At 51.7% G+C, this 144,179-nt stretch overlaps 3 protein-coding genes across 4 annotated transcripts in view; 2 read left to right on the forward strand and 1 right to left on the reverse strand.

Moving 5' to 3' along the window:
• The first annotated feature begins 13,687 nt into the window (after window positions 1-13,687).
• Window positions 13,688-70,752, forward strand: LOC142259357 (gap junction gamma-1 protein-like). 2 transcript variants are annotated; one of them, XM_075331817.1, is made up of 2 exons: window positions 13,688-13,792; window positions 69,184-70,752. In XM_075331817.1, exon 2 carries the CDS (start codon window positions 69,204-69,206, stop codon window positions 70,437-70,439), a length of 1,236 nt encoding a protein of 411 aa, XP_075187932.1. In that variant the 5' UTR covers window positions 13,688-13,792; window positions 69,184-69,203; the 3' UTR covers window positions 70,440-70,752. The 2 variants fall into 2 exon arrangements, with proteins under 2 accessions (XP_075187932.1, XP_075187933.1); XM_075331818.1 differs by lacking the exon at window positions 13,688-13,792 and adding an exon at window positions 57,661-58,323.
• Window positions 70,753-98,475: 27,723 nt separating this feature from the next.
• On the reverse strand, window positions 98,476-103,871 carry LOC142259356 (uncharacterized). Its single transcript, XM_075331816.1, has 5 exons — window positions 102,785-103,871; window positions 100,329-100,400; window positions 99,147-99,602; window positions 98,966-99,045; window positions 98,476-98,754 (listed from the first exon to the last, which is right to left on the reverse strand). Exons 1-2 carry the CDS (start codon window positions 103,505-103,507, stop codon window positions 100,383-100,385), a joined length of 741 nt encoding a protein of 246 aa, XP_075187931.1. The 5' UTR covers window positions 103,508-103,871; the 3' UTR covers window positions 98,476-98,754; window positions 98,966-99,045; window positions 99,147-99,602; window positions 100,329-100,382.
• A 34,619-nt stretch (window positions 103,872-138,490) lies between these two features.
• Window positions 138,491-144,179, forward strand: part of IBA57 (iron-sulfur cluster assembly factor IBA57) — an 8,358-nt gene continuing 2,669 nt past the window's right edge. Inside the window, exon 1 of the mRNA XM_075331814.1 lies at window positions 138,491-138,760. Coding sequence (XP_075187929.1) covers window positions 138,534-138,760 — 227 coding nt within the window. The 5' untranslated portion in view covers window positions 138,491-138,533. The remainder of the gene's footprint in view (window positions 138,761-144,179) is intronic.

The following is a 144,179-nucleotide window of genomic DNA, read 5'->3' on the forward strand; positions in this document are numbered from 1 at the left end:
GATCCCAAGACCTGCAGAGGATTCATAAACCAATGCTCCCTCCATTTCACGCAGCTGCCGCATTTGTTTGCCTCCGACCAAGCCAAGGTCGCGTTCATCATGTCCCATCTAGAGGGTGAGGCACTGGCGTGGATGAACCCCTTGTGGGAAAAGGAGGATCCTGTGACCACGAACATCCAGGAGTTCCTGCAGGCATTTCGTGGCACCTTTGACGAGCCCGGACGCGCCTCCGCGTCTGCCTCATCTCTTCTCCGGTTACGTCAGGGGACTCTGACGGTGGGTCAATACGCCATACGTTTTCGCACCTTGGCTTCGGAACTCGGGTGGAACAACGAGGCTCTAACCGCCGCCTTCTGGGAAGGACTCTCGGGTCGAATTAAAGATGAGCTGGCTGGTCGTGACGTGCCGTCCACCCTGGATGCCCTGATTACCCTAGCGACTCGAGTGGACATTCGCTTTCAGGAGCGATCCAAAGAGGTGTCCCGTGAGAGACGTCCGGTACGGCATTCCTCTCCTCCGCAGAAGCCCGCCGTACTTCAGTCAACGGCATCTGGTGTCTCCGTCCACGAGCCCATGCAGATCGACCGTGTGCGGCAGTCTGAACAACGCCGAGCAGAGCGGCTCGCCAAGGGCCTCTGCTTCTACTGCGGAGAGGGCACACACCTGCTACGCTCCTGTCCAGAAAGGCCGGGAAACTCCAAAGCCTAGGGTTGGTAGGAGAGGCCACCCTAGGTGCTGGGACTCTCTCAGACCCGGTTACCTGGACTGTGCAAGTGACAACGGGAGAGACGCGGTTCACGGCTGAGGCGTACCTCGATTCTGCGGCAGCAGGCAATTTCATCCAGCAGGCCACGGTGGACAAGTACCAGGTGCCTGTTACTCCACTCAACAAACCCCTCGTGATTGCCTCTGTGGATGGGAGACCCCTCTCTGACACCATCTCGTGGATCACCAGGCCGGTCGAACTGCGTATCGGTGCCCTGCACACCGAGAACATCGCTCTCTACGTCCTTCCACACATGTCCCATCAAATCCTGCTGGGACTTCCCTGGTTACGGACACACGAACCATCAGTCAGCTGGGGTACTGGTGAAATCACCCGATGGGGCTCCTCTTGCCACGAGAAGTGTCTGAAGACCATACAACCCATCCGACGACCTCCGGTTCCAGAGTCCCTACCGGGACTGCCCTCGGCCTATTGGTCCTTCGCGGATGTCTTCGACAAAAAGGAATCAGAGGTACTTCCGCCACATCGTCCTTACGATTGTGCCATCGACCTGCTCCCGGGAACTACACCACCTCGAGGACGGATATATCCGCTGTCTCCAGCCGAAACAAGGGCCATGTCTACTTACATCATAGAGAGCCTGGCAAGGGGATTCATTCGGAGATCCTCCTCTCCTGCTGGAGCAGGCTTCTTCTTCGTTAAGAAGAAAGAAGGTGATCTACGTCCATGCATAGACTACCGGGGATTAAACCAAATCACCGTGAAAAACAAGTACCCTCTGCCGCTCATCCCCGAATTGTTTGATCGGCTTAGAGGAGCTCGTGTGTTCACCAAGTTGGATCTTCGGGGTGCCTACAACCTGGTCCGCATCCGCTCGGGGGACGAATGGAAGACCGCGTTCAATACTCGCGATGGGCACTATGAATACTGTGTGATGCCCTTCGGCCTGTGTAACGCACCAGCAGTCTTTCAGGAATTGGTGAACGACGTGTTCCGGGACCTTCTTTACATCTGTGTGGTGGTGTATCTCGATGACATCCTGGTCTTTTCTCCGGACCTCCAGACCCCCAGAGAGAACGTGCAGCTGGTACTACGACGACTGAGGGAGAATCGTCTGTACGCCAAGTACGAGAAGTGTGTCTTCGAGCAGTCTTCTCTTCCCTTCCTGGGTTACGTCATCTCCGATACCGGACTGCAGATGGATCCGAAGAAGGTCTCTTCCATTCTCAACTGGCCCCCTCCTTCTGGACTGAAGGCAATCCAACGCTTTCTGGGATTCGCCAACTATTACCGCCAGTTCATCCCTCACTTCTCTGCTCTGACTGCTCCTCTCTCCGCCTTGACCAAGAAGGGGGCTAATCCAAAGGACTGGTCACCTGCGGCCGACGCCGCGTTTGGCTCTCTGAAGCGGGCATTTGCCTCCTCTCCTGTGCTCCACCGTCCGGAGTTAAACCGACAGTTCACCTTGGAGGTGGATGCCTCCTCCTCGGGAGCTGGAGCAGTGCTCATGCAAAAGTCCTCCTCCGGGAAAATGGTGACTTGCGGTTTATTCTCCAAGAGCTTCTCAGCGCCTGAACGCAACTACACCATCGGTGACCGAGAACTATTGGCAGTCAAACTGGCTCTGGAGGAATGGCGCTACCTTCTGGAAGGAGCAGTGTACCCCGTTACTATTTACACGGACCACAAGAACCTGGAATACCTGCGGTCTGCTCAGCGACTGAACCCACGGCAAGCCAGGTGGTCCTTGTTCTTTGCCAGATTTGATTTCCAGCTCCATTTCCGACCCGCGGACAAGAATGTACGCGCAGATGCCTTGTCCAGGTCTTTCATGCCCATGGAGCAGGAGGAGGAGACATCCCAGCCCATCATTTGCCCTAGTAAGATCATTCCGGTGACTCCTGTCACTCTGGCCCAAATACCGCCCGGGAAGACCTATGTCTCTGAGACTGACAGGCAAAAAGTGCTACACTGGGGTCATGCCTCGAAAATAGCTGGTCATGCTGGTCAGAAGAGAACATGGAGTACGATTGTACGTCATTACTGGTGGCCATCCCTTCGCACGGACGTCGCTTCTTTTGTCTCAGCCTGCTCCTCTTGTGCCAGGAATAAGACGCCCAAACATCTGCCATATGGCCGTCTTCTGCCTCTGCCTATACCCTCAGTACCGTGGCAACACATTGCGATGGACTTTATTACGGACTTGCCATTGTCCTCCGGACACACAGTCATATGGGTCGTGGTGGATCGGTTCTCTAAAATGGCTCATTTCGTCCCTATGGCTGGACTGCCCTCTGCCCAGGAACTCGCTGACGCCTACGTACAACACATCTTCCGCTTGCATGGCTTTCCATCACACATTGTGTCCGACAGAGGAACTCAGTTCACCTCCCGCTTCTGGAGGGCTCTCTGCAAACATATGGGAGTGACTCTGGACTTTTCTTCAGCCTACCATCCTCAGTCGAACGGCCAAGTGGAACGGGCCAATCAGATCTTGACCTCCTTCTTACGTCACTACGTCAACGCCCATCATGACGACTGGTCCACGCTTCTTCCTTGGGCTGAATTCTCCCATAACCACCACGTCAGTGAGTCCTCCTCCAGCTCTCCCTTCCATGTCGTTTACGGACTTCAGCCTTCCGTCCCATTACCTGTATCCTCTTCCTCGGATGTCCCTGCTGCTGATGCTGTAGCCCGTGACTTTGCAACCATTTGGGACTCTGTTAAGGCGTCCCTTGGACGTGCTTCCCTGCGGATGAAAAGACACGCAGACAAGAGGCGTCTGGACCCTCCGTGTTTCTCTCCAGGAGATCTCGTCTGGCTTGCTTCCAAGTACGTCCGATTGAAGCTACCATCCTACAAGCTGGGACCTCGCTACATCGGGCCGTTTAAAGTCCTCGGCAAGATCAATGAGGTCTCCTACAAGCTGCAGCTCCCGGCCACGATGAAGATACCCAACTCCTTCCACGTCTCCCTGCTCAAGCCGGTTGTCCTTGGTCCCTTCTCCGCTGCTGCCAGTTCGGCTCCTCCTCCTATTGCCGATGACGACATCTATGCGGTAAGGGATATCGTGGCCATGAAAACTGTACGGGGCCGTCAGTTCTTCCTGGTGGACTGGGCAGGCTATGGTCCTGAGGATAGGTCCTGGGAACCCCGGGAGAATGTGGGTACTCCTTTGATCCGTGCCTTCCTGTCCCGGTTGCGGGGAGAGGGGCGTGGGGGGGGGTAATGTCACGCTCCCCGGGTCCCCTGCTCTGTTCCCCGGCTCACCTGCCACGCTCCCCGGCTTCCCTGCGTTGCTCCCCGGTTCTTCTGTCCGGTCTCCGCCGCTTCCCGGTCTCCAGCCTCCATTGCTGGCGGTTCCCAGGCGTCCTGGTCCCCGCTCCCGGCGCCCGTCGGCTTCTCAGCCCCAGCCCGGCTCTGCTGCGTCCTCCTCACCACTCCCTGCCCTAGCTTCTGGCACCCGGGCCTCGCGCATGCGCATTAGGGCGCGCGCCGCGGTCACTGACCCTTTCTTAAAGGGCCAGCGTCCACTAACAGGAAATTGGGCACACAGGCACAGGGTATAAAGGGGTTAAGTGTCCAAGTGGGCGGGGCCTGTTCTTCGTATTTCCCAAGCTAGGAGTCAGGTCTCCTTGTGTTCCTGTGAGATACTCACCTCTCTCTCTTCTAGAGCTGATCCTGCTTCGCCATCCGGTCCTGCCGAATCCCGAACCCCGAACGCTGCCTATCTGCCATCCTGACAGTCCGTTCCCTCTCTGATCCCTGCGGTGACCCGTCTGCTCGCTCCATCGGTTCCGGACTCCGCCTGACAACATCTTGGCCTCCGAACCTGAGCTCCGTCACCCGGACTACCATCAGTGACTCCGTGGTCCCAGGGACTTCTGCATTCTCCTCTTGTACACGGACTGTCCTGCTACCTGTGGTGCTCCAGCTACCGGACCCCTTACCATCATCAAGGAGTTCGGCCCAGTGGATCCACCTCCTGGGTCTGCCCGTCCACCTGGCCCTAACAGTTTTCCTTCATACATTCCGCTGTGCACACATTAATCCCTATCTCCTTCCATCAGTCCCTATCTCCATTTCTCCCTGATTTTCTCTCACTCTTCTCATTTTTCCGGGTTGGTGCCTCCATCATTACTGGGTCCCAGTGTCCCGGACAGTTTCCCATGGAGTCTTTCCATTAGTCAGTGGGGCCACGCTCATTAACCCTGATCACTGGGGATTTCAGTCATCTGGATGTGACGACAAAAATGTTCTCAAGATCCAGAAGATTTCTTCTGAGTGATTGTTAAAATGACAAATGTTGAAACCAACAGATTAGAGAGAAGAGAAATCCCCCCCCCCCCGGCCCTTATAAATAGCGACTTCCTGACCCCAGATCCTAAATATGGCGCATGTGCGACCCCCGAGCCACCGAGAACATGGAGAAGTGCAATCTGATAGAACGTGGACTCATGGATACAGGCTCCAAGACAGCAAAGCAATTACCGTATTTCTCCGAAAAAAAGACAGGGTCTTACATTATGTTTTGCTCCGAAAGATGCGCAAATAGGATTTATCTCTAGGGGACGGGGGTTTCTCCATGAACAACAATCCGCATTTGTTGTTGAACAAAAAAAAATCAACGTTTATTCAAATATAATCAGAACATATTCTGCAACATCAACATCTCTCCAAACCCCAAGTGTAACATCTGTCTGGCTATCCATCTATCTATAGTGGGATTTTGGCCCACTCCTCCATGCAGATTTTCTCCAGATCTTTCAGGTCACCCCTCCATACAGATCTTCTCCAGATCTTTCAGGTCATTCCTCCAGATCTTTCAGGTCACTCCTCCATCAGATCTTCTCCAGATCTTTCAGGTTACTCCTCCAGATCTTTCAGGTCACTCCTCCATCAGATCTTCTCCAGATCTTTCAGGTCACTCCTCCAGATCTTTCAGGTCACTCCTCCACATAGATCTTCTCCAGATCTTTCAGGTCACTCCTCCATACAGATCTTCTCCAGATCTTTCCGGTCACTCCTCCATACAGATCTTTTTCAGATCTTTCAGGTCACTCCTCCATACAGATCTGCTCCAGATCTTTCAGGTCCCTCCTCCACACAGATCTTCTCCAGATCTTTCAGGTCACTCCTCCATAGAGATCTTCTCCAGATTTTTCAAGTCACTCCTCCAAACAGATCTTCTCCACACTTTTAAGGTCACTTCTCCAAACAGGTCTTCTCCAGATCTTTCAGTTCACTCCTCCATACAGATCTTCTCCAGATCTTTCAGGTCTCTCTGCCATACAGATCTTCTCCAGATCTTTCAGGTCACTCCTCCATACAGATCTTCTCCAGAGCTTTCAGGTTTCAGGGCTGTCGCTAGGCAATATTGAGTTTTAGCTCCTCCATAGATTTTCTCTTGGGTTCCGGTCTAGAGACTGGAAGCCACTCCAGAACCTTGAAATGCTTCTTACGGAGCTGCTTCTTAGTTGTCCTGCCTGTGTGTTTCGGGTCATTGTCATGCTGGAAGATCCAGCCATGACCCATCTTCAATGCTCTTACTGAGTGATGGAGGTTGTTGGCCAAAGTCTTGCGATACATGACCCAATCCATCTTCCCTTCAATACGGTACAGTCATCCTGTCCCATTTGTAGAAAAACAGATGATGTTATGCTATTTCCACCCCATGCTTCATGGTTGGGATGGTGTTCTTTGGGTTGTACTCATCCTTCTTCTTCCTCCAAAGACATTGAGTGGAGTTAATACCACAAAGATCTATTTTGGTTTCCTCTGATCACATGATCTTCTCCCATGCCTCCTCTAGATCCTCCAGATGGTCATTGGTGAACTTCAAACAGGTCTGGACATGTGCTGGTGAGAGCAGGGGAATCTTGTGTGACCTGCAGGATTGTAATCCATGACAGCTTAGTGTGTTACTAACTGTAATCTTAGACTGTGGTCCCAGCTCTCTTCAGGTCATTGACCAGGTTGTCCTGTGTAGTTCTGGGCTGATTCCGGAGCCTTCTCAGAATTACCTGTAGCCCACGAGGTGAGATATTGCATGGAGCCCCAGACCGTGTAACATTTAGAGACCTCTTGTGTTTCTTCCATTATCTAATAATTGTGACATCAGTTGTCTTCTTCTCACCAAGCTGCTTGCCTATTGTCTTGAAGTCCATCCTAGCCTTGTGCAGGTCTACAATTCCATGGAGTCCTTTGGCAGCTCTTTGGTCTTGGCCATGGTGGAGACTGGAGAGTTTGGAGCGTGATTCAGTGTGTGGACAGGGGTCTATTATACAGGTAACGAGGTCAGAGAGGTGCAATTAATCCAGGCAATGAGTGCAGAATAGGACAAAAAATAACAGGTCTGTGAAAGCAAAATTCCTGCTGGTCGGCCGGTGATAAAATACTTATTTCATGCAATAAAATGCAAATTAATGATTTATAAATCAGACAATGGGATTTTATGGATTTTTTTTTAATTCCGTCTGTCACAGCTGAAATTAGCCACGATAAAAAATTCAGACTATCTATTATCTATCCACATACACACCAGCTTGTGTCCTCCTCAGCTGGTATAACCCGGGCATCTCCTGTATATAATTATATATGTACAGACGGTATAACCCGGGCATCTCCTGTATATAATTATATATGTACAGCCGATATAACCTGGACATCTCCTGTATATAATTATATATGTACAGCCGGTATAACCTGGGCATCTCCTGTATATAATTATATATGTACAGCCGGTATAACCCGGGCATCTCCTGTATATAATTATATATGTACAGCCGGTATAACCCGGGCATCTCCTGTATATAATTATATATGTACAGCCAGTATAACCTGGACATCTCCTGTATATAATTATATATGTACAGCCGGTATAACCTGGGCATCTCCTGTATATAATTATATATGTACAGCCGGTATAACCTGGGCATCTCCTGTATATAATTATATATGTACAGCTGGTATAACCTGGGCATCTCCTGTATATAATTATATATGTACAGCCGGTATAACCTGGGCATCTCCTGTATATAATTATATATGTACAGCCGGCATAACCTGGACATCTCCTGTATATAATTATATATGTACAGCTGGTATAACCTGGGCATCTCCTGTATATAATTATATATGTACAGCTGGTATAACCTGGACATCTCCTGTATATAATTATATATGTACAGCTGGTATAACCTGGACATCTCCTGTATATAATTATATATGTACAGCCGGTATAACCTGGGCATCTCCTGTATATAATTATATATGTACAGCTGGTATAACCTGGACATCTCCTGTATATAATTATATATGTACAGCCGGTATAACCCGGGCATCTCCTGTATATAATTATATATGTACAGCCGGTATAACCTGGGCATCTCCTGTATATAATTATATATGTACAGCTGGTATAACCTGGGCATCTCCTGTATATAATTATATATGTACAGCCGGTATAACCTGGGCATCTCCTGTATATAATTATATATGTACAGCCGGTATAACCTGGGCATCTCCTGTATATAATTATATATGTACAGCCGGTATAACCTGGGCATCTCCTGTATATAATTATATATGTACAGCTGGTATAACCTGGGCATCTCCTGTATATAATTATATATGTACAGCCGGTATAACCTGGGCATCTCCTGTATATAATTATATATGTACAGCCGGTATAACCTGGGCATCTCCTGTATATAATTATATATGTACAGCCGGTATAACCTGGGTATCTCCTGTATATAATTATATATGTACAGCCGGTATAACCTGGGCATCTCCTGTATATAATTATATATGTACAGCCGGTATAACCTGGGAATCTCCTGTATATAATTATATATGTACAGCCGGTATAACCTGTATATAATTATATATGTACAGCTGGTATAACCTGGGCATCTCCTGTATATAATTATATATGTACAGCCGGTATAACCTGGGCATCTCCTGTATATAATTATATATGTACAGCTGGTATAACCTGGGCATCTCCTGTATATAATTATATATGTACAGCCGGTATAACCTGGGCATCTCCTGTATATAATTATATATGTACAGCCGATATAACCCGGGCATCTCCTGTATATAATTATATATGTACAGCCGGTATAACCCGGGCATCTCCTGTATATAATTATATATGTACAGCCGGTATAACCTGGGCATCTCCTGTATATAATTATATATGTACAGCCGGTATAACCTGGGCATCTCCTGTATATAATTATATATGTACAGCTGGTATAACCTGGGCATCTCCTGTATATAATTATATATGTACAGCTGGTATAACCTGGGCATCTCCTGTATATAATTATATATGTACAGCCGGTATAACCTGGGCATCTCCTGTATATAATTATATATGTACAGCCGGTATAACCTGGGCATCTCCTGTATATAATTATATATGTACAGCCGGTATAACCTGGGTATCTCCTGTATATAATTATATATGTACAGCCGGTATAACCTGGGCATCTCCTGTATATAATTATATATGTACAGCCGGTATAACCTGGGTATCTCCTGTATATAATTATATATGTACAGCCGGTATAACCTGGACATCTCCTGTATATAATTATATATGTACAGCCGGTATAACCTGGGCATCTCCTGTATATAATTATATATGTACAGCCGGTATAACCTGGGCATCTCCTGTATATAATTATATATGTACAGCCGGTATAACCTGGGCATCTCCTGTATATAATTATATATGTACAGCCGGTATAACCTGGGCATCTCCTGTATATAATTATATATGTACAGCCGGTATAACCTGGGCATCTCCTGTATATAATTATATATGTACAGCCGGTATAACCTGGGCATCTCCTGTATATAATTATATATGTACAGCCGGTATAACCTGGACATCTCCTGTATATAATTATATGTGTACAGCCGGTATAACCTGGGCATCCCCTGTATATAATTATATATGTACAGCTGGTATAACCTGGGCATCTCTTGTATATAATTATATATGTACAGCCGGTATAACCTGGACATCTCCTGTATATAATTATATATGTACAGCCGGTATAACCTGGGCATCTCCTGTATATAATTATATATGTACAGCCGGTATAACCTGGGCATCTCCTGTATATAATTATATATGTACAGCCGGTATAACCTGGGCATCTCCTGTATATAATTATATATGTACAGCCGGTATAACCTGGGCATCTCCTGTATATAATTATATATGTACAGCCGGTATAACCTGGGCATCTCCTGTATATAATTATATATGTACAGCCGGTATAACCTGGGCATCTCCTGTATATAATTATATATGTACAGCCGGTATAACCTGGACATCTCCTGTATATAATTATATGTGTACAGCCGGTATAACCTGGGCATCCCCTGTATATAATTATATATGTACAGCTGGTATAACCTGGGCATCTCTTGTATATAATTATATATGTACAGCCGGTATAACCTGGGTATCTCCTGTATATAATTATATATGTACAGCCGATATAACCTGGGCATCTCCTGTATATAATTATATATGTACAGCCGGTATAACCTGGGCATCTCCTGTATATAATTATATATGTACAGCCGATATAACCTGGGCATCTCCTGTATATAATTATATATGTACAGCCGGTATAACCTGGACATCTCCTGTATATAATTATGTGTACAGCTGGTATAACCTGGGCATCTCCTGTATATAATTATATATGTACAGCCGGTATAACCTGGGCATCTCCTGTATATAATTATATATGTACAGCCGGTATAACCTGGGCATCTCCTGTATATAATTATATATGTACAGATGGTATAACCTAAACATCTCCTGTATATAATTATATATGTACAGCTGGTATAACCTGGGCATCTCCTGTATATAATTATATATGTACAGCCGGTATAACCTGGGCATCTCCTGTATATAATTATATATGTACAGCTGGTATAACCTGGACATCTCCTGTATATAATTATATATGTACAGCTGGTATAACCTGGACATCTCCTGTATATAATTATATATGTACAGCCGGTATAACCTGGGCATCTCCTGTATATAATTATATATGTACAGATGGTATAACCTAAACATCTCCTGTATATAATTATATATGTACAGCTGGTATAATCTGGGTATCTCCTGTATATAATTATATATGTACAGCTGGTATAACCTGGGCATCTTCTGTATATAATTATATATATATGTACAGGCGGTATAACCTGGGCATCTCCTGTATATAATTATATATGTACAGCTGGTATAACCTGGACATCTCCTGTATATAATTATATATGTACAGCTGGTATAACCTGGGCATCTCCTGTATATAATTATATATGTACAGCCGGTATAACCTGGACATCTCCTGTATATAATTATATGTGTACAGCCGGTATAACCTGGGCATCCCCTGTATATAATTATATATGTACAGCTGGTATAACCTGGGCATCTCTTGTATATAATTATATATGTACAGCCGATATAACCTGGGCATCTCCTGTATATAATTATATATGTACAGCCGGTATAACCTGGACATCTCCTGTATATAATTATATATGTACAGCCGATATAACCTGGGCATCTCCTGTATATAATTATATATGTACAGCCGGTATAACCTGGGCATCTCCTGTATATAATTATATATGTACAGCCGGTATAACCTGGGCATCTCATGTATATAATTATATATGTACAGCCGGTATAACCTGGGCTTCTGATGTATATAATTATATATGTACAGCTGGTATAACCTGGGCATCTCCTGTATATAATTATATATGTACAGCCGGTATAACCTGGGCATCTCCGGTATATAATTATATATGTACAGCCAGTATAACCTGGGCTTCTGATGTATATAATTATACATGTACAGCCGGTATAACCTGGGTATCTCCTGTATATAATTATATATGTACAGCCGGTATAACCTGGGCATCTCCTGTATATAATTATATATGTAGAGCCGGTATAACCTGGGCATCTCCTGTATATAATTATATATGTACAGCCGGTATAACCTGGGCTTCTGATGTATATAATTATATATGTACAGCCGGTATAACCTTGGTTTCTGATGTATATAATTATATATGTACAGCTGGTATAACCTGGGCATCTCCTGTATATAATTATATATGTACAGCCGGTATAACCTGGGCATCTCCGGTATATAATTATATATGTACAGCCGCTATAACCTGGGTATCTCCTCTATATAATTATATATGTAGAGCCGGTATAACCTGGGCTTCTGATGTATATAATTATATATGTACAGCTGGTATAACCTGGGCATCTCCTGTATATAATTATATATGTACAGCCGGTATAACCTGGGCATCTCCTGTATATAATTATATATGTACAGCCGCTATAACCTGGGCATCTCCTGTATATAATTATATATGTACAGCTGGTATAACCTGGACATCTCCTGTATATAATTATATATGTACAGCTGGTATAACCTAAACATCTCCTGTATATAATTATATATGTACAGCCGGTATAACCTGGACATCTCCTGTATATAATTATATATGTACAGCCGGTATAACCTGGACATCTCCTGTATATAATTACATATGTACAGCCGGTATAACCTGGGCATCTCCTGTATATAATTATATATGTACAGCCGGTATAACCCGGGCATCTCCTGTATATAATTATATATGTACAGCTGGTATAACCTGGGCATCTCCTGTATATAATTATATATGTACAGCCGGTATAACCCGGGCATCTTCTGTATATAATTATATATGTACAGCCGGTATAACCCGGGCATCTTCTGTATATAATTATATATGTACAGCTGCTATAACCTGGGCATCTCCTGTATATAATTATATATGTACAGCCGGTATAACCCGGTCGTCTCCTGTATATAATTATATATGTGCAGCTGGTATAACCCGGGCATCTTCTGTATATAATTATGTATGTACAGCCGGTATAACCTGGGCATATTCCGTATATAATTATATATGTACAGCCGGTATAACCCGGGCATCTTCTGTATATAATTATGTATGTACAGCCGGTATAACCTGGGCATATTCCGTATATAATTATATATGTACAGCCGGTATAACCTGGGCATATTCTGTATATAATTATATATGTACAGCCGTTATAACCTGGGCATATTCTGTATATAATTATATATGTACAGCTGCTATAACCTGGGCATCTCCTGTATATAATTATATATGTACAGCCGGTATAACCTGGACATCTCCTGTATATAATTATATATGTACAGCCGGTATAACCTGGGCATCTCCTGTATATAATTATATATGTACAGCTGCTATAACCTGGGCATCTCCTGTATATAATTATATATGTACAGCCGGTATAACCTGGGCATCTCCTGTATATAATTATATATGTACAGCCGGTATAACCTGGGCATCTCCTGTATATAATTATATATGTACAGCCGGTATAACCTGGGCATCTCCTGTATATAATTATATATGTACAGCCGGTATAACCTGGGCATCTCCTGTATATAATTATATATGTACAGCTGGTATAACCTGGGCATCTCCTGTATATAATTATATATGTACAGCCGGTATAACCTGGGCATCTCCTGTATATAATTATATATGTACAGCTGGTATAACCTGGGCATCTCCTGTATATAATTATATATGTACAGCCGGTATAACCTGGGCATCTCCAGTATATAATTATATATGTACAGCTGGTATAACCTGGGCGTCTCCTGTATATAATTATATATATACAGCCGGTATAACCTGGGCCGGGCCCTCGGCTGTGTATCTGCCCCTGTGTGACAGCGCGGTGTCAGGTACGGGCTTCGCTCCTCTGTTCTCTCCTCCGCTGACACAATGCGCCGGCCCCGCTACAATGCGGCCATTGATGAGCTGCCGCTGAATGATACATTGTCTTCTCCCCGCAGCACCAGTCTCTTCAGGAGAAGCTGCAGCCTCCCTGGAAGCTGTGAGGGTCCGAGGGTCCGAAGACACTTTCTACATAGAGAGCAGGTAGGTGATGTATCCTCTGTGTATCTGTGTATCCGAGCTGTGGCTGAGATACTTCTAGTCATCCGTGTTCTCCTCCCTGCAGTACAGAGTTGTGTGGACACTCCGCCGTAGCCCTGGACTCCAAAGAGGGGCTATAAGACAGAGGGCCCTTTAAGAGCCCCCATTTATTGTGCTGGGGGGGTCTCTCTGCACAGGTTGTTAATGTGGATGAGAGCTGCAGGAATTGTTACAATGTGTCAGTGCAGATTACGCAGGTCTCTGTGCTGAACTCCACACTGACACAGTGAAGCAAACCCTCAGCTGTAGGAGGAGAAACATAAAGCTTCATGGAGGAAGCTGGAGACGTGTGTTACTGGTGGGATCAATCAGGTGGGGAGATGAGTCAAAGCCATGGTGTCCACTACCCCTGGCCCGTAAGCGCCGGCCAGGACAGAGAACGCAGCCGCCTCCGCCGCTTCTCCATCTGCCACACACAAGCCGACCAGAAGCATCACATAGCCGTATAACAGCCGGCCAGGACAGAGAACGCAGCCGCCTCCGCCGCTTCTCCATCTGCCACACACAGGCCGACCAGAAGCATCACCGAGCCCTATAACCGCCGGCCAGGACAGAGAACGCAGCCGCCTCCGCCGCTTCTCCATCTGCCACACACAGGCCGACCAGAAGCATCACCGAGCCCTATAACCGCCGGCCAGGACAGAGTACGCAGCCGCCTCAGCCGCTCTTCCATCCATCACACACAAGCCGAACGGAGGCATCATCTCGCGCTGCAACCACCGGCCAGGACAAAGAACGCAGCCACCACCGCCGCTGCTCCGCCATCCGTCACACACAGGCCGACGGGAGGCATCACAGCGCCCAGTAACCGCCGGCCAGGACAGAGAACGCAGCCGCCTCAGCCGCTTTTCCATCCGTCACACACAGGCCGACCAGAAGCATCACAGAGCCCTATAATTGCCGGCCAGGACAGAGAACGCAACCGCCACTGCTGCTCCTCCATCTGTCACACACAGGCCGACCGGAGGCATCACAGCACCCTGTAACCGCCGGCCAGAACGCAGCCGCCGCTCCTCCATCCATTACACACAGGCAGACCGGAGGCATTGCAGCGCCCTGTAACCACCGGCCAGGACAGAGAACGCAGCCACCACCGCTCCTTCATCCATCACATATAGGCCGACCGGAGGCATCACAGCACCCTGCAGCCATGGCCAGGACAGAGAACGCAGCCACCACCGCCGCTGCTCCGCCATCCGTCACACACAGGCCGAGCGGAGGCATCACAGCGCCCTGTAACCGCCGGCCAGGACAGAGAACGCAGTCGCCACTGCTCCTCCATCCATCACACACAGACTGACTGGAGGCATCACAGCGCCCTGTAACCCCGGGCTAGGACAGAGAACGCAGCCGCCGCTCCTCTATCTGTCACACACAGGCCGACCAGAAGCATCACATCGTCCTCTGTTCTGTTATTCCCCCTGTTCTCTTCTCTGCCTGTCCCCCTGTCCTTATCTATCCCTGTGACGCGTACTCTGCACTGCTTGTCCCTCTGTGCTCTTGTCTGCCTGTCCTCCCATCCTCTGCTCTCTCTTCTCTGCCTATCCCCCCATTCTCTGTTCTTCCTGTTCTCTTTCTGCCCCCCCCGTCCTCTGCTCTTCCTGTGGCCCGTACACTGCTCTGCCTCTTTTGTGCCTGCTCCCTCGTCCTCTGCTCTCCTTGTGACCCGTCCTCTGCTCTGCCTCTTCTCTGCCCATTCCCACCCATCCTCTGCTCTCCCTGCGCTCCTTGTACTCTTTCCTGCCTGCCCCATCCTTTGCTCTTCCTGTGACCCATACTCTGCCCTACCTCTTCTCTGCCTGTCCTCTTGTCCTCTGCTCTGCCTCTTCTCTGCCTGTCCCCTCCTCCATGCTCTGCTGTCTCTGTGCTCATTCTCTGCTCTGTTTCTTCTCAGCCTATCCCCCCAGTTCATCTTCTGGGCCTGTCCCCTGTCCTCGGTTCTTCTTGCAATCCCTGTCCTCTTCTCTGCTTGTTCCCCCATCCTCTTCTCTCTCTTCTCTGCCTGTCCCCCCGTCCTCTGCTCTCCTTGTAATCCTCGTCCTCTTCTCTGTCTGGTTCCCCGTCCTGTGCTTTCCCCCTTCTTCTGCCTCTTCTCTGCCAGTCCCCTCCCCTGTCCTCTGCTCTTTCTCTTTCCCCTTCCTCTGTTCTGCTTCTTCTGTCAGTTCCACTGTCCTCTTCTCTGCTTGTCCCCCACATCCTCTTCTCTGCCTGTCCCTCTCGTTCTTTGCTTTCCCTTTGGCCTGTCCTCTGCTCTGTCTCTTCTCTGTTCCCCTGTCCGCTGCTCTCTATCCCCCTGTCCTCTGCCACGTCTCTTCCTGTCGCCTCGATGCTCTTCTCTGCCTGTCTCCCGTCCTCTGCCTCTTTTGTCTGTTCCTCCGTCCTTTGCTCTGTCTCTCTCTGCATGTGCCACCCCCGTCCTCTTCTCTGACTGCCCCCCATCCTCTATTCTGCCTCTTCTCTGCCTGTGCCCCCCTCTGTCCTCTTCTCTGCCTGTCCACCCATTCGGTCCTCTTCTCTGCCGTCCTCTCGCCAGCTTCCGGCCGTGGACCCGGTGTGTGTGTGGACAGGACACTGCAGCTTCCTATTGCGCTATATTTAGTAACACGATCTATATTTAGCTGGTAGTGATGTGCAGAGGAGGAGGGGGACGTTGTGCGGAGAGAACAGACCCCCCGAAGCCAAGGACAGCACGTCTTCCTGTCTATAGCCGCGCGGTACGGGGGTCTAGGGTGCCTTGTGTGGTGACCGAGCGCGGGCCGCACTCTACTAAACTGACGAGCTCCAGAGGCTGAGAAAAGTGGTGAAGGGGTGAATCTGTGAGCGACTGCGACTCCGACTGTGAGAGGTGGACAATGGTGGTCGCCTTCCTGCCCCGAAGACACCAATCGTGGCAATGTTGTGTATTGTGAACAGTGTCCTGCATCTTGTGAATGATGTAATATAATGTGTAGTGTGAATTGTATTGCATTGTGATTTTCCTGAGTAACATAAGGTATAATAAGGTATAGCATACAATGTAAAGTGGCATGCAAAAGTTTGTGCACACTTGAAGATTTGTGTGCTCAGATAACTTTGACCAAGGTCTCAGACCTTGATTAGCCTGATAGGGTTATGGCTTCTTCTCTATCATCAGAGTGATGCAAATATCACAGCCTCCTCTAACATAGTGTCAAAATGCAGCCATGGTTTTTCTAAGCAGCTGCCTAGCACTCTGAAAATGGTGGAGGCCCACCAAACCGGAGAAGGCTATAAGAAGATAGCAAAGTGTTTTCAAGTTGCCCTTTCCTCAGTTTGAAATGTAATTAAGAAATGGCACTTACAGAAACAGTGGAGGTGAAGATAAGGTCTGAAGACCAAGCAACATTTGCTAGAGAGGCAAATCAGAAGCCCTGCATGACAGCAAAAGACCTTCAGGAAGATTTAGCAGACTCTGGAGTTGTGGTAAATTGTTCTACTCTCCAGAGACACCTGCACAAATATGGATATCATGGCAGAATCATCAGAAGAAAACCTCACCTGCGTCCTCACCATAAATTCAGCATCAGAAGTCTACAAAAAAAATCTAAACAAGCCTGATGCATTCTGGAAGCAAGTCCTGTGGACTAATTAGGTTAAAATAGAACTGTGCCCACAATGATCAAAAGTATGTGTGGAGAAAAAGGGCTCAAAATTTCAGAAAAATATCTCGCCAACCATTAAGCATGGGGGTGGATCATGCTTTGGGATTGTGATGCAGCCAATGGCACAGAGAACATTTCACATAACACCATCTGTAAAACAGCTGAAGTTGAAAAGAGAGGAGAAAAGAGGATGGCTTCTACAAATGGATAATGATCCTAAACACACGTCAAAATCCACAATAGACGACCTCAAAAGGTGCAAGCTGAAGGTTCTACAGTGGCATCACAGTCCTCTAATCGGAACATCATTGACAACCTATGGCGCGGTCTCAAAAGAGCAGAGCATGCCAGACAAGCCAGGAATCTCACAGAACTGGAAGACAAACCAGGAATCTCACAGAACTGGAAGTAGAAGCCAGGAATATTAAAGAACTGGAAAATGTCTCCAAGGAAGAACAGTGCATGTAAGACGAGCCAGGAATCTCACGGAACTGGAAGACAAGCCAGGAATATTACTGAACTGGAAAATGTCTCCAAGGAAGAACAGTGCATGTAAGACGAGCCAGGAATCTCACGGAACTGGAAGACGAGCCAGGAATCTCACGGAACTGGAAGTAGAAGCCAGGAATATTAAAGAACTGGAAAATGTCTCCAAGGAAGAACAGTGCATGTAAGACGAGCCAGGAATCTCACGGAACTGGAAGACGAGCCAGGAATCTCACGGAACTGGAAGACATCACTAAGGAAGAATGGATGATAATTACTCAAACAAGAATTGAAAGAGCTCTTGGCAGCTACAAAAACATTTACAAGCTGCCAAGAGGAGGTTCTAGTAGGTACTAACCATGCTGGGTGCCCAAACTTTTGCATCGGCCCAATTTACTTTTTTGTTCCTTTTAAAATGTAAAAGATGAAAATATATACAGTATATATAGATACTGTATGTATATATATATATATATTTTTTTAATTATTTTATTTTTTGCCTAAAATACAGAGGAAATGTGTCATCTGTAACTTTCTGCCTTTTAGAGATAATTTCATCTTCAACTTACTTAACTGTTCACAATACAAGTCATTTTGACCAGGGGTGCCCGAACTTTTGCATGCCACTGTACAATGCGGAATGTGACGGTGTGAGGTATAATATGGTATAATTTACAGTGTATAGGGATGAATGTTAGTAATGTAAGGTGAAATGTGTGTAGCAGTGTCTGTATTATAATGTCTGCATAGACCTAGGTGAGAGTTTAAGTCTGCCCAGCAACAGACTGCAGGGAGAGAAATGGTTAAGTGTTGGGACTAGCCCACCCTGGGCGGGGTCATTCTATAAGAAGTCAGTGAAGGCCTGGTGAGCAAATAAGCCAGACATGTAGTTGGTCAGTGGTGAAGGTCACATACAGTGGGTGGTTTGTGGCAACAGAGCAAAGGAGACAGAAGGCAAGATAGCGTGAATCTCGAGAGTGGTGAGAGGTACAAAGCGTAAACAGCATTGTAACTAGAGACCGATCCTCAGACAGAATGGCCCCAGACGATAGGAGCCAGAGGACGGAACCCTAACATCAAGACCCCTAACCTCTACTGGCGTGTGACATTGTCGACCCCCTGAGTGGTGTCCCAATAGACATCCAGGTGTGCAAAGCTTTACTCACTATGGGACCCCTGAGGAGACAAGATGTGGGACTGCAGGAAGGGAAGGTGACTGTCACGGTGTGTGCTTGTTATGGTCATGTAGCAACTCACAAGGGATATAGGTAACACACTAAACACTGCAACTGACCCTGCCAGTTCCTGTACAGACTAGAGATACCGACCTCGCAGTTCCTACTGGTTCCTGCGAAGGTTGGAATAGCCCTGACCACAGACTATATGATGGCATCTCGGGCCTATGCTACCTGATAGGCCATCGAGCACTTCATGTTCCTCTTAGGGAACCGGGAGGAGCAGAGTGCAGTTACCTGCAGAATGGAAGGTGTGCCGAAGAAGAAAGGGATCCCAGAGGGAGTAAGACAAACCTCACAATACCAGAGAGGGTGAACATTGCTAAACAATATGCCGCGACTACAAACAGGTGCAGCGTGGAGACCATAAGCAGCAGAGATAGCTAGCCTAGCTGGTCTGCCACTGACTGGAAGAAACTAGCAGTATGGCTGGACTTCAAAATAAGAAGATCACCGGCAGGAGGAACATATTTAATGTCCCACCAAAAAGGTGATTGGGTAGGCAAACGAGAAAATGAATACACCTGTTACCCTGATAGAACCAAAGCACGGATAACAGAAACTAAACACCGAAAGAAAAGACGAATAAGGTGAATGCACTGTAGTTTGGTGGACAGAGAAGCCGACCACAGAGCCCAGACGCAAATCCAAATACATGTGTCATGGGTCACAGACAGTCCTGTGGTGTTCGGCTACAGAAGGTCACAGCATATGGCTGGGCAAACTGCTCCCAGAACTTTTATTAGTTCTGCTTGGTTTTCACCCCTTTCCCTTTAGGACCCTGCAGATTTCTCAGCCTGTCAGCTGGTGTTGCTATTCAGCAGTTCTTCCCTTGTCTTTACATACCTTCACGTCCTATTACTTGGTGTTGGTGATATTTCACATATCTTTATCAAGTCTTCAGTGCTGGCAGACAGCTTGCATACATCTGGAGAATCATGGTGGTTGTTGCAGCTTCTTTCCCTGAGTCATCTGGAGATAAGTGGTTTGTGATTTTCCCTTGTTTGTTATCACTGTGTGTCCTTTAGCACCTAGTGGAGTTGACAAAAAGCTCATCCCATCCACTCCCTAAGCAGGGCCCAGATCAGGGTCAGCCATGGTCAGGTATCCGGCCCGGCACATAGGTGCGGAACCTATCTAGGCAGGTGGGGAAATCCAGGGCCCAGTGGTAGGCTTAGTCAGGGGTCAGCATCTCCCCCTTCCCTAGACACAGGGCTTCCCTTTATTTTCGCCATTCGCTTGGTACTTCCCCGTACCTAGCAGGAGAGCGACAGAACTGTAATGCTGGATTGGGTTGCACTGGGACTCACCTGCCCCGTTAGATCGAATGCAACCCTGAGGAAAGTGGAACTGTGTCTGCTAATGCTGAGTAACCCTGTAACGTGCTGGAAGCCACGTGCCCGCTATCTGGAGTGTGAAGTCGTGAACGAGCATGAACCGTGCACACATTCACAAAGTGAACAGTTGGTCTCCTTGTGCTTGTGGCTCGTCATCAGGTCCTGGCCAGCCGGCACCAGTGGCAGTATGCGGCCCTAGAGCTTCCCGGCCCACACGGCCGAAGTCCACACAGCCAGGACCCGGCATTTCATGTAGTGTGCCTGGGCACTACATGGAGATAGCTCCTAGCCCACAACGATCACCCCGCGCCACTCTACACAACCGTCCGCTGTGTCCACATATGAGCCGTATGCCACGGTACACCACAGAGTACAGTGCGCAGCTCCAAAGGGCCCCTTATGTGACATAAGAAAAACTCCATTAGCGCTGGGGCTAAAATCTTGAAAGCTGCAGCTGTTTGATGATCCGGTCCGATTCTCAGTCCATCCCTGTGGTGCTCAAGCCTCAGTCCGTCCCTGCAGTGCTCGGTCCCTCCCTGCGGTGCTCGGTTCTTGGTCCATCCCTGTGGTGCTCTGTTCACGGTCCGTCCCTGTTGTGCTCGGTTCTCAGTACATTCCTGCTGTGCTTAGTTCTCTGTCTATCCCTGCAGTGCTCTGTTCTCAGGCTGTCCCTGCTGTGCTCTGTTCTCACGCTGTCCCTGCAGTGCTCTGTTCTCAGGCTGTCCCTGCAGTGCTCTGTTCTCAGGCTGTCCCTGCAGTGCTCTGTTCTCGGTCTGTCCCTGCAGTGCTAGTTCTTTGAACGTCCCTGTGGTGCTCTGTTCTTAGTCCGTTCCTGTGGTGCTTTGTTCTCGGTTCGTCCCTGCGGTGCTCGGTTCTCCGTCCGTCCCTGTGGTGCTCGGTTCTCCGTCCGTCCCTGCGGTGCGCGGTTCTCCGTCCGTCCCTGCGGTGTTCAGTTCTCCGTCCGTCCGTGCGGTGCTCGGTTCTCCGTCCGTCCCTGCGGTGCTCAGTTCTCCGTCCGTCCCTGCGGTGCCGGATCTCGGTCTGTCCCTGCGTTGCTTAGTTCTCCGTCCGTCCCTGTGGTGCTGAGTTCTCCGTCCGTCCCTGCGGTGCTCGGCTCTCCATCTGTCCCTGCGGTGCTCGGCTCTCCATCTGTCCCTGCGGTGCTCGGTTCTCCGTCCATCCCTGCGGTGCCGGATCTCAGTCTATCCCTGCGGTGCTCGGTTCTCCATCCATCCCTGCGGTGCCAATTCTCGGTCTGTCTCTGCGGTGCTCGGTTCTTTGTCCATCCCTGCAGTGCCGGTTCTCGGTCTGTCCCTGCGGTGCTTAGTTCTCCGTCCGTCCCTGCGGTGCTCGGTTCTGTGTCCATCCCTGCGGTGCTCGGCTCTCCGTCCGTCCCTGCGGTGCTGATTCTCGGTCTGTCCCTGTGGTGCCCGGTTCTCCGTCTGTCCCTGCGGTGCTCGGTTCTCCGTTCGTCCCTGCGGTACCAGTTCTCGGTCTGTCCCTGCGGTGCCGTTTCTCTGTGTGTCCCTGCGGTGCTCGGTTCTGTGTCCGTCCCTGTGGTGCTCGGTTCTCCGTCCGTCCCTGTGGTGCCGGTTCTCGGTCTGTCCCTGTGGTGCTCGGTTCTCCGTCCATCCCTGCGGTGCTCGGTTCTCCGTCCGTCCCTGCGGTGCCAGTTCTCGGTCTGTCCCTGCGGTGCCGGTTCTGTGTCCGTCCCTGCGGTGCTCGGCTCTCCGTCCGTCCCTGCGGTGCTGATTCTCGGTCTGTCCCTGTGGTGCCCGGTTCTCCGTCTGTCCCTGCGGTGCTCGGTTCTCCGTTCGTCCCTGCGGTACCAGTTCTCGGTCTGTCCCTGCGGTGCCGTTTCTCGGTGTGTCCCTGCGGTGCTCGGTTCTGTGTCCGTCCCTGTGGTGCTCGGTTCTCCGTCCGTCCCTGTGGTGCCGGTTCTCGGTCTGTCCCTGTGGTGTTCGGTTCTCCGTCCGTCCCTGCGGTGCTCGGTTCTCCGTCCGTCCCTGCGGTGCCAGTTCTCAGTCTGTCCCTGCGGTGCCGGTTCTCGGTCTGTCTCTGTGGTGCTTAGTTCTCCGTCCGTCCCTGTGGTGCTTAGTTCTCCGTCCGTCCCTGCGGTGCTTAGTTCTCCGTCCGTCCCTGCGGTGCTCGGTTCTCTGTCCGTCCCTACGGTGCCAGTTCTCGGTCTGTCCCTGCAGTGCCGTTTCTCGGTCTGTCCCTGCGGTGCTCGGTTCTCCGTCCGTCCCTGCAGTGCTCGGCTCTCCGTCCGTCCCTACGGTGCCAGTTCTCGGTCTGTCCCTGCGGTGCCGTTTCTCGGTCTGTCCCTGCGGTGCTCGGTTCTCCGTCCGTCCCTGCGGTGCCAGTTCTCGGTCCATCCCTGCGGTGCTCGGTTCTCGGTCTGTCCCTGCGGTGCTCGGTTCTCCGTCCGTCCCTGCGGTGCCGGTTCTCGGTCTGTCCCTGTGGTGCTTAGTTCTCCGTCCGTCCCTGCGGTGCTCGGTTCTCCGTCTGTCCCTGCGGTGCCGTTTCTCGGTCTGTCCCTGCGGTGCTCGGTTCTCCGTCCGTCCCTGCGGTGCTCGGTTCTCCGTCCGTCCCTGCGGTGCCAGTTCTCGGTCCGTCCCTGCGGTGCTTAGTTCTCCGTCCGTCCCTGCGGTGCTCGGTTCTCCGTCCGTCCCTGCGGTGCTCGGCTCTCCGTCCGTCCCTGCGGTGCCAGTTCTCGGTCTGTCCCTGCGGTGCTTAGTTCTCCGTCCGTCCCTGTGGTGCCGGTTTTGGGGAGTCTGCTCTGGAGTCTCCTTTCTGGTGGTTTTGCTCCCCCTCCGGAGTAATAATACCTCTGGTTACTTATTGCTGTGGTTTCCTGGAGACGATAATGAGACGTCTCCTCCAGATTCTTTGAAGAGGACGATTTTGGTATAAAGATGTGATTCAGCAGCGGGGAGGGACGCAGTCATGACTCAGATTTCCCGCTCCCTCAGCCTGCGAGGGGCGTCCTGAGGAAACCCACAGATCAGAGGAAACTCCTGGCGACTTTGCTTGTCAGACTCTGGACCTTGTGAGGAGCTGCAGAGTCCGGAGCCATGGAGGACGACTTCTGAGTACGTATAACGACTCTGCTCTGTAATAACAGCGTCTTGTAAGGGGTCCCTAAGTAATGTGTCCGGGGAAAGTCGCCGGGTGGGCTTTGCTGATACTAATTGCTTAGTGTGTGGAGGAATTGTCATTATCATTTATAGATTGTAGTGAGTAGTGTTTACAATCAGATTGATGCAATGTCTGTGCAATCTGCATCTATACAATAAACTAACGAACAATCTACATCTGTGCAATTTGTTCTGCCCAATCTAAATTTTTCTTATCAGCCCAGATAGTACCGAGTTTCTCCAATTTGGCTGTGCTGGAGGGGCTGGCCGTGGTTGTAATGGAGGGGCTGGCCGTGGTTGTGATGGAGGGGCTGGCCATGGTTGTGATGGAGGGGCTGGCCGTGACTGTGCTGGAGGGGCTGGCCATGGCTGTGCTGGAGGGGCTGGCCGTGGCTGTGCTGGAGGGGCTGGCCATGGCTGTGCTGGAGGGGCTGGCCGTGGCTGTGCTGTAGGGTTGGCCGTGGCTGTGATGGAGGGGCTGGCCGTGGCTGTGATGGAGGAGCTGGCCGTGGCTGTGATGGAGGAGCTGGCCATGGTTGTACTGGAGGAGCTGGCCGTGGCTGTGCTGAATGGGTTGGCCATGAATGTGATGGAGGGACTGGCCGTAGCTGTGCTGGAGGAGCTGGCCGTGGCTGTGCTGAATCTGTTGGCCATGGATGTGCTGGAGGGACTGACTGTGGCTAAGCATGAGGGGCTGGCCGTGGCTGTGATGGAGGGGCTGGCCGTGACTGTGCTGGAGGAGCTAGCCGTGGCTGTACTGAAGGCGTTGGACATGGATGTCCTGGAGGGACTGGCCGTGGCTAAGCTGGAGGGGCTAGCCATGGCTGTGATGGAGGGGCTGGCCGTGGCTGTACTGGAGTGGTTGGCTGTGCTGGAGGGGCTGGCTGTGGTTGTAATGGAGGGGCTGGCCATGGTTGTAATGGAGGGGCTGGCCGTGGTTGTGATGGAGGGGCTGGCCATGGTTGTGATGGAGGGGCTGGCTGTGACTGTGCTGGAGGGGCTGGTCGTGGCTGTGATGGAGGGCTGGCAGTGGCTGTGATGGAGGGCTGGTCGTGGCTGTGCTGGAGGGGTTGACCATGGCTGTGATGGAGGGGCTGGCCGTGGCTGTGCTGGAGGGGCTGGCCATGGTTGTGATGGAGGGGCTGGCCGTGGCTGTGCTGAAGGGGTTGACTGTGGCTGTGATGGAGGGGATGGCCGTGGCTGTGCTGGAGGGGCTGGCTGTGGCTGTGATGGAGAGGCTGGTCGTGGCTGTGCTGGAGGTGTTGGCCGTGGCTATGCTAGAGGAGTTGGCTGTGGCTGTGCTGGAGGGGCTGGCTGTGGCTGTGCTGGAGAGGCTGGACATGGCTGTGATGGAGGGGATGGACGTGGCTGTGATGGAGGGGATGGACGTGGCTGTGATGGAGGGGATGGACGTGGCTATGCTGGAGGGGCTGGCCGTGGCTGTGATGGAGGGGCTGGCTGTGGCTGTGCTGGAGGGGCTGGCCGTGGCTGTGCTGGAGGGGCTAGCCGTGGCTGTGATGGAAGGGTTGGCCATGGCTGTGCTGGAGGGGCTGGCCGTGGCTGTGCTGGAGGGGCTGGCCGTGGCTGTGCTGGAGGGGCTGGCCGTGGCTGTGCTGGAGGGGCTGGCTGTGGCTGTGATGGAGGGGCTGGCTGTGGCTGTGATGGAGGGGCTGGCCGTGGCTGTGATGGAGGGGCTGGCCGTGGCTGTGATGGAGGGGCTGGCCGTGGCAGTGATGGAGGGGCTGGCCGTGGCTGTGATGGAGGGGCTGGCCGTGGCTTTCATGGTCTTGGTCTCAGGCTGTGGTGGCATGGAATGGACACAGAGAATTTGTAGCCCAGGATCCAGTAGCTGGGGTACATGAGCGATTTTCCCCACAGACCTCAGGTGAAAGATGCGACGTACTGCAGACCAGTGCAGGGGATAGCGGGCAGCTCTGGCTGCGATGCTGACGCCATACGGAGCCGATGTCCTCCACAGTGTACCGTGAACACAAAGCATTGGAACAAACCCTGAGCTGAGAAAAGTCTTGTCAGAAGTATAGACAAGATGGTGTTCACAGAAGGACAGAGAGGACAGAGGGGCAGCGGATGTGGAGGGTGATGCCTGTGGTGGGCCGGCGACTTGGTGCACTGTAACGCTGCACGTGTGAGGACGGGGAGGACACGAGCGGCTCGAGGACAGAACTTTCTGCATTTTTTGGAATTTTCACATTTAAGGATAAATAGAATTATGCAATGAACCGAGATTTCAGATGATGCGGAGCCTCGACTCCGCCCACGAGGAGCTTTATGGACGTGAGCCGCTGAATGTATGGGAGGAGCTTATTGAGTGGGTGTTGCCTAATTGTCAATCTCTGTGATGGATCCAACTGCACTGAGGCTCTAGGACTGGTCACTAATATAATCTGGTGGACATGGGGAGTTACTGGCACTCAGTCCTAAAAATTAGATATATGGGGGGGCTGTGCTCCTGTGTCCCAGCTACCCCTGGCTGACCCCCATCATGGTATCTTCTAGGCCCCCACTATTATCTGAGGGGCTGCACTCCAGTGTCTCAGCTACCCCCAACTGCCCCCTATCATGGTATCTGCTCAGTCCCCACTATTAAGTATCTGGGGGGCTGCCCTCCAGTGTCCCACTACCTTCAACTGCCCCATCATGGTATTCACTGGTCCCCCACTAGTGAGATTCTGGGGGGCTGCACTCCAGTGTCCCACTACCTTCAACTGCCCCATCATGGTATTCAATGGTCCCCCACTAGTGAGATTCTGAGGGGCTGCACTCCAGTGTCCCACTACCTTCAACTGCCCCATCATGGTATTCAATGGTCCCCCACTAGTGAGATTCTGAGGGGCTGCACTCCAGTGTCCCACTACCTTCAACTGCCCCATCATGGTATTCAATGGTCCCCCACTAGTGAGATTCTGGGGGGCTGCACTCCAGTGTCACACTACCTTCAACTGCCCCATCATGGTATTTACTGGTCCCCCACTAGTGAGATTCTGGGGGGGCTGCACTCCAGTGTCCCACTACCTTCAACTGCCCCATCATGGTATTCAATGGTCCCCCACTAGTGAGATTCTGGGGGGCTGCACTCCAGTGTCCCACTACCTTCAACTGCCCCATCACGGTATTTACTGGTCCCCCACTAGTGAGATTCTGGGGGGGCTGCACTCCAGTGTCCCACTACCTTCAACTGCCCCATCATGGTATTTACTGGTCCCCCACTAGTGAGATTCTGGGGGGCTGTGCTCCTGTGTCCCAGCTGCACCTCACTGCCCCATCATCGTATTCACTGGTCCCCCACTAGTGAGATTCTGGGGGCTGCACTCCTGTGTCCCACTACCTTCAACTGCCCCATCATGGTATTCACTGGTCCCCCACTAGTGAGATTCTGGGGGGCTGCACTCCAGTGTCCCACTACCTTCAACTGCCCCATCATGGTATTTACTGGTCCCCCACTAGTGAGATTCTGGGGGGCTGTGCTCCTGTGTCCCAGCTGCACCTCACTGCCCCATCATCGTATTCACTGGTCCCCCACTAGTGAGATTCTGGGGGCTGCACTCCTGTGTTCCACTACCTTCAACTGCCCCATCATGGTATTTACTGGTCCCCCACTAGTGAGATTCTGGGGGCCTGTGCTCCTGTGTCCCACTACCTTCAACTGCCCCATCATGGTATTTACTGGTCCCCCACTAGTGAGATTCTGGGGGGCTGTGCTCCTGTGTCCCACTACCTTCAACTGCCCCATCATGGTATTCACTGGTCCCCCACTGGTGAGATTCTGGGGGGCTGCACTCCAGTGTCCCAGCTGCACCTCACTGCCCCATCATGGTATTCACTGGTCCCCCACTAGTGAGATTCTGGGGGGCTGCACTCCAGTGTCCCAGCTGCACCTCACTGCCCCATCATGGTATTCACTGGTCCCCCACTGGTGAGATTCTGGGGGGCTGTGCTCCTGTGTCCCAGCTGCACCTCACTGCCCCATCATGGTATTCACTGGTCCCCCACTAGTGAGATTCTGGGGGGCTGTGCTCCTGTGTCCCAGCTGCACCTCACTGCCCCATCATGGTATCCACTCATTACCTCTCTATTTGGTACCCCGGGTCAGTCCTCGTCTGTGGTTTGGATTTAGATGGCTGGTCACACACCAGTGCTCCCAGTATCATCTCTCCCTGATAACTCGGACCGTGTCCACGTCCTGTATAGACGACTTTTTAATCAATGGCCATTTCTACAAATGTATGATGACCCCAATGATCATTCCATTGTACCAGGTCACCACTCCCTGCCAACCCCCATGAACAGCAACTGTACGAGTCTTTAACAACACCCCCTCCATGGGCATTAACTGGATGAGGTCACATCCCCCTCCCAATTCACTATTTGGGGTCTAACTCCTAATGGCCATTCTAATATATTGGGTTTTATTTACTGCCATAGCCAGTGCATTATATGGAGTCTTTTTTACCCCCATAGCCAGACTATTTTGTTGGGTCTCATTTACCCCCATGGCCAGTCTATTATGTGGGATCTCATTTACCCCCATGGCCAGTCTATTATGTGGGATCTCATTTACCCCCATGGCCAGTCTATAATATGGGGTCTCATTTACCCCCATGGCCAGTCTATATTATGGGGTCTCATTTACCCCCATGGCCAGTCTATAATATGGGGTCTCATTTACCCCCATGGCCAGTCTATAATATGGGATCTCATTTACCCCCATGGCCAGTCTATAATATGGGGTCTCATTTACCCCCATGGCCAGTCTATTACATGGGATCTCATTTACCCCCATGGCCAGTCTATTACATGGGATCTCATTTACCCCCATGGCCAGTCTCTGCTATGGGGTCTCATTTACCCCCATGGCCAGTCTATTATATGGTGTCTCATTTACCCCCATGGCCAGTCTCTACTATGGGGTCTCATTTGCCCCTATCTCCAGTCTATACTATGGGGTCTCATTTACCCTTATGGCCAGTCTATACTATGGCGTCTCATTTACCCCCATGGCCAGTCTATTATATGAGGTCTCATTTACCCTTATGGTCAGTCTATACTATGGGGTCTCATTTACCCCCATGGCCAGTCTATAATATGGGGTCTCATTTAGCCTTATGGCCAGTCTCTACTATGGGGTCTCATTTACCCCCATGGCCAGTCTATAATATGGGATCTCATTTACCTCCATGGCCAGTCTATACTATGGGGTCTCATTTACCCCCATGGCCAGTCTCTACTATGGGGTCTCATTTAGCCTTATGGCCAGTCTCTACTATGGGGTCTCATTTAGCCTTATGGCCAGTCTCTACTATGGGGTCTCATTTACCCCCATGGCCAGTCTATAATATCGGATCTCATTTACCTCCATGGCCAGTCTATACTATGGGGTCTCATTTACCCCCATGGCCAGTCTATAATATGGGGTCTCATTTAGCCTTATGGCCAGTCTCTACTATGGGGTCTCATTTACCCCATGGCCAGTCTATTATATGGGGTCTCATTTTCCCTTATGGCCAGTCTCTACTATGGGGTCTCATTTGCCCCCATGGCCAGTCTCTACTATGGGGTCTCATTTGCCCCTATCTCCAGTCTATTATAGGGGTTTTATGTACTCTTGATTCATCTAGTATATGGTCCCATCTTCCCTCTGGGATCTATTCCCCACCCAGGGGATGAGCAGCAGTTGGTGCTAGTTTATATCTGTCTCATGTTGCATATGTCACAGTGGGGAGACCCCTCTGGCCCACTCTATGACATGTGTTGGGCTGAAAAAGGACCGGCAGCTACATATAGACAGGTCCATCCCATTGTCAGGGGGAACAATAGTGACCGTGCTCCGGGCACCACCGCACTCGGGAGGGGTCTTCCTGTCAGCCGCTGCCAGGTGGAGAAACCAGAAAAACATTTCACCTAACAACCAGCGAGCACAATAGACAGAGACCTGGGATGTGCGGGGTCTGTGGACACTACGGGTTCATCCATGACTAATGTGACCAAAGATACTCCACTGATACTCCAGTCACATATAAAGCTGCACCTCCAACAATGCACCACAGCCGAGCATGCTCTGTATAGTCACTGATGCAACAGCAATGTGACCTCCTACAGTGCAGCAAATCAGTGACCGCAGCTCTGGAGGTGACTGGAGGATAAGACACAATGTCACAGCAGAATAGTGAATGCAGCTCTGGAGGTGACTGGAGGATAAGACACAATGTCACAGCAGAATGGTGACTGCAGCTCTAGAGATGACTGGACATGATGTAACAGCAGAATAGTGAGTGCAGCTCTGGAGGTGACAGGAGGATAAGACATGATATATCAGCAGAATAATGACTGCAGCTCTAGAGGATAAGACACGATGTAACAGCAGAATAGTGACTGCAGCTCTGGAGGTGACTGGAGGATAAAACACGATGTAACAGCATAATAGTGACTGCAGCTCTGGAGGTGACAGGAAGATAACACAAGATAAAACAGCAGAATAGTGACTGCAGCTCTGGAGGTGACAGGAAGATAACACAAGATAAAACAGCAGAATAGTGACTGCAGCTCTGGTGGTGACTGGAGGATAAGACACGATGTAACAGCAGAATAGTGACTGCAGCTATATACTGGCAGTGTCTGTATTATTCTGTATATATACACTGCACAGTGCCACTTCTCCTGTCCTGTATACTGGGTGTAATCCTCAGTATCTGTATTATTCTGTATATATATATATATATATACACTGCACAGTACCACTTCTCCTGTCCTGTATACTGGGTGTAATCCTCAGTATCTGTATTATTCTGTATATATACACTGCACAGTACCACTTCTCCTGTCCTGTATACTGGGTGTAATCCTCAGTATCTGTATTATTCTGTATATATACACTGCACAGTACCACTTCTCCTGTCCTGTATACTGGGTGTAATCCTCAGTATCTGTATTATTCTGTATATATACACTGCACAGTACCACTTCTCCTGTCCTGTATACTGGGTGTAATCCTCAGTATCCGTATTATTCTGTATATATACACTGCACAGTACCACTTCTCCTGTCCTGTATACTGGGTGTAATCCTCAGTATCTGTATTATTCTGTATATATACACTGCACAGTACCACTTCTCCTGTCCTGTATACTGGGTGTAATCCTCAGTATCTGTATTATTCTGTATATACACTGCACAGTACCACTTCTCCTGTCCTGTATACTGGGTGTAATCCACAGTATCTGGATTATTCTGTATATATACACTGCACAGTACCACTTCTCCTGTCCTGTATACTGGGTGTAATCCTCAGTATCTGTATTATTCTGTATATATACACTGCACAGTACCACTTCTCCTGTCCTGTATACTGGGTGTAATCCTCAGTATCTGTATTATTCTGTATATATACACTGCACAGTACATCTTCTCCTGTCCTGTATACTGGGTGTACTGCTCAGTATCTGTATTATTCTGTATATATACACTGCACAGTGCCACTCCTCCTGTCCTGTATACTGGGTGCAATCCTCAGTATCTGTATTATTCTGTATATATACACTGCACAGTACCACTTCTCCTGTCCTGTATACTGGGTGTAATCCTCAGTATCTGTATTAGTCTGTATATATACACTGCACAGTACCACTTCTCCTGTCCTGTATACTGGGTGTAATTCTCAGTTTCTGTATTATTCTGTATATATACTCTGAACAGTACCACCTTTCCTGTATATATACACTGCACAGTACCACTTCTCCTGTCCTGTATACTGGGTGTAATCCTTAGTATCTGTATTATTCTGTATATATACTCTGCACAGTACCACTTCTCCTGTCCTGTATACTGGGTGTAATCCTCAGTATCTGTATTAGTCTGTATATATACACTGCACAGTACCACTTCTCCTGTCCTGTATACTGGGTGTAATTCTCAGTTTCTGTATTATTCTGTATATATACTCTGCACAGTACCACCTTTCCTGTATATATACACTGCACAGTACCACTTCTCCTGTCCTGTATACTGGGTGTAATCCTTAGTATCTGTATTATTCTGTATATATACTCTGCACAGTACCACTTCTCCTGTCCTGTATACTGGGTGTAATCCTCAGTACCTGTATAATTCTGTATATACACACTGCACAGTGCCACTTCTCCTGTCCTGTATACTGGGTGTAATCCTCAGTATCTGTATTATTCTGTATATATATACACTGCACAGTACCACTTCTCCTGTCCTGTATACCGGGTGTAATCCTCAGTACCTGTATTATTCTGTATATATACACTGCACAGTACCACTTCTCCTGTCCTGTATACTGGGTGTAATCCTCAGTACCTGTATTATTCTGTATATATACACTGCACAGTACCACTTCTCCTGTCCTGTATACTGGGTGTAATCCTCAGTATCTGTATTATTCTGTATATATACACTGCACAGTACCACTTCTCCTGTCCTGTATACTGGGTGTAATCCTCAGTATCTGTATTATTCTGTATATATACACTGCACAGTACCACTTCTCCTGTCCTGTATACTGGGTGTAATCCTCAGTATCTGTATTATTCTGTATATATACACTGCACAGTGCCACTTCTCCTGTCCTGTATACTGGGTGTAATCCTAAGTATCTGTATTATTCTGTATATATACACTGCACAGTACCACTTCTCCTGTATACTGGGTGTAATTCTCAGTTTCTGTATTATTCTGTATATATACTCTGCACAGTACCACCTCTCCTGTATATATACACTGCACAGTACCACTTCTCCTATCCTGTATACTGGGTGTAATCCTCAGTATCTGTATTATTCTGTATATATACTCTGCACAGTACCACTTCTCCTGTCCTGTATACTGGGTGTAATCCTCAGTATCTGTATTATTCTGTGTATATATACACTGCACAGTACCACTTCTCCTGTCCTGTATACTGGGTGTAATCCTCAGTACCTGTATTATTCTGTATATACACACTGCACAGTGCCACTTCTCCTGTCCTGTATACTGGGTGTAATCCTCAGTGTCTGTATTATTCTGTATATATACACTGCACAGTACCACTTCTCCTGTCCTGTATACTGGGTGTAATCCTCAGTATCTGTATTATTCTGTATATACACACTGCACAGTACCACTTCTCCTGTCCTGTATACTGGGTGTAATCCTCAGTATCTGTAGTATTCTGTATATATATACACTGCACAGTACCACTTCTCCTGTCCTGTATACTGGGTGTAATTCTCAGTTTCTGTATTATTCTGTATATATACACTGCACAGTACCACTTCTCCTGTCCTGTATACTGGGTGTAATCCTCAGTATATGTATTATTCTGTATATATACACTGCACAGTACCACTTCTCCTGTCCTGTATACTGGGTGTGATCCTCAGTATCTGTATTATTCTGTATATATATACTCTGCACAGTACCACTTCTCCTGTCCTGTATACTGGGTGTAATCCTCAGTATCTGTATTATTCTGTATATATACACTGCACAGTACCACTTCTCCTGTCCTGTATACTGGGTGTAATCCTCAGTACCTGTATTATTCTGTATATATATAATGCACAGTACCACTTCTCCTGTCCTGTATACTGGGTGTAATCCTCAGTACCTGTATTATTCTGTGTATATACACACTGCACAGTACCACTTCTCCTGTCCTGTATACTGGGTGTAATCCTCAGTATCTGTATTATTCTGTATATATACGCTGCACAGTACCACTTCTCCTGTCCTGTATACTGGGTGTAATCCTCAGTACCTGTATTATTCTGTATATATACTCTGCACAGTGCCACTTCTCCTGTCCTGTATACTGGGTGTAATCCTCAGTATCTGTATTATTCTGTATATATATATATACACTGCACAGTACCACTTCTACTGTCCTGTATACTGGGTGTATTCCTCAGTATCTGTATTATTCTGTATATATATATACACTGCACAGTACCACTTCTCCTGTCCTGTATACTGTGTGTAATTCTCAGTTTCTGTATTATTCTGTATATATACTCTGCACAGTACCACCTCTCCTGTATATATACACTGCACAGTACCACTTCTCCTGTCCTGTATACTGGGTGTAATCCTCAGTATCTGTATTATTCTGTATATATATACACTGCACAGTACCACTTCTCCTGTCCTGTATACTGGGTGTAATTCTCAGTTTCTGTATTATTCTGTATATATACTCTGCACAGTACCACTTCTCCTGTCCTGTATACTGGGTGTAATCCTCAGTATCTGTATTATTCTGTATATATACGCTGCACAGTACCACTTCTCCTGTCCTGTATACTGGGTGTAATCCTCAGTACCTGTATTATTCTGTATATATACACTGCACAGTACCACTTCTCCTGTCCTGTATACTGGGTGTAATCCTCAGTATCTGTATTATTCTGTATATATACACTGCACAGTACCACTTCTCCTGTCCTGTATACTGGGTGTAATCCTCAGTATCTGTATTATTCTGTATATATACACTGCACAGTACCACTTCTCCTGTCCTGTATACTGGGTGTAATCCTCAGTATCTGTATTATTCTGTATATATACACTGCACAGTGCCACTTCTCCTGTCCTGTATACTGGGTGTAATCCTAAGTATCTGTATTATTCTGTATATATACACTGCACAGTACCACTTCTCCTGTATACTGGGTGTAATTCTCAGTTTCTGTATTATTCTGTATATATACTCTGCACAGTACCACCTCTCCTGTATATATACACTGCACAGTACCACTTCTCCTATCCTGTATACTGGGTGTAATCCTCAGTATCTGTATTATTCTGTATATATACTCTGCACAGTACCACTTCTCCTGTCCTGTATACTGGGTGTAATCCTCAGTATCTGTATTATTCTGTGTATATATACACTGCACAGTACCACTTCTCCTGTCCTGTATACTGGGTGTAATCCTCAGTACCTGTATTATTCTGTATATACACACTGCACAGTGCCACTTCTCCTGTCCTGTATACTGGGTGTAATCCTCAGTGTCTGTATTATTCTGTATATATACACTGCACAGTACCACTTCTCCTGTCCTGTATACTGGGTGTAATCCTCAGTATCTGTATTATTCTGTATATACACACTGCACAGTACCACTTCTCCTGTCCTGTATACTGGGTGTAATCCTCAGTATCTGTAGTATTCTGTATATATATACACTGCACAGTACCACTTCTCCTGTCCTGTATACTGGGTGTAATTCTCAGTTTCTGTATTATTCTGTATATATACACTGCACAGTACCACTTCTCCTGTCCTGTATACTGGGTGTAATCCTCAGTATATGTATTATTCTGTATATATACACTGCACAGTACCACTTCTCCTGTCCTGTATACTGGGTGTGATCCTCAGTATCTGTATTATTCTGTATATATATACTCTGCACAGTACCACTTCTCCTGTCCTGTATACTGGGTGTAATCCTCAGTATCTGTATTATTCTGTATATATACACTGCACAGTACCACTTCTCCTGTCCTGTATACTGGGTGTAATCCTCAGTACCTGTATTATTCTGTATATATATAATGCACAGTACCACTTCTCCTGTCCTGTATACTGGGTGTAATCCTCAGTACCTGTATTATTCTGTGTATATACACACTGCACAGTACCACTTCTCCTGTCCTGTATACTGGGTGTAATCCTCAGTATCTGTATTATTCTGTATATATACGCTGCACAGTACCACTTCTCCTGTCCTGTATACTGGGTGTAATCCTCAGTACCTGTATTATTCTGTATATATACTCTGCACAGTGCCACTTCTCCTGTCCTGTATACTGGGTGTAATCCTCAGTATCTGTATTATTCTGTATATATATATATACACTGCACAGTACCACTTCTCCTGTCCTGTATACTGGGTGTATTCCTCAGTATCTGTATTATTCTGTATATATATATACACTGCACAGTACCACTTCTCCTGTCCTGTATACTGTGTGTAATTCTCAGTTTCTGTATTATTCTGTATATATACTCTGCACAGTACCACCTCTCCTGTATATATACACTGCACAGTACCACTTCTCCTGTCCTGTATACTGGGTGTAATCCTCAGTATCTGTATTATTCTGTATATATATACACTGCACAGTACCACTTCTCCTGTCCTGTATACTGGGTGTAATTCTCAGTTTCTGTATTATTCTGTATATATACTCTGCACAGTACCACTTCTCCTGTCCTGTATACTGGGTGTAATCCTCAGTATCTGTATTATTCTGTATATATACGCTGCACAGTACCACTTCTCCTGTCCTGTATACTGGGTGTAATCCTCAGTACCTGTATTATTCTGTATATATACTCTGCACAGTGCCACTTCTCCTGTCCTGTATACTGGGTGTAATCCTCAGTATCTGTATTATTCTGTATATATATATATACACTGCACAGTACCACTTCTCCTGTCCTGTATACTGGGTGTATTCCTCAGTATCTGTATTATTCTGTATATATATATACACTGCACAGTACCACTTCTCCTGTCCTGTATACTGTGTGTAATTCTCAGTTTCTGTATTATTCTGTATATATACTCTGCACAGTACCACCTCTCCTGTATATATACACTGCACAGTACCACTTCTCCTGTCCTGTATACTGGGTGTAATCCTCAGTATCTGTATTATTCTGTATATATATACACTGCACAGTACCACTTCTCCTGTCCTGTATACTGTGTGTAATTCTCAGTTTCTGTATTATTCTGTATATATACTCTGCACAGTACCACCTCTCCTGTATATATACACTGCACAGTACCACTTCTCCTGTCCTGTATACTGGGTGTAATCCTCAGTATCTGTATTATTCTGTATATATATACACTGCACAGTACCACTTCTCCTGTCCTGTATACTGGGTGTAATTCTCAGTTTCTGTATTATTCTGTATATATACTCTGCACAGTACCACTTCTCCTGTCCTGTATACTGGGTGTATTCCTCAGTATCTGTATTATTCTGTATATATATATACACTGCACAGTACCACTTCTCCTGTCCTGTATACTGTGTGTAATTCTCAGTTTCTGTATTATTCTGTATATATACTCTGCACAGTACCACCTCTCCTGTATATATACACTGCACAGTACCACTTCTCCTGTCCTGTATACTGGGTGTAATCCTCAGTATCTGTATTATTCTGTATATATATACACTGCACAGTACCACTTCTCCTGTCCTGTATACTGGGTGTAATTCTCAGTTTCTGTATTATTCTGTATATATACTCTGCACAGTACCACTTCTCCTGTCCTGTATTCTGGGTGTAATCCTCAGTATGTGTATTATTCTGTATATATACACTGCACAGTGCCACTTCTCCTGTCCTGTATACTGGGTGTAATCCTCAGTATCTGTATTATTCTGTGTATACACTGCACAGTACCACTTTTCCTGTCCTGTATACTGGGTGTAATTCTCAGTACCTGTATTATTCTGTATATATACACTGCACAGTACCACTTCTCCTGTCCTGTATACTGGGTGTAATCCTCAGTATCTGTATTATTCTGTATATATACTCTGCACAGTACCACTTCTCCTGTCCTGTATACTGGGTGTAATCCTCAGTACCTGTATTATTCTGTATATACATACTGCACAGTGCCACTTCTCCTGTCCTGTATACTGGGTGTAATCCTCAGTATCTGTATTATTCTGTATATATATATACACTGCACAGTACCACTTCTCCTGTCCTGTATACTGGGTGTATTCCTCAGTATCTGTACTATTCTGTATATATATACACTGCACAGTACCACTTCTCCTGTCCTGTATACTGGGTGTAATTCTCAGTTTCTGTATTATTCTGTATATATACACTGCACAGTACCACTCCTCCTGTCCTGTATACTGGGTGTAATCCTCAGTATCTGTATTATTCTGTATATATACACTGCACAGTACCACTTCTCCTGTCCTGTATACTGGGTGTAATCCTCAGTATCTGTATTATTCTGTATATATACTCTGCACAGTACCACTCTTCCTTTCCTGTATACTGGGTGTGATCCTCAGTATCTGTATTATTCTGTATATATACACTGCACAGTACCACTCCTCCTGTCCTGTATACTGGGTGTAATCCTCAGTACCTGTATTATTCTGTATATATACACTGCACAGTACCACTTCTCCTGTCCTGTATACTGGGTGTAATCATCAGTACCTGTATTATTCTGTTTATATACACTGCACAGTACCACTTCTCCTGTCCTGTATACTGGGTGTAATCCTCAGTATCTGTATTATTCTGTATATATACTCTGCACAGTACCACTCCTCCTGTCCTGTATACTGGGTGTAATCCTCAGTATCTGTATTATTCTGTATATATACACTGCACAGTACCACTTCTCCTGTCCTGTATACTGGGTGTAATCCTCAGTATCTGTATTATTCTGTATATATACTCTGCACAGTACCACTCTTCCTTTCCTGTATACTGGGTGTGATCCTCAGTATCTGTATTATTCTGTATATATACACTGCACAGTACCACTCCTCCTGTCCTGTATACTGGGTGTAATCCTCAGTACCTGTATTATTCTGTATATATACACTGCACAGTACCACTTCTCCTGTCCTGTATACTGGGTGTAATCATCAGTACCTGTATTATTCTGTTTATATACACTGCACAGTACCACTTCTCCTATCCTGTATACAGGGTGTAATCCTCAGTATCTGTATTATTCTGTATATATACACTGCACAGTACCACTTCTCCTGTCCTGTATACAGGGTGTAATCCACAGTATCTGTATTATTCTGTATATATACACTGCACAGTACCACTTCTCCTGTGCTGTATACTGGGTGTAATCCTCAGTATCTGTATTATTCTGTATATATACACTGCACAGTACCACTCCTCCTGTCCTTTATACTGGGTGTAATCCTCAGTATCTGTATTATTCTGTATATATACACTGCACAGTACCACTTCTCCTGTCCTGTATACTGGGTGTAATCCTCAGTATCTGTATTATTCTGTATATATACACTGCACAGTGCCACTTCTCCTGTCCTGTATACTGGGTGTAATCCTCAGTATCTGTATTATTCTGTATATATACACTGCACAGTACCACTTCTCCTGTGCTGTATACTGGGTGTAATCCTCAGTATCTGTATTATTCTGTATATATACACTGCACAGTACCACTCCTCCTGTCCTGTATACTGGGTGTAATCCTCAGTATCTGTATTATTCTGTATATATATATATACACTGCACAGTACCACTTCTCCTGTCCTGTATACTGGGTGTAATCCTCAGTATCTGTAGTATTCTGTATATATACACAGCACAGTACCACTCCTCCTGTCCTGTATACTGGGTGTAATCCTCAGTACCTGTATTATTCTGTATATATACAATGCACAGTACCACTTTTCCTGTCCTGTATACTGGGTGTAATCCTCAGTACCTGTATTATTCTGTATATATACACTGCACAGTACCACTCCTCCTGTCCTGTATACTGGGTGTAATCCTCAGTACCTGTATTATTCTGTATATACACTGCACAGTACCACTTCTCCTGTCCTGTATACCGGGTGTAATCCTCAGTATCTGTATTATTCTGTATATATACACTGCACAGTGCCACTTCTCCTGTCCTGTATACTGGGTGTAATCCTCAGTATCTGTATTATTCTGTGTATATATACACTGCACAGTACCACTTCTCCTGTCCTGTATACTGGGTGTAATCCTCAGTACCTGTATTATTCTGTATATATACACTGCACAGTGCCACTTCTCCTGTCCTGTATACTGGGTGTAATCCTCAGTGTCTGTATATTCTGTATATATACACTGCACAGTACCACTTCTCCTGTCCAGCAGAGTGAAGGCAGATAGCCGTAACGTACATGACTGAGGCAGTGATAGATCCAGGAAAGGGTTAAGGAGTAAGGGATGGGGGTTTTTACCTAAGGAATGTGGTGGTGGGGGTGAGCGAGCAGGAGGAGAGATGGGGGCAGGGGCCATATAAGAAATAGGTCCCATGTTAAGGTGTCATTCCTTTGTCCTGGACTTAAAGACTGAACAAGCAGTTGTGAATGCCTTGCTGAAGAGCGTTCAGGCCGCGGCTTTGACATGTAGGCCCGAATGGATTCAGGCCCAGCTAGACGAATTGCTGAAGAATGCCCGGGATACAGCATCTGTCCCTTCTGAACTTTCTGAACATCAAACTCTAAGAAGATCAAGACCTCCTGAGAGACTAACTTCTGAAATGGCCAATAGGACTCACAATAGGATCATAAGTCCTTCCGTTACTTCTAGGAAAAGAGCAAAGCGCAGCACGGCCTCTGATCCATCTTACAAACCAGGAAGGAAACTACAGTACAAGAATAACAAGGGACAGAGAAAAGAGCCCGACCACCTAACCAGAGAGACACCAAGAAGTGCAAGGAGAAAGTCCAGCTCTACTGAGGTGCCAGCCAGAGAAGCAGCCACACAAGCTACAACTGACGTGACCACAGCCCACCATGAATCCATAGAACTTCCTCAACAAACTTTGCATCATTCTAGAGGACATCATACGGCCTCACCCCAGGAAATAAACCAACACGGGGGGATTGGCTTAGGACACACAACATTTCCGGTTCCGGGTTCTCATTACACGAGGAGTGGTAGGAATCCAAAAGACAACTGCGCAAAAGTACTTTAACCAGACAAAGACTTCTTCGGCCGGCTCAGGATTGGAGTCAAGCAATAAATCTACAGCTACAAGACTCAGCAGAGATTCCAGACAATGACTATGACACAGATAACGACTCCCCACTAGAGGGCAGCAGCACGCAGCACTTCAATAATGGAGGGGCTGTAGAGACTATAACTAATACGTCACGAACGGCTGGTCAACCTAGGACGCAGCCAGGTATTGGTGAGAACACTTTTTCTTGTCCTATATCTAGTGTAACAACACCTGTAATGAGTCCAGTGGGCGCAGTTGGGGGTACAGTTCCCGGCAATGTAGGATGGGATCTTAATTCAGTAGTACAGCAATTAGTGTCTGGGGTTAAGGAGGCTTTGAGTCAGTCTAGCTTACCCATAACTTCTTCTCCTATTGCTGCATGGTGCGGGAATGGTCCCCGGACACCGGAGGTGGTAAGTCAGTCGTGTGCTGATCCAGACACACAGGAGGACGCAATAATTTCACAAGGGGTTCCATTATCTGATGCAGCAAAAGGAGAATTATATGTATGTTTTGAGGGTCCTCTAGGAATTCATTTGAAACAGGAGGTTAGGGAGAAGGCCGACGAATATGTGGAAATATTTTCATTATTGCCCCTTAGGGCTATGTCGGCAGATCATCAGCAAGCGGATTGTCGGCAGCAAACAGAAAAGGTTGCTGCTGGCAGTTCAATGATAGCCAGTGCAGATTCGGAAACACATGCAGGTACAGACATGAATGCAGCTTCTGTAGTGGAAACCATAGCCTATCAAAATGCTTTAAACGAAATAAAACCCCAACAGCAGAGATTAACCAAAAAAGGGGAAACCCCAATTAGACTCGGGGAGATGGCGGGCTATCTAAGCAGGTACCCAGATAGAAAAGCAGCACAATTGCTGGGGGAGGGTTTCTCAGAAGGTTTTAAGATCCCATCTACTTCAGGCCCATTAACCTGTTCTCGTAACCTTGCTTCAGCTTATACATATTCTCACATTGTCTCCACAAAACTAAACAAAGAAATTGACCTGGGCCGCATGGCAGGCCCATTCCCCAAAATGCCAATAGAAAACTTAAGGGTCTCTCCATTGGGGGTGGTCCCAAAGAAGGAACCCAATAAGTTTAGGCTGACCCATCATCTGTCCTTCCCTCATGGAAGCTCAGTTAATGATGGAATCGATCAGGAACTTTGCACAGTCTCGTATACTTCATTTGATACAGCGATGGCATGGGTTCAGAAGTACGGCAGAGGAGCTTTAATGGCAAAAACAGACATTGAAGCTGCCTTTAGACTCTACCAGTCCATCCAGAAAGCTTCCATCTCTGGGGTTGTCAGTGGCAGGTTTTATGTAGACTTGTGTTTACCGATGGGCTGCTCCATCTCATGCTCCTTGTTTGAATCATTTAGCACATTTTTGCAGTGGGTAGTAAAGAAGGAAGCCGGCGTGCGTTCTGTCCTGCATTATCTAGATGATTTCCTATGTATAGGTCCACCAAAGTCATTTGTTTGTGCTTCATTATTGGCAGCGATTCAGTCGGTTTTTAAGTGTTTCGGAGTACCGTTAGCATCAGATAAAACAGAAGGCCCGTCTACACTTATCAAGTTTTTAGGAATTTTGATTGACAGTGAAGCAATGGAGTGCAGATTACCGGATGACAAGGTCAGTGATCTGCTGGAGGCAGTCAGAGAAGCTAGATCCCACCGTAAGATCAGATTAAAGGATCTACAATCGCTGTTAGAAAAAATGAACTTTGCGTGTCGCATTATTCCAATGGGTAGAGTTTTTTGTAGGCGCCTAGCTGCAGCTACCTCAGGCATAACCTTTCCACATCACTTTGTGCGGCTGGCTAGAACATTAAAGGACGATCTGGCGGTATGGGAACAGTTCTTAATGGAGTTTAATGGGAGGTCATTGTGGATCAGACCACCGGTTTCAAATTTTGATCTAGACATCCACACTGATGCAGCGGGGTCAACTGGTTTTGGTGCATATTGTTCTGGACAGTGGTGTGCAGATAGGTGGCCAGAGAGTTGGAGAAACAATGGGTTAACACGAAACTTAGTACTCCTTGAATTGTTCCCCATAGTGGTTGCTTGTGAAATTTGGTGCAATATTTTCCAAAACCGAAAAGTGAGATTTCATTGTGATAACTTGGGAGTTGTAGAAGTCATCAACAAACAATCAGCGTCTTCCCTGCCTGTTGTTACGTTGCTGCGTCATCTAGTGCTGCGCTGTTTAAAGTCACATTGTCAGATTACAGCTGTGCATGTCCCCGGTGTTTGCAATTCTGTGGCTGATGCTCTGTCTCGTTTTCAGTGGGACAGATTCCGTTCGTTAGCCCCGATGGCAGAGGTACAAGGCAAGAAGTGTCCGGATTTTCTGTGGTCACTGCCAGTGACACCGCATACGCTCTGATAGAACGGTCTGTGGGTGTAAGCACATGGCAGAGGTACCAGTCAGCATGGAGGGAATGGGAAGACTTGTGTGCTCTAGTGGCACATGATGCCAGTGTACATGACAATGTTTCCTTGTTGTTATTTTACATTAGCAGGGCCTTTGTGGATGGTACTTCATTGTCCACTATTGATAGTAAAATGTCTGGATTAGCTTTTTGGTTTAAGTTGCTCGACTTCACTGATTACACAAAGCAATTTTTAGTTAAGCAAGCTCTAAAGGGTTACAGGAAAAGTTGTAAGAAGACCAGAGATAAACGGCGTCCGATTTCTTTCCAGTTATTGCAGCAGATACTGAGTGTACTAGGCTGAGTCTGGAGCAGTCCGTTTGAAGTGTTTCTCTTTAGTTGTGCATTCACACTGGCCTTTTTTTTGGCGCTTTTGAGAATCAGCGAGTTGGTGGCGAGTAGCTCCACCAGAAGTGGGGGTCTACAAGACGAGGACGTGCATCAGTACACAGACAGATTAGAATGTTTTCTGGCAAAGTCAAAAACTGATCAACAGGGTAGAGGAAAATGGATCACATTGTTTCCTTTAAGCAATTCATGAGGATTGTAAGTCATTGTCACAATTTCAATTCACAGCAGTTCTTAAAAAATGCCTGACAATATTGGGAGAGTCTCCAAATGCATTCACTTCACACTCATTTAGGAGAGGAGCAGCCACAGAAGCTGTAGATGGGGCTTAGAGCCTGACATAGTTAAAAAAATCAGGAGATGGGAATCGAGCAGATTTAAGAGTTACATTCGATTACATTTATTATAAATGGCGTACATGTATATATATGTGTACATTGTGGTAATCTTATAGTAGTTGTGTCTTCATTTAGACAATTGTGTGATAATTGTGTTTTTGTCTTTTGTTTTAGCTGAACAGCAATGCCTGGTTTGGATCATGGGACATTCATTTGTTTTTTGGGGGGCCTTACGTGCAGCAGTCAGGCCTAATGGCAAACAGTTGGGGTTGCCCAGTTCCTTGGCACGGGTGACATGGATAGGAAAGAGGGGAATGCAGTGGCATCAGCTGTTGAGAGAAATCCAGTATCATGTGGAGTTCTACCGCCCCCCGGACGTCTTACTTATCCATTTAGGTGGTAATGATTTAGCAATAAGAACATCAAGACATTTAGTTAGGAACATAAAGCTTGATATGTTGAATTTATGGAGGTCTTACCCAGAAACAGTGGTGGTCTGGTCGGATATAGTAGCTAGACAAATGTGGAGAACAGCGCGATCAGTGGCTCGCATCAATAATACAAGGATAAAAGTTAATAAAAAAAAAAAAAAAAAAAAAAAATAAAATTTGTGTTGGAAAACGGAGGGGTGGCCATACGTCACCAGATGCTGGAAAATACAAAGGAACATTTTTGGAGAGATGATAAGGTACATCTTAATGACATTGGCATTGATATATGGATGTTGGGAATACAAGAAGGAGTAGAACGAGCCATTAAGTTGTGGAGGAACTCACTCTTGTAAGGTGTCACAAGAGCGAGTCTTGGCGGGATGTGGTTGTTTAAACCCCCTCTTTGTTGGTTGGAGAATTATGTTTTTAATGGGGTCCCTGGGCCAGAGCTCAGCGGACAGTGGAATATGGGTCCCTGGGGAGGAGCTCAGTGGACAGTGGAATAGATGGGTCCCTGGGGAGGAGCTCAGCGGACACAAGGAAAATGATCAAGGGGTATACCCAGATTCCCCCTTGAGCTAGGTGTACACGGCGGAGGGGGATATGGGGCTGGGATTTATAACAACCACATCTCTGGGCCGATAATCTTGTTTTTTCTTGTTGATGTTTTTTCTTATTAAAAATAAAGGGCTGCTGTGGCCAAAATTTTAATCCATGTCACGCAGTGTGTGGTGTCTTATTTATTAGGTTTCCAGGAGCGCAATTCACTAGTCCATCAGTCAAGCAGAGTGAAGGCAGATAGCCGTAACGTACATGACTGAGGCAGTGATAGATCCAGGAAAGGGTTAAGGAGTAAGGGATGGGGGTTTTTACCTAAGGAATGTGGTGGTGGGCGAGCGAGCAGGAGGAGAGATGGGGGCAGGGGCCATATAAGAAATAGGTCCCATGTTAAGGTGTCATTCCTTTGTCCTGGACTCAAAGACTGAACCAGCAGTTGTCCCACCCACCCTCCCTATAATGAAGGGAAATGTATCAATATCAGGACTTTGCAACACTGTCAATATTCTAACAATGTTATTGGTATTCAACATCATCGGTATTTTATCAACATTATTAGTATTGTATCGTATTGTATCAATTGTTATCAGTAATGTATCCAAATTGACAATGTCATATCAACATATTAATATTGTATGTTACAGCAGCATTTGGCGGCGGGATGTGGTTGTTTAAACCCCCTCTTTGTTGGTTGGAGAATTATGTTTTTAATGGGGTCCCTGGGCCAGAGCTCAGCGGACAGTGGAATATGGGTCCCTGGGGAGGAGCTCAGCGGACAGTGGAATAGATGGGTCCCTGGGGAGGAGCTCAGCGGACACAAGGAAAATGATCAAGGGGTATACCCAGATTCCCCCTTGAGCTAGGTGTACACGGCGGAGGGGGATATGGGGCTGGGATTTATAACAACCACATCTCTGGGCCGATAATCTTGTTTTTTCTTGTTGATGTTTTTTCTTATTAAAAATAAAGGGCTGCTGTGGCCAAAATTTTAATCCATGTCACGCAGTGTGTGGTGTCTTATTTATTAGGTTTCCAGGAGCGCAATTCACTAGTCCATCAGTCATGTATACTGGGTGTAATCCTCAGTATCTGTAGTATTCTGTATATATACACTGCACAGTACCACTTCTCCTGTCCTGTATACTGGGTGTAATCCTCAGTATCTGTATTATTCTGTATATATACACTGCACAGTACCACTTCTCCTGTCCTGTATACTGGGTGTAATCCTCAGTACCTGTATTATTCTGTATATATACACTGCACAGTACCACTTCTCCTGTATACTGGGTGTAATCCTCAGTATCTGTATTATTCTGTATATATACACTGCAAAGTACCACTTCTCCTGTCCTGTATACTGGGTGTAATCCTCAGTATCTGTAGTATTCTGTATATATACACTGCAAAGTACCACTTCTCCTGTCCTGTATACTGGGTGTAATCCTCAGTATCTGTATTATTCTGTATATATACACTGCACAGTACCACTTCTCCTGTCCTGTATACTGGGTGTAATCCTCAGTATGTGTATTATTCTGTATATATACACTGCACAGTACCACTTCTCCTGTCCTGTATACTGGGTGTAATCCTCAGTATCTGTATTATTCTGTATATACACTGCACAGTACCACTCCTCCTGTCCTGTATACTGGGTGTAATCCTCAGTACCTGTATTATTCTGTATATATACACTGCACAGTACCACTTCTCCTGTCCTGTATACTGGGTGTAATCTTCAGTATCTGTATTATTCTGTATATATACACTGCACAGTACCACTTCTCCTGTCCTGTATACTGGGTGTAATCCTCAGTACCTGTGTTATTCTGTGTATATATACACTGCACAGTACCACTTCTCCTGTCCTGTATACTGGGTGTAATCCTCAGTACCTGTGTTATTCTGTGTATATATACACTGCACAGTACCACTTCTCCTGTCCTGTATACTGGGTGTAATCCTCAGTATCTGTATTATTCTGTATATACACTGCACAGTACCACTCCTCCTGTCCTGTATACTGGGTGTAATCCTCAGTACCTGTGTTATTCTGTGTATATATACACTGCACAGTACCACTTCTCCTGTCCTGTATACTGGGTGTAATCCTCAGTACCTGTATTATTCTGTATATATACACTGCACAGTACCACTTCTCCTGTCCTGTATACTGGGTGTAATCTTCAGTATCTGTATTATTCTGTATATATACACTGCACAGTACCACTTCTCCTGTCCTGTATACTGGGTGTAATCCTCAGTATGTGTATTATTCTGTATATATACACTGCACAGTACCACTTCTCCTGTCCTGTATACTGGGTGTAATCCTCAGTATCTGTATTGTTCTGTATATATACACTGCACAGTACCACTTCTCCTGTCCTGTATACTGGGTGTAATCCTCAGTACCTGTATTATTCTGTGTATATATACACTGCACAGTACCACTTCTCCTGTCCTGTATACTGGGTGTAATCCTCAGTATCTGTATTATTCTGTATATACACTGCACAGTACCACTCCTCCTGTCCTGTATACTGGGTGTAATCCTCAGTACCTGTGTTATTCTGTGTATATATACACTGCACAGTACCACTTCTCCTGTCCTGTATACTGGGTGTAATCCTCAGTATCTGTATTATTCTGTATATATACAATGCACAGTACCACTTCTCCTGTCCTGTATACTGGGTGTAATCCTCAGTATCTGTATTATTCTGTATATATACACTGCACAGTACCACTTCTCCTCTCCTGTATACTGGGTGTAATCCTCAGTACCTGTATTATTATTCTGTATATATACACTGCACAGTACCACTCCTCCTGTCCTGTATACTGGGTGTAATCCTCAGTACCTGTATTATTCTGTATATATACACTGCACAGTACCACTTCTCCTGTCCTGTATACTGGGTGTAATCCTCAGTATCTGTATTATTCTGTATATATACACTGCACAGTACCACTTCTCCTGTCCTGTATACTGGGTGTAATCCTCAGTACCTGTATTATTCTGTATATATACACTGCACAGTACCACTTCTCCTGTCCTGTATACTGGGTGCAATCCTCAGTATCTGTATTATTCTGTATATATACACTGCACAGTACCACTTCTCCTGTCCTGTATACTGGGTGTAATCCTCAGTACCTGTATTATTCTGTATATACACCGCACAGTACCACTTCTCCTGTCCTGTATACTGGGTGTAATCCTCAGTACCTGTATTATTCTGTATATATACACTGCACAGTACGCTGATTGCTGTGTGTTGGGGGTCTTGGGGGCACCAGGCCGGAATCTGCCTCTCCCACCTCCTCCCCCTCCGGTGACTGCACAGTATACAATATAAGCGATGCCTTCTGATACAGTGTTGCAGATTGTTAGCTGGATACAAAGTATCATTGAAGGGGGAGGGGCCATGAATCACGTATATTGTGCCCCTACATGCAGGAAGCTCTGAGCGGAGGTCTCCTGTGCCCGGAGGTCAGGGTTACTCTGCAGGAGAGGACATGGAGCGCTGTAGGTCCACCTCCAAAAATGGTCTGAAAAACAGGAGCAGCGTAATGTCAGAGGTCCCGGCTGTCAATCATCACATCCATCAGACAGGGGCTGCGTCCGGGGGTTGTGTGAATGCAGCACATTAAAATCGTACATAAAGTACTGAGAAACGGAGGCCGCGTCCGGCCGCTCAGCCTCCGAGCACAGAACCCTCGTAATTGTCATGTAGAGTGCGCTTATTATGAACAGTAGATAGAGCGCGCTCATCATGTACAGTAGGTAGAGGACGCTCGTCATGTACAGTAGGTAGAGGGTGCTCGTCATGTACAGTAGGTAGAGGGAGCTCGTCATGTACAGTAGGTAGAGGGCGCTCGTCATGTACAGTAGGTAGAGCGCGCTCGTCATGTACAGTAGGTAGAGGGCGCTCGTCATGTACAGTAGGTAGAGCGCGCTCGTCATGTGCAGTAGGTAGAGGGCGCTCGTCATGTACAGTAGGTAGAGCGCGCTCGTCATGTACAGTAGGTAGAGCGTGCTCGTCATGTACAGTAGGTAGAGGGCGTTCGTCATGTACAGTAGGTAGAGGGTGCTCGTCATGTACAGTAGGTAGAGGGAGCTCGTCATGTACAGTAGGTAGAGGGCGCTCGTCATGTACAGTAGGTAGAGGGAGCTCGTCATGTACAGTAGGTAGAGCGCGCTCGTCATGTACAGTAGGTAGAGCGCGCTCGTCATGTGCAGTAGGTAGAGGGCGCTCGTCATGTACAGTAGGTAGAGCGCGCTCGTCATGTACAGTAGGTAGAGCGTGCTCGTCATGTACAGTAGGTAGAGGGCGTTCGTCATGTACAGTAGGTAGAGGGTGCTCGTCATGTACAGTAGGTAGAGGGAGCTCGTCATGTACAGTAGGTAGAGGGCGCTCGTCATGTACAGTAGGTAGAGGGAGCTCGTCATGTACAGTAGGTAGAGGGCGCTCGTCATGTACAGTAGGTAGAGCGCGCTCGTCATGTACAGTAGGTAGAGGGAGCTCGTCATGTACAGTAGGTAGAGGGAGCTCGTCATGTACAGTAGGTAGAGGGCGCTCGTCATGTACAGTAGGTAGAGCGCGCTCGTCATGTACAGTAGGTAGAGGGAGCTCGTCATGTACAGTGGGTAGAGGGCGCTCGTCATGTACAGTAGGTAGAGGACGCTCGTCATGTACAGTAGGTAGAGGGTGCTCGTCATGTACAGTAGGTAGAGGGAGCTCGTCATGTACAGTAGGTAGAGGGCGCTCGTCATGTACAGTAGGTAGAGCGCGCTCGTCATGTACAGTAGGTAGAGGACGCTCGTCATGTACAGTAGGTAGAGGGCGCTCGTCATGTACAGTAGGTAGAGGACGCTCGTCATGTACAGTAGAGGGCGCTCGTCATGTACAGTAGGTAGAGGACGCTCGTCATGTACAGTAGGTAGAGGACGCTCGTCATGTACAGTAGGTAGAGGGCGCTCGTCATGTACAGTAGGTAGAGGGCGCTCGTCATGTACAGTAGGTAGAGGGCGCTCGTCATGTACAGTAGGTAGAGGGCGCTCGTCATGTACAGTAGGTAGAGGGCGCTCGTCATGTACAGTAGGTAGAGGGCGCTCGTCATGTACAGTAGGTAGAGGGCGCTCGTCATGTACAGTAGGTAGAGGGCGCTCGTCATGTACAGTAGGTAGAGGGCGCTCGTCATGTACAGTAGGTAGAGCGCGCTCGTCATGTACAGTAGGTAGAGGGCGCTCGTCATGTACAGTAGGTAGAGGGCGCTCGTCATGTACAGTAGGTAGAGGGCGCTCGTCATGTACAGTAGGTAGAGGGCGCTCGTCATGTACAGTAGGTAAAGCGTGCTCTCGTCATGTACAGTAGGTAGAGGATGCTCGTCATGTACAGTAGGTAGAGCGCGCTCGTCATGTACAGTAAGTAGAGGGCGCTCGTCATGTACAGTAGGTAGAGGGCGCTCGTCATGTACAGTAGGTAGAGGGCGCTCGTCATGTACAGTAGGTAGAGCACGCTCGTCATGTACAGTAGGTAGAGGGCGCTCGTCATGTACAGTAGGTAGAGGGTGCTCGTCATGTACAGTAGGTAGAAGGCGCTCGTCATGTACAGTAGGTAGAGGGTGCTCGTCATGTACAGTAGGTAGAGGGCGCTCGTCATGTACAGTAGGTAGAGCATGCTCGTCATGTACAGTAGGTAGAGGATGCTCGTCATGTACAGTAGGTAGAGGACGCTCGTCATGTACAGTAGGTAGAGGACGCTCGTCATGTACAGTGGGTAGAGGGCGCTCGTCATGTACAGTAGGTAGAGGGCGCTCGTCATGTACAGTAGATAGAGGGCGCTCGTCATGTACAGTAGGTAGAGCGTGCTCGTCATGTACAGTAGGTAGAGGGCGCTCGTCATGTACAGTAGGTAGAGCGTGCTCGTCATGTACAGTAGGTAGAGGACGCTCGTCATGTACAGTAGGTAGAGGGCGCTCGTCATGTACAGTAGGTAGAGGGCGCTCGTCATGTACAGTAGGTAGAGGGCGCTCGTCATGTACAGTAGGTAGAGGACGCTCGTCATGTACAGTAACTAGAGCGTGCTCGTGATGTACAGTAGGTAGAGGGCGCTCGTCATGTACAGTAGGTAGAGGGCGCTCATGTACGGTAGGTAGAGGGCGCTCGTCATGTACAGTAGGTAGAGGGCGCTCGTCATGTACAGTAACTAGAGCGTGCTCGTGATGTACAGTAGGTAGAGGGCGCTCATGTACAGTAGGTAGAGGGTGCTCGTCATGTACAGTAGGTAGAGGGCGCTCGTCATGTACAGTAGGTAGAGGGCGCTCATCATGTACAGTAGGTAGAGGGCGCTTGTCATGTACAGTAGGTAGAGGCCGCTCGTCATGTACAGTAGGTAAAGCGCTCGTCATGTACAGTAGGTAAAGCGCTCGTCATGTACAGTAGGTAGAGCGTGCTCGTCATGTACAGTAGGTAGAGGGCGCTCGTCATGTACAGTAGGTAGAGCGTGATCGTCACGTACAGTAGGTAGAGGGCGCTCGTCATGTACAGTAGGTAGAGAGCGCTCGTCATGTACAGTAGGTAGAGGACGCTTGTCATGTACAGTAGGTAGAGGGCGCTCGTCATGTACAGTAGGTAGAGGGCGCTCATGTACGGTAGGTAGAGGGCGCTCGTCATGTACAGTAGGTAGAGGGCGCTCGTCATGTACAGTAACTAGAGCGTGCTCGTGATGTACAGTAGGTAGAGGGCGCTCATGTACAGTAGGTAGAGGGTGCTCGTCATGTACAGTAGGTAGAGGGCGCTCGTCATGTACAGTAGGTAGAGGGCGCTCATGTACAGTAGGTAGAGGGCGCTTGTCATGTACAGTAGGTAGAGGCCGCTCGTCATGTACAGTAGGTAAAGCGCTCGTCATGTACAGTAGGTAAAGCGCTCGTCATGTACAGTAGGTAGAGCGTGCTCGTCATGTACAGTAGGTAGAGGGCGCTCGTCATGTACAGTAGGTAGAGCGTGATCGTCACGTACAGTAGGTAGAGGGCGCTCGTCATGTACAGTAGGTAGAGAGCGCTCGTCATGTACAGTAGGTAGAGGACGCTTGTCATGTACAGTAGGTAGAGGGTGCTCGTCATGTACAGTAGGTAGAGGGCTCGTCATGTACAGTAGGTAGAGGGCGCTCGTCATGTACAGTAGGTAGAGGGTGCTCGTCATGTACAGTAGGTAGAGGACGCTCGTCATGTACAGTAGGTAGAGGGTGCTCGTCATGTACAGTAGGTAGAGGGAGCTCGTCATGTACAGTAGGTAGAGAACGCTCGTCATGTACAGTAGGTAGAGGGCGCTCGTCATGTACAATAGGTAGAGGGCGCTCGTCATGTACAGTAGGTAGAGGGCGCTCGTCATGTACAGTAGGTAGAGGGTGCTCGTCATGTACAGTAGGTAGAGGGCTCGTCATGTACAGTAGGTAGAGGGCGCTCGTCATGTACAGTAGGTAGAGGGTGCTCGTCATGTACAGTAGGTAGAGGGCTCGTCATGTACAGTAGGTAGAGGGCGCTCGTCATGTACAGTAGGTAGAGGGTGCTCGTCATGTACAGTAGGTAGAGGACGCTCGTCATGTACAGTAGGTAGAGGGTGCTCGTCATGTACAGTAGGTAGAGGGAGCTCGTCATGTACAGTAGGTAGAGAACGCTCGTCATGTACAGTAGGTAGAGGGCGCTCGTCATGTACAATAGGTAGAGGGCGCTCGTCATGTACAGTAGGTAGAGGGCGCTCGTCATGTACAGTAGGTAGAGGGTGCTCGTCATGTACAGTAGGTAGAGGGCTCGTCATGTACAGTAGGTAGAGGGCGCTCGTCATGTACAGTAGGTAGAGGGTGCTCGTCATGTACAGTAGGTAGAGGACGCTCGTCATGTACAGTAGGTAGAGGGTGCTCGTCATGTACAGTAGGTAGAGGGAGCTCGTCATGTACAGTAGGTAGAGAACGCTCGTCATGTACAGTAGGTAGAGGGCGCTCGTCATGTACAATAGGTAGAGGGCGCTCGTCATGTACAGTAGGTAGAGGGCGCTCGTCATGTACAGTAGGTAGAGGGCGCTCGTCATGTACAGTAGGTAGAGCGCGCTCGTCATGTACAGTAGGTAGAGCGCGCTCGTCATGTACAGTAGGTAGAGCGCGCTCGTCATGTACAGTAGGTAGAGCGCGCTCGTCATGTACAGTAGGTAGAGCGCGCTCGTCATGTACAGTAGGTAGAGCGCGCTCGTCATGTACAGTAGGTAGAGCGCGCTCGTCATGTACAGTAGGTAGAGGGCGCTCGTCATGTACAGTGGGTAGAGGGCGCTCGTCATGTACAGTAGGTAGAGGACGCTCGTCATGTACAGTAGGTAGAGCGTGCTCGTCATGTACAGTATGTAGAGCGTGCTTGTCATGTACAGTAGGTAGAGGGCGCTCGTCATGTACAGTAGGTAGAGGGCGCTCGTCATGTACAGTAGGTAGAGGGTGCTCGTCATGTACAGTAGGTAGAGGGCGCTCGTCATGTACAGTAGGTAGAGGGCGCTCGTCATGTACAGTAGGTAGAGGGAGCTCGTCATGTACAGTAGGTAGAGGGCGCTCGTCATGTACAGTAGGTAGAGGGCGCTCGTCATGTATAGTAGGTAGAGGGTGCTCGTCATGTACAGTAGGTAGAGGGTGCTCGTCATGTACAGTAGGTAGAGGGCGCTCGTCATGTATAGTAGGTAGAGGGAGCTCGTCATGTACAGTAGGTAGAGGGTGCTCGTCATGTACAGTAGGTAGAGGGCGCTCGTCATGTATAGTAGGTAGAGGGAGCTCGTCATGTACAGTAGGTAGAGGACGCTCGTCATGTACAGTAGGTAGAGGGCGCTCGTCATGTACAGTAGGTAGAGGGCGCTCGTCATGTACAGTACGTAGGACGCTCGTCATGTACAGTAGGTAGAGGACGCTCGTCATGTCCAGTAGGTAGAGGGTGCTCGTCATGTACAGTAGGTAGAGGGCGCTCGTCATGTACAGTAGGTAGAGCGTGCTCGTCATGTACAGTAGGTAGAGCGTGCTCGTCATGTACAGTAGGTAGAGGGCGCTCGTCATGTACAGTAGGTAGAGCGTGCTCGTCATGTACAGTAGGTAGAGGACGCTCGTCATGTACAGTAGGTAGAGGACGCTAGTCATGTACAGTAGGTAGAGGGCGCTCGTCATGTACAGTGGGTAGAGGGCGCTCGTCATGTACAGTAGGTAGAGGACGCTCGTCATGTACAGTAGGTAGAGCGTGCTCGTCATGTACAGTATGTAGAGCGTGCTTGTCATGTACAGTAGGTAGAGCACGCTCGTCATGTGCAGTAGGTAGAGGGCGCTCGTCATGTACAGTAGGTAGAGGACGCTAGTCATGTACAGTAGGTAGAGGGCGCTCGTCATGTACAGTAGGTAGAGGGCGCTCGTCATGTACAGTAGGTAGAGGGGGCTCGTCATGTACAGTAGGTAGAGGGCGCTCGTCATGTACAGTAGGTAGAGGACGCTCGTCATGTACAGTAGGTAGAGGGCGCTCGTCATGTACAGTAGGTAGAGCGCGCTCGTCATGTACGGTAGGTAGAGGGCGCTCGTCATGTACGGTAGGTAGAGGGCGCTCATGTACAGTAGGTAGAGGACGCTCGTCATGCACAGTAGGTAGAGGGCGCTCGTCATGCACAGTAGGTAGAGGGTGCTCGTCATGTACAGTAGGTAGAGGGTGCTCGTCATGTACAGTGGGTAGAGCACGCTCGTCATGTGCAGTAGGTAGAGGGCGCTCGTCATGTGCAGTGGGTAGAGTTCGCTCGTCATGTGCAGTGGGTAGAGGGCGCTCGTCATGTGCAGTGGGTAGAGGGCGCTCGTCATGTGCAGTGGGTAGCGGGCGCTAGTCATGTGCAGTGGGTAGAGGGCGCTCGTCATGTACAGTGGGTAGAGGGCGCTCGTCATGTACAGTGGGTAGAGGGCGCTCGTCATGTACAGTGGGTAGAGGGCGCTCGTCATGTACAGTGGGTAGAGGGCGCTCGTCATGTACAGTGGGTAGAGGGCGCTCGTCATGTACAGTGGGTAGAGGGCGCTCGTCATGTACAGTGGGTAGAGGGCGCTCGTCATGTACAGTGGGTAGAGGGCGCTCGTCATGTACAGTGGGTAGAGGGCGCTCGTCATGTACAGTGGGTAGAGGGCGCTCTTCATGTACAGTAGGTAGAGCGCGCTCGTCATGTACAGTAAGTAGAGGGCGCTCGTCATGTACAGTGGGTAGAGGGCGCTCGTCATGTACAGTGGGTAGAGGGCGCTCGTCATGTACAGTGGGTAGAGCGCGCTCGTCATGTACAGTAGGTAGAGCGCGCTCGTCATGTACAGTAGGTAGAGCGCCCTCGTCATGTACAGTAGGTAGAGCGCGCTCGTCATGTACAGTAAGTAGAGGGCGCTCGTCATGTACAGTAGGTAGAGGGCGCTCGTCATGTACAGTAGGTAGAGGGCGCTAGTCATGTACAGTAGGTAGAGGGCGCTCGTCATGTACAGTAGGTAGAGGGCGCTCGTCATGTACAGTAGGTAGAGGGCGCTAGTCATGTACAGTAGGTAGAGGGCGCTCGTCATGTACAGTAGGTAGAGGGCGCTCGTCATGTACAGTAGGTAGAGGACACTCGTCATGTACTGACTGGACATCATATAATATATAGTGGTCTTCATATAAAGCTGCTGGAGCTGTCATCAGCCAGGATCTGTCTATACAAGATCCAGGAACATCTGGTGCAGGAGGATGAGGACACAGAAGAATAGGAGGGAGCAGAGTCTGAGGAACAGTGACGAAGAGGAACAGGGTAGAGTTAGCTTAGTGAGGTGACCACGCTTGTGGGGGCTATGTAGGTATTAATTGGATCATCTGGGTAGTGAATTCCAGAACACTGGAGCAACACGAGAGAAGTCCTGGAGACGGAGGTTCGGATTATGTACATTGCAGGACATTGTGGACATTGCAGAACGATTGGCCAATAGTCCACGGTTTGTGCCTGCAGCGGTTGTAGAGGAGGATGCCATGTCTGTCGGGCAGATCTGCTCTGTATTATTTCTATATCGGGGCCTCTGTCAATCTTTTTCACATTACACGGGAGCCGGTTCTCCTTCTTGTCCTGGATGCATCGGTTTCTTCTCCCCCGGGTCTAGCAGTGTGCTGTAGTCTGGTGGTTTTTGGACCTTTCCGCGGTGGCCTACTTGTTACAGAACTCGTCTTGTAACTTTCCATCTGTCACTTTCTTATATGATGGGAGAAGAACTTCCCGCAGCTTCCCAGGCCTGTGTAACAAGGTAGCGAAGGCCCCTCAAGGTCATCGGCGCTTGTCAGCCTCTTGTATTCAGCGTCTGGGGACCTGGATTTCGGACCAATGGCCCCTCTGTGCTCTGACCGATGGCCCCTCTGTGCTCGGACCGATGGCCCCTCTGTGCTCTGACCGATGGCCCCTCTGTGCTCGGACCGATGGCCCCTCTGTGCTCGGACCGATGGCCCCTCTGTGTTCGGACCGATGGCCCCTCTGTGCTCAGACCAATGGCCCCTCTGTGCTCGGACCAATGGCCCCTCTGTGCTCGGACCGATGGCCTCTCTGTGCTCGGACCGATGGCCCCTCTGTGCTCGGACCGATGGCCCCTCTGTGCTCGGACCGATGGCCCCTCTGTGCTCGGACCCATGGCCCCTCTGTGCTCGGACCCATGGCCCCTCCGTGCTCGGACCGATGGCCCCTCCGTGCTCGGACCGATGGCCCCTCCGTGCTCGGACCGATGGCCCCTCCGTGCTCGGACCGATGGCCCCTCCGTGCTCGGACCGATGGCCCCTCCGTTCACGGACCGATGGCCCCTCCGTTCACGGACCGATGGCCCCTCTGTTCACGGACCGATGGCCCCTCTGTTCATGGACCGATGGCCCCTCTGTCCACGGACCGATGGCCCCTCTGTTCACGGACCGATGGCCCCTTTGTCCACGGACCGATGGCCCCTCTGTGCTTAGACAGATGGTTCCTCTGTGCTTCGATGGATGGCCCCTCTGTGCATGGACTGATGGCCCCACCTTGTGACCAATACTTTTCTGAAGTCGTACCTTGTCCCGCTGGTCAATTAACAAGGGGCTTGAAGCTTGCTTCGTCCTAGGGTCCAGGTACCCCGCCTGTGCACGGCCTCTGGACTGGATTCGCTCTGTCGGTACCGGTGGGCTACGACCCCGACCCAGTCCACTTCGGGTCTCCCGTGACCGAGTCGCCGTGGCCATACACTGCCGTCTGCCACCTAGTCGGTCCTCCCGTGTTCCAAGGGCTCCAACCCTGACCACACTGCGCTTCAGCTCCTCACTTCACTGAAACTAAACTCGAACTCAACTCCCTGGTTCCCACCCCCTGTCACCACAAGACCCCTAGGTGGGCGTTCCCATCCACCTGGCCCCGCCCACTGGTGTGTCCTGTGTGTCATGGGGGGGCGACTAGGATTTGTGGCTGGTATTCCTGTGTGTGGGATGTGTGGTGTTAATTCCCAAGGAGGAGGCGATTCCTGTACTCTTGGTGGGGGGTACAGTCATCTGTGACTACCTGGTTTTGCCAGGGTGTCACATTTTCTTGTGGCCGATACGCTCTTGTGACCGATACGCTCTTGTGACAGATACGCTCTTGTGGCCGATATTTTACAACTCTTCAGATTCCCGTAGAAGATGACAATGTCGTCAGAACACTCAGTTTATGTTTATGAGTCCGGAGCCGTTGTGGTCAAATCCTATCAGACAATTATCATATGGGGTCCATTCGGCAGCTGGTGTCAGTCATGTGGCAGGGACCCTCCAGTCACGTTCCCTTATACCAGTGTGCTCTACAGTCAATATCAAAATCATTGGGCATAGTGACACCATGAAGATACATTTCTGAAAATTGTTTTGGATAATTTTGTGAGAAAGGGGAATCTCCTCTTCCTGCACAGGACGAGCGCAGCGCTGGCTCTGTGGACACATGTGGGCTCCCATCTGTGGAGTTCTCCGGTGGTGACACGTGGAGCTGCTTCCTGTGTATGCTTCTTATTAGCTCTCCCTGCACTCCCATCAGTTGTTTACTCTCCAGGGAAGAAGACGAAGGAGGAAGGAAGGGGGGATAAGATTCCAGAGCACGGCAGTCGTAGTGCGCCGGACCCCTCGCCCTCTGGCTCTGAAGGACCCCTCGCGCTCTGCCGGACCCCTCGCCCTCTGGCTCTGCCGGACCCCTCGCGCTCTGCCGGACCCCTCGCCCCCTGGCTCTGCCGGACCCCTCGCCCCCTGACTCTGCCGGACCCCTCGCCCCCTGGCTCTACTGGAACCCTTGCTCTCTGGCTCTACCAAACCCTCACCCTCTGGCATTGCAGGACCCCTCGCCCTGTGGCACTGCTGAATTCCTCGCCCTGTGGCTCAGTTGGACCCCTCGCCCCTGGCTCTGCTGGACCCCTCGCTCTCTGGCTCTGCCAGACCACCACCCTCTGGCATTGCCAGACACCTCGCCCTGTGGCACTGTTGGACTCCTCGCCCTCTCGCGCTGCAGCCCCTCACGCTGCTGCGGGGATGGATCAGACCCCAGAAAACGTTACTTTCCTATAGGGACTGTACAGGAAGAATGTAATCGGGCAGGATGTGTGGAGACGGGTGACGGCAGGAGCAGTCTCTCCGGAGCTCGCCGCACGCGCACTGCTGCAGACTTCTACTTTTTTCTATGTTTTTGGATCTCATCCTGAGATTTGGATTTTCCGTGCTGTGTCTGGCGAGGTGAGTGATCGGGGGGCTTCTGGGGCGGAGGGGCAGAGATTTGTGGAGCGTAGACACTCGGAGGAGCCGGCAGGCGCTGGATGTTTTTCTGGTGGTTGATGTAAATTTGTGGCAGAGAAAAGTCTTATTTCCCATTCAGATATGAAAGCGTCGTCCACAGAAAAGGATCCAAACAACCAGCGCTTAAAAATTAAAGGCAGACGCCGGAGGCTGGGGGTGCAGCAGAGGGTAGAGGTACAAATTAGGCTGGAGTGCAGTGGAGGGTGAAGGGCCCGGACGACACTGGGGGTGCGGTGGAAGGAGAGGGGTCCATATGACACTGGGGGTGCAACAGAGGGTGAGGGGTCCGAACGAGGCTGGGGGTGTAGCGGAGGCTGAGGGGTTCAAACAAGGCTGGGGTGTAGCAGAGGGTGAAGTGTCCGGACGATGCTGGGGGTGCTGCGGAAGGTGAGGGCTTCAGATGACTCTGGGGGTGCAGTGGAGGGTGAGGGGCACGAACGAGGCTGGGGGTGCAGTTGAGGGTCAGGGGTCCGAATGAGGCTGGAAGTACATCACAGGGTGAGGGGTCCGAACGAGGCTAGGGCTGCAGTTGAGGGTGAGGGGTCCGAACGAGGTTGGGGCTGCAGTTGAGGGTGAGGGGTCCGAACGAGGTTGGGGCTGCAGTTGAGGGTGAGGGGTCCAAACGAGGCTGGGGTGCAGTGGAGGGTGAGGGGTCCGGAGGAGGCTAGTGGTGCAGTAGAGGGTGAGGGATTCGAATGAGGCTGGGAGTGCGGCGAAGGGTGAGGGGTCCAAACAATGCTGGAAGTGCAACGGAGGGTGTGGGGTCCCGAGGAGACTGGAAGCGCAATGGGCAGTGAGGGGTCCGAATGATACTTGGAGTGTGGCGGGGGGTGAAGTGCCCGTATGAGGCTGGGAGTGCGGCAGAGGGAGGGTGAAGGTTCCGGAGGAGGGTGAGGGGGGTCACTGTGGATATCGCTGTTATTATGGGGGCACTGTGAATATCACTTATGAGGCACTATGGAAATCGCTGGTATTATGGGGGCACTGTGGCTATCACTGTTATGGGGGCACTGTGGATATCACTGTTATTATGGTGGCACTCTGAACCCTGTTTGGTGACTGCACGGGGAGATAATGAGGGATTTGCTGCTCAGTGGAATGTATCTAAGCTCCTGCCTCCATCGTGGATACGCTGCTCAGCTGCCGGGGAGGTGCAGGGTTTGGCCCCAGGTTGGGTTCGGTTTCCTCCATCATCATTAGCGCTCGGTCATTATTCTCTCCAAGACTCGTTATCAGCAGAGAAGGAAACGTTTTCATGTAAAGAGGATCCCGGGGTCACTAGGTGCCGAGTAATAACAGTCCGAAGAGGAAAGTGCAAGGCACAACGAACCGAGGCACAGAAAGCCGAGGCACTGAGAACCGAGGCACAGAAAGCCGAGGCACAGCGAGCCAAGGTACAGCAAGCCGAAACACAGCGAACCGAGGCACAGCAAGCCGAGGCACTGAGAACCGAGGCACAGCAAGCCGAGGCACTGAGAACCGAGACACAGCAAACCGAGGCACTGAGAACCGAGGCACAGCGAACCGAGGCACAGCAAGCCGAGACACTGAGAACTGAGGCACAGCAAGCCGATGCACCACGACCTGAGGCACAGCAAGCCGATGCACCACGACCTGAGGCACAGTGAACCGAGGCACAGCAATCCGAGGCACTAAGAACTTAGACACAGGGAGCAGAGGCACCGCGACCCGAGGCACGGTGAACCAATGCACAGCAAGGCGAGGCACAGCAAGCTAAAGCACTGAGAACCGAGGCACAGCGTGCCAAGGCACGGCAAATTGAGGCACAGTAAGCCAAGGCACTGAGAACCGAGACACAGCGAACTGAGGCAAGGATCAGGAAGTGTATAGGCAAGGATCAGCTTTGCTTCTTTGAAATTTCTCATTTGTGAGCACTTTTGTGATTTCATCATTCCACGCTTTAGCAGCTTGTTTTAAACCGTATATACTTTTCTGCAGTTTACAAACCATGTTCGGGTTACTGTTATCTTTGAATCCTGGAGGTTGTTCCATGTAAATATCTTCTGTTAACCCCATTACGACCGCGTTACGTTTTAAAACGGCACTAAAAAAGGGTACTTATTCCTTTCTGCCGTTTTAAAACGGCGGTCGGAAAAAAGGGTCTAGCGCCCCCCAGAGTCAGAAAATTTCCGGGGTCTTAGCTGCCGGGGGTAGCTGAGACCCTGGAGATCATGATTCGGGCCGGTTTTTCCGGTCCCCGCTCACCTGATGACCGGTATACACCGTATACCGATCATCAAGTTATAGTAAATGACCGCGCCGGTAAAAAATCATTTATCTCCCATCTGGCATGATCAAACATGCCAGATGGGAGATAAATCTTTTTCCCGGTTACCTCCGGTCCCCTCGGTATCCCCAAAGTGCCCCCCCCGACCCCCAACCCCCTCCCGAAAATCCAAGATGGCCGCGCGCATCGGAGAGCACAGCAGCGCGCCGGCCGCATTTACAGTGTTCCTATGGTTTCTGTCGTATGTGCCATAACACATACGACAGAAACCTGCTCCCTAGGCCCTGCCGGGTCCCCCCCTACCCCCCCCTGGTGTCCCCCGGTGTCCCCCGGTGTCATACATACCGGAGCGCTGATCCCCCGCGGCCCCCTCCTCCTTCTCTGCAGACTCCGGTCACATGTGCCGAGCAGATGACAGCTTCCTGTGTTCAGAGACGCTGGCTGCTGCTCGGCACTGTGCAGCTATGACCCGGGGAGGGTGGGTGCAGCTTTTTGCACCCACTCTCCTCAAATGGAGGGTCTGCCCTCCTAGAAAATGGGGGATACGTTCCCTGAACGTGTCCCCCATATTCTAGAAGGTCCAGAGTCGACGTGGGACGTCCAAATGGATTATAGTGGATTTTTTTTTTTCTTTTCAATAAATTGGTCAATCAGGGAATGTTTTGGGGAGTGTTTTTTCAAATAAATTTTTTTTTGTTGTCAATTTTTTTTCTTATTACTGTCAATTAGTTATGTCGGGTATCTGATAGACGCCGTGACATAACTAATTGCTGGGCTTGATGCCAGGTGACATTACACACCTGGTATCAACCCCATTCATTACCCCGTTAGCCAACGCACCAGGGCGCGGGATGAGCTGGGGCGAAGCGCCAGAATTGGCGCATCTAATGGATGCGCCACTTCTGGGGCGGCTGCGGCCTGCTATTTTTAGGCTGGGAAGAGTCCAATAACCATGGCTCTTCCCATCCTGAAAATACCAGACCCCAGCTGTCAGCTTCACCTTGGCTGGTGATCTAATTTGGGGGGACCCCACGTTTGTTTGTTTTTTTTAATTATTTATTTATAAATAATTAAAAAAAAAAAACAGCTGTCTGCTTTACCCTAGCTGGCTATCAAAAATAGGGGGGACCCCACGTCATTTATTTTAATTTTTTTTTTTTTTGGGCTAAATACAAGGCTAGGCATCCTTTAGTGTCACATGAAAGGCACTAAAGGGCGCCAGCTTAGAATATGCAGGGGGGTGGGACGTTATATATGTTTGACATCTATCCATTCATCCACTGTAGCATTTTACGCTGTGTGCCCACAATCAGGGTTTGCAGCGTTTTGGGCGCAGAGTGTTTTCCCTGCGTCCATAACGCTGCGTTGTGCAGTAGAAGCACAGTGGCAGGATTTTTAGAAATCCCGTGCCCACTGTGTTTCTTTTCTCCGCAGCATAAACCGACCTGTGGCGCAGCTTCCCGAGCCTCAGCATGTCAATTTATGCTGCGGAGATGAGTGTTCTTTGCAGGTAGAATAAAACTAAAGTCCACAGCAGCCTGAACCCAAATCGTGGGCATGGGCAGCTGCGTTCTCCCGTGGACAACACTCACATTTCTGCAGGAGGCTGACACTGTGTACTAGACGCCGTGTCGCTGGATCATGGCCACATAGCCTAAAGGCTACTTTACACGCTGCGATATCGGTCCCGATATCGCTAGTGTGGGTACCCGCCCCCATCTGTTGTGCGACACGGGCAAATCGCTGCCCGTGCCGCACAACATCGCGCAGACGCATCACACATACTTACCTGCCCGGCGACGTCGCTGTGACCGGCGAACCGCCTCCTTTCTAAGGGGGCGGTCCGTGTGGCGCCACAGTGACGTCACTGAGCGGCCGCCCAATAGAAGCGGAGGGGCGGAGATGAGTGGCCGGAACATCCCGCCCACCTTCTTCCTTCCTCATAGCGGCCGGGAGGCAGGTAAGGAGAGGTTCCTCGTTCCTGCGGCGTCACACATAGCGATGTGTGCTGCCGCAGGAGCGACGAACTACATCGTTACTGCTGCAGTAACGATAATCGAGAATGGACCCCCATGTCACCGATGAGCGATTTTGCACGTTTTTGCAACGATGCAAAATCGCTCATCGGTGTCACACGCAGCAACATCGCTAATGCGGCCGGATGTGCGTCACCAATTCCGTGACCCTAACGACTCCGCATTAGCGATGTCGCAGCGTGTAAAGCCCCCTTAACAGTGAGAAATTTGTTGCTACAGCAACATTTTTGTGAAGTACCTGTGGATTCAAAATGCTTACTATACTCCTGAATAAAATCCTTGAGGGGTCCAGTTTCCAAAATGAGGTCACTTGTGGGGGGTTTCTGATGTATAGGTACCCAAGGGGCCCTGCTAATGTGACATGGTGCGCGCAATTTACTTCAACTTTTCCAAAATTCAAATGGTGCTCCTTCCATTCCAAGCCCTCCCATTTATCCAAACAAAGGTTTTTGGCCACATGTGGGGTATCCCTGCGCTCACAAGAAATTAGATAACAACCTGTGGGGTACACGTTTTGTTGTTGCCTCTTGAAAAAGTGAAAAATGTGTCGCTAAATCAACATTTTTGTGAAAAAAATGAAAATTTCAATATGGCAACCTAAGCTTATCAAATTCTGTGAAGTATTCGTGGATTCAAAATGCTCAATATACACCTAGATTAAAGCCTTGAGGGGTCTTATTTCCAGAATGGGGTCACTTGTGGGGGACCTCCACTGCTTAGGCACCTCAGGGGCTCTCCTAATGCAACATGGCGTCCGCTATTGATTCCAGCCAATTTTGCAGTCAAACTGCACTCCTTCTCTTCTGAGCCCTGTAGTGTGCCCAAACAGTTGATTTCCACCACATACAAGATATCAACAAACTCAGGAGAAATTGCGCAATAAATTTCATGGTGATTTATTTCCTGTTACCCTTGTGAAAAAAAAAGCTACCTGGTTGAAGTAACAATTTTGTGGTAAAATTTTATTTTTTTATTTTCATGGCTCAACGTTATAAACTTCTGTAAAGCACCTGGAGGTTCAGGGTACTCACCAAACATCAAGATAAATTCCTTGAGGGGCCTAGTTTCCAATATGGGGTCACTTGTGGTGTTTTTTTGCTGTTTACGTACCTTAGGGGTCCTCCAAATGCGACATGGTGCCTGCAATCTTTTTCAGCCAAATTTCCTTTCCAAAATTCAAATATTGCTCCTTCCGTTCCAAGCCCTCCCATTTCTCCAAACAAAGGTTTCAGACCACAAGTGAGGTATCACCGCGCTCATAAAAAAGTGGGTAACAAACGTTGGGGTCAAATTTTTGGAATTACCTCTTGAAAAAGTGAAAAAATTGATGCTAAAGCAACATTTTTGAGAAAAAAATGAAAATTTTCAATGTGACAACGTAACGTTATCAAAATCTGTGAAGTACTTGTGGATCCAAAATGCTCACTATACCCCTAGATAGAAGCCTTAAGGGGTCTAGTTTCCAAAATGGTGTCACTTGTGAGGGGTTTCTGCTGTTTAGGTACCTTAGCGGACATGTAAATGCAACATGGTGCCCGCAATCTATTTCAGCCAAATTTGCTTTCCAAAATTCAAATATTGCTCCTTCTGTTCCGAGCCCTCCCATTTGTCCAAACAAAGGTTTCTGACCACATGTGGGGTATTGGCGCGCTCATAAGAAAGTGGGGAACAAGTTTTGGGGTTCATTTTGTTGTGTTATTTCTTCTAAAAGTGAATAAATTTGGGGTAGAGCAACATTTTAGGTAAAATTTTATTTTTTGCTTTTTTTCATTCCACTTTGCTTTAGTTCCTGTGAAGCACCTGAAGGGTTAATAAACTTCTTGGATGTGGTTTTGAGTACTTTGAGGGGTGCTGTTTTGAGAATGGTGTCACTTTTAGGTATTTTCTGTCACTTAGGCCTCTCAAAGTCACTTCAAATGTGATGTGGTCCCTAAAAAAATGGTTTTGTGAATTTTGTTGAAAAAATGGGAAATTGCAGATGAACTTTGACCCCTTCTAACTTCCTAACCCCAAAACATTTTGTTTCAGAAATTGCGCTAATGTAAAGTAGACATGTGGGAAATGTTATTTATTAACTGTTTTGTGTGACATAACTCTCTGGGTTAAGGGCATAAAAATTAAAAGTTTGAAAATTGCAAAATTTTCAAAATTTTCATCAAATTTCCGATTTTTTCACAAATAAAAGCAAAAAATATCGTTCTAAATTTATAACTATCATGAAGTACAATATGTCACGAAAAAACAATGTCAGAATCACCGGGATCCGTTGAAGCGTTCCAGAGTTATGACCTCATAAAGTGACACTGGTCAGAATTGCAAAAAATGGCCTGGGCATTAAGGACAAAACTGGCTTCGTCCTTAAGGGGTTAAATCTCCATTCAAAAATGCTGTCTTTACGTCCAGATGCTTCAACTTTCATTGCTGCATCTGCAAACAAAGTTCTTATTGTAGTATGTTTGACAACTGGAGCCAATGTTTCATCATTGTCTTCTCCATATTTTTGAGAATAACCTTTAGCTACGAGTCTTGCTCGGTATGGTTCAGCTTTGCCATCTCTTTGGTATTTTACTTTAAAAACCCATTTACATCCTATAGCTTTTCTTCCTTCTGGTAATTCTGTCAGTGTCCATGTCTTTGATTTATGCATGAATTTTATTTCTGTTTCTGTTGCCTTTATCCATTTCTTAGCTTCTTCTTCAGGAAATTGAGATATGTCTTCCCAAGAGGTACGCTCATACATTTTGCTTGGTGGTTTGTCCTTTGTTTTCTCTTATTGAACGTTTTGGCTCTGTCTGTTTGTAGTTGTATCTCTTCACTTTCAGTATTCTGTTTTTTATCAATTTCAACTTTTTTTCATTAGATGTTCTTTCAGCTACATCACTGCTGTTTTTCTCATGTTTTGTTTTCAGTGAAATCATAGTGTCTTCTTTTAGATCCTCAGTGAATGTCACACTGTTACTCACCGTAACTCTGTTTGTTTTGGGATCTAGGATTCTATATCCTTTGCAATTTTTACTATATCCAACAAATATTCCTTCTATGGATCTGTTTTGAAGTTTGGAACGTTTTTCTGTTGGAATACAAAAACTTTACAACCAAAACCTCTTGAATGATTCACACTTGGTTTCTTACCCTGCCACAGTTCATATGGGGTTTATTTCAGTTTTTTAGAAAAAAGTCGGTTTTGTAGGTAAGTGCTGTCATTGCTGCTTCACCCCAATATTTTTCTGGAATTTGGAATCTGTTAGCATACATCTTATCATTTCAGTCAGGGTTCTGTTTTTCCTTTCTGCTACTCCATTTTGTTCAGGTGTGTATGGAACAGTCTTTTGATGCTCTGTACCATTTTGTCTTAAGTAGTTTTCTATTTCGTGTCCAGTGAATTCACCTCCATTATCACTTCTAATGACAATTGGCTTCTGCTGAAACTTGTTACTCGACTTTGTCACATAGTCTACTAATTTATTGAAAACTTCACTTTTGTTCTCGATCAAGTATGTGACTATGTATCTTGAGTAGTCATCTATAAAAGTCACTATATATCTATTGCCTCCTGATGTAGTCACTTTCATGGCTCCACATACGTTAGTATGCACCAAATCGAGTGGTCTTGTGCTTTTCATCTCACTTTAGGTATAGTAGCTTTAGATTTTATACAACTTTCACATCTTACGGTAATTGAGCAATCAGATATAACACATCCTGTACAAGTATTTTTGAATCATGCCCATACTTATTAGAACAGTTTAGCATTCCTTGTCCAATTCCTTCCACAGTTATTTTGCTCCCATCTGCAAGATAAATGGCTTCCTTCTTATTTAAATCAAGTTCAGTAAAGAAACTTTTACAACTTGTCGCTCCTGAGTCAATAAACCAACCTGATGATGATTTCTGATCAGTTACTTTAAATGTGCCATTCCAATTATGAATCAGAGATTGTGTTTTCACCTTCTGTGTATTCTCTTTATGGCGTAATTTCTGTTGTTCTGCTTTCCATATAGAACAGTCTTTCTTTAAATGTCCCTTTTTCCTTACATCTGAAACATTCTCTTGTCTCTTTATTATAGGGTCACTTTGATTCTGTAGCTTTAAGAGCATTTCCACCATCTTGTTCAGTAGAATCATTTGTTGGCACAAACTGTAATGTGATGTCTGTTTCAGGTCTTGTCTTTAGTGCATTTATTAAAGCAGTGTATGAATCCGGTAAACTGCACAATAATATTGCTGCTATGTGGCTATCCTTAATATCTTCACCAATTGATCTCAGCTGTGATATCACTACCATCATAGAGAATATATGCTCCTGCATGTCATTGTCTGCACTCACTCTCATACTGTAAAGCTTTCTTAGCATAAATAACGTGATTTAAGCTGGGTCTTTCATGTAGCTTTCTTAATGCTTCCCACATTCCCTGTGCTGTATCTTCATTCCTTATGTGGATTAATTGAGAATCTTGAATCTTCCACTAATAGGCTGACAGTAGCTCTTGCGTGTCTATTTTTCTTAGACCCAATGATAATAATCAGACATGGGATATTTGTAGTGATTACTTCCCATAAATCATCTTTAGACAATAACATCTCCACTTTGAACTTCCATAACTGATAGTTTTGGCTCTGTGCTACTCATCATTATCTTTAATTTGTTTGGAGAGAATTGTACTGAAGATTTCTTCTGCATTCACCAGGGTCTTGCTGGGCTTTCTTGTGTCCTGGGTGTCTGGGGTCCTTGGTGCCTGGTATCCTGGGTGCCTGGGCCCATAACCTGTTGCACCGCTTCTAGCTTCCCAGTTGCAGAACAAACTTCACAAAGCAGATTCCATGGGATAACAAGCTCTTTACTTCTCAGAATGAGGTAAATATGCACAGTCATACAGCACTGTACCAGGAAGAGAAACAAGCAGGAAGTACAAAAGACTTTTTACAATACAATCTTTTGTACTTCCAAGTCTTTCACAGTCTTCCTTCACACAAAAAAGTCCTCAACTGTTGCATATACCAACACTCTTGCCATCCTGAAGCCATTCAGTTGTTGGGGTGTGTCCTCTTGCCATGCTAAAGCCAATCAGCCGCAGGGGGCGTGATCTCTTGCCATGCTGAAGCCAATCAGTAGCTAGGGGTGTGTCTTCTTGCCATGCAGAAGCTAATCAGTAGCTGGGGGCGTGTCCTCTTGCCATTCCTGAAGCCAATCAATAGCTGGGGGACGTGTCCTCTTGCCATCCTGAAGCCAATCAGTAGCTGGAGTGTGTCCTCTTGCCATGCTGAAGCCAATCAGTAGCTGGAGTGTATCCTCTTGCCATGCTGAAGCCAATCAGTAGCTGGAGTGTGTCCTGTTGCCATGCTGAAGCCAATCAGTAGCTGAGGGGCGTGTTCTCTTGCCATGCTAAAGCCAACCAGTAGCAGGGGGCGTGTCCGCTTTCCATGCTGAAGCCAATCAGCAGCAGGGGGCGTGTCCGCTTGCCACGCTGAAGCCAATCAGTAGCTGGGGTCATGTCCTCTTGCCATGCTGAAGCCAATCAGTAGCTTGGATGTGTGTCCTCTTGCCATTCTGTAGCCAATCAGTAGCTGGGGTCATGTCCTCTTGCCATGCGGAAGCCAATCAGTAGCTGGGGGGGCGTGTCCTCTTACCATGCTGACGCCAATCAGTAGCTGGGGGCGTATCCTCTTGCCATCCTGGTTTCGGACGGAACGATAGGTTCAGCATTATATAGTGAATAGGATGATTGATACTGATTGATCATTATTGATGATGACTGATTCTGATGATTGATCATTATCGATTATTCATGAATGATTGATTATATTATTATTCATTATTGATATTGATTTATACTGCTGGTGATTGATCATTTTTGAGTGATGAATACTCATGATAGATATTGATATTGACCATCATTGATGCTGTCTGATATTGATGACTGATGCTGCTGATGACTGATATTGATGATGACTGATATTGATGACGACTGATACTGATGATAACTGATGCTGATGAGAGCTTGTATTGATGATGACTGATAATGATGAGGACTTGTACTGATGATGACTGATATTGATGAGTGCTTGTATTGATGATAACTGATATTGATGATGTCTTGATGCTGATGAGGGTTTGTATTGATGATTGATACTGCTGATGATTGATCATTTTTGATGACTGATACTGATGATGACTTGTTTTGATGAGGGCTTGTATTGATGATGACTGATGCTGATGAGGACTTGTACTGATGATGACTGATGCTAATAAGGGCTTGTATTGATGATGACTGATATTGATGAGGGCTTGTATTGATGATGACTGATATTGATGAGGGCTTGTATAGATGATGATGGATAATGATGATGACTGATGCTGATGAGGGCTTATATTGATGAGGACTGATGCTGATGAGGGCTTGTACTGATGATGACTGATGCTGGTGAGGGCTTGTACTGATGATGACTGATGCTGATGAGGCTTGTGTTGATTGATCCTTCTGATGCCATCACTCATCTCCGTCCCTGTCTCCGCAGGTTATAAATGATCAGCCCTTATGCCCAATATGAGCTGGAGTTTCTTAACCCGTCTCCTAGAAGAAATCCACAATCACTCCACCTTTGTGGGGAAGGTATGGCTGACCGTCCTCATCGTCTTCCGGATCGTCCTGACCGCCGTGGGCGGAGAATCCATCTACTCCGATGAACAGAGTAAATTCATGTGTAACACCAAGCAGCCGGGCTGCGATAACGTTTGCTATGACGCCTTCGCTCCGCTTTCACATGTGCGGTTCTGGGTCTTCCAGATCATCATGATCTCGGCTCCGTCCGTCATGTATCTGGGCTACGCCATTCACCGAATCGCCCGGATGTCAGAGGACGATAGGCGGAAACACGAGATCAAGCAGAAGAAGAAATCCTTCACAAGATGGAAGACTGGTGAAAACGGAGGTGACCCGGAAGATGAAGAGGAGGAGCCCATGATCTACGAGCCACCGGCAGAAGCCGAGAAGGTGGAGGGTAAAGAGAAGAAGAGCAAGAAGCACGACGGCCGCAGGCGGATCAAGGAGGAGGGTCTGATGAAGATTTACGTTCTCCAGCTCCTCTCCAGGGCCTTCTTTGAAGTTGGCTTTTTGACCGGACAATACTTCTTATATGGCTTCCGGGTTCTTCCTTCATTTAAGTGCAGCACATTACCATGTCCGCACATCGTGGACTGTTTCGTGTCCAGACCCACAGAAAAGACCATATTCCTCCTGATCATGTATGTGGTCAGCTGTCTGTGCCTGGTGCTTAATATCTGTGAGATGTTTCATCTAGGTGTCGGCACCATAAGAGACGCTATCCGAAACAGGAGGACTAGCACCGCCAGACAGCCGCCCTACAACTACTCCTACCCAAAGAACATAACGTGCCCTCCAGAATACAACATGGTGGTCAAATCGGACAAGTCCACCAAACTACCGAACAGCACCATGGCGCACGAACAGAACTTGGCCAATGTGGCCCAAGAGCATCAGTGTATGAGCCCTGATGACAACCTGCCCTCGGACCTCACCTCTTTACATAAACATTTGAAGGTGGCCCAGGAGCAGCTGGACATTGCCTTCCAAAGCTATAATTCTCAGGCCAACGGTCAACCGTCTCGGACCAGCAGCCCAACGTCTGGGGGGACAGTGGTGGAGCAGAACCGAGTCAATACTGCTCATGAGAAGCAAGGAGCGAGGCCTAAAGCCGACTCCGACAAAGGCAGCACCAGCAGCAAAGATGGCAAGACCTCTGTATGGATATAACCTGGAATATGGGGCACAAAGACAGCACTGCCTCCTCCGATCACCGCCGATCACTGAGCTCCACCTAACAGATCCTGTCTACTCCAACGTCTTTCATAGCTACCAGTCTAACCAGAGCATAGCAATAATTTCATGGGGGGATCGGAACCTATTACTCAGGGTATGGGAGGAATGAATCCCATTAGAGTCTTGAGCTTAAATCTGAGCATTAGAGACCCTGATTCAGCAGTCAGCTGGATGTTTGCACATTATTGGGGTACAGACTGGGAAATGTTCCGTTATGTTTCTAATTGTAACTTTTATTTGTATTTCTGTTTTTATAAAAAAAAAAAAATTCAATGAAAGTAAAAATTACTAACATCTCTTTATTGCCAGGGTGTCGGGGGTTAAGATGGTGTGAGCTATAAACCCTACATCCAGCATCATGATTAACACCAGGGCACATACAAATTAGAGATGTCCAACCTGAGCCACTGCACTGCACAGGTCACATGATCAAGAGCAAATGCAATCTGCACCAACAGGAACCGTAATGGACACGAACACAACCCCCACCCCAATACAGCCCCTAATACAGAGGTCTGAAGTGAGGGACAATCCTAATGCCATCCCAGTCCATACATACCGATGAGTGGTACTGAGGAGGCTAATTACAGCAGGTAAACTAAGTATTGAACACGTTACCACTAACCAATTTTCTAAGTAAATATTTCTAAAGGAGCTATTGACATGCATTTCTCACAAGACATCGGTAACAACCCATCCAATCCATACAGTAAAAAAAAAAAAAAATCAAACCAAATTAGGGAAAAGAATTATCAGAAGAGCCTGGGGGAGGCTGCATTATACACAGGGATGCCTGGTGGAGGCTGCATTATACACAGGAATGCCTGGTGGGGGCTGCATTATACACAGGGATGCCTGGTGGGGGCTGCATTATACACAGGGAGGCCTGGGGGAGGCTGCATTATACACAGGGAGGCCTGGTGGAGGCTGCATTATACACAGGGATGCCTGGTGGGGGCTGCATTATACACAGGGATGCCTGGTGGGGGCTGCATTATACACAGGGAGGCCTGGGGGAGGCTGCATTATACACAGGGATGCCAGGTGGAGGCTGCATTATACACAGGGAGGCCTGGTGGGGGCTGCATTATACACAGGGATGCCTGGTGGAGGCTGCATTATACACAGGGAGGCCTGGTGGGGGCTGCATTATACACAGGGAGGCCTGGTGGGGGCTGCATTATACACAGGGAGGCCTGGTGGGGGCTGCATTATACACAGGGAGGCCTGGTGAGGGCTGCATTATACATGGTCTATGGGGCTGCATTATACAACATGATGGACACCTTATACATGGACTATAGGGGTGCATTATACATGGAGGAGTATGGGGCTGCATAATACAATCTGAAGGTTTATGGGGCTGCATTATAATCATATAGGACTATGGGGACTACATTATAATATATGGAGGATTGTAGAGGCTACCTTATACATGGACTATGGGGGTGCGTTATAAAACATGGAGGACTATGTGGTGCAGTATAATATATGGAGAACTATGGGGTGAATTATAATACATGGAAGACTATGGGAAATGCATTATAATACATGGAGGACTATGGGGTGCATTCTATAATATCAAGGGTTATATGGGACCCGTTATACTATATGGAAGGCTATGCGGGGGCCATTATAATATTTGGAGAACTATGTACAAGGGGGGACAAAGATACAAATATGGGATGGGAACCTTTTGTTCTGAGGGAAAAGGCTCTGTCCCTCAGTACCCAGCTTTCCCATGCTCTGCTATAATCTTCTCTCAGCACCCAGCTTTCCCATGCTCTGCTGTACATCTCTCAGTACCCAGCTTTCCCATGCTCTGCTATAATCTTCTCTCAGCACCCAGCTTTCCCATGCTCTGCTGTATATCTCTCAGTACCCAGCTTTCCCATGCTCTGATATAATCTTCTCTCAGCACCCAGCTTTCCCATGCTCTGCTATAATCTTCTCTCAGCACCCAGCTTTCCCATGCTCTGCTATAATCTTCTCTCAGCACCCAGCTTTCCCATGCTCTGCTGTACATCTCTCAGCACCCAGCTTCCCCCTGCTCTGATATTGGAAAGCCGGGTGGGGAGGGAAAACTGTATAGCAGAGTATGGGAGACTGGGTGCCGAGGACAAGATGGATATCAGAACATAGGAAAGCTGGGTGCTGATAGAGGAATTTTAAATCATAGGAAACCTGGGTGCTGAGGGTAATGTCAGCGTTATTATCATGTACCCCGAGTGTCAGTATCATCCCGTACCCCAAGTGTTGGTGTACGTGGAGGGGGGGGGCCCAGGTCCGAACTTTGCACCGGGGCCCATCAATCTCTAGTTATTCTAGTGGCATAGTGCACCCAGTGGAACAGGGTAAGGGGTGCACCGTGCCACTAGAACAGGGTAAGGGGCGCACCGTGCCACTAGAGCAGGGTAAGGGGCGCACCGTGCCACTAGAGCAGGGTAAGGGGTGCACCGTGCCACTAGAACAGGGTAAGGGGCGCACCGTGCCACTAGAACAGGGTAAGGGGTGCACCGTGCCACTAGAACAGGGTAAGGGGGGCACCATGTCACTAGAACAGGGTAAGGGGCGAACCGTGCCACTAGAACAGGGTGAGGGGCGCACCGTGCCACTAGAGCAGGGTAAGGGGCGCACCGTACCACTAGAACAGGGTAAGGGGCGCATCATACCACTAGAGCAGGGTAAGGGGCGCACCGTGCCACTAGAACAGGGTAAGGGGCGCATCATACCACTAGAGCAGGGTAAGGGGCGCACCGTGCCACTAGAGGAGGGTAAGGGGCGCACCGTGCCACTAAAGCAGGGTAAGGGGTGCACCATGCCACTAAAGCAGGGTAAGGGGGGCACCGTGCCACTAGAGCAGGGTAAGGGGCGCACTGTGCCACTAGAACAGGGTAAGAGGCGCACCGTGCCACTAGAACAGGGTAAGAGGCGCACCGTGCCACTAGAACAGGGTAAGGGGTGCACCATGCCACTAGAACAGGGTAAGGGGCACACTATGGGACTAGAGCAGGGTAAGGGGCGCACCGTGCCACTAGAGCAGGGTAAGGGGCGCAATGTGCCACTAGAGCAGGGTAAGGGGCGCACCATGCCACTAGAATAGTGTAAGGGGTGCACCATGCCACTAGAGCAGGGTAAGAGGCGCACCGTGCCACTAGAACAGGGTAAAGGGTGCACTGTGCCACTAGAACAGGGTAAGGGGCGCACCATGCCACTAGAACAGGGTAAGGGGCGCAATGTGCCACTAGAGCAGGTTAAGGGGTGCACCATGCCACTAGAACAGGGTAAGGGGTGCACCGTGCCACTAGAACAGGGTAAGGGGTGCACCGTGCCACTAGAACAGGGTAAGGGGTGCACCATGCCACTAGAGCAGGGTAAGGGGTGCACCATGCCACTAGAACAGGGTAAGGGGTGCACCGTGCCACTAGAACAGGGTAAGGGGTGCACCGTGCCACTAGAACAGGGTAAGGGGTGCACCGTGCCACTAGAACAGGGTAAGGGGTGCAACGTGCCACTAGAACAGGGTAAGGGGGGCACCATGTCACTAGAACAGGGTAAGGGGCGAACCGTGCCACTAGAATAGGGTGAGGGGCGCACCGTACCACTAGAGCAGGGTAAGGGGCGCACCGTGCCACTAGAGCAGGGTAAGGGGTGCACTGTACCACTAGAGCAGGGTAAGGGGCGCACCGTGCCACTAGAGCAGGGTAAGGGGCGCACCGTGCCACTAAAGCAGGGTAAGGGGTGCACCATGCCACTAAAGCAGGGTAAGGGGGGGCAAAGTGCCACTAGAGCAGGGTAAGGGGCGCACTGTGCCACTAGAACAGGGTAAGAGGTTCACCATGGGACTAGAACAGGGTAAGGGGTGCACCGTGCCACTAGAACAGGGTAAGAGGTTCACCGTGCCACTAGAGCAGGGTAAGGGGTGCACCATGCCACTAGAACAGGGTAAGGGGCGCACCATGCCACTAGAACAGGGTAAGGGGCGCACCATGGGACTAGAGCAGGGTAAGGGGCGCACCATGCCACTAGAGCAGGGTAAGGGGCGCAATGTGCCACTAGAGCAGGGTAAGGGGCGCACCATGCCACTAGAATAGTGTAAGGGGTGCACCATGCCACTAGAGCAGGGTAAGGGGCGCACCATGCCACTAGAATAGTGTAAGGGGTGCACCGTGCCACTAGAACAGGGTAAGGGGCGCACCATGCCACTAGAGCAGGGTAAGGGGCGCACCATGCCACTAGAGCAGGGTAAGGGGTGCACCGTGCCACTAGAGCAGGGTAAGGGGTGCACCGTGCCACTAGAGCAGGGTAAGGGGTGCACCGTGCCACTAAAGCAGGGTAAGGGGGGCAAAGTGCCACTAGAGCAGGGTAAGAGGTTCACCATGCCACTAGAACAGGGTAAGGGGTGCACCATGTCACTAGAACAGGGTAAGGGGCGCACCATGGGACTAGAGCAGCGTAAGGGGCGCACCATGCCACTAGAGCAGGGTAAGGGGCGCACCATGCCACTAGAGCAGGGTAAGGGGCGCACCATGCCACTAGAGCAGGGTAAGGGGCGCAATGTGCCACTAGAGCAGGGTAAGGGGCGCACCATGCCACTAGAATAGTGTAAGGGGTGCATCATACCACTAGAGCAGGGTAAGGGGCGCACCGTGCCACTAGAGGAGGGTAAGGGGCGCACCGTGCCACTAAAGCAGGGTAAGGGGTGCACCATGCCACTAAAGCAGGGTAAGGGGGGCACCGTGCCACTAGAGCAGGGTAAGGGGCGCACTGTGCCACTAGAACAGGGTAAGGGGTGCACCGTGCCACTAGAACAGGGTAAGGGGTGCACCGTGCCACTAGAACAGGGTAAGAGGTTCACCATGCCACTAGAACAGGGTAAGGGGTGCACCATGCCACTAGAACAGGGTAAGGGGCGCACTATGGGACTAGAGCAGGGTAAGGGGCGCACCGTGCCACTAGAGCAGGGTAAGGGGCGCAATGTGCCACTAGAGCAGGGTAAGGGGTGCACCATGCCACTAGAGCAGGGTAAGGGGCGCACCGTGCCACTAGAACAGGGTAAAGGGTGCACTGTGCCACTAGAACAGGGTAAGGGGTGCACCATGCCACTAGAACAGGGTAAGGGGTGCACCGTGCCACTAGAACAGGGTAAGGGGTGCACCGTGCCACTAGAACAGGGTAAGGGGTGCACCGTGCCACTAGAACAGGGTAAGGGGTGCACTGTGCCACTAGAACAGGGTAAGGGGCGCACCGTGCCACTAGAACAGGGTAAAGGGTGCACTGTGCCACTAGAACAGGGTAAGGGGTGCACCATGCCACTAGAACAGGGTAAGGGGTGCACCGTGCCACTAGAACAGGGTAAGGGGTGCACCGTGCCACTAGAACAGGGTAAGGGGGGCACCATGTCACTAGAACAGGGTAAGGGGCGAACCGTGCCACTAGAATAGGGTGAGGGGCGCACTGTACCACTAGAGCAGGGTAAGGGGCGCACCATGCCACTAGAGCATGGTAAGGGGTGCACCATGCCACTAGAGCAGAGTAAGGGGTGCACCGTGCCACTAGAGCAGGGTAAGGGGTGCACTGTACCACTAGAGCAGGGTAAGGGGCGAACCGTGCCACTAGAATAGGGTGAGGGGCGCACTGTACCACTAGAGCAGGGTAAGGGGCGCACCATGCCACTAGAGCAGGGTAAGGGGTGCACCATGCCACTAGAGCAGGGTAAGGGGTGCACCATGCCACTAGAGCAGGGTAAGGGGTGCACCGTGCCACTAGAGCAGGGTAAGGGGTGCACTGTACCACTAGAGCAGGGTAAGGGGCGCACCGTGCCACTAGAGCAGGGTAAGGGGCGCACCGTACCACTAAAGCAGGGTAAGGGGTGCACCATGCCACTAAAGCAGGGTAAGGGGGGCAAAGTGCCACTAGAGCAGGGTAAGAGGTTCACCATGGCACTAGAACAGGGTAAGGGGTGCACCATGTCACTAGAACAGGGTAAGGGGCGCACCATGGGACTAGAGCAGGGTAAGGGGCGCACCGTGCCACTAGAGCAGGGTAAGGGGCGCAATGTGCCACTAGAGCAGGGTAAGGGGCGCACCATGCCACTAGAATAGTGTAAGGGGTGCACCATGCCACTAGAGCAGGGTAAGGGGCGCACCGTGCCACTAGAACAGGGTAAGGGGCGCACCATGCCACTAGAGCAGGGTAAGGGGTGCACCGTGCCACTAGAGCAGGGTAAGGGGTGCACCGTGCCACTAGAACAGGGTAAGGGGCGCACCGTGCCACTAGAGCAGGGTAAGGGGCGCACCGTGCCACTAGAGCAGGGTAAGGGGTGCACCGTGCCACTAGAACAGGGTAAGGGGCGCACCGTGCCACTAGCACAGGGTAAGGGGTGCATCATACCACTAGAGCAGGGTAAGAGGCGCACCGTGCCACTAGAGGAGGGTAAGGGGCGCACCATGCCACTAAAGCAGGGTAAGGGGTGCACCATGCCACTAAAGCAGGGTAAGGGGGGCACCGTGCCACTAGAGCAGGGTAAGGGGCGCACTGTGCCACTAGAACAGGGTAAGGGGTGCACCGTGCCACTAGAACAGGGTAAGAGGTTCACCATGCCACTAGAACAGGGTAAGGGGTGCACCATGCCACTAGAACAGGGTAAGGGGCGCACTATGGGACTAGAGCAGGGTAAGGGGCGCACCATGCCACTAGAGCAGGGTAAGGGGTGCACCATGCCACTAGAGCAGGGTAAGGGGCGCACCATGCCACTAGAGCAGGGTAAGGGGCGCACCATGCCACTAGAGCAGGGTAAGGGGTGCACCATGCCACTAGAACAGGGTAAGGGGGGCACCATGCCACTAGAACAGGGTAAGGGGCGCACCATGCTACTAGAACAGGGTAAGGGGCGCAATGTGCCACTAGAGCAGGTTAAGGGGTGCACCATGCCACTAGAACAGGGTAAGGGGTGCACCGTGCCACTAGAACAGGGTAAGGGGTGCACCGTGCCACTAGAACAGGGTAAGGGGCGCACTGTGCCACTAGAACAGGGTAAGGGGCGCACCATGGGACTAGAGCAGGGTAAGGGGCGCACCGTGTCACTAGAGCAGGGTAAGTGGTGCACCATGCCACTAGAACAGGGTAAGGGGCGCACCATGCCACTAGAGCAGGGTAAGGGGCGCAATGTGCCACTAGAGCAGGGTAAGGGGCGCACTATGGGACTAGAGCAGGGTAAGGGGCGCACCATGCCACTAGAGCAGGGTAAGGGGCGCAATGTGCCACTAGAGCAGGGTAAGGGGCGCACCATGCCACTAAAATAGTGTAAGGGGTGCACCATGCCACCAGAGCAGGGCAAGGGGCGCACCGTGCCACTAGAACAGGGTAAGGGGTGCACTGTGCCACTAGAACAGGGTAAGGGGCGCACCATGCCACTAGAGCAGGGTAAGGGGGGCACCATGTCACTAGAACAGGGTAAGGGGCGCACCATGCCACTAGAGCAGGGTAAGGGGTGCACCGTGCCACTAGAATAGTGTAAGGGGTGCACCGTGCCACTAGAACAGGGTAGGGGGTGCACCGTGCCACTAGAACAGGGTAAGGGGTGCACCGTGCCACTAGAACAGGGTAAGGGGTGCACCGTGCCACTAGAACAAAAGTAAGGGGTGCACCGTGCCACTAGAACAGGGTAAGGGGTGCACCATGTCACTAGAACAGGGTAAGGGGCGAACCGTGCCACTAGAACAGGGTGAGGGGCGCACTGTACCACTAGAGCAGGGTAAGGGGCGCACCGTGCCACTAGAGCAGGGTAAGGGGCGCACCGTGCCACTAAAGCAGGGTAAGGGGTGCACCATGCCACTAAAGCAGGGTAAGGGGGGCACCGTGCCACTAGAGCAGGGTAAGGGGCGCACTGTGCCACTAGAGCAGGGTAAGGGGCGCACTATGGGACTAGAACAGGGTAAGGGGTGCACCATGCCACTAGAGCAGGGTAAGGGGTGCACCATGCTACTAGAACAGGGTAAGGGGCGCACCGTGCCACTAGAGCAGGGTAAGGGGCGCACCATGCCACTAGAGCAGGGTAAGGGGTGCACCATGCTATTAGAGCAGGGTAAGGGGTGCACCATGCCACTACAGAAGGGTAAGGGGTGCACCATGACACTAGAGCAGGGTAAGGGGTGCACCATGCCACTAGAGCAGGGTAAGGGGTGCACCATGCCACTAGAGAAGGGTAAGGGGCGCACCATGCCACTAGAGCAGGGTAAGGGTTGCACCATGCTATTAGAGCAGGGTAAGGGGTGCACCGTGCCACTAGAGCAGGGTAAGGGGCGCACCATGCCACTAGAGCAGGGTAAGGGGTGCACCATGCTATTAGAGCAGGGTAAGGGGTGCACCATGCCACTACAGAAGGGTAAGGGGTGCACCATGACACTAGAGCAGGGTAAGGGGTGCACCATGCCACTAGAGCAGGGTAAGGGGTGCACCATGCCACTAGAGAAGGGTAAGGGGCGCACCATGCCACTAGAGCAGGGTAAGGGTTGCACCATGCTATTAGAGCAGGGTAAGGGGTGCACCGTGCCACTAGAGCAGGGTAAGGGGTGCACCATACCACTAGAGCAGGGTAAGGGGCGCACCATGTCACTAGAGCAGGGTAAGGGGTGCACCATGTCACTAGAACAGGGTATTACAAAAGATCCAAAGTTGACAACAGTCACAATCAGTAGGACGTGCACCGGCCGTCGCTGTGAATGACTGCAGCACATCTGCAGCCACAGGACATCACTAGTCTCTCACACTGCTCTGGGGGGATTTTGGCCACTCTTCTTCCAGTCTCTTCCACAGGACATCACTGGTCTCTCACACTGCTCTGGGGGGATTTTGGCCCACTCTTCTTCCAGTCTCTTCCACAGGACATCACTAGTCTCTCACACTGCTCTGGGGAGGATTTTGGCCCACTCTTCTTCCAGTCTCTTCCACAGGACATCACTAGTCTCTCACACTGCTCTGGGGGGATTTTGGCCCACTCTTCTTCCAGTCTCTTCCACAGGACATCACTGGTCTCTCACACTGCTCTGGGGAGGATTTTGGCCCACTCTTCTTCCAGTCTCTTCCACAGGACATCACTAGTCTCTCACACTGCTCTGGGGGGATTTTGGACCACTCTTCTTCCAGTCTCTTCCACAGGACATCACTAGTCCCTCACACTGCTCTGGGGGATTTTGGCCCACTCTTCTTCCAGTCTCTTCCACAGGACATCACTAGTCCCTCACACTGCTCTGGGGGATTTTGGCCACTCTTCTTCCAGTCTCTTCCACAGGACATCACTAGTCCCTCACACTGCTCTGGGGGATTTTGGTCCACTCTTCTTCCAGTCTCTTCCACAGGACATCACTAGTCCCTCACACTGCTCTGGGGGATTTTGGTCCACTCTTCTTCCAGTCTCTTCCACAGGACATCACTAGTCTCTCACACTGCTCTGGGGGGATTTTGGGCCACTCTTCCTCCAGTCTCTCCACAGGACATCACTGGTCTCTCACACTGCTCTGGGGGGATTTTGGCCCACTCTTCTTCCAGTCTCTTCCACAGGACATCACTAGTCTCTCACACTGCTCTGGGGGGATTTTGGCCACTCTTCTTCCAGTCTCTTCCACAGGACATCACTAGTCTCTCACACTGCTCTGTGGGGATTTTGGCCCACTCTTCTTCCAGTCTCTTCCACAGGACATCACTAGTCCCTCACACTGCTCTGGGGGGATTTTGGTCCACTCTTCTTCCAGTCTCTTCCACAGGACATCACTAGTCTCTCACACTGCTCTGGTGGGATATTGGCCCACTCTTCTTCCAGTCTCTTCCACAGGACATCACTGGTCTCTCACACTGCTCTGGGGGGATTTTGGCCCACTCTTCTTCCAGTCTCTTCCACAGGACATCACTAGTCTCTCACACTGCTCTGGGGGGGATTTTGGCCACTCTTCTTCCAGTCTCTTCCACAGGACATCACTAGTCTCTCACACTGCTCTGGGGGGATTTTGGCCACTCTTCTTCCAGTCTCTTCCACAGGACATCACTAGTCTCTCACACTGCTCTGGGGGGATTTTGGCCCACTCTTCTTCCAGTCTCTTCCACAGGACATCACTAGTCTCTCACACTGCTCTGGGGGGATTTTGGCCCACTCTTCTTCCAGTCTCTTCCACAGGACATCACTAGTCTCTCACACTGCTCTGGGGGGATTTTGGTCCACTCTTCTTCCAGTTTCTTCCACAGTTCTTTGACTGTTGTGGTTTCTTGGCCATAACTTTGTCACCAGGGATTTTACAGAGGTTTTCTATTGGGTTTAGATCAGGATTCTGGGCTGTGGCCATTTAATTGTTTCCAGGAGCTGCTTTCCCCGTTTTGCTGTGTGACAGGGGGCATTGTCCTACATGAAAATTGCTGCTGATTGAGTGATGGACACAAGTAAAGGCCGCTTTACACGCTGCGATATCATTATCGATATCGCTAGCGTGGGTACCCGCCCCCATCGTTTGTGCGACACGGGCAAATTGTTGCCCGTGGCGCACGAAATCGCACGGACCTGTCACGCTACTTACCTGCCTAGCGACGTCGATGTGACCGGTGAACCGCCTCCTTTCTAAGGGGGCGGTTCGTTCAGCGTCACAGCGATGTCACTAAGCGGCCGTCCAATAGAAGTGGAGGGGCGGAGATGAGCAGGCCAAACATCCCGCCCACCTCCTTCCTTCCGCATAGCTGGTGGCTGCAGGTAAGGTGAGGTTCCTCGTTCCTGCGGTGTCACACATAGTGATGTGCGCTGCCACAGGAACAGGGAACAACATCGTACCTGCAGCAGCAACGATAATTGAGAATAGGGGGCATGTCACCGATGAGTGATTTTGAACGTTTTTGCTACGATGCAAAATCACTCATAGGTGTCACACGCAACGACGTTAAAGCGGCCGGATGTGCGTCACAAATTCCGTGACCCCAACGAGATAGCTTTAGCGATGTCGTAGCGTGTAAAGCGGCCTTAAGGAGCCGCGTGTTGTGAAGAAGATTCTGATCCACACTTGTATCACTCTGCCATGTATCTGTATGAGATGTCCGACTCCTGCTGCAGAAAACATTCCCTAAACCCTGACCCTTCCTCCACCGCCTGTCACTGACTGCTTATCACACTGTGGGTTCAGTCTTTACCCAATTTGTGGATAAACATAATGTTTCCATCAGACCCAAATACATTAAATTTGCTTTCATCACCAAGATGATCTGTGGCTACTTCTCCTCTGTCCACACAACATGCTCCTCACCAAAGGTGATTCAAGCCTCGTGATTCTTTCTCCTAATGAGGGGTTTGGTCACTGCAGAGTGGGCTTTCAGTCCAAATGCTCTTACATGTCGTGACACTGTATGACGAGACAGATCCTTACCCTGTTCAGTGCTGAACTAGCGGCAATTCCAGCTGAAGTGTGGAAACGATTACCCATGTGGAGTCTCCGCATTATCCCGTCCCCTCTATGGAGAGTATCCGCATTATCCTGTCCTCTCTATGGAGAGTCTCCGCATTATCCCGTCCTCTCTATGAAGAGTCTCCGCATTATGCTGTCCTCTCTATGAAGAGTCTCCGCATTATCCCGTCCTCTCTATGAAGAGTCTCCGCATTATCCCGTCCCCTCTATGAAGAGTCTCCGCATTATGCTGTCCTCTCTATGGAGAGTATCCACATTATCCCATCCTCTCTATGGAGAGTCTCCGCATTATCCTGTCCTCTCTATGGAGAGTCTCCGCATTATCCCGTCCCCTCTATGGAGAGTCTCCGCATTATCCTGTCCTCTCTATGGAGAGTCTCCGCATTATCCCGTCCCCTCTATGAAGAGTCTCCGCATTATCCCGTCCCCTCTATGGAGAGTATCCACATTATCCCATCCTCTCTATGGAGAGTCTCCGCATTATGCTGTCCTCTCTATGGAGAGTCTCCGCATTATCCCGTCCTCTCTATGAAAAGTCTCCACATTATCCCATCCTCTCTATGGAGAGTCTCCGCATTATCCTGTCCTCTCTATGAAGAGTCTCCGCGTTATCCCGTCCTCTCTATGAAGAGTCTCCGCGTTATCCCGTCCTCTCTATGGAGAGTCTCCGCATTATCCCGTCCTCTCTATGGAGAGTCTCCGCATTATCCCGTCCTCTCTATGGAGAGTCTCCGCATTATCCCGTCCTCTCTATGGAGAGTCTCCGCATTATCCCGCCCTCTCTATGGATAGTCTCTGCATTATCCCGCCCTCTCTATGGAGAGTCTCCGCATTATCCCGTCCTCTCTATGGAGAGTCTCCGCATTATCCCGTCCTCTCTATGGAGAGTCTCCGCATTATCCCGTCCTCTCTATGGAGAGTCTCCGCATTATCCCGTCCTCTCTATGGAGAGTCTCCGCATTATCCCGTCCTCTCTATGCAGAGTCTCTGCATTATTCTGTCCTCTCTGTGGAGAGTCTCCGCAGTATCCCATCCCCTCTATGAAGAGTCTCCACATTATCCCGTCCCCTCTATGAAGAGTCTCTGCATTATTCTGTCCTCTCTGTGGAGAGTCTCCGCATTATCCCGTCCTCTCTATGGAGAGTCTCCGCATTATCCCGTCCTCTCTATGGAGAGTCTCCGCATTATCCCGTCCTCTCTATGGAGAGTCTCCGCATTATCCCGTCCTCTCTATGGAGAGTCTCCGCATTATCCCGTCCTCTCTATGGAGAGTCTCCGCATTATCCCGTCCTCTCTATGGAGAGTCTCCGCATTATCCTGTCCTCTCTATGGAGAGTCTCTGCATTATCCCGTCCTCTCTATGGAGAGTCTCCGCATTATCCTGTCCTCTCTATGGAGAGTCTCTGCATTATCCCGTCCTCTCTATGGAGAGTCTCTGCATTATCCCGTCCTCTCTATGGAGAGTCTCCGCATTATCCCGTCCTCTCTATGGAGAGTCTCTGCATTATCCCGTCCTCTCTATGGAGAGTCTCCACATTATCCCGTCCTCTCTATGGAGAGTCTCCGCATTATCCCGTCCTCTCTATGAAGAGTCTCCGCATTATCCTGTCCTCTCTATGAAGAGTCTCCGCATTATCCTGTCCTCTCTATGGAGAGTCTCCGCATTATCTTATCCTCTCTATGGAGGGTCTCCGCATTATCTTATCCCGTCCCCTCTATGAAGAGTCTCCGCATTATGCTGTCCTCTCTATGGAGAGTCTCCGCATTATCCCGTCCTCTCTATGGAAAGTCTCCGCATTATCCTGTCCTCTCTATGGAGAGTCTCTGCATTATCCCGTCCTCTCTATGGAGAGTCTCTGCATTATCCCGTCCTCTCTATGGAGAGTCTCCGCATTATCCCGTCCTCTCTATGGAGAGTCTCCGCATTATCCCGTCCTCTCTATGGAGAGTCTCTGCATTATCCCGTCCTCTCTATGGAGAGTCTCCGCAGTATCCCATCCCCTCTATGAAGAGTCTCCACATTATCCCGTCCTCTCTATGAAGAGTCTCCACATTATCCCGTCCTCTCTATGAAGAGTCTCCGCATTATCCTCTCCTCTCTATGGAGAGTCTCCGCATTATCCCGTCCTCTCTATGGAGAGTCTCCGCATTATCCTGTCCTCTCTATGGAGAGTCTCCACATTATCCCGTCCTCTCTATGAAGAGTCTCCGCATTATCCCGTCCTCTCTATGGAAAGTCTCCGCATTATCCCGTCCTCTCTATGGAAAGTCTCCGCATTATCCCGTCCTCTCTATGGAGAGTCTCCGCATTATCCCGTCCTCTCTATGGAGAGTCTCCGCATTATCCCGTCCTCTCTATGAAGAGTCTCCGCATTATCCTGTCCTCTCTATGGAGAGTCTCCGCATTATCCTGTCCTCTCTATGAAGAGTCTCCGCATTATCCCGTCCTCTCTATGGAGAGTCTCCGCATTATCCCGTCCTCTCTATGGAGAGTCTCCGCATTATCCCGTCCTCTCTATGGAGAGTCTCCGCATTATCCCGTCCTCTCTATGGAGAGTCTCCGCATTATCCCGTCCTCTGTATGAAGAGTCTCCGCATTATCCCGTCCTCTCTATGGAGAGTCTCCACATTATCCTGTCCTCTCTATGGAGAGTCTCCACATTATCCTGTCCTCTGTATGAAGAGTCTCCGCATTATCCCGTCCTCTCTATGGAGAGTCTCCGCATTATCCTGTCCTCTCTATGGAAAGTCTCCGCATTATCCCGTCTTCTCTATGGAGAGTCTCCGCATTATCCTCTCCTCTCTATGGAGAGTCTCCGCATTATCCCGTCCTCTCTATGGAGAGTCTCCGCATTATCCTGTCCTCTCTATGGAGAGTCTCCACATTATCCTGCCCTCTCTATGAAGAGTCTCCACATTATCCTGTCCTCTGTATGAAGAGTCTCCGCATTATCCCGTCCTCTCTATGGAGAGTCTCCGCATTATCCTGTCCTCTCTATGGAAAGTCTCCGCATTATCCCGTCTTCTCTATGGAGAGTCTCCGCATTATCCTCTCCTCTCTATGGAGAGTCTCCGCATTATCCCGTCCTCTCTATGGAGAGTCTCCGCATTATCCCGTCCTCTCTATGGAGAGTCTCCACATTATCCTGTCCTCTCTATGGAGAGTCTCCACATTATCCTGTCCTCTGTATGAAGAGTCTCCGCATTATCCCGTCCTCTCTATGGAGAGTCTCCGCATTATCCCGTCCTCTCTATGGAAAGTCTCCGCATTATCCCGTCTTCTCTATGGAGAGTCTCCGCATTATCCCGTCCTCTCTATGGAGAGTCTCCGCATTATCCCGTCCTCTCTATGGAGAGTCTCCGCATTATCCTGTCCTCTCTATGGAGAGTCTCCACATTATCCTGCCCTCTCTATGAAGAGTCTCTGCATTATCCTGTCCTCTCTATGGAGAGTCTCTGCATTATCCCGTCCTCTCTATGAAGAGTCTCTGCATTATCCTGTCCTCTCTATGGAGAGTCTCCGCATTATCCTGCCCTCTCTATGGAGAGTCTCCGCATTATCCTGTCCTTTCTATGGAGAGTCTCTGCATTATTCTGTCCTCTCTATGGAAAGTCTCTGCATTATCCTGTCCTCTCTATGGAGAGTCTCCGCATTATCCCGCCCTCTCTATGGAGAGTCTCCGCATTATCCCGTCCTCTCTATGGAGAGTCTCCGCATTATCCTGTCCTCTCTATGGAGAGTCTCCGCATTATCCTGTCCTCTCTATGGAGAGTCTCCGCATTATCCCGTCCTCTCTATGGAGAGTCTCTGCATTATCCCGTCCTCTCTATGGAGAGTCTCCGCATTATCCCGTCCTCTCTATGGAGAGTCTCCGCATTATCCTGTCCTCTCTATGGAGAGTCTCTGCATTATCCTGTCCTCTCTATGGAGAGTCTCCGCATTATCCCGTCCTCTCTATGGAGAGTCTCCGCATTATCCCGTCCTCTCTATGGAGAGTCTCTGCATTATCCTGTCCTCTCTATGAAGAGTCTCCGCATTATCCCGTCCTCTCTATGGAGAGTCTCCGCATTATCCTGTCCTCTCTATGGAGAGTCTCTGCATTATCCTGTCCTCTCTATGGAGAGTCTCTGCATTATCCCGTCCTCTCTATGGAGAGTCTCTGCATTATCCCGTCCTCTCTATGAAGAGTCTCTGCATTATCCCGTCCTCTCTATGGAGAGTCTCCGCATTATCCTGCCCTCTCTATGAAGAGTCTCTGCATTATCCTGTCCTCTCTATGGAGAGTCTCTGCATTATCCCGTCCTCTCTATGAAGAGTCTCTGCATTATCCTGTCCTCTCTATGGAGAGTCTCCGCATTATCCTGCCCTCTCTATGGAGAGTCTCCGCATTATCCTGTCCTTTCTATGGAGAGTCTCTGCATTATTCTGTCCTCTCTATGGAGAGTCTCTGCATTATCCTGTCCTCTCTATGGAGAGTCTCCGCATTATCCCGCCCTCTCTATGGAGAGTCTCCGCATTATCCCGTCCTCTCTATGGAGAGTCTCCGCATTATCCTGTCCTCTCTATGGAGAGTCTCTGCATTATCCTGTCCTCTCTATGGAGAGTCTCCGCATTATCCCGTCCTCTCTATGGAGAGTCTCTGCATTATCCCGTCCTCTCTATGGAGAGTCTCCGCATTATCCCGTCCTCTCTATGGAGAGTCTCCGCATTATCCTGTCCTCTCTATGGAGAGTCTCTGCATTATCCCATCCTCTCTATGGAGAGTCTCTGCATTATCCTGTCCTCTCTATGGAGAGTCTCTGCATTATCCCGTCCTCTCTATGGAGAGTCTCCGCATTATCCCGTCCTCTCTATGGAGAGTCTCCGCATTATCCTGTCCTCTCTATGGAGATTCTCCGCATTATCCTGTCCTCTCTATGGAGATTCTCTGCATTATCCTCTCCTCTCTATGAAGAGTCTCCGCATTATCCTGTCCTCTCTATGGAGAGTCTCCGCATTATCCTGTCCTCTCTATGGAGATTCTCCGCATTATCTCGTCCTCTCTATGGAGAGTCTCTGCATTATCCCGTCCTCTCTATGGAGAGTCTCCGCATTATCCTGTCCTCTCTATGGAGAGTCTCCGCATTATCCTCTCCTCTCTATGGAGAGTCTCCGCATTATCCTCTCCTCTCTATGGAGAGTCTCCGCATTATCCTCTCCTCTCTATGGAGAGTCTCCGCATTATCCTGTCCTCTCTATGGAAAGTCTCCGCATTATCCTCTCCTCTCTATGGAAAGTCTCCGCATTATCCTCTCCTCTCTATGGAAAGTCTCCGCATTATCCTCTCCTCTCTATGGAGAGTCTCCGCATTATCCTGCCCTCTCTATGGAGAGTCTCCGCATTATCCTGTCCTCTCTATGGAAAGTCTCCGCATTATCCTGTCCTCTCTATGGAGAGTCTCTGCATTATCCCGTCCTCTCTATGAAGAGTCTCCGCATTATCCCGTCCTCTCTATGAAGAGTCTCCGCATTATCCTGTCCTCTCTATGGAAAGTCTCCGCATTATCCTCTCCTCTCTATGGAGAGTCTCCGCATTATCCCGTCCTCTCTATGGGGAGACTCCGCATTATCCCGTCCTCTCTATGGAGAGTCTCCGCATTATCCCGTCCCCTCTATGGAGAGTCTCCGCATTATCCTGTCCTCTCTATGGAGAGTCTCTGCATTATCCCGTCCTCTCTATGAAGAGTCTCCGCATTATCCCGTCCTCTCTATGAAGAGTCTCCGCATTATCCTGTCCTCTCTATGGAAAGTCTCCGCATTATCCTCTCCTCTCTATGGAGAGTCTCCGCATTATCCTGTCCTCTCTATGGGGAGACTCCGCATTATCCCGTCCTCTCTATGGAGAGTCTCCGCATTATCCCGTCCTCTCTATGGAGAGTCTCCGCATTATCCTGCCCTCTCTATGGAGAGTCTCCGCATTATCCTGTCCTCTCTATGGAAAGTCTCCGCATTATCCTGTCCTCTCTATGGAGAGTCTCTGCATTATCCTGTCCTCTCTATGGAGAGTCTCTGCATTATCCCGTCCTCTCTATGAAGAGTCTCCGCATTATCCCGTCCTCTCTATGAAGAGTCTCCGCATTATCCTGTCCTCTCTATGGAAAGTCTCCGCATTATCCTCTCCTCTCTATGGAGAGTCTCCGCATTATCCTGTCCTCTCTATGGGGAGACTCCGCATTATCCCGTCCTCTCTATGGAGAGTCTCCGCATTATCCCATCCTCTCTATGGAGAGTCTCCGCATTATCGCCTCCTCTCTATGGAGAGTCTCCGCATTATCCCGTCCTCTCTATGGAGAGTCTCCGCATTATCCCATCCTCTCTATGGAGAGTCTCCGCATTATCGCCTCCTCTCTATGGAGAGTCTCCGCATTATCCTGTCCTCTCTATGGAGAGTCTCCGCATTATCCCGTCCTCTCTATGGAGAGTCTCCGCATTATCCCGTCCTCTCTATGGAGAGTCTCTGCATTATTCTGTCCTCTCTATGGAGAGTCTCCGCATTATCCCGTCCTCTCTATGGAGAGTCTCCGCATTATCCCGTCCTCTCTATGGAGAGTCTCCGCATTATCCCGTCCTCTCTATGGAGAGTCTCCGCATTATCCCGTCCTCTCTATGGAGAGTCTCTGCATTATTCTGTCCTCTCTATGGAGAGTCTCCGCATTATCCCGTCCTCTCTATGGAGAGTCTCCGCATTATCCCGTCCTCTCTATGGAGAGTCTCCGCATTATCCTGCCCTCTCTATGGAGAGTCTCCGCATTATCCCGTCCTCTCTATGGAGAGTCTCCGCATTATCCCGTCCTCTCTATGGAAAGTCTCCGCATTATCCTGTCCTCTCTATGGAGAGTCTCTGCATTATCCCATCCTCTCTATGGAGAGTCTCCGCATTATCCTGTCCTCTCTATGGAGAGTCTCCGCATTATCCCGTCCTCTCTATGGAGAGTCTCCGCATTATCCTGTCCTCTCTATGGAGAGTCTCCGCATTATCCTGTCCTCTCTATGGAGAGTCTCCGCATTATCCTGCCCTCTCTATGGAGAGTCTCCGCATTATCCCGTCCTCTCTATGGAGAGTCTCCGCATTATCCTGTCCTCTCTATGGAGAGTCTCCGCATTATCCTGTCCTCTCTATGGAGAGTCTCCGCATTATCCTGCCCTCTCTATGGAGAGTCTCCGCATTATCCCGTCCTCTCTATGGAGAGTCTCCGCATTATCCCGTCCTCTCTATGGAGAGTCTCCGCATTATCCCGTCCTCTCTATGGAGGGTCTCCGCATTATCCCGTCCTCTCTATGGAGAGTCTCCGCATTATCCTGCCCTCTCTATGGAGAGTCTCCGCATTATCCTGTCCTCTCTATGGAGAGTCTCCGCATTATCCCGTCCTCTCTATGGAGAGTCTCCGCATTATCCTGTCCTCTCGTGCATTTGTCTTTCAGGGGCGACCGTCCTTCTTGGGGGACTTGAAAGAGTTTGTGATGTTGTAAAGATGCAATATTCTCGAAATCACGGACTTGGAGCAATGAACGTCTCTTGCTGCGGCTGATAGGTCACCTCTTTGGCCTTCTTCTTTGCAGCCTGCTGCCGGAGGGAGAGTCACTATTTTTGAAGAGTCAGTGCACACTGGAAAGTTTGGTGCCAGTTACATCGGGTTTGTCAGATAATGAAGGAAATTAGCCCCAGGTGCAGATTAACACCAATAATCTGCAGGCATCTGACACTGTTCTCTCAGGCTATGTGCCCACGTTGCGTTCTGTCCCTGCAGAAATTTCTGCAGCGATTTGAACAGCACACGTGGGCTTCAAATCGCTGCAGAAACACTGCGTAATGAAAAGCCGATTCCATGCGCTCTGGATGCAGCCTCTCCCATAGACAGAAGTGACATGTTGCTTTTTAGAACGCAGCGTTTCAGCAGCATGCAAATCACTGCCTTCTAATACGCAACGTGGGCATGGATTAGGCACAATCTTCATAGATTGTGCAGGGGACGCAGGACGGATGCAGTTACGCTACAGTGCAGACCGCAGCGTAACTGCATGACAATACGCAACGTGGGCACATAGACTTATTGTGATCCGGGTCTTTTACAGCGGAAAATCCTATAATGACTGCAGCTCTGGAGGTGACTGGAGGATAAGACACGATGTAACAGCAAAATTGTGACCACAGCTCTGGAGGTGACTGGAGGATAAGATAAGATGTAACAGCAGAATAGTGACTGCAGCTCTGGAGGTGACTGGAGGATAAGACACGATGTAACAGCAAAATTGTGACCACAGCTCTGGAGGTGACTGGAGGATAAGATAAGATGTAACAGCAGAATAGTGACTGCAGCTCTGGAGGTGACTGGAGGATAAGACAAAATGTAACAGCAAAATTGTGACCACAGCTCTGGAGGTGACTGGAGGATAAGATAAGATGCAACAGCAGAATAGTGACTGCAGCTCTGGAGGTGACTGGAGGATAACACATGATGTAACAGCAGAATAGTGACTGCAGCTCTGGAGGTGACTGGAGGATAAGACAAAATGTAACAGCAAAATTGTGACCACAGGATGAGACACGATGTAACAGCAGAATAGTGACCGCAGCTCTGGAGGTAACTGGAGGATAAGACATGATGTAACAGCAAAATTGTGACTGCAGCTCTGGAGGTGACTGGAGGATAAGACATGATGTAACAGCAAAATTGTGACCACAGCTCTGGAGGTGACCACAGGATGAGACACGATGTAACAACAGAATAGTGACTGCAGCTCTGGAGGTGACTGGAGGATAAGACATGATGTAACAGCAGAATAGTGACTGCAGCTCTGGAGGTAACTGGAGGATAAGACAAAATGTAACAGCAGAATAGTGACTGCAGCTCTGGAGGTAACTGGAGGATAAGACACGATGTAACAGCAGAATAGTGACTGCAGCTCTGGAGGTGACTGGAGGATAAGACATGATGTAACAGCAAAATAGTGACTGCAGCTCTGGAGGTGACTGGAGGATAAGACAAAATGTAACAGCAAAATTGTGACCACAGCTTTGGAGGGGACTGGAGGATGAGACACGATGTAACAGCAGAATAGTGACTGCAGCTCTGGAGGTGACTGGAGGATAAGACACGATGTAACAGCAGAATAGTGACTGCAGCTCTGGAGGTGACAGCAGAATAGTGACTGCAGCTCTGGAGGTGACTGGAGGATAAGACACGATGTAACAGCAGAATAGTGACTGCAGCTCTGGAGGTGACAGCAGAATAGTGACTGCAGCTCTGGAGGTGACTGGAGGATAAGACAAAATGTAACAGCAGAATAGTGAGTGCAGCTCTGGAGGTGACCACAGGATGAGACACGATGTAACAGCAGAATAGTATCTGCCGCTCTGGAGGTGACTGGAGGATAAGACACGAAGTAACAGCAGAATAGTGACTGCAGCTCTGGAGGTAACTGGAGGATAAGACATGATGTAACAGCAGAATAGTGACTGCAGCTCTGGAGGTGACTGGAGGATAAGACAAAATGTAACAGCAAAATTGTGACCACAGCTCTGGAGGGGACTGGAGGATGAGACACGATGCAACAGCAGAATAGTATCTGCCGCTCTGGAGGTGACTGGAGGATAAGACACGATGTAACAGCAGAATAGTGACTGCAGCTCTGGAGGTGACAGCAGAATAGTGACTGCAGCTCTGGAGGTGACTGGAGGATAAGACACGATGTAACAGCAGAATAGTGACTGCAGCTCTGGAGGTGACTGGAGGATAAGACACGATGTAACAGCAGAATAGTGACTGCAGCTCTGGAGGTGACTGGAGGATAAGACACGATGTAACAGCAGAATAGTGACTGCAGCTCTGGAGGTGACAGGAGGATAAGACATGATGTAACAGCAGAATAGTGACTGCAGCTCTGGAGGTGACTGGAGGATAAGACATGATGTAACAGCAGAATAGTGAGTGCAGCTCTGGAGGTGACTGGAGGATAAGACATGATGTAACAGCAGAATAGTGACTGCAGCTCTGGAGGTGACTGGAGGATAAGACATGATGTAACAGCAAAATTGTGACCACAGCTCTGGAGGGGACTGGAGGATAAGACATGATGTAACAGCAGAATAGTGAGTGCAGCTCTGGAGGTGACTGGAGGATAAGACATGATGTAACAGCAGAATAGTGAGTGCAGCTCTGGAGGTGACTGGAGGATAAGACATGATGTAACAGCAGAATAGTGAGTGCAGCTCTGGAGGTGACTGGAGGATAAGACATGATGTAACAGCAGAATAGTGACTGCAGCTCTGGAGGTGACTGGAGGATGAGACACGATGTAACAGCAGAAAAGTATCTGCCGCTCTGGAGGTGACTGGAGGATAAGACACGATGTAACAGCAGAATTGTATCTGCCGCTCTGGAGGTGACTGGAGGATAAGACACGATGTAACAGCAGAATAGTGACTGCAGCTCTGGAGGTGACTGGAGGATAAGACATGATGTAACAGCAGAATAGTGAGTGCAGCTCTGGAGGTGACTAGAGGATAAGACACGATGTAACAGCAGAATAGTGATTGCAGCTCTGGAGGTGACAGGAGGATAAGACATGATGTAACAGCAGAATAGTGACTGCAGCTCTGGAGGTGACTGGAGGATAAGACACGATGTAACAGCAGAATAGTGATTGCAGCTCTGGAGGTGACGGGAGGATAAGACATGATGTAACAGCAGAATAGTGAGTGCAGCTCTGGAGGATAAGACCTGATGTATGAGTTTGGTGTGGGCTGCAGTTTTTCGGGGTGGAGGTGATGCCGCACTTGTTGCCTCTGCCGCATTTTGCGTTTTCCCCTCGGACAATGGAGCTGACACTTTATTAACCCTTCAGCTGCCGGATGTCTCCCTCCTTTTGATGTTGCTCCAGGTGACCCCTCCTTTCTGTATGAATGGAGCCAGAAGCATCGACCTGTGACCTGCGATCAGCGGTGGCAGGAAATCAGGATGGAAATGAAAATAGAGAATCCACCGTCCAAACCCGGGAGGACGCGGCCCATAATCATCCGCAGGAGCCGGGAGCAGCAATGGCGGCACCGCGCCCCCCGACAGCGGAAGCTGAACCCTCATTACACAGCGCACATTCCGGAACACACCGAAGAGGCGGAAACTTCAAAGAACAAATCAATTATATTACTACATTCCCAGATCCCCAAGAGAGGAAATATCGAATGAGGACACCGGGAGCACCACAAGGCCCAGCAACTCCTCACCACCCCAAACTACACAGCACAGGGCATGATGGGAAGCGGTGCTGAGCAATCACAGACACAGCCCCATACCCCCGAGATCTGAAGCCAGCAGAATACAGAGCGCAGCTCTGGAGGAAAATACACGATCAGTAATGTAATGTATGTACACAGTGACTGCACCAGCAGTATAGTGAGTGCAGCTCTGGAGTATAATACAGGAGGTAACTCAGAATCAGTAATGTATGTACACAGTAACTGCACCAGCAGAATAGTGAGTGCAGCTCTGGAGTATAATACAGGGTGTAACTCAGGATCAGTAATGTATGTACACAGTGACTGCACCAGCAGAATAGTGAGTGCAGCTCTGGAGGATAATACAGGAGGTAACTCAGGATCAGTAATGTATGTATACAGTGACTGCACCAGCAGAATAGTGAGTGCAGCTCTGGAGGATAATACAGGAGGTAACTCAGGATTATAGAGGTGCAAACCTTTCAAAGTTCGGTTCGCCGAGCCTTACCGCACAAACACTACTAGTGTTCACCAAACTGTTCGTCAAACCATTCATCGAACCTTTTTGAACATCATTGAATTCAACTGGAGGCCAAACCTAGGGCAGAGAAAACACCTTTAGGGGGGTTGAAAAGCTTTCAAAACAGCAAAAATATATTTTACTTTGACCTCCACGGTTTTGGCCTAGCCATTATCTTCCTAGACTATTGACATGAGAAATATAGAGGTAGATGAGAGACAGGTGTAGGGCTGGTGCTCCCACACCCCGGCCAGTACAGACAAGACACAACTTGGAGACCCATCATGATATTTAAAAACATTTCAAGCAGACAGCAGGTCAGCGGCATCAATCCCCCCCCCCTCTCATTTTTCTATAGTGTCTTTGCACAGCAGGTAATTATGGTACATGCAACACACAGGATGGGGTCTGGAATTTTAAAAATCAAGAGGTGCATGATTGACAGGATTAGGCCTGTTGCTCCCACACCCCTGCTTGTATAGACAAGGCACACCTTGGAGACCTATCTTGGAATCTTGAGATTTAAAAACCTTTCAGGCAGACAGCAGGACAGTGGCATCAATCATACACACACACATTTCCCCATAATGTCTGTGCACAGCAGGGAGGTATGGTGCATGCAACACACAGAATGTGGCCTCTATGTCTCACATGGGTCAAACACATCAGGCATGGTAACCTCCATAACAGCTGACGGGCCCTCACCTCACCCCGACTGTAGCAGGTATACAAGTGGAGGTTCTGCAGTCAGAGGCCTGTGTGAGAATGGTTTCATCTCTGACGCTGGAAGAGGAAGAAACAGCAGACGCGGTAGATTTGGCGGTCGTGGTTGGGTAGGCCCATTAGTCCTCATTTTATCACAGTAAGAATCCCACAGTAATGCATGTTGGTTGCGCATGTGCCGGTTCATGCATGTAGTCGTCAGATTATTAAAATTTTTGCCTGTACTGAGTCGTTTACAACATTGGCAGATAACAAAAGTTGGGTCATCCTTTGTGGTCTCAGAAAAGGTCTAGGCTAGGCAACCCTTCCTGCGAACTGCAGACCCGCGACCGCTCCAGAGCGGTGTCTGAGGATGCAGGGCTCCTCATGGGTGCATCACTACATGTTTGTATGGGAATTGCCAACGTAACCTCCTCTGCTTCCTCCTTCTCCTCGTCATCTGCTGAGCTGCACGGCTGCGTGCCTCTGGGTTCACACACTAAGTGGGATTTACAAATTCATCACCAGGCTCTATGTTGTCCCCCTCCTCTTCCTGACCTGACATCACATAATAGTACGTGTGCAGCTCAGGTATCTGAGTCTCATCATCATCATTATCATCATCATCCCCTCCACTCCCGGGGGTTAACATGAGTTGATGAGGTTCGGGATTCTGCTGGGACCCTACTCGTCCAAGCCAGGATCCAACTGGCAAAGATTTTGGTCATCGGTGCAGATACTTTCCTCCTCTTCAGTCCGGGAATCTTTGGAGCAGACCTGATTCCCATGGGATATAATGTGTGCTCAGCTCTGCAGACTCGCCCATGTCTGGTTCCCCACAGGCAGTTTGCCGGTTGGAGATTTGTGACATGAAGGGAAACAAGTGTAATTGTGGTGGCACCTCTGGGGAATGAACTGTGTGTGATGTGGCGGTAGAGGAGGAGGAGCGGCCACTTGATGCAGCGCTTGCCATCCACTCCAGCACCTGCTGATTATCAGACCATTTCGAAGTGATATGCGGCTTCCAAACAAATCTAGTGGAGTAGACTGTCCAGAAACGGAAGTTGTCTCATTTCTCTCGGGATAGGATGAGCCGGTGTTTGCTCACTGGACCTTTTACTAAGAGAACCTCTCACACGTGCACCTCCAACACCCCACCTATTCCCCCTTCCTTGACACTCATGTGATTTACCACTCATGGTTGATGTACCCTTCTCCTTTCAAACAGATGTGGGCCTAGGGTTGCAAAAACCCTGTCAGACACCTGACACAAAAGATAAATTATTTATTTCGTGCCTGAGATGGCAATATTGTGAAAGTGCTGAAAAGCACCAATAACTCGAAATGTGGTTCACTGCATAATTTGGAGCAGACACTGAAAACTGCCAAGCCCTATTTAACTAGTTCACTAGCAAATTTACAGCAGGCAGTACTAACTAATAATACCTAGAAATGTGTGGCACTGGCTAATTTGGAGCAGGCAGTAATAAGTAGTAATAGCTATTTAGATCCTTCACTGACATCTCTTTACAGGCACTGACAAGTACCTATCGCTATTTCTACCATTACATGCTGATTTGTGGCACACAGCTTTCCCTGCACTGCACGTCCCTATTCTCCACTATCGCTCTCCTATCTCCACGACCTAGCATTACACCCCGAGCTAATTGTCTAGCAGCCCCGGCGGCAGCACCACCTTCCATAATGTTTAACATTCACAAAATAGCACAGACGCCGCTTATTATATGCGGACGGACATGTGATTTAGGCAGCCAATGACACAAGCCCTTGGGTCTGAACTTTGTGGAGGTTTGCTGCGCCATGATTGGCTGCAGGAATATATGCAATTAAAGTTAAGCAAAAAAAAAAATGGCGCTGCTGACGTCTGGCTTCTCTGAGTCCCCACCCCCTCCACTCACTAAACACTTCCCCCATTAATCACACAGCACCACAATCCTATACAAAAGCAGAACATGGCATTAGAAAAGTGATCGGAAAAAACCGAACAGTGACGACTTTTGAGGAAAGTGCTCGGGGGTTACCAAACCCAAACCGATATCAAACAGGTTCACTCATCTCCACTCAGGATCAGTAATGTATGTACACAGTGACTACACCAGCAGAATAGTGAGTGCAGCTCTGGAGTATAATACAGGAGGTCAGGATCAGTAATGTACTGTACACCGTGACTGCACCAGCAGAATAGAGAGTGCAGCTCTGGAGTATAATACAGGAGGTAACTCAGGATCAGTAATGTAATGTATGTACACAGTGACTGCACCAGCAGAATAGTGAGTGCAGCTCTGGAGTATAATACAGGAGGTAACTCAGGATCAGTAATGTAATGTATGTACACAGTGACTGCACCAGTAGAATAGTGAGTGCAGCTCTGGAGTATAATACAGGAGGTAACTCAGGATCAGTAATGTAATGTATGTACACCGTGACTGCACCAGCAGAATAGAGAGTGCAGCTCTGGAGTATAATACAGGAGGTAACTCAGGATCAGTAATGTAATGTATGTACACAGTGACTGCACCAGCAGAATAGTGAGTGCAGCTCTGGAGTATAATACAGGAGGTAACTCAGGATCAGTAATGTAATGTATGTACACAGTGACTACACCAGCAGAATAGTGAGTGCAGCTCTGGAGTATAATACAGGAGGTCAGGATCAGTAATGTAATGTATGCACACAGTGACTGCACCAGCAGAATAGTGAGTGCAGCTCTGGAGTATAATACAGGCGGTAACTCAGGATCAGTAATGTAATGTATGTACACAGTGACTGCACCAGCAGAATAGTGAGTGCAGCTCTGGAGTATAATACAGGAGGTAACTCAGGATCAGTAATGTAATGTATGTACACAGTGACTGCCCCAGCAGAATAGTGAGTGCAGCTCTGGAGTATAATACAGGAGGTAACTCAGGATCAGTAATGTAATATATGTACACAGTGACTACACCAGCAGAATAGTGAGTGCAGCTCTGGAGTATAATACAGGAGGTCAGGATCAGTAATGTAATGTACACCGTGACTGCACCAGCAGAATAGAGAGTGCAGCTCTGGAGTATAATATAGGAGGTAACTCAGGATCAGTAATGTAATGTATATACACAGTGACTGCATCAGCAGAATTGTGAGTGCAGCTCTGGAGTATAATACAAGAGGTAACTCAGGATCAGTAATGTAATGTATGTACACAGTGACTGCACTAGCAGAATAGTGAGTGCAGCTCTGGAGTATAATACAGGAGGTAACTCAGGATCAGTAATGTATGTACACAGTGACTACAGCAGCAGAATAGTGAGTGCAGCTCTGGAGTATAATACAGGATGGAACTCAAAATCAGTAATGTAAAGCTTTGCTCATGGATCCACCAGTTGTTGAAGGTGATTGGACCTGTATTAATTATCAGTGGTCAATGGTTCTTACTTTTTGGGCTGGTTTAGTCTCTCGGCTTCTCTGTATACAGGACTGATGACATTGTGACGTCTCAGTGTCTGGCCACTTGTGTGGGGGGTGAACTGCTCTTAATTAGGTCAGACGCATGGTGCTTTGTTTGGTAGATCAAGAGAAGTTAGCCATTGTCTCATATCATATAAAGAAATATATACTCCGGCACTCAAATGAATTGTGAAAAAGAGTCCAATATGATGCTCAAAAAACGTCTTTATTATAAATGTATATTATGTCCGACGTTTCTACCCATTTAGGGTCTTCTTCAAGGACTAATATATAATAACAAGAAAAGAAAAAATACAGTGTCAAAACAACATATTGTACTGTATTGTTACATAATCAATGTGGATATTACACATACAAAGGGAAAAGGAAGAGAGAAAGGGCAAGCTCTTCTTACCAAAAAAATATTATTTCAAAACAAATGTGCATGTATATATATAACTACAGACATACGCATATATATCCATGCATGTACGCGCATACACATCAATGAGCATTACATAAAGAATGTATATGAAAAAAAACCCACGGGTACATGATAGTAAACAAAAGTACAACAAACTCAACAAATTCCCCTTAGGGGATCAAGCATAGAGTATTAGTACGAGGACTGAGGACTGAGAATCAAGACATACCTATGATAGATGCTATTTAAGGTATATGAATGAGCATCGTAGCACGTCTGGTGAATCAATTATGGATGTCCATAAAAGGGTACTGAAAGGCGAAATATGAAAAGTCAATCTTATGCAAAACTATGAAAGAGAGAGCGGACAGTGGGGGTGGTGTATAGGGTATACCTGAGATACTAAGATGGCCAATGTTAGGAACAGGGCATCCGTTTAGGTAAACAGAGGGACCTCAGTCGTGCTGAAAGAAGGGGATGTGTGTGTCAGATGGGGGTATTATCTGTTGTAACCTGTAACTGGTTACTTCTCCCATGTGGTAAACCTACATGGTGAAAATAATGCGTCTGTTTCTAAAATATCATACAGAAGACTGCGTATAAAGGATCATACTCGTGTCAACTATGGGAAACATGTAGCTAGATGTATGGCACATGTTCCTCTGGAGGACATACCTCACGGTAAATCCAATCTGCACCAGGGGTCCGGGACCACGGTTCAGGTCGGGTTAACCAGTGTAGATAAAGGGTTCACACTGCGTGAAAAAATGATGTATAAGTAAATCAGAACTAAAATCAGATGTACATGTTACTGAGAATTTAGACCAAGCTAAGAGTGTAGTAAAGTTATAGTTACCATATACGTGGGAGTGGGTCTCGAAAATCTGAAAGAATAGGGTGAGACTCAAATGGCAAAGAGGATGACCTCACCGTTGAGGGTTTACCGTACAAAAGTTATACTGTATCCACCGCAAGTTCAGGGGTGATGAGCATATGCTATAGTCAGAAACACATACAAACACATTACATGTAAAGTGATGTCAGAAAGGTGTATGTCACTACCTCTAATGAAAAAACGATTCCTCTAACTGTGTCAGAGACACCATCATACCTCATAAAATGGCAACTGTTGTGGAAAGGTGCGGCTACCTGCAGGGCTTATATGTAGTAAGCAAACATGGAGATGTCACTGAAATGGAGCATATGAGTAAGCTCACTAAATACATAAATCACATGTGGTACATAACGGTGAAGAGACATAACTGACCTGCTAGCAAATGTATAACACTCTAAGTGGGGCTGGCCAAAGGCTCTATAGGGGAGTGGAAAAAAGGAAAAAATGAAAATCAATTCTCCAACATAGATGATAATGGAGACTGTGTCACATACCTGTGTGTGAGATGGTGACCGCATGCAAGGCGCCGGACGCCATGTTAAAACAAGGGGGGGTATTTATGCTAGTAGAAACGTAAGTGTCCAATGCAGGTGGACGGCCTGTGACGTGATTACGTCCTAAGGCGTGATGACCTGTAGTCCCGCGCATGCGTGGTAGGGTCAAACACCGCGTCAGCGGTGTCAGACCCGCGCATGCGCGGAAGACAGAGTCCACACGCCTACACCCAATCGGAGAGGACGGTCAGTGACGTGATAGCGTTAGCAGGCGTGATGACGTGAAGCCCCGCGCATGCGCGGGAGAATCAGACGCCGCGATAGCGGCGCCCGACCCGCGCATGCGCGGGAGGCAAGCCCACACGCCTGCATGTGTACTAGGTGACGGGGGGCGTGTGTGAAGACGCTCCGAGCAAGCGCGGTGTGAAACGCCACCACAGGCGTATCCGCGCCTGCGCGGTGAGCAAACACACACGCGCGCACTAAAGTGGTGAACTATCCTACGCGCGTGCGCGTAGGGACCCATGGCCGACGCGAGCCCAACGGGGCGGGGCACCATCGTGGCACCGCGCATCGCGGGCGCGCGAAGGACAGGGGCGCCCGCGCACGCGCAGTGAGGGAAGAACTGTCAGAAAGGGAAAATACAAACCACTGTGAGAGTGCTGGACACAGATCGAAAGTGATGTGCTGGGTGAAATTACATTCAGGTGTTGTGAGTGACCTAAAAGAGAAGAAGGGGAAAATTATTATAATAGCATACACCCCTCTATTAAAAGAATAATGAAACCATACTGCAAAACATTACCAACAAATCAGTATGTCATTCACCATAGGAGGAAACCTAAAGAATCACATCATATTCACGGTTTAACCCATAGGGTTCCAAAGTTCTCAGAGTGTGAATCCAATATGCCTCGCGTTGTTTGAGAATCTTTATCCTGTTCCCGCCCCTTCTAATGGGTGGTACATGTTCGAGGATCTGGAACTTAAGCTGTGCCACTGTATGTCTAAACGTGACAAAATGGTGTGGAATGGGCAATAGGATCTGTTGACAACGAATCGTAGATTTGTGCTTATTGATACGGTCCCGGACATGTTGGGTGGTCTCCCCAACATATCCGAGACCGCAGGGACACTTAATGAGGTATACCACAAATGTCGAGTCACATGTCAAGTAATCTCGAATCTGAAACACCTTACCGGTATGAGGGTGGGTGAAAGTATCACCCCGGGTTAAATTGTTACATTGTAAACAATGTAAACAGGGATAATTGCCAACTTTTGGTGTGCCTAAAAAGGTTTGCCGTGTCGTTCTACTCGAGGACCCGATGTCGGCCCGTACCAGATTGTCCCGAAGATTCTTAGGTCTCTTGTAACAGAATAAGGGAGGTTGGGAGAACTCGGAGACGGTGGGGTAAGCAGTTTGTAATAATGACCAATGCTTCATGACGCTACCCTTAATAAGTGGTGAAAATGGATGGTATGTATTCACACACGCTATACGAGGCATACTAGATCGGGTTGTGTCCAGTCGTGACATGCGATTGTTGGCTATGTGGGCAGGATAGCCCCTGTCAATGAACTTAGAGCCCATTTCCTGCAATCTCAATGCCCGTGTCTCAGGATCAGATACAATTCTTTCCACTCGTCTGTGCTGTGATATGGGGAGTGCTTTTTTGGTATGGGCTGGATGGCAGCTGGTAAAGTGAAGAAGACTATTCCTATCGGTGGTTTTCACAAAGAGGTCTGTATCAATGTGACCCCTAGGGGAAAGTTGTATCCGAGTATCAAGAAAACTTATCGATTGAGGATCATGGTGTATGGTGAAAGTGAGGCCAGATCTGTATGTATTGATCTGTTGGAAAAATTCATCTAGCATGGAGACATCGCCGTGCCAAATCATAAAAACATCATCGATGAATCTTTTCCACATCATCGAGTGCTTTTTCCAAAGGGAGTTCCCGTATATGTAAAGGGCCTCAAAATGCGCCATATAAATGTTCGCATAAGGGGGTGCCATATTAGAACCCATCGCTGTGCCCCTACGTTGTAAAAAGAACGAATCCTCGAAGATAAAGAAATTATTCTCCAATATGGTGTGAATGAGATCCATACAAAAGGATTGTTGAGCTACAGTGAAAGTACCTTGTAGCTCAAGAAACCAATCTACCGCCTGTATTCCATCTGCGTGTGCTATGCTGGTATATAGACTGTTAACATCTAATGTGACCAGTAAACAGTTTGATGGAATGTCCGGGAGTGAACGTAAATGACCAAGAAAGTCAGAGGTGTCTCTAAGATATGAAGGTATGGTATGAATCAGAGGTGTGAGAATTTTGTCGACAGTGATGGCTAGTGGGGACAATATAGAGTCTGTGGACGCAACAATAGGACGGCCAGGTGGTGATTGTAGATTCTTGTGGATTTTGGGCAAAGTGTAGAATACTGGTGTAACAGGGTCAGTCTTGATTAGAAATTCCGCCAGTTTATTGTCTATGCTTTTTTGAGATAAATGATAATCCACAAGGTCTTTAATCTTAACCTGGATATCTCTAGTTGGATCCCTAGGGATAGGGAGGTAAGTGTCGCTGTCCTGTAGTTGTCTAAGAATCTCTGAAACGTAATAAGTTTTGTCCAGAACCACTATCGCTCCACCCTTATCGGCTGGTTTAATAACAATCTGGGTATTGTCCCTAAGAGTACGTATGGCCCTATGTTCCTCCGGTGTGATATTATTCCTGACCCTATATTCACCCTTCTCAATGGATTTCAACGTCATATCGATATCTTTGGAGACCAGTGAGATGTAAGTCTCCACTGGATGATGATGCCTGGGTGGATTAAATCTACTCAATTGTCTGAGGTTGAGATTGCATAAAGAAAAAATGCCAGAGGTGTCATCTGTATTGGATATAGACATGTCAGTGTCAAGGTTAGAGAAATGGGCTTTCAGGCGTAGGGTTCTATAGAATCTTCTAAGTTCCTGGTCTAATTGAAATGAGTCAAATACTGGAGTTGGGCAAAATGTGAGGCCTTTCTGTAAAACCTGTGTCTCTGTGAAGGAAAGATTGTATGAAGAGATATTAAACACTAGATTCGTCATACCTGAGAGCGGGTTTGTACTCGATATGGTGTGAACGCCTTTCCTCTTCCCCCGCCGGGTCGCCCTCTTGTGGATTGTCTCTGTTCTAAAAAATGGGACGGCCGGGAGAAGAAGGAATCACTATCCGAGCCAGAAGAGGCCGAATATCGTGAGGGGCCCGAAGGTCCTGCTGGTCGTCTGGAGAAATTATCCGATGATCGCCACCTGTAAACTCGGTCTCTGGAGTAGTCCTCCTGATCACGGACGAACTTTAGGCGCTTCCTTTCTTGCAAGGTCTTTCGAAATTCTGCAATGGTGTCTTGAGTTTTCTTATGGATTTTATCCCATTCGGTGCTGGGTAGGCTGTTCGTAAGTTGGTCCTCAATGGAACGAATTTTTGGTCCAAGCTCCTCTATCTCCTTTTGTAAGAATTCTATGGTCAAAATAATAATGTCCATTGAGCATTTGTTTAGAATGCTCTCGAATTTAGAGCAATAATCCGAGTTCTCCGAGAAAAGTGTAGGTCGAAGGGATACCCTCAAACCCCTCGGGATACGCTGTACTCTGTGGTATTGTGCCAATGTGGCACAGTGTAGTTCAAATGCGGTCCGTTTTCTGAGTTCTTTCTCATAATCGCGGGTGCGAACTTCTTCTGAAGGTGTTGACAAAAAAGAGTCCGGAATTGTCACTTTTGACAATATGTCAGTGACCTCAGTCGCTCCATAGGAAAAAGTTGAAAAAGACATGAGAAAGTGTCTATAAAAAAGACAAAACCAAATGTGGGTAGGTGGGGGCACAGGTCAAAAATAGACTGTATAGAGGGAGATGAACCTGGCTCAACCACTCAGTAATAGTAGGTGCTCTGGAGAAAAATCATACAATATAAAGAAATATATACTCCGGCACTCAAATGAATTGTGAAAAAGAGTCCAATATGATGCTCAAAAAACGTCTTTATTATAAATGTATATTATGTCCGACGTTTCTACCCATTTAGGGTCTTCTTCAAGGACTAATATATAATAACAAGAAAAGAAAAAATACAGTGTCAAAACAACATATTGTACTGTATTGTTACATAATCAATGTGGATATTACACATACAAAGGGAAAAGGAAGAGAGAAAGGGCAAGCTCTTCTTACCAAAAAAATATTATTTCAAAACAAATGTGCATGTATATATATAACTACAGACATACGCATATATATCCATGCATGTACGCGCATACACATCAATGAGCATTACATAAAGAATGTATATGAAAAAAAACCCACGGGTACATGATAGTAAACAAAAGTACAACAAACTCAACAAATTCCCCTTAGGGGATCAAGCATAGAGTATTAGTACGAGGACTGAGGACTGAGAATCAAGACATACCTATGATAGATGCTATTTAAGGTATATGAATGAGCATCGTAGCACGTCTGGTGAATCAATTATGGATGTCCATAAAAGGGTACTGAAAGGCGAAATATGAAAAGTCAATCTTATGCAAAACTATGAAAGAGAGAGCGGACAGTGGGGGTGGTGTATAGGGTATACCTGAGATACTAAGATGGCCAATGTTAGGAACAGGGCATCCGTTTAGGTAAACAGAGGGACCTCAGTCGTGCTGAAAGAAGGGGATGTGTGTGTCAGATGGGGGTATTATCTGTTGTAACCTGTAACTGGTTACTTCTCCCATGTGGTAAACCTACATGGTGAAAATAATGCGTCTGTTTCTAAAATATCATACAGAAGACTGCGTATAAAGGATCATACTCGTGTCAACTATGGGAAACATGTAGCTAGATGTATGGCACATGTTCCTCTGGAGGACATACCTCACGGTAAATCCAATCTGCACCAGGGGTCCGGGACCACGGTTCAGGTCGGGTTAACCAGTGTAGATAAAGGGTTCACACTGCGTGAAAAAATGATGTATAAGTAAATCAGAACTAAAATCAGATGTACATGTTACTGAGAATTTAGACCAAGCTAAGAGTGTAGTAAAGTTATAGTTACCATATACGTGGGAGTGGGTCTCGAAAATCTGAAAGAATAGGGTGAGACTCAAATGGCAAAGAGGATGACCTCACCGTTGAGGGTTTACCGTACAAAAGTTATACTGTATCCACCGCAAGTTCAGGGGTGATGAGCATATGCTATAGTCAGAAACACATACAAACACATTACATGTAAAGTGATGTCAGAAAGGTGTATGTCACTACCTCTAATGAAAAAACGATTCCTCTAACTGTGTCAGAGACACCATCATACCTCATAAAATGGCAACTGTTGTGGAAAGGTGCGGCTACCTGCAGGGCTTATATGTAGTAAGCAAACATGGAGATGTCACTGAAATGGAGCATATGAGTAAGCTCACTAAACTATTTCTACTAGCATAAATACCCCCCCTTGTTTTAACATGGCGTCCGGCGCCTTGCATGCGGTCACCATCTCACACACAGGTATGTGACACAGTCTCCATTATCATCTATGTTGGAGAATTGATTTTCATTTTTTCCTTTTTTCCACTCCCCTATAGAGCCTTTGGCCAGCCCCACTTAGAGTGTTATACATTTGCTAGCAGGTCAGTTATGTCTCTTCACCGTTATGTACCACATGTGATTTATGTATTTAGTGAGCTTACTCATATGCTCCATTTCAGTGACATCTCCATGTTTGCTTACTACATATAAGCCCTGCAGGTAGCCGCACCTTTCCACAACAGTTGCCATTTTATGAGGTATGATGGTGTCTCTGACACAGTTAGAGGAATCGTTTTTTCATTAGAGGTAGTGACATACACCTTTCTGACATCACTTTACATGTAATGTGTTTGTATGTGTTTCTGACTATAGCATATGCTCATCACCCCTGAACTTGCGGTGGATACAGTATAACTTTTGTACGGTAAACCCTCAACGGTGAGGTCATCCTCTTTGCCATTTGAGTCTCACCCTATTCTTTCAGATTTTCGAGACCCACTCCCACGTATATGGTAACTATAACTTTACTACACTCTTAGCTTGGTCTAAATTCTCAGTAACATGTACATCTGATTTTAGTTCTGATTTACTTATACATCATTTTTTCACGCAGTGTGAACCCTTTATCTACACTGGTTAACCCGACCTGAACCGTGGTCCCGGACCCCTGGTGCAGATTGGATTTACCGTGAGGTATGTCCTCCAGAGGAACATGTGCCATACATCTAGCTACATGTTTCCCATAGTTGACACGAGTATGATCCTTTATACGCAGTCTTCTGTATGATGTTTTAGAAACAGACGCATTATTTTCACCATGAAGGTATACCACATGGGAGAAGTAACCAGTTACAGGTTACAACAGATAATACCCCCATCTGACACACACATCCCCTTCTTTCAGCACGACTGAGGTCCCTCTGTTTACCTAAACGGATGCCCTGTTCCTAACATTGGCCATCTTAGTATCTCAGGTATACCCTATACACCACCCCCACTGTCCGCTCTCTCTTTCATAGTTTTGCATAAGATTGACTTTTCATATTTCGCCTTTCAGTACCCTTTTATGGACATCCATAATTGATTCACCAGACGTGCTACGATGCTCATTCATATACCTTAAATAGCATCTATCATAGGTATGTCTTGATTCTCAGTCCTCAGTCCTCGTACTAATACTCTATGCTTGATCCCCTAAGGGGAATTTGTTGAGTTTGTTGTACTTTTGTTTACTATCATGTACCCGTGGGTTTTTTTTCATATACATTCTTTATGTAATGCTCATTGATGTGTATGCGCGTACATGCATGGATATATATGCGTATGTCTGTAGTTATATATATACATGCACATTTGTTTTGAAATAATATTTTTTTGGTAAGAAGAGCTTGCCCTTTCTCTCTTCCTTTTCCCTTTGTATGTGTAATATCCACATTGATTATTTAACAATACAGTACAATATGTTGTTTTGACACTGTATTTTTTCTTTTCTTATTATATATTAGTCCTTGAAGAAGACCCTAAATGGGTAGAAACGTCGGACATAATATACATTTATAATAAAGACGTTTTTTGAGCATCATATTGGACTCTTTTTCACAATTCATTTGAGTGCCGGAGTATATATTTCTTTATATTGTATGATTTTTCTCCAGAGCACCTACTATTACTGAGTGGTTGAGCCAGGTTCATCTCCCTCTATATTGTCTCATATCAGGCTGACCCGAGCCCTATTGTCTGTTAAATATGTATTGCCTTGGCCCCTTTGACTATAAAATTTGAAAATTAGGAAAATAAGAATTATTCTTACCGTTAATTCGGTTTCTAGGACCTTCCACGACAGCATAGGAGGTTGTCTCTCCACGCCCTAATTGGGACAGGAAGCACAAGAGAGGTTAAAAGGACCCTCCCACCTCCCATAGCCAGTGTCTTACAAAGAACCCATAGCATATGAGAAGTACAACACATCCAGGAATATCGAGGATAAGGGAGGGAATTACGTGCTGTCGTGGAAGGTCCTAGAAACCGAATTAACGGTAAGAATAATTCTTATTTCTCTAGTCCCTTCCACGACAGCATAGCAGGAATACCAACGAATTGATACCTAGGGGGGGACCACAGCCTGCAGGACCTTCTTGCCAAAAGCCAAATCCCTGTTGGAATCCAGAGCCAAACGATAATGCTTCGTGAAAGTATGGAGGGAAGACCACGTAGCTGCCTTGCAGATCTGCTCAGGAGAAGCCCCTGCCCGTTCAGCCCAGGAGACAGAAGTAGCCCTGGTGGAGTGCGCCGTAAATCCGGTAGGCAGAGACAGATGCTGAGCGAGGTAGGCGTCTCGAATGGCCCGCACAATCCAGTTGGCGACGGTACTCTTAGCCACCTTCTTGCCCTTATTTCGACCAAAGGGCTGGATAAACAGGTTATAATCAAGACGCCAAGGTGCAGTAATATCTAGGTAGCGCAACACTGTTCGACGAACGTCCAAAGAATGGAACACTTCCTCCCCCGGAGTCCTAGGATGCTGACAGAAGGAAGGCAGGACGATGGACTGAGAACGGTGAAAATCCGAAACCACTTTGGGAAGGAAGGAAGGGTCCAGCTGAAAGACAATGCTGTCATCTCTGACGGTCAGGTAAGGCTCCCGAATAGACAATGCTTGAAGTTCCCCGACTCTCCGAGCGGACGTAATAGCCACGAGAAAGGCAGTCTTGTGAGAGAGAAAACGGATGCTACAGGAAAACAGAGGCTCAAAGGGCGACTGAGATAGTCCGGTAAGGACCACATTGACATCCCAGCAAGGTGTCAGGACCCTCTGCCGCGGACAGAGCCTACTAGCGGACACCAAAAAACGGCGGATCCAGCGATGATCTGCCAAAGCCGTGTCAAAGACTGCACTGAGTGCCGAGACCTGCACCTTCAGGGTGCTGGGCCTAAGGCCTAAGTCCAATCCACTCTGGAGGAAGTCGAGAATCTGCGCAATGTTAGGCCGGAGCGGGTCAGGAGGCCGAGAACCACACCAGGAGGAAAATCTCATCCAGATTTTATTGTAAATACTATTAGTCACCAGTTTACGGTTGTTCTGTAGAGTAGCCACGACCTTGTCAGAAAGTCCTTGGGCCTTCAGTGCCCGGGCCTCAGAAGCCAGGCAGCCAACTTGAGTTTCTGGGGGTCCGGATGGAATATCGGACCCTGAGAGTAAACTGGGGTCTGAACCCAGGAGGACCGGTCCGTCGATCCCTAGAGTCAGGATCAGGCTGTACCAACTCCGCCGCGGCCACAGAGGAGCTACCAGGATAGTTGCGGCTCCGTTGTCTCTGATCTTCCTCAGGGTTCGTGCGAGAAGAGGAATTGGGGGGAAGGCGTAGGCGAGGCAAAAGGACCATTTGTGGCAGAAGGCGTCCACCCCCAACGCATTGTCCCGAGGGTTCAGGGAGAAAAATGTTGCGACCTTGCGATTTCCTGCTGAAGCAAAGAGGTCTACCTCTGGAGTACACCACCTTGCCACCAGAGAGCAGAACACCGCTTGGTCCAGACTCCACTCCCCTGGGTGAACATCCTGACGACTCAGGAAATCTGCTTGAAGGTTTAGGGATCCCTTTAGATGGAGATAGCAGGGACCGTTCTGCCCAGTGGAAGATCCGGGAGGACACAGACTTCAGGGCGCCCGATCTTGTACTGCCCTGATGGCGGAGATGTGCCACTGTGGTGACATTGTCTGAGTAGACCAGGACGTGAGTGTCCCGGACGAGATCCTGAGCAGCAAGGAGGGCTTCCCTGACCGCCCTGAGCTCCCGGTAGTTGGAGGATTGGGAGCTGACATAAGGACTCCAGACCCCCTGAAATTGGGAGTTTGCCACCATAGCACCCCATCCCCGCAGGCTGGCATCGGTTGTTAGTGTAACCAGGGGCGTCCGAGTCCAGGCAACCCCCACCTTCAGGTTGTTGGGTCGCAGCCACCAGAGAAGGGATGAGGAGACGGTCCCTGAGAGGCGAAACCGTTTGTTCAGGGAGGAAGGGATACTGTCCCAATGCGCCAGGATATGATCCTGTAGACAACGAGAGTGGGCCTGAGCCCACATGACTGAGGGCATGCAGGACGTCATAGAACCTAGAGCCGACATAGCCGCTCGAAGGGTCGGGCGAGCCTGTCGGCGAAGCGTTGAGATTTTGGTTAGCAGGGTCAACCTGTGGTCTCCCGGGAGAAAGGATGCCTGTCTGTCGGAGTCCAGCAGCACCCCGAGAAACTGCAGAGTGGAGGAGGGTTGCAGCTGGGACTTCTTGAGATTGGGGATCCAGCCCAAGGAACGAAGAATGCTTAATGACTTCTCCACATGGCTCCGGAGGGTCTGAGCGGAGGGAGCCACGAGAAGAAAGTCGTCCAAATACGGAACCAGACAGACACCTTGCAATCGTATGAAGGCGACCACCTCTGCCATGATCTTTGAAAAGATCCTTGGAGCCGAGGAGATCCCGAAGGGAAGTACGTCGAATTGGAAATGAAGCACCTCCTCCCTGTGCAGAACCGCAAACTTGAGGTATTGCCTGTGACACGGATGGATGGGCACATGGAAGTAGGCATCCTTCAGGTCTATTGAGGCCATCTGGTGGTGCAGACCTATCAGTGGGATAGCCGATTTCACAGACTCCATCTTGAAACGCCGGTATCTGACCTGGCGGTTGAAACGCTTCAGATTGATGATAATCTGGACGTCGCCAGACGGCTTTTTGACAAGGAAGAGACGGGAGTAGTGGCCTACCCCTCCTTCCCGACTCGGGACTGGGGAAATGACCCCCGAGTGCATTAGCTCCTGAATCTTCGAGTACAGGAGGGCCTGCGAACCCTGCGACGCCAGAGCCGTGACTCGGAGGCCCGGTAGAGGGGGGGGGGATGAATTCTATTAATAGACCCTCTGAGGCGATCTTCAGGACCCATTGGCAGGTGGTGATGGACCGCCACTGGGGAAGAAAGGCCGAGAGTCGTCCCCCTACCCGAGTCACGGTTTGTCCTGCTGAGGACGTTGTTGATGGGAAGGGATGAGAATGTTTCTCCCTCTTCCCTTAGGATAGCTCCACCGGCCCGACTTACCTTTCCCCCTGGGCTGGGAGGCCTGAGGCATCGAGGGACGAAAGGACCGCTTCCTGGAGGGTTTAGGATCCGGCAAGGCCTTACGATCATTCACCTTGTCCAGAATGTCATCCAGGGCAGGCCCAAACACCAAATCCCCTTTAAACGGAAGGGAGCAAAGTCTCATTTTGGAGGTGGAGTCTCCACTCCAGGCCTTAAGCCAGAGGGCACGTCTGGCAGAGTTAGACAAGACCGAGGTCCTGGCAGCCAGGCGGACCGACTCCACCGAGGTATCCGCCAAAAAACTGGTAGCTTTCCTAAGTAAGGGAAGGGATTCCAGCAACTCATCCCGAGGGGTACCCTGGGAAATATGAGCCTCCAACTGGTCGAGCCACCTAAGTAGGGACCGGGAGACACAAGTGGAGGCAATATTGGCCTGAATGGTAGAAGACGATGCCTCCCAGGATCGCTTCATGAGGCCCTCGACCTTCCTATCCATCTGATCTCTAAGCTGGGAAGGATCTTCAAAGGGGAGCGCCATTTGTTTAGCGACCCTGGCCACCTGTACATCCACTTTGAGGACCTCCCAATGCAACCCAGAAGCCTCCAGGGGAAATCGGCGCCTGGGGTCACCCCAGAAACGCTTCTCAGGAAATTCCCATTCCTGAGAGACAATATCCAGAATATTGGCATGAACCGGAAACCCTAATTGTTTGACGGTTTTCAGGCCAGCGAACATTTCATCCTGGACCGAGGGAAGAACCTGCACCTCCTCTAACCCCATAGTCCTCCTAACCGCCCCAATAAGATCCCCCAAATCTTCTGAGGGGAAAAGGAAGGACTGGTCAGACCTCCCGGAGGAAGAACCTTCGTCGGGACCCTCTGAGGCGGAATCAGCATCCTCATGATCAGACGGGGCTGACTGGAGTTTCCTCTTCTTTGGGGGAGAAGGGCCAGGAGCAGGGAGGGAGGCTAGTGAGGCCTGAATCTCCTGTTTCATCATGGACCGCAGCTCGTCTACCAGGGACGGTTGTTCAGCCCTAATAATCTGGTCCGTACACTGTTGGCAAAGCTTCTTATCCCAGACTGCAGGGAGCTTTCTTATACAGACTGGACACTTTTTAATCTTTTCAGTCCTTTCATAGCGGTCAGGCTTATCAGACTTCTCTGACTTGTCACATTTGTCAGATTTCTTAGCAGCCTTGTCCTCCTGGAAAACACAGACCAGAAGGAGCCATAAATACCAGCCTGAGACCATGCATGAGGGACCACCCCCCTCCGTACTTACTGTGGCCGGGGGAACACTGGGCTCTGCAGATGCAGATGCAGGGGAAGACCTGTCAGGGAGCACAGTAGAAGTCCTTACCATGATTCTGAAGTCTTCAGGGCAGCCTTTATGCAGAAGGGCCTGCCCCCCCCAGTGACAGGGATTGTTCCCTGCCTCCCGCATCAGGTCCCTGACAGGCCGTGGAAGCGACGGCGTGTCCGTCACGCTGCCTCCGCGACCGGAAGTGCCCATACCGGAAGGTCGCGAGACCAGAAGTCCCGCCCGCGGCAGCACTTCCGGGTCACACTGCAGCGTGCATACAGGAGGCGGCCGGCGGCTCAGGGAGGACGCCGGCCCGGGAGCTACACAGCCCGCATCACCCCAGAGGAGCTCCGGAAGGCTGGAGCAGCGGTCCCTCACAGGGTGAGGGAACAGTATGGGAGGAGCGGCGAAGGCCCAACCGATACTGCCCGGCTTAGGTAGGGGAAAAAAAAAAATATCTATACTGCAGTTTGCCGGCCACCACAGCATAGGAGAAAAATAAAACCTCTCCATGCCCCATGGGGACAGGAAAGACACTGGCTAGGGGAGGTGGGAGGGTCCTCTTAACCTCTCTTGTGCTTCCTGTCCCAATTAGGGCGTGGAGAGACAACCTCCAATGCTGTCGTGGAAGGGACTAGAGAAATTATGCCGATTGAACTAGCGATCAATGAGAGAGCAGCCGTCTCCCAGATTCCACTCTTGCGACTTCTGCTCCGATCGCCAGACGACGCCATGTTCCCACCATGGATAGTGCTGGTGATGGGAGAGGAGTCGGTGCTCGTGGCTCTGTGGAGCACAGGCTCCGCTCATCCACTAGGCTGGGTTTCCCTGGAACCTGCAGTACCACTGGCTGACTGTAGGTGGCGTGTCTTCCAGCTGATGTTGCCATAATGCACCTGCAGTCAATGGGAAGACACCACACCCTTCTTATTCCCCCTCCTGTCACATGACCACTGCCAGAGATAGTTCTGTACTCCTGGCTCATGTGCTGTTTGTATTGTGATTCCTGTGCGCTGACCTTTGCTTGTTGTTTGACTACCCTCCTGCCTGTCGTTTTTGTACCTTGCTGCCCGTTCCGGATTTGACCTCTGTTTTGTCTCCTCACTATGCCCTTGCCTGCCGATTCTGTTCCTGTTTTGCATCTCCTGGTTTTTGACCCTGCCTGACGACCACGGACTACAGTCTACCACAGGTAGTGATCTCTGAGGCTCTGTGTAATTCCACATGCCTGTATAGGGGTTAAAGGGTTCTTTGGGTCCTGCTTTGTGAGCGGCCTTACCCTAGACTCCCCTTACAGCCAGTCTGAGGCTACACTCAGGCATTACAGCAATGCTGTAAGACACAATACACTGAACTGAGGGTATAAAAAGGCCTCGCTTCTGTCACCAGGTGAATGTGACCTCACCCTGGAGCTACGGTTCCAGCTGGAGGATCGCAGAACTGCTTCAAGATTTATTCTATAGGATTTCAAAATAAGATTCACATTTCCAATTGAAGGATCACAGAACTGCTTCACTGCCCAACCCTGAAGCCACGAAATCGCTTGGAGAACTCAAGCTGGGAAAACTCTGACACCTGGTTCCATACCTCGCTGTGCTCGATCAGCTCTCTAAGCTTGCCCCTATCTCCTATCAGTGGGTGCCCGACAAAAGCCCAGAAGAGTCTAATCCCTGGTGGGCCGTGGAAGGGTGAGACTGTCGCTTGTACCATCTTGTGTGTTGCTGGGAATGTACGATATGTTTTTGACTGTTGGTGACCAATAAAGTCTCAGCAATGTGTGGTGCTCGCACCCTGTGTTGTCTGAGGAGTGCGGGCGTTCAGTGGGATGGGCCCTGGTCTGTGTGGTCTTTCTGAAGACAGCCAGGCCAGCGGACAAGACCACCCACTGACCCTCGTATCTCCACAGACATCACTGCTGTACATTGTAGGGATGGATCCCAATGGCTGCCCTGCAGGTCATCGGCCGTGATGAAGCTGTGGTTTCCTCTGTGAGTGGAGACCCGCGAAGATGATGGTCCTGGAGGTCATGCTGTTCAGGTGTTTGTGAGTGGAGCAATGTGGTCATACAGTGAGGTGACGAGCAGCAAAGTAATGGTTGTTTTTCTATCTCTGCGGTTTCCTCAAATTGCTGACTTTCCCACCGGCGGCCATTGTCTTCTGGACACTATTAGAATGGCTGTAATGGAGCCAAATGAGGAGGTCGGACCCCTCATATCCTGCCACCCTCATATTTCCTGACACATCGACCTGCTGGGAACGTCACTGACTGAAGAGGCTGCTCCTCTGAATAGGGGGGACCGTACACAACCGAGCCCTGGAGATCTGCCCAAAGTGTCATCTGTGAGCTATCGGGAAACCCTATAGAACTGTAAAGGTACCGCAGAATCGGAAGATGGAGCCGCACGGTGGAGCAAGAAATATTCGGACAGAGCAAAAAACAAGACAACGGAGCCGCACGGTGGAGCAAGAAACAAGACAACGGGGCCGCACGGTGGAGCAAGAAATATGGAGGCAGAGCAAGAAACAAGACAACGGAGCCGCACGGTGGAGCAAGAAATATGGAGGCAGAGCAAGAAACAAGACAACGGAGCCGCACGGTGGAGCAAGAAATATGGAGGCAGAGCAAGAAACAAGACAACGGAGCCGCACGGTGGAGCAAGAAATATGGAGGCAGAGCAAGAAACAAGACAACGGAGCCGCACGGTGGAGCAAGAAATATGGAGGCAGAGCAAGAAACAAGACAACGGAGCCGCACGGTGGAGCAAGAAATATGGAGGCAGAGCAAGAAACAAGACAACGGAGCCGCACGGTGGAGCAAGAAACAAGACAACGGAGCCGCACGGTGGAGCAAGAAATATGGAGGCAGAGCAAAAAACAAGACAACGGAGCCGCACGGTGGAGCAAGAAACAAGACAACGGAGCCGCACGGTGGAGCAAGAAATATGGAGGCAGAGCAAAAAACAAGACAACGGAGCCGCACGGTGGAGCAAGAAATATGGAGGCAGAGCAAGAAACAAGACAACGGAGCCGCACGGTGGAGCAAGAAATATGGAGGCAGAGCAAGAAACAAGACAACGGAGCCGCACGGTGGAGCAAGAAATATGGAGGCAGAGCAAGAAACAAGACAACGGAGCCGCACGGTGGAGCAAGAAATATGGAGGCAGAGCAAAAAACAAGACAACGGAGCCGCACGGTGGAGCAAGAAACAAGACAACGGAGCCGCACGGTGGAGCAAGAAATATGGAGGCAGAGCAAGAAACAAGACAACGGAGCCGCACGGTGGAGCAAGAAATATGGAGGCAGAGCAAGAAACAAGACAACGGAGCCGCACGGTGGAGCAAGAAATATGGAGGCAGAGCAAGAAACAAGACAACGGAGCCGCACGGTGGAGCAAGAAATATGGAGGCAGAGCAAGAAACAAGACAACGGAGCCGCACGGTGGAGCAAGAAATATGGAGGCAGAGCAAAAAACAAGACAACGGAGCCGCACGGTGGAGCAAGAAACAAGACAACGGCGCCGCACGGTGGAGCAAGAAATATGGAGGCAGAGCAAAAAACAAGACAACGGAGCCGCACGGTGGAGCAAGAAACAAGACAACGGAGCCGCACGGTGGAGCAAGAAATATGGAGGCAGAGCAAAAAACAAGACAACGGAGCCGCACGGTGGAGCAAGAAATATGGAGGCAGAGCAAAAAACAAGACAACGGAGCCGCACGGTGGAGCAAGAAACAAGACAACGGAGCCGCACGGTGGAGCAAGAAATATGGAGGCAGAGCAAAAAACAAGACAACGGAGCCGCACGGTGGAGCACGAAATATGGAGGCAGAGCAAGAAACAAGACAACGGAGCCGCACGGTGGAGCACGAAATATGGAGGCAGAGCAAAAAACAAGACAACGGAGCCGCACGGTGGAGCACGAAATATGGAGGCAGAGCAAGAAACAAGACAACAGAGCCGCACGGTGGAGCAAGAAATATGGAGGCAGAGCAAGAAACAAGACAACGGAGCCGCGCGGTGGAGCAAGAAATATGGAGGCAGAGCAAGAAACAAGACAACGGAGCCGCACGGTGGAGCAAGAAATATGAGGACAGAGCAAGAAACAAGACAACGGAGCCGCACGGTGGAGCAAGAACTATGGAGGCAGAGCAAGAAACAAGACAACGGAGCCGCACGGTGGAGCAAGAAATATGGGGACAGAGCAAGAAACAAGACAACGGAGCCGCACGGTGGAGCAAGAAATATGGGGACACAGCAAGAAACAAGACAACGGAGCCGCACGGTGGAGCAAGAAATATGGGGACAGAGCAAGAAACAAGACAACGGAGCCGCACGGTGGAGCAAGAAATATGGGGACAGAGCAAGAAACAAGACAACGGAGCCGCACGGTGGAGCAAGAAATATGGGGACAGAGCAAGAAACAAGACAACGGAGCCGCACGGTGGAGCAAGAAATATGGAGGCAGAGCAAGAAACAAGACAACGGAGCCGCACGGTGGAGCAAGAAACAAGACAACGGAGCCGCACGGTGGAGCAAGAAATATGGGGACAGAGCAAGAAACAAGACAACGGAGCCGCACGGTGGAGCAAGAAATATGGGGACAGAGCAAGAAACAAGACAACGGAGCCGCACGGTGGAGCAAGAAATATGGGGACAGAGCAAGAAACAAGACAACGGAGCCGCACGGTGGAGCAAGAAATATGGGGACAGAGCAGGAAAAAAATACAACAGAGCTGTGAGGTGGAGTAAGAACGATGGCCAAGGAGCCGCACGGCAGCCAAAGGAAGATGGCGGCGAAGAAAGAAAGATGATGACGGAGCCGTGAGGTGGAGCAAGAACAATGGTCACGGAGCCGCACGGCAGCCAAGAAAGATGGCTGCGGAGACAGATGACGACGGAGCCGTGAGGTGGAGCATGAATGATGGCTAAGGAGCCGCACAGAAGCCAAAAAAAGATGGCGGTGGAGAAAGAAAGATGACGACGGAGCCGTGAGGTGGAGCAAGACCGATGGCCACAGAGCCACACAGCAGCCAAACAAAGATGGCTGCGGAGAAAGATGACGACGGAGCCATGAGGTGGAGCAAGACCGATGGCCAAAGAGCCGCACGGCAGCCAAAGAAAGATGACGGTGGAGAAAGAAAGATGATGACGGAGCCGTGAGGTGGAGCAAGAACGATGGCCAAAGAGCCGCACGGCAGCCAAAGAAAGATGACGGTGGAGAAAGAAAGATGATGACGGAGCCGTGAGGTGGAGCAAGAACGATGGCCAAGGAGCCGCACGGCAGCCAAAGGAAGATGGCGGCGAAGAAAGAAAGATGATGACGGAGCCGTGAGGTGGAGCAAGAACAATGGTCACGGAGCCGCACGGCAGCCAAGAAAGATGGCTGCGGAGACAGATGACGACGGAGCCGTGAGGTGGAGCATGAATGATGGCTAAGGAGCCGCACAGAAGCCAAAAAAAGATGGTGGTGGAGAAAGAAAGATGACGACGGAGCCGTGAGGTGGAGCAAGACCGATGGCCACAGAGCCGCACGGCAGCCAAACAGAGATGGCTGCGGAGAAAGATGACGACGGAGCCGTGAGGTGGAGCAAGAAAGATGGCCAAAGAGCCGCACGGCAGCCAAAGAAAGATGACGGTGGAGAAAGAAAGATGATGACGGAGCCGTGAGGTGGAGCAAGAACGATGGCCAAGGAGCCGCACAGAAGCCAAAGAAAGATGGCGGTGGAGAAAGATAGATTATGACGGAGCCGTGAGGTGGAGCAAGAAAGATGACCACAGAGCTGAGCGGTGAAGCAAGGAAAATGGCAACGGAGCCGCACAACAGAGCAAGAAAGGAGGCAACAGAGCCACACAGGGTTGCAAGAACAAGAAAGCAATGGAGCTACGCGCGGACCAATAACAGAGCCACACAAAATGCCTTCCTATTTCGGAGATGGACAGCGGACATTGTAAGTGGCAGATTCCTGGCGTTCTGTGAAGCGTCCGGCTCTAGGTGCAATGTTCGGCCATGTATGAAGCCTCTTCATCTTGTTGGTTCTTGTGCTCAACCAAATGCAGGAAATTGGTGCACAAAAAAGCCAAATGGCAGAACCAGGTCTCTGTCTATAACAGCAGCTTATCAGCCTGGGACCAGTACCACCACCACCACCAGTACCACCACCAGCACCAGTACCACCACCAGCAGCAGTACTAATACTACAGCTACATCCAGCTCTTCCTGCAGCGTCCCCCGGTGTCCAGGCACCGCGGCGGCTCTCACAGTAATGTGTCCGGCATTCACTGGGCTGTGCTGCCCCCTGGTGACCGGTCACTAGATCTTCACCTTCTAACAGTCATAAAACAGCACTAAAAACAAAACGGAGCGGAGCTCAAAAACATCAATAATCCAAGCAGCAGAAACCAGAACCAGCGAGTCTCCTCCAGATCCACCGGCTGAGAAGAGGCACAAGAAGACGGGAAGGGTGGACGTCACACACAGAGGACAACCCCACTACGAAGGTGAAAGCCGAGGAGCACCTCAAGTAATACCAGGCAGAAGGGCAGCTACAGGCTGCAATCTCCAACATACACCTCCTCATGTCTCAGCATCGTTGCACAAAAATTCAGACACTGTACAGAGAGCACACGTCTCCTCCGGCAGGGGGAGCTCTATACGGGGCAGCACACGTCTCCTCCGGCAGGGGGAGCTCTATACGGGGCAGCACACGTCTCCTCCGGCAGGGGGAGCGCTATACGGGGCAGCACACGTCTCCTCCGGCAGGGGGAGCTCTATACGGGGTAGCACACGTCTCCTCCGGCAGGGGGAGCTCTATACGGGGCAGCACACGTCTCCTCCGGCAGGGGGAGCTCTATACGGGGTAGCACACGTCTCCTGCGGCAGGGGGAGCTCTATACGGGGTAGCACACGTCTCCTCCGGCAGGGGGAGCTCTATACGGGGCAGCACACGTCTCCTCCGGCAGGGGGAGCTCTATACGGGGCAGCACACGTCTCCTCCGGCAGGGGGAGCTCTATACGGGGCAGCACACGTCTCCTCCGGCAGGGGGAGCTCTATACGGGGCAGCACACTTCTCCTCCGGCAGGGGGAGCACTATACGGGGCAGCACACGTCTCCTCCGGCAGGGGGAGCTCTATACGGGGCAGCACACGTCTCCTCCGGCAGGGGGAGCTCTATACGGGGCAGCACACGTCTCCTCCGGCAGGGGGAGCTCTATACGGGGCAGCACACGTCTCCTCCGGCAGGGGGAGCTCTATACGGGGCAGCACACGTCTCCTCCGGCAGGGGGAGCTCTATACGGGGCAGCACACGTCTCCTCCGGCAGGGGGCGCTCTATACGGGGCAGCACACGTCTCCTCCGGCAGGGGGCGCTCTATACGGGGTAGCACACGTCTCCTCCGGCAGGGGGCGCTCTATACGGGGTAGCACACGTCTCCTCCGGCAGGGGGCACTCTATACGGGGCAGCACACGTCTCCTCCGGCAGGGGGAGCTCTATACGGGGCAGCACACGTCTCCTCCGGCAGGGAGAGCTCTATACGGGGCAGCACACGTCTCCTCCGGCAGGGGGAGCTCTCTACGGGGCAGCACACGTCTCCTCCGGCAGGGGGAGCTCTATACGGGGCAGCACACGTCTCCTCCGGCAGGGGGAGCTCTATACGGGGTAGCACACGTCTCCTCCGGCAGGGGGAGCTCTATACGGGGTAGCGCACGTCTCCTCCGGCAGGGGGAGCTCTATACGGGGCAGCACACGTCTCCTCCGGCAGGGGGAGCTCTATACGGGGTAGCACACGTCTCCTCCGGCAGGGGGAGCTCTATACGGGGTAGCACACGTCTCCTCCGGCAGGGGGAGCTCTATACGGGGTAGCACACGTCTCCTCCGGCAGGGGGAGCTCTATACGGGGTAGCACACGTCTCCTCCGGCAGGGGGAGCTCTATACGGGGTAGCACACGTCTCCTCCGGCAGGGGGAGCTCTATACGGGGTAGCACACGTCTCCTCCGGCAGGGGGAGCTCTATACGGGGTAGCACACGTCTCCTCCGGCAGGGGGAGCTCTATACGGGGTAGCACACGTCTCCTCCGGCAGGGGGAGCTCTATACGGGGTAGCACACGTCTCCTCCGGCAGGGGGAGCTCTATACGGGGTAGCACACGTCTCCTCCGGCAGAGGGAGCTCTATACGGGGTAGCACACGTCTCCTCCGGCAGGGGGAGCTCTATACGGGGTAGCACACGTCTCCTCCGGCAGGGGGAGCTCTATACGGGGTAGCACACGTCTCCTCCGGCAGGGGGAGCTCTATACGGGGTAGCATACGTCTCCTCCGGCAGGGGGAGCTCTATACGGGGTAGCACACGTCTCCTCCGGCAGGGGGAGCTCTATACGGGGTACCACACGTCTCCTCCGGCAGGGGGAGCTCTATACGGGGCAGCACACGTCTCCTCCGGCAGGGGGAGCTCTATACGGGGCAGCACACGTCTCCTCCGGCAGGGGGAGCTCTATACGGGGCAGCACACGTGTCCTCCGGCAGGGAGAGCTCTATACGGGGCAGCACACGTCTCCTCCGGCAGGGGGAGCTCTATACGGGGCAGCACACGTGTCCTCCGGCAGGGAGAGCTCTATACGGGGCAGCACACGTCTCCTCCGGCAGGGGGAGCTCTATACGGGGTAGCGCACGTCAACTCCGGCAGGGGGAGCTCTATACGGGGTAGCGCACGTCAACTCCGGCAGGGGGAGCTCTATACGAGGTAGCGCACGTCAACTCCGGCAGGGGGAGCTCTATACGGGGTAGCGCACGTCAACTCCGGCAGGGGGAGCTCTATACGGGGTAGCGCACGTCTCCTCCGGCAGGGGGAGCTCTATACGGGGTAGCGCGCGTCTCCTCCGGCAGGGGAAGCTCTATACGGGGCAGGACACGTCTCCTCCGGCAGGGGGAGCTCTATACGGGGCAGCACACGTCTCCTCCAGCAGGGGGAGCTCTATACGGGGCAGCACACGTCTCCTCCGGCAGGGGGAGCTTTATACGGGGCAGCACACGTCTCCACCGGCAGGGGGAGCTCTATACGGGGCAGCACACGTCTCCTCCGGCAGGGGGAGCTCTATACGGGGCAGCACACGTCTCCTCCGGCAGGGGGAGCTCTATACGGGGTAGCACACGTCTCCTCCGGCAGGGGGAGAGCTCTATACGGGGTAGCACACGTCTCCTCCGGCAGGGGGAGCTCTCTACGGGGCAGCACACGTCTCCTCCGGCAGGGGGAGCTCTATACGGGGCAGCACACGTCTCCTCCGGTAGGGGGAGCTCTATACGGGGCAGCACATGTCTCCTCCGGCAGGGGGAGCTCTATACGGGGCAGCACATGTCTCCTCCGGCAGGGGGAGCTCTATACGGGGCAGCACACGTCTCCTCCGGCAGGGGGAGCTCTATACGGGGTAGCACACGTCTCCTTCGGCAGGGGGAGCTCTATACGGGGTAGCACACGTCTCCTCCGGCAGGGGGAGCTCTATACGGGGCAGCACACGTCTCCTCCGAGCTCTATACGGGGTAGCACACGTCTCCTCCGGCAGGGGGAGCACTATACGGGGTAGCACACGTCTCCTCCGGCAGGGGGAGCTCTATACGGGGTAGTACACGTCTCCTCCGGCAGGGGGAGCTCTATACGGGGCAGCACACGTCTCCTCCGGCAGGGGGCGCTCTATACGGGGCAGCACACGTCTCCTCCGGCAGGGGGAGCATTATACGGGGTAGCATTATACGGGGTAGCACACGTCTCCTCCGGCAGGGGGAGCTCTATACGGGGTAGCGCACGTCTCCTCCGGCAGGAGGAGCATTATACGGGGCAGCACACGTCTCCTCCGGCAGGGGGAGCTCTATACGGGGCAGCACACGTCTCCTCCGGCAGGGGGAGCTCTATACGGGGTAGCGCACGTCTCCTCCGGCAGGGAGAGCTCTATACGGGGTAGCGCACGTCTCCTCCGGCAGGGGGAGCTCTATACGGGGCAGCACACGTCTCCTCCGGCAGGGGGAGCTCTATACGGGGCAGCACACGTCTCCTCCGGCAGGGGGAGCTCTATACGGGGTAGCACACGTCTCCTCCGGCAGGGGGCGCTCTATACGGGGCAGCACGCGTCTCCTCCGGCAGGGGGAGCTCTATACGGGGTAGCACGCGTCTCCTCCGGCAGGGGGAGCTCTATACGGGGTAGCACACGTCTCCTCCGGCAGGGGGAGCTCTATACGGGGCAGCACACGTCTCCTCCGGCAGGGGGAGCACTATACGGGGTAGCGCACGTCTCCTCCGGCAGGGGGAGCTCTATACGGGGTAGCACACGTCTCCTCCGGCAGGGGGAGCTCTATACGGGGTAGCACACGTCTCCTCCGGCAGGGGGAGCTCTATACGGGGCAGCACACGTCTCCTCCGGCAGGGGGAGCGCTATATTGGGCAGCACACGTCTCCTCCGGCAGGGGGAGCTCTATACGGGGCAGCACACGTCTCCTCCGGCAGGGGGCACTCTATACGGGGCAGCACACGTCTCCTCCGGCAGGGGGAGCGCTATACGGGGCAGCACACGTCTCCTCCGGCAGGGAGAGCTCTATACGGGGCAGCACACGTCTCCTCCGGCAGGGGGAGCTCTATACGGGGCAGCACACGTCTCCTCCGGCAGGGGGCACTCTATACGGGGCAGCACACGTCTCCTCCAGCAGGGGGAGCATTATACGGGGCAGCACACGTCTCCTCCGGCGGGGGGAGCTCTATACGGGGCAGCACACGTCTCCTCCGGCAGGGGGAGCTCTATACGGGGTAGCGCACGTCTCCTCCGGCAGGGGGAGCTCTATACGGGGTAGCACACGTCTCCTCCGGCAGGGGGAGCTCTATACGGGGCAGCACACGTCTCCTCCGGCAGGGGGAGCATTATACGGGGCAGCACACGTCTCCTCCGGCAGGGGGAGCTCTATACGGGGCAGCACACGTCTCCTCCGGCAGGGAGAGCTCTATACGGGGCAGCACACGTCTCCTCCGGCAGGGGGCGCTCTATACGGGGCAGCACACGTCTCCTCCGGCAGGGGGCGCTCTATACGGGGTAGCACACGTCTCCTCCGGCAGGGGGAGCTCTATACGGGGTAGCACACGTCTCCTCCGGCAGGGGGCGCTCTATACGGGGCAGCACACGTCTCCTCCGGCAGGGGGAGCTCTATACGGGGCAGCACACGTCTCCTCCGGCAGGGAGAGCTCTATACGGGGCAGCACACGTCTCCTCCGGCAGGGAGAGCTCTATACGGGGCAGCACACGTCTCCTCCGGCAGGGGGAGCTCTATACGGGGCAGCACACGTCTCCTCCGGCAGGGGGAGCTCTATACGGGGCAGCACACGTCTCCTCCGGCAGGGGGAGCTCTATACGGGGTAGCACACGTCTCCTCCGGCAGGGGGAGCTCTATACGGGGTAGCACACGTCTCCTCCGGCAGGGGGAGCTCTATACGGGGTAGCACACGTCTCCTCCGGCAGGGGGAGCTCTATACGGGGTAGCACACGTCTCCTCCGGCAGGGGGAGCTCTATACGGGGTAGCACACGTCTCCTCCGGCAGGGGGAGCTCTATACGGGGTAGCACACGTCTCCTCCGGCAGGGGGAGCTCTATACGGGGTAGCACACGTCTCCTCCGGCAGGGGGAGCTCTATACGGGGTAGCACACGTCTCCTCCGGCAGGGGGAGCTCTATACGGGGTAGCACACGTCTCCTCCGGCAGGGGGAGCTCTATACGGGGTAGCATACGTCTCCTCCGGCAGGGGGAGCTCTATACGGGGTAGCACACGTCTCCTCCGGCAGGGGGAGCTCTATACGGGGTAGCACACGTCTCCTCCGGCAGGGGGAGCTCTATACGGGGCAGCACACGTCTCCTCCGGCAGGGGGAGCTCTATACGGGGCAGCACACGTCTCCTCCGGCAGGGGGAGCTCTATACGGGGCAGCACACGTCTCCTCCGGCAGGGGGAGCTCTATACGGGGCAGCACACGTCTCCTCCGGCAGGGGGGAGCTCTATACGGGGTAGCGCACGTCAACTCCGGCAGGGGGAGCTCTATACGGGGTAGCGCACGTCAACTCCGGCAGGGGGAGCTCTATACGAGGTAGCGCACGTCAACTCCGGCAGGGGGAGCTCTATACGGGGTAGCGCACGTCAACTCCGGCAGGGGGAGCTCTATACGGGGTAGCGCACGTCTCCTCCGGCAGGGGGAGCTCTATACGGGGTAACGCGCGTCTCCTCCGGCAGGGGAAGCTCTATACGGGGCAGGACACGTCTCCTCCGGCAGGGGGAGCTCTATACGAGGCAGCACACGTCTCCTCCGGCAGGGGGCGCTCTATACGGGGCAGCACACGTCTCCTCCGGCAGGGGGAGCTCTATACGGGGCAGCACACGTCTCCTCCGGCAGGGGGAGCTCTATACGGGGCAGCACACGTCTCCTCCGGCAGGGGGAGCTCTATACGGGGTAGCACACGTCTCCTCCGGCAGGGGGAGAGCTCTATACGGGGTAGCACACGTCTCCTCCGGCAGGGGGAGCTCTCTACGGGGCAGCACACGTCTCCTCCGGCAGGGGGAGCTCTATACGGGGTAGCACACGTCTCCTCCGGCAGGGGGAGCTCTATACGGGGTAGCACACGTCTCCTCCGGCAGGGGGAGCTCTATACGGGGTAGCGCACGTCTCCTCCGGCAGGGGGAGCTCTATACGGGGTAGCGCACGTGTCCTCCGGCAGGGGGAGCTCTATACGGGGCAGCACATGTCTCCTCCGGCAGGGGGAGCTCTATACGGGGCAGCACACGTCTCCTCCGGTAGGGGGAGCTCTATACGGGGCAGCACATGTCTCCTCCGGCAGGGGGAGCTCTATACGGGGCAGCACACGTCTCCTCCGGCAGGGGGAGCTCTATACGGGGTAGCACACGTCTCCTTCGGCAGGGGGAGCTCTATACGGGGTAGCACACGTCTCCTCCGGCAGGGGGAGCTCTATACGGGGCAGCACACGTCTCCTCCGGCAGGGGGAGCTCTATACGGGGTAGCACACGTCTCCTCCGGCAGGGGGAGCACTATACGGGGTAGCACACGTCTCCTCCGGCAGGGGGAGCTCTATACGGGGTAGTACACGTCTCCTCCGGCAGGGGGAGCTCTATACGGGGCAGCACACGTCTCCTCCGGCAGGGGGCGCTCTATACGGGGCAGCACACGTCTCCTCCGGCAGGGGGAGCATTATACGGGGTAGCATTATACGGGGTAGCACACGTCTCCTCCGGCAGGGGGAGCTCTATACGGGGTAGCACACGTCTCCTCCGGCAGGGGGAGCTCTATACGGGGCAGCACACGTCTCCTCCGGCAGGGGGAGCTCTATACGGGGCAGCACACGTCTCCTCCGGCAGGGGGAGCATTATACGGGGCAGCACACGTCTCCTCCGGCAGGGGGAGCTCTATACGGGGCAGCACACGTCTCCTCCGGCAGGGGGAGCTCTATACGGGGCAGCGCACGTCTCCTCCGACAGGGGGAGCTCTATACGGGGTAGCGCACGTCTCCTCCGGCAGGGAGAGCTCTATACGGGGTAGCGCACGTCTCCCCTGGCAGGGGGAGCTCTATACGGGGCAGCACACGTCTCCTCCGGCAGGGGGAGCTCTATACGGGGCAGCACACGTCTCCTCCGGCAGGGGGAGCTCTATACGGGGTAGCACACGTCTCCTCCGGCAGGGGGAGCTCTATACGGGGCAGCACACGTCTCCTCCGGCAGGGGGAGCTCTATACGGGGCAGCACACGTCTCCTCCGGCAGGGGGAGCTCTATACGGGGTAGCACACGTCTCCTCCGGCAGGGGGAGCTCTACACGGGGTAGCACACGTCTCCTCCGGCAGGGGGCGCTCTATACGGGGCAGCACACGTCTCCTCCGGCAGGGGGAGCTCTATACGGGGTAGTACACGTCTCCTCCGGCAGGGGGCGCTCTATACGGGGTAGCACACGTCTCCTCCGGCAGGGGGAGCTCTATACGGGGTAGCACACGTCTCCTCCGGCAGGGGGAGCTCTATACGGGGCAGCACACGTCTCCTCCGGCAGGGGGCGCTCTATACGGGGCAGCACACGTCTCCTCCGGCAGGGGGAGCTCTATACGGGGCAGCACACGTCTCCTCCGGCAGGGAGAGCTCTATACGGGGCAGCACACGTCTCCTCCGGCAGGGAGAGCTCTATACGGGGCAGCACACGTCTCCTCCGGCAGGGGGAGCTCTATACGGGGCAGCACACGTCTCCTCCGGCAGGGGGAGCTCTATACGGGGCAGCACACGTCTCCTCCGGCAGGGGGAGCTCTATACGGGGCAGCACACGTCTCCTCCGGCAGGGGGAGCTCTATACGGGGTAGCACACGTCTCCTCCGGCAGGGGGAGCTCTATACGGGGCAGCACACGTCTCCTCCGGCAGGGGGAGCGCTATACGGGGCAGCACACGTCTCCTGCGGCAGGGGGAGCTCTATACGGGGTAGCACACGTCTCCTCCGGCAGGGGGAGCTCTATACGGGGCAGCACACGTCTCCTCCGGGAGGGGGAGCTCTATACGGGGCAGCACACGTCTCCTCCGGCAGGGAGAGCTCTATACGGGGTAGTACACGTCTCCTCCGGCAGGGGGAGCTCTATACGGGGTAGTACACGTCTCCTCCGGCAGGGGGAGCTCTATACGGGGCAGGACACGTCTCCTCCAGCAGGGGGCGCTCTATACGGGGTAGCACACGTCTCCTCCGGCAGGGGGCACTCTATACGGGGTAGCACACGTCTCCTCCGGCAGGGGCAGCTCTATACGGGGTAGCACACGTCTCCTCCGGCAGGGGGAGCTCTATACGGGGTAGCACGCGTCTCCTCCGGCAGGGGGAGCTCTATACGGGGTAGCACACGTCTCCTCCGGCAGGGGGAGCTCTATACGGGGCAGCACACGTCTCCTCCGGCAGGGGGAGCACTATACGGGGTAGCGCACGTCTCCTCCGGCAGGGGGAGCTCTATACGGGGTAGCACACGTCTCCTCCGGCAGGGGGAGCTCTATACGGGGTAGCACACGTCTCCTCCGGCAGGGGGAGCTCTATACGGGGCAGCACACGTCTCCTCCGGCAGGGGGCACTCTATACGGGGCAGCACACGTCTCCTCCGGCAGGGGGAGCGCTATATTGGGCAGCACACGTCTCCTCCGGCAGGGGGAGCTCTATACGGGGCAGCACACGTCTCCTCCGGCAGGGGGCACTCTATACGGGGCAGCACACGTCTCCTCCGGCAGGGGGAGCGCTATACGGGGCAGCACACGTCTCCTCCGGCAGGGGGAGCGCTATACGGGGCAGCACACGTCTCCTCCGGCAGGGGGAGCTCTATACGGGGCAGCACACGTCTCCTCCGGCAGGGGGAGCTCTATACGGGGCAGCACACGTCTCCTCCGGCAGGGGGAGCGCTATACGGGGCAGCACACGTCTCCTCCGGCAGGGGGAGCTCTATACGGGGCAGCACACGTCTCCTCCGGCAGGGGGAGCGCTATACGGGGCAGCACACGTCTCCTCCGGCAGGGGGAGCTCTATACGGGGCAGCACACGTCTCCTCCGGCAGGGGGCACTCTATACGGGGCAGCACACGTCTCCTCCGGCAGGGGGAGCTCTATACGGGGCAGCACACGTCTCCTCCGGCAGGGAGAGCTCTATACGGGGCAGCACACGTCTCCTCCGGCAGGGAGAGCTCTATACGGGGCAGCACACGTCTCCTCCGGCAGGGGGAGCTCTATACGGGGTAGCACACGTCTCCTCCGGCAGGGGGCGCTCTATACGGGGCAGCACACGTCTCCTCCGGCAGGGGGCGCTCTATACGGGGCAGCACACGTCTCCTCCGGCAGGGGGCGCTCTATACGGGGTAGCACACGTCTCCTCCGGCAGGGGGCGCTCTATACGGGGTAGCACACGTCTCCTCCGGCAGGGGGCACTCTATACGGGGCAGCACACGTCTCCTCCGGCAGGGGGAGCTCTATACGGGGCAGCACACGTCTCCTCCGGCAGGGAGAGCTCTATACGGGGCAGCACACGTCTCCTCCGGCAGGGGGAGCTCTCTACGGGGCAGCACACGTCTCCTCCGGCAGGGGGAGCTCTATACGGGGCAGCACACGTCTCCTCCGGCAGGGGGAGCTCTATACGGGGTAGCACACGTCTCCTCCGGCAGGGGGAGCTCTATACGGGGTAGCGCACGTCTCCTCCGGCAGGGGGAGCTCTATACGGGGCAGCACACGTCTCCTCCGGCAGGGGGAGCTCTATACGGGGTAGCACACGTCTCCTCCGGCAGGGGGAGCTCTATACGGGGTAGCACACGTCTCCTCCGGCAGGGGGAGCTCTATACGGGGTAGCACACGTCTCCTCCGGCAGGGGGAGCTCTATACGGGGTAGCACACGTCTCCTCCGGCAGGGGGAGCTCTATACGGGGTAGCACACGTCTCCTCCGGCAGGGGGAGCTCTATACGGGGTAGCACACGTCTCCTCCGGCAGGGGGAGCTCTATACGGGGTAGCACACGTCTCCTCCGGCAGGGGGAGCTCTATACGGGGTAGCACACGTCTCCTCCGGCAGGGGGAGCTCTATACGGGGTAGCACACGTCTCCTCCGGCAGAGGGAGCTCTATACGGGGTAGCACACGTCTCCTCCGGCAGGGGGAGCTCTATACGGGGTAGCACACGTCTCCTCCGGCAGGGGGAGCTCTATACGGGGTAGCACACGTCTCCTCCGGCAGGGGGAGCTCTATACGGGGTAGCATACGTCTCCTCCGGCAGGGGGAGCTCTATACGGGGTAGCACACGTCTCCTCCGGCAGGGGGAGCTCTATACGGGGTACCACACGTCTCCTCCGGCAGGGGGAGCTCTATACGGGGCAGCACACGTCTCCTCCGGCAGGGGGAGCTCTATACGGGGCAGCACACGTCTCCTCCGGCAGGGGGAGCTCTATACGGGGCAGCACACGTGTCCTCCGGCAGGGAGAGCTCTATACGGGGCAGCACACGTCTCCTCCGGCAGGGGGAGCTCTATACGGGGCAGCACACGTCTCCTCCGGCAGGGGGAGCTCTATACGGGGCAGCACACGTCTCCTCCGGCAGGGGGAGCTCTATACGGGGCAGCGCACGTCTCCTCCGGCAGGGGGAGCTCTATACGGGGCAGCACACGTGTCCTCCGGCAGGGAGAGCTCTATACGGGGCAGCACACGTCTCCTCCGGCAGGGGGAGCTCTATACGGGGTAGCGCACGTCAACTCCGGCAGGGGGAGCTCTATACGGGGTAGCGCACGTCAACTCCGGCAGGGGGAGCTCTATACGAGGTAGCGCACGTCAACTCCGGCAGGGGGAGCTCTATACGGGGTAGCGCACGTCAACTCCGGCAGGGGGAGCTCTATACGGGGTAGCGCACGTCTCCTCCGGCAGGGGGAGCTCTATACGGGGTAGCGCGCGTCTCCTCCGGCAGGGGAAGCTCTATACGGGGCAGGACACGTCTCCTCCGGCAGGGGGAGCTCTATACGGGGCAGCACACGTCTCCTCCAGCAGGGGGAGCTCTATACGGGGCAGCACACGTCTCCTCCGGCAGGGGGAGCTTTATACGGGGCAGCACACGTCTCCACCGGCAGGGGGAGCTCTATACGGGGCAGCACACGTCTCCTCCGGCAGGGGGAGCTCTATACGGGGCAGCACACGTCTCCTCCGGCAGGGGGAGCTCTATACGGGGTAGCACACGTCTCCTCCGGCAGGGGGAGAGCTCTATACGGGGTAGCACACGTCTCCTCCGGCAGGGGGAGCTCTCTACGGGGCAGCACACGTCTCCTCCGGCAGGGGGAGCTCTATACGGGGCAGCACACGTCTCCTCCGGTAGGGGGAGCTCTATACGGGGCAGCACATGTCTCCTCCGGCAGGGGGAGCTCTATACGGGGCAGCACATGTCTCCTCCGGCAGGGGGAGCTCTATACGGGGCAGCACACGTCTCCTCCGGCAGGGGGAGCTCTATACGGGGTAGCACACGTCTCCTTCGGCAGGGGGAGCTCTATACGGGGTAGCACACGTCTCCTCCGGCAGGGGGAGCTCTATACGGGGCAGCACACGTCTCCTCCGAGCTCTATACGGGGTAGCACACGTCTCCTCCGGCAGGGGGAGCACTATACGGGGTAGCACACGTCTCCTCCGGCAGGGGGAGCTCTATACGGGGTAGTACACGTCTCCTCCGGCAGGGGGAGCTCTATACGGGGCAGCACACGTCTCCTCCGGCAGGGGGCGCTCTATACGGGGCAGCACACGTCTCCTCCGGCAGGGGGAGCATTATACGGGGTAGCATTATACGGGGTAGCACACGTCTCCTCCGGCAGGGGGAGCTCTATACGGGGTAGCGCACGTCTCCTCCGGCAGGGGGAGCTCTATACGGGGCAGCACACGTCTCCTCCGGCAGGAGGAGCATTATACGGGGCAGCACACGTCTCCTCCGGCAGGGGGAGCTCTATACGGGGCAGCACACGTCTCCTCCGGCAGGGGGAGCTCTATACGGGGTAGCGCACGTCTCCTCCGGCAGGGAGAGCTCTATACGGGGTAGCGCACGTCTCCTCCGGCAGGGGGAGCTCTATACGGGGCAGCACACGTCTCCTCCGGCAGGGGGAGCTCTATACGGGGCAGCACACGTCTCCTCCGGCAGGGGGAGCTCTATACGGGGTAGCACACGTCTCCTCCGGCAGGGGGCGCTCTATACGGGGCAGCACGCGTCTCCTCCGGCAGGGGGGAGCTCTATACGGGGTAGCACGCGTCTCCTCCGGCAGGGGGAGCTCTATACGGGGTAGCACACGTCTCCTCCGGCAGGGGGAGCTCTATACGGGGCAGCACACGTCTCCTCCGGCAGGGGGAGCACTATACGGGGTAGCGCACGTCTCCTCCGGCAGGGGGAGCTCTATACGGGGTAGCACACGTCTCCTCCGGCAGGGGGAGCTCTATACGGGGTAGCACACGTCTCCTCCGGCAGGGGGAGCTCTATACGGGGCAGCACACGTCTCCTCCGGCAGGGGGAGCGCTATATTGGGCAGCACACGTCTCCTCCGGCAGGGGGAGCTCTATACGGGGCAGCACACGTCTCCTCCGGCAGGGGGCACTCTATACGGGGCAGCACACGTCTCCTCCGGCAGGGGGAGCGCTATACGGGGCAGCACACGTCTCCTCCGGCAGGGAGAGCTCTATACGGGGCAGCACACGTCTCCTCCGGCAGGGGGAGCTCTATACGGGGCAGCACACGTCTCCTCCGGCAGGGGGCACTCTATACGGGGCAGCACACGTCTCCTCCAGCAGGGGGAGCATTATACGGGGCAGCACACGTCTCCTCCGGCGGGGGGAGCTCTATACGGGGCAGCACACGTCTCCTCCGGCAGGGGGAGCTCTATACGGGGTAGCGCACGTCTCCTCCGGCAGGGGGAGCTCTATACGGGGTAGCACACGTCTCCTCCGGCAGGGGGAGCTCTATACGGGGCAGCACACGTCTCCTCCGGCAGGGGGAGCATTATACGGGGCAGCACACGTCTCCTCCGGCAGGGGGAGCTCTATACGGGGCAGCACACGTCTCCTCCGGCAGGGAGAGCTCTATACGGGGCAGCACACGTCTCCTCCGGCAGGGGGAGCTCTATACGGGGTAGCACACGTCTCCTCCGGCAGGGGGCACTCTATACGGGGCAGCACACGTCTCCTCCGGCAGGGGGCGCTCTATACGGGGCAGCACACGTCTCCTCCGGCAGGGGGCGCTCTATACGGGGTAGCACACGTCTCCTCCGGCAGGGGGAGCTCTATACGGGGTAGCACACGTCTCCTCCGGCAGGGGGCGCTCTATACGGGGCAGCACACGTCTCCTCCGGCAGGGGGAGCTCTATACGGGGCAGCACACGTCTCCTCCGGCAGGGAGAGCTCTATACGGGGCAGCACACGTCTCCTCCGGCAGGGAGAGCTCTATACGGGGCAGCACACGTCTCCTCCGGCAGGGGGAGCTCTATACGGGGCAGCACACGTCTCCTCCGGCAGGGGGAGCTCTATACGGGGCAGCACACGTCTCCTCCGGCAGGGGGAGCTCTATACGGGGTAGCACACGTCTCCTCCGGCAGGGGGAGCTCTATACGGGGTAGCACACGTCTCCTCCGGCAGGGGGAGCTCTATACGGGGTAGCACACGTCTCCTCCGGCAGGGGGAGCTCTATACGGGGTAGCACACGTCTCCTCCGGCAGGGGGAGCTCTATACGGGGTAGCACACGTCTCCTCCGGCAGGGGGAGCTCTATACGGGGTAGCACACGTCTCCTCCGGCAGGGGGAGCTCTATACGGGGTAGCACACGTCTCCTCCGGCAGGGGGAGCTCTATACGGGGTAGCACACGTCTCCTCCGGCAGGGGGAGCTCTATACGGGGTAGCACACGTCTCCTCCGGCAGGGGGAGCTCTATACGGGGTAGCATACGTCTCCTCCGGCAGGGGGAGCTCTATACGGGGTAGCACACGTCTCCACCGGCAGGGGGAGCTCTATACGGGGTAGCACACGTCTCCTCCGGCAGGGGGAGCTCTATACGGGGCAGCACACGTCTCCTCCGGCAGGGGGAGCTCTATACGGGGCAGCACACGTCTCCTCCGGCAGGGGGAGCTCTATACGGGGCAGCACACGTCTCCTCCGGCAGGGGGAGCTCTATACGGGGCAGCACACGTCTCCTCCGGCAGGGGGAGCTCTATACGGGGTAGCGCACGTCAACTCCGGCAGGGGGAGCTCTATACGGGGTAGCGCACGTCAACTCCGGCAGGGGGAGCTCTATACGAGGTAGCGCACGTCAACTCCGGCAGGGGGAGCTCTATACGGGGTAGCGCACGTCAACTCCGGCAGGGGGAGCTCTATACGGGGTAGCGCACGTCTCCTCCGGCAGGGGGAGCTCTATACGGGGTAACGCGCGTCTCCTCCGGCAGGGGAAGCTCTATACGGGGCAGGACACGTCTCCTCCGGCAGGGGGAGCTCTATACGGGGCAGCACACGTCTCCTCCGGCAGGGGGCGCTCTATACGGGGCAGCACACGTCTCCTCCGGCAGGGGGAGCTCTATTCGGGGCAGCACACGTCTCCTCCGGCAGGGGGAGCTCTATACGGGGCAGCACACGTCTCCTCCGGCAGGGGGGAGCTCTATACGGGGTAGCACACGTCTCCTCCGGCAGGGGGAGAGCTCTATACGGGGTAGCACACGTCTCCTCCGGCAGGGGGAGAGCTCTATACGGGGTAGCACACGTCTCCTCCGGCAGGGGGAGCTCTATACGGGGTAGCACACGTCTCCTCCGGCAGGGGGAGCTCTATACGGGGTAGCACACGTCTCCTCCGGCAGGGGGAGCTCTATACGGGGTAGCGCACGTCTCCTCCGGCAGGGGGAGCTCTATACGGGGTAGCGCACGTGTCCTCCGGCAGGGGGAGCTCTATACGGGGCAGCGCATGTCTCCTCCGGCAGGGGGAGCTCTATACGGGGTAGTACACGTCTCCTCCGGCAGGGGGCGCTCTATACGGGGCAGCACACGTCTCCTCCGGCAGGGGGAGCTCTATACGGGGCAGCACACGTCTCCTCCGGCAGGGGGAGCTCTATACGGGGTAGCACACGTCTCCTCCGGCAGGGGGAGCTCTATACGGGGTAGCACACGTCTCCTCCGGCAGGGGGAGCACTATACGTGGCAGCACACGTCTCCTCCGGCAGGGGGAGCTCTATACGGGGTAGCACACGTCTCCTCTGGCAGGGGGAGCTCTATACGGGGCAGCACACGTCTCCTCCGGCAGGGGGAGCATTATACGGGGCAGCACACGTCTCCTCCGGCAGGGGGAGCTCTATACGGGGCAGCACACGTCTCCTCCGGCAGGGGGAGCTCTATACGGGGCAGCACACGTCTCCTCCGGCAGGGGGAGCTCTATACGGGGCAGCACACGTCTCCTCCGGCAGGGGGAGCTCTATACGGGGCAGCACACGTCTCCTCCGGCAGGGGGAGCTCTATACGGGGTAGCACACGTCTCCTCTGGCAGGGGGAGCTCTATACGGGGCAGCACACGTCTCCTCTGGCAGGGGGAGCTCTATACGGGGCAGCACACGTCTCCTCCGGCAGAGGGAGCTCTATACGGGGCAGCACACGTCTCCTCCGGCAGGGGGAGCTCTATACGGGGTAGCACACGTCTCCTCCGGCAGGGGGAGCTCTATACGGGGCAGCACACGTCTCCTCCGGCAGGGGGAGCTCTATACGGGGCAGCACACGTCTCCTCCGGCAGGGGGAGCTCTATACGGGGGAGCACACGTCTCCTCCGGCAGGGGGAGCTCTATACGGGGCAGCACACGTCTCCTCCGGCAGGGGGAGCTCTATACGGGGCAGCACACGTCTCCTCCGGCAGGGGGAGCTCTATACGGGGCAGCACACGTCTCCTCCGGCAGGGGGAGCTCTATACGGGGCAGCACACGTCTCCTCCGGCAGGGGGAGCTCTATACGGGGCAGCACACGTCTCCTCCGGCAGGGGGAGCTCTATACGGGGCAGCACACGTCTCCTCCGGCAGGGGGAGCTCTATACGGGGCAGCGCACGTCTCCTCCGGCAGGGGGAGCTCTATACGGGGCAGCACACGTCTCCTCCGGCAGGGGGAGCGCTATATTGGGCAGCACACGTCTCCTCCGGCAGGGGGAGCTCTATACGGGGTAGCACACGTCTCCTCCGGCAGGGGGCGCTATATACGGGGCAGCACACGTCTCCTCCGGCAGGGGGAGCTCTATACGGGGCAGCACACGTCTCCTCCGGCAGGGGGAGCTCTATACGGGGCAGCACACGTCTCCTCCGGCAGGGGGCGCTATATACGGGGCAGCACACGTCTCCTCCGGCAGGGGGAGCTCTATACGGGGCAGCACACGTCTCCTCCGGCAGGGGGAGCTCTATACGGGGCAGCACACGTCTCCTCCGGCAGGGGGCGCTATATACGGGGCAGCACACGTCTCCTCCGGCAGGGGGAGCTCTATACGGGGCAGCACACGTCTCCTCCGGCAGGGGGAGCTCTATACGGGGCAGCACACGTCTCCTCCGGCAGGGGGAGCTCTATACGGGGTAGCACGCGTCTCCTCCGGCAGGGGGAGCTCTATACGGGGCAGCACACGTCTCCTCCGGCAGGGGGAGCTCTATACGGGGTAGCACACGTCTCCTCCGGCAGGGGGAGCTCTACACGGGGTAGCACACGTCTCCTCCGGCAGGGGGCGCTCTATACGGGGCAGCACACGTCTCCTCCGGCAGGGGGAGCTCTATACGGGGTAGTACACGTCTCCTCCGGCAGGGGGCGCTCTATACGGGGTAGCACACGTCTCCTCCGGCAGGGGGAGCTCTATACGGGGTAGCACACGTCTCCTCCGGCAGGGGGAGCTCTATACGGGGCAGCACACGTCTCCTCCGGCAGGGGGAGCTCTATACGGGGTAGCACACGTTTCGTCCTTCAGGGGGAGCTCTCTACGGGGTAGCACACGTCTCCTCCGGCAGGGGGAGCTCTATACGGGGTAGCACACGTCTCCTCCGGCAGGGGGAGAGCTCTATACGGGGTAGCACACGTCTCCTCCGGCAGGGGGAGCTCTATACGGGGCAGCACACGTCTCCTCCGGCAGGGGGAGCTCTATACGGGGCAGCACACGTCTCCTCCGGCAGGGGGAGCTCTATACGGGGCAGCACACGTCTCCTCCGGCATAGAGAGCTCTATACGGGGCAGCACACGTCTCCTCCGGCAGGGGGAGCTCTATACGGGGCAGCACACGTCTCCTCCGGCAGGGGGAGCTCTATACGGGGTAGCACACGTCTCCTCCGGCAGGGGGAGAGCTCTATACGGGGTAGCACACGTCTCCTCCGGCAGGGGGAGCTCTATACGGGGCAGCACACGTCTCCTCCGGCAGGGGGAGCTCTATACGGGGCAGCACACGTCTCCTCCGGCAGGGGGAGCTCTATACGGGGCAGCACACGTCTCCTCCGGCAGGGAGAGCTCTATACGGGGCAGCACACGTCTCCTCCGGCAGGGGGAGCTCTATACGGGGCAGCACACGTCTCCTCCGGCAGGGGAAGCTGTATACAGGGTAGCACACGTCTCCTCCGGCAGGGGGAGCTCTATACGGGGTAGCACACGTCTCCTCCGGCAGGGGGAGCTCTATACGGGGTAGCACACGTCTCCTCCGGCAGGGGGAGCTCTATACGGGGCAGCACACGTCTCCTCCGGCAGGGGGAGCACTATACGGGGCAGCACACGTCTCCTCCGGCAGGGGGAGCTCTATACGGGGCAGCACACGTCTCCTCCGGCAGGGGGCGCTCTATACGGGGCAGCACACGTCTCCTCCGGCAGGGGGAGCTCTATACGGGGCAGCACACGTCTCCTCCGGCAGGGGGAGCATTATACGGGGCAGCACACGTCTCCTCCGGCAGGGGGAGCATTATACGGGGCAGCACACGTCTCCTCCGGCAGGGGGAGCTCTATACGGGGCAGCACACGTCTCCTCCGGCAGGGGGAGCTCTATACGGGGCAGCACACGTCTCCTCCGGCAGGGGGAGCTCTATACGGGGCAGCACACGTCTCCTCCGGCAGGGGGAGCTCTATACGGGGCAGCACACGTCTCCTCCGGCAGGGGGAGCTCTATACGGGGTAGCACACGTCTCCTCTGGCAGGGGGAGCTCTATACGGGGCAGCACACGTCTCCTCTGGCAGGGGGAGCTCTATACGGGGCAGCACACGTCTCCTCCGGCAGAGGGAGCTCTATACGGGGCAGCACACGTCTCCTCCGGCAGGGGGAGCTCTATACGGGGTAGCACACGTCTCCTCCGGCAGGGGGAGCTCTATACGGGGCAGCACACGTCTCCTCCGGCAGGGGGAGCTCTATACGGGGTAGCACACGTCTCCTCCGGCAGGGGGAGCTCTATACGGGGGAGCACACGTCTCCTCCGGCAGGGGGAGCTCTATACGGGGCAGCACACGTCTCCTCCGGCAGGGGGAGCTCTATACGGGGCAGCACACGTCTCCTCCGGCAGGGGGAGCTCTATACGGGGCAGCACACGTCTCCTCCGGCAGGGGGAGCTCTATACGGGGCAGCACACGTCTCCTCCGGCAGGGGGAGCTCTATACGGGGCAGCACACGTCTCCTCCGGCAGGGGGAGCTCTATACGGGGTAGCACACGTCTCCTCTGGCAGGGGGAGCTCTATACGGGGCAGCACACGTCTCCTCTGGCAGGGGGAGCTCTATACGGGGCAGCACACGTCTCCTCCGGCAGGGGGAGCTCTATACGGGGCAGCACACGTCTCCTCCGGCAGGGGGAGCTCTATACGGGGCAGCACACGTCTCCTCCGGCAGGGGGAGCTCTATACGGGGCAGCATACGTCTCCTCCGGCAGGGGGAGCTCTATACGGGGTAGCACACGTCTCCTCCGGCAGGGGGAGCTCTATACGGGGTACCACACGTCTCCTCCGGCAGGGGGAGCTCTATACGGGGTAGCATTATACGGGGTAGCACACGTCTCCTCCAGCAGGGGGAGCTCTATACGGGGTAGCACACGTCTCCTCCGGCAGGGGGAGCTCTATACGGGGTACCACACGTCTCCTCCGGCAGGGGGAGCATTATACGGGGCAGCACACGTCTCCTCCGGCAGGGGGAGCTCTATACGGGGCAGCACACGTCTCCTCCGGCAGGGGGAGCTCTATACGGGGCAGCACACGTCTCCTCCGGCAGGGGGAGCTCTATACGGGGCAGCACACGTCTCCTCCGGCAGGGGGAGCTCTATACGGGGCAGCGCACGTCTCCTCCGGCAGGGGGAGCTCTATACGGGGCAGCACACGTCTCCTCCGGCAGGGGGAGCGCTATATTGGGCAGCACACGTCTCCTCCGGCAGGGGGAGCTCTATACGGGGTAGCACACGTCTCCTCCGGCAGGGGGCGCTATATACGGGGCAGCACACGTCTCCTCCGGCAGGGGGAGCTCTATACGGGGCAGCACACGTCTCCTCCGGCAGGGGGAGCTCTATACGGGGCAGCACACGTCTCCTCCGGCAGGGGGAGCTCTATACGGGGCAGCACACGTCTCCTCCGGCAGGGGGAGCTCTATACGGGGTAGCACGCGTCTCCTCCGGCAGGGGGAGCTCTATACGGGGTAGCACGCGTCTCCTCCGGCAGGGGGAGCTCTATATGGGGTAGCACGCGTCTCCACCGGCAGGGGGAGCTCTATACGGGGCAGCACACGTCTCCTCTGGCAGGGGGAGCACTATACGGGGCAGCACACGTCTCCTCCGGCAGGGGGAGCTCTATACGGGGTACCACACGTCTCCTCCAGCAGGGGGCGCTCTATACGGGGCAGCACACGTCTCCTCCGGCAGGGGGCGCTCTATACGGGGCAGCACACGTCTCCTCCGGCAGGGGGCGCTCTATACGGGGCAGCACACGTCTCCTCCGGCAGGGGGAGCTCTATACGGGGCAGCACACGTCTCCTCCGGCAGGGGGAGCTCTATACGGGGTAGTACACGTCTCCTCCGGCAGGGGGCGCTCTATACGGGGCAGCACACGTCTCCTCCGGCAGGGGGCGCTCTATACGGGGCAGCACACGTCTCCTCCGGCAGGGGGAGCTCTATACGGGGCAGCACACGTCTCCTCCGGCAGGGGGAGCTCTATACGGGGCAGCACACGTCTCCTCCGGCAGGGGGCGCTCTATACGGGGCAGCACACGTCTCCTCCGGCAGGGGGCGCTCTATACGGGGCAGCACACGTCTCCTCCGGCAGGGGGAGCTCTATACGGGGCAGCACACGTCTCCTCCGGCAGGGGGAGCTCTATACAGTGTAATACATATTGCCGTTCACATCTTCTCCAGCAGGTGGCGCTGTACGTCGGACGTGGTGACGTCACGCTTTCTCCCGCGCTGTCACGATGAGGCCGCCGTTCTCCCCGCTGCTCCGGCCGTGGCTCCGCCGCATGAGCACCGTGTGTTTCCCGCTCGCCGAGGCCCGGGGGCTGCTCAGGGTCCGCGGCCCGCACACCGAGGGTTTTCTGCAGGGATTAGTGACGAACGACGTGGAGAGACTGAAGGACGGCGCCATGTACGCTCACATGCTGAACGTGCAAGGGAGGAGCCTGTACGACGTGCTGCTGTACAGGTACGTGCTGACGTCATGACGGCACGTGGGCTGCAGCCGCCATGCTTGTTCCTGGCAGCGCTGTCCTGTGTGATATTATACAATGGGGGTTGTGACGTCATATGAAGCGCCTCCTCACGGGGGACTACACGTCCCAGCAGCGCTGTGCTCAGCCCACAGCAGCCATAGCACAGCTTCACTGCCTGACGCGCAATACATGCTGACTCCTGATTGGCCAGTGGAAGCTTTCTCCAGGCATCAGGGTGGCCAATCCATCAGACTAGCGTGTCCTGGAATGGACAAGGGGGCGGAGCTTATGTATCAGTGTTCTGCAGGTGGAGCGCTCCTCGGTGCTGCTCTGTGTTGTACTGGTGGAGCGCTCCTCGGTGCTGCTCTGTGTTGTACAGGTGCAGCGCTCCTCGGTGCTGCTTTACAGGCTCTTTTCTGTGTTGTACAGGTGGAGTGTTCCTCGGTGCTGCTTTACAGGCTCTTTTCTGTGTTGTACAGGTGGAGTGTTCCTCGGTGCTGCTCTGTGTTGTACAGGTGGAGCGCTCCTCGGTGCTGCTCTGTGTTGTACAGGTGGAGCGCTCCTCGGTGCTGTTCTGTGTTGTACAGGTGGAGCGCTCCTCGGTGCTGGTTTCTGTGTTGTACAGGTGGAGCGCTCCTCGGTGCTGGTTTCTGTGTTGTACAGGTGGAGCGCTCCTCGGTGCTGGTTTCTGTGTTGTACAGGTGGAGCGCTCCTCGGTGCTGGTTTCTGTGTTGTACAGGTGCAGCGCTCCTCGGTGCTGGTTTCTGTGTTGTACAGGTGGAGCGCTCCTCGGTGCTGGTTTCTGTGTTGTACAGGTGCAGCGCTCCTCGGTGCTGGTTTCTGTGTTGTACAGGTGGAGCGCTCCTCGGTGCTGTTCTGTGTTGTACAGGTGGAGCGCTCCTCGGTGCTGCTCTGTGTTGTACAGGTGGAGCGCTCCTCGGTGCTGCTCTGTGTTGTACAGGTGGAGCGCTCCTCGGTGCTGCTCTGTGTTGTACAGGTGGAGCGCTCCTCGGTGCTGCTCTGTGTTGTACAGGTGGAGCGCTCCTCGGTGCTGCTCTGTGTTGTACAGGTGGAGTGTTCCTCGGTGCTGTTCTGTGTTGTACAGGTGGAGCGCTCCTCGGTGCTGTTCTGTGTTGTACAGGTGGAGCGCTCCTCGGTGCTGTTCTGTGTTGTACAGGTGGAGCGCTCCTCGGTGCTGTTCTGTGTTGTACAGGTGGAGCGCTCCTCGGTGCTGTTCTGTGTTGTACAGGTGGAGCGCTCCTCGGTGCTGGTTTCTGTGTTGTACAGGTGGAGCGCTCCTCGGTGCTGTTCTGTGTTGTACAGGTGGAGTGCTCCTCGGTGCTGGTTTCTGTGTTGTACAGGTGGAGCGCTCCTCGGTGCTGTTTTCTGTGTTGTACAGGTGCAGCGCTCCTCGGTGCTGGTTTCTGTGTTGTACAGGTGGAGCGCTCCTCGGTGCTGTTCTGTGTTGTACAGGTGGAGCGCTCCTCGGTGCTGGTTTCTGTGTTGTACAGGTGGAGCGCTCCTCGGTGCTGGTTTCTGTGTTGTACAGGTGGAGCGCTCCTCGGTGCTGTTTTCTGTGTTGTACAGGTGGAGCGCTCCTCGGTGCTGTTTTCTGTGTTGTACAGGTGGAGCGCTCCTCGGTGCTGGTTTCTGTGTTGTACAAGTGGAGCGCTCCTCGGTGCTGGTTTCTGTGTTGTACAGGTGGAGCGCTCCTCGGTGCTGGTTTCTGTGTTGTACAGGTGCAGCGCTCCTCGGTGCTGGTTTCTGTGTTGTACAGGTGGAGCGCTCCTCGGTGCTGGTTTCTGTGTTGTACAGGTGGAGCGCTCCTCGGTGCTGTTCTGTGTTGTACAGGTGGAGCGCTCCTCGGTGCTGCTCTGTGTTGTACAGGTGGAGCGCTCCTCGGTGCTGCTCTGTGTTGTACAGGTGGAGCGCTCCTCGGTGCTGCTCTGTGTTGTACAGGTGGAGCGCTCCTCGGTGCTGCTCTGTGTTGTACAGGTGGAGCGTTCCTCGGTGCTGTTCTGTGTTGTACAGGTGGAGCGCTCCTCGGTGCTGTTCTGTGTTGTACAGGTGGAGCGCTCCTCGGTGCTGTTCTGTGTTGTACAGGTGGAGCGCTCCTCGGTGCTGTTCTGTGTTGTACAGGTGGAGCGCTCCTCGGTGCTGTTCTGTGTTGTACAGGTGGAGTGTTCCTCGGTGCTGTTCTGTGTTGTATAGGTGGATCGCTCCTCGGTGCTGCTCTGTGTTGTACAGGTGGAGCGCTCCTCGGTGCTGGTTTCTGTGTTGTACAGGTGGAGCGCTCCTCGGTGCTGTTTTCTGTGTTGTACAGGTGGAGCGCTCCTCGGTGCTGCTCTGTGTTGTACAGGTGGAGCGCTCCTCGGTGCTGGTTTCTGTGTTGTACAGGTGGAGTGTTCCTCGGTGCTGTTTTCTGTGTTGTACAGGTGGAGCGCTCCTCGGTGCTGGTTTCTGTGTTGTACAGGTGGAGCGCTCCTCGGTGCTGGTTTCTGTGTTGTACAGGTGGAGCGCTCCTCGGTGCTGGTTTCTGTGTTGTACAGGTGGAGCGCTCCTCGGTGCTGTTTTCTGCGTTGTACAGGTGGAGCGCTCCTCGGTGCTGTTCTGTGTTGTACAGGTGGAGCGCTCCTCGGTGCTGCTCTGTGTTGTACAGGTGGAGCGCTCCTCGGTGCTGCTCTGTGTTGTACAGGTGGAGCGCTCCTCGGTGCTGCTCTGTGTTGTACAGGTGGAGCGCTCCTCGGTGCTGCTCTGTGTTGTACAGGTGGAGCGCTCCTCGGTGCTGTTTTCTGCGTTGTACAGGTGGAGCGCTCCTCGGTGCTGTTCTGTGTTGTACAGGTGGAGCGCTCCTCGGTGCTGCTCTGTGTTGTACAGGTGGAGCGCTCCTCGGTGCTGCTCTGTGTTGTACAGGTGGAGCGCTCCTCGGTGCTGCTCTGTGTTGTACAGGTGGAGTGCTCCTCGGTGCTGTTCTGTGTTGTACAGGTGGAGTGCTCCTCGGTGCTGTTCTATGTTGTACAGGTGGAGCGCTCCTCGGTGCTGCTCTGTGTTGTACAGGTGGAGCGCTCCTCGGTGCTGGTTTCTGTGTTGTACAAGTGGAGCGTTCCTCGGTGCTGGTTTCTGTGTTGTACAGGTGGAGCGCTCCTCGGTGCTGTTCTGTGTTGTACAGGTGGAGCGCTCCTCGGTGCTGCTCTGTGTTGTACAGGTAGAGCGCTCCTCGGTGCTGCTCTGTGTTGTACAGGTGGAGCGCTCCTCGGTGCTGTTCTGTGTTGTACAGGTGGAGCGCTCCTCGGTGCTGCTTTACAGGCTCTTTTCTGTGTTGTACAGGTGGAGCGTTACTCAGTGCTGCTCTTTGTTGTACAGGTGGATCGTTAGTGCTGATCTGTGTTGTACAGGTGGAGTGTTCCTCGGTGCTGCTCTGTGTTGTACAGGTGGAGCGCTCCTCGGTGCTGGTTTCTGTGTTGTACAGGTGGAGCGCTCCTCGGTGCTGTTCTGTGTTGTACAGGTGGAGCGCTCCTCGGTGCTGCTCTGTGTTGTACAGGTGGAGTGTTCCTCGGTGCTGTTTTCTGTGTTGTACAGGTGGAGCGCTCCTCGGTGCTGGTTTCTGTGTTGTACAGGTGGAGCGCTCCTCGGTGCTGCTCTGTGTTGTACAGGTGGAGCACTCCTCGGTGCTGTTCTGTGTTGTACAGGTGCAGCGCTCCTCGGTGCTGGTTTCTGGGTTGTACAGGTGGAGTGTTCCTCGGTGCTGGTTTCTGTGTTGTACAGGTGGAGCGCTCCTCGGTGCTGGTTTCTGTGTTGTACAGGTGGAGTGCTCCTCGGTGCTGTTTTCTGTGTTGTACAGGTGGAGCGCTCCTCGGTGCTGCTCTGTGTTGTACAGGTGGAGCGCTCCTCGGTGCTGTTCTGTGTTGTACAGGTGGAGCGCTCCTCGGTGCTGCTCTGTGTTGTACAGGTGGAGCGCTCCTCGGTGCTGCTCTGTGTTGTACAGGTGGAGCCCTCCTCGGTGCTGCTCTGTGTTGTACAGGTGGAGTGTTCCTCGGTGCTGCTCTGTGTTGTACAGGTGGAGCGCTCCTCGGTGCTGTTCTGTGTTGTACAGGTGGAGCGCTCCTCGGTGCTGCTCTGTGTTGTACAGGTGGAGCGCTCCTCGGTGCTGTTCTGTGTTGTACATGTGGAGCGCTCCTCGGTGCTGTTCTGTGTTGTACAGGTGGAGCGCTCCTCGGTGCTGTTCTGTGTTGTACAGGTGGAGCGCTCCTCGGTGCTGCTCTGTGTTGTACAGGTGGAGCGCTCCTCGGTGCTGTTCTGTGTTGTACAGGTGGAGTGTTCCTCGGTGCTGCTCTGTGTTGTACAGGTGGAGCGCTCCTCGGTGCTGTTCTGTGTTGTACAGGTGGAGCGCTCCTCGGTGCTGCTCTGTGTTGTACAGGTGGAGCGCTCCTCGGTGCTGCTCTGTGTTGTACAGGTGGAGCGCTCCTCGGTGCTATTCTGTGTTGTACAGGTGGAGTGTTTCTCGGTGCTGGTTTCTGTGTTGTACAGGTGGATCGTTAGTGCTGCTCTGTGTTGTACAGGTGGAGCGCTCCTCGGTGCTGCTCTGTGTTGTACAGGTGGAGCGCTCCTCGGTGCTGTTCTGTGTTGTACAGGTGGAGCGCTCCTCGGTGCTGCTCTGTGTTGTACAGGTGGAGTGTTCCTCGGTGCTGCTCTGTGTTGTACAGGTGGAGCGCTCCTCGGTGCTGTTCTGTGTTGTACAGGTGGAGTGTTCCTCGGTGCTGTTCTGTGTTGTACAGGTGGAGCGCTCCTCGGTGCTGCTCTGTGTTGTACAGGTGGAGCGCTCCTCGGTGCTGTTCTGTGTTGTACAGGTGGAGTGTTCCTCGGTGCTGTTCTGTGTTGTACAGGTGGAGTGTTCCTCGGTGCTGTTCTGTGTTGTATAGGTGGATCGCTTCTCGGTGCTGCTCTGTGTTGTATAGGTGGAGTGTTCCTCGGTGCTGTTTTCTGTGTTGTACAGGTGGAGCGCTCCTCGGTGCTGGTTTCTGTGTTGTACAGGTGCAGCGCTCCTCGGTGCTGCTCTGTGTTGTACAGGTGGAGTGTTCCTCGGTGCTGTTTTCTGTGTTGTACAGGTGGAGCGCTCCTCGGTGCTGGTTTCTGTGTTGTACAGGTGGAGCGCTCCTCGGTGCTGGTTTCTGTGTTGTACAGGTGGAGCGCTCCTCGGTGCTGGTTTCTGTGTTGTACAGGTGGAGCGCTCCTCGGTGCTGTTTTCTGCGTTGTACAGGTGGAGCGCTCCTCGGTGCTGTTCTGTGTTGTACAGGTGGAGCGCTCCTCGGTGCTGCTCTGTGTTGTACAGGTGGAGCGCTCCTCGGTGCTGGTTTCTGTGTTGTACAGGTGGAGCGCTCCTCGGTGCTGGTTTCTGTGTTGTACAGGTGGAGC

Source organism: Anomaloglossus baeobatrachus, assembly GCF_048569485.1.
Source record: "Anomaloglossus baeobatrachus isolate aAnoBae1 chromosome 6 unlocalized genomic scaffold, aAnoBae1.hap1 SUPER_6_unloc_1, whole genome shotgun sequence".
NCBI lineage: Eukaryota > Metazoa > Chordata > Amphibia > Anura > Aromobatidae > Anomaloglossus > Anomaloglossus baeobatrachus.

Coding starts and splice junctions, on each gene's coding strand:
- LOC142259357 (XM_075331817.1), top strand. CDS start 69,204: ATGCCCAATATGAGCTGGAGTTTCTTAACCCGTCTCCTAGAAGAAATC.
- LOC142259356 (XM_075331816.1), bottom strand. CDS start 103,507: ATGTCTTTTTCAACTTTTTCCTATGGAGCGACTGAGGTCACTGACATA.